This window comes from Cryptomeria japonica, chromosome 4, assembly GCF_030272615.1.
Source record: "Cryptomeria japonica chromosome 4, Sugi_1.0, whole genome shotgun sequence".
Taxonomy (NCBI): domain Eukaryota; kingdom Viridiplantae; phylum Streptophyta; class Pinopsida; order Cupressales; family Cupressaceae; genus Cryptomeria; species Cryptomeria japonica.
The window spans coordinates 50,300,624-50,444,802 of NC_081408.1; the positions used below are offsets into that span (position 1 = coordinate 50,300,624).

At 38.4% G+C, this 144,179-nt stretch overlaps 1 protein-coding gene across 2 annotated transcripts; it reads right to left on the bottom strand.

Moving 5' to 3' along the window:
* Window positions 1-682: 682 nt before the first annotated feature.
* Window positions 683-107,688, bottom strand: LOC131056797 (probable CDP-diacylglycerol--inositol 3-phosphatidyltransferase 2). 2 transcript variants are annotated; one of them, XM_057991068.1, is made up of 11 exons: window positions 107,496-107,688; window positions 89,010-89,078; window positions 88,836-88,920; window positions 88,411-88,460; window positions 88,133-88,172; window positions 70,655-70,699; window positions 70,442-70,510; window positions 70,218-70,332; window positions 70,059-70,115; window positions 69,877-69,975; window positions 683-1,131 (listed from the first exon to the last, which is right to left on the bottom strand). In XM_057991068.1, exons 2-11 carry the CDS (start codon window positions 89,074-89,076, stop codon window positions 1,072-1,074), a joined length of 687 nt encoding a protein of 228 aa, XP_057847051.1. In that variant the 5' UTR covers window positions 89,077-89,078; window positions 107,496-107,688; the 3' UTR covers window positions 683-1,071. The 2 variants fall into 2 exon arrangements, with proteins under 2 accessions (XP_057847051.1, XP_057847050.1); XM_057991067.1 differs by having other exon boundaries at window positions 106,935-107,687.
* Between the last annotated feature and the right edge of the window lie 36,491 nt (window positions 107,689-144,179).

Consider the following 144,179-nt stretch of genomic DNA (forward strand, 5'->3'; position numbering starts at 1 on the left):
TAAAATTAGGTATTCAACCCAACCTTCAGGTAATTAAAGTCTTGGCTGGTAAGGAAGTTTTTTTCTTTTTTGAAATGAATTTATCACATGATCAATTTGTAGTCACTTTAGTAGTTGGCAATATTGTAGAGAAAAAAATGTCAATCATCAACTATGTTTTCTTCATTTGATGCACACAATAAAAAAAAAAACTCTAACTTCATAATTTTTCCATAAATAACTTGTAGAATTGACTCTTTTCATTTAATTGTATTTATGTTGGTCAAACCAACATCAAACAAAAACAAGTGATTATCCAAAATATTTGATTTGGCTATGTTCTCCTTATAATTACTTGGTTGGTCAAGTAACATTTATATATACAACTATGACTTTGATATTAGTACGTTGAAATGATCTCTTCGAATATTTTTAGAATGAAAGATAACTAAATCAAGTAGGTCACAAGATTTCATTTTAGAGGGGTAACAAAGATTTCTTACGTCTTCCAAATTAATAATATTAATTTAGTTTTTTCCTCTAATCATGCACCTAAGTTTACCAAGGACCAACTATTGAAAAAGTCATCAAAATTCAAACTTACATTTTGCGATGTGGTGTTTTTTAGTGCGTATTTTTACAGAACATCACGTATTGCTTTTTTTAAGGCCATTTCACGAATTTACTCATGTAAGTCAGCATATGGACAAATTTGAGAGTAATATTTGACTCAAGAGGGAACAGATTAAAACAAGATTGAAGCAGGCGAATTTGCTTGTAGAGTAACAGAATTTAATTGTCATTGCTATGCTTCGCTGCTAGTCTTTGAACAGCCTTAAATTGCCTATTTAATTTATAGTGAAAGTTCAAAGCAAACTTCAAAGCAAGCAGTTCATTACAGAATCTTAGACTGACATATGTGATGAACAAAACCTGATAATAATAAATATGGTACATGAACCCCGATATTCTAACAGTCAACATTTGTATTTTGTGAGGCTTCCATCATCTTGTAAAATTAATGGCAGAGACTCCATAAAAGTGCAATTTTATATCCAAAAACAAATCAAAGCACTCTTCAAAGTACAACTCTTAGGGCCTCTTTTTCCGTTCTAGATCATACAGAACACAGATGTCAGCCGCTGTCTTCAACTGCAATATATAAACAAACCAGTTAATTTAGATCCAAGTCTAAGCAACAGAAAAAAGAGAGATTCAAACTCAAGTTTCAAACATGTCCAATCTTCAATTCCAATGTATCAGTAAAAATTATGACTAGAGTTGAACTTCCACCTTAAGTTTTGAAGAGAATCAATTGCTATGGCAAGGAAGGTCTTATTTGCCAATTAAAAAATTCAAATGTTTCAGTTCGCAACCCATGCGGAAGGCACTAGAGATGTTTTAGGCGTTAAAACAGTTATCATTGTCAAATCCCCAATTCAGATACATATACAAAAGCCAATGGTAATCAACAATTGTAAGGTGGCATTTATTCCAAGATACAGCTATTAACAATTCTTCCCAGTCCAAGAAAAGGAAAAAGCGAATTGAGAAGCACATGCCATAGAGAATAAAATAATCAGAATTACTATATGTACTCCACTACAAAAGTGCCTCATAAAGTTGAATTATTCCATGAGGCATATGTCATTTACACTTCATCAAATTTGACTGAATGGGAAGCTTAAATATTGTGAATAGAAAATTATCATAGTACCGACTTCCCACGTATTTTATAGAAAGTGATCCAGTGTCTAAAAAACAATAACTATTACAGATTGACATGAATCATGTTAACCTTTTCCTATTGGAGCTACTGTTGTGACTGTGAATTGACCCATGAGCATAGCTTATCAGAAACTAAAAGAGTAATAAAAGCATATATTCCAATAAATATCAAGCCAAGCATGTAAGCAAGAGATATTGCAAAGCAAAAAATTGCACGTTGCATCTATGCCAGTGGTCTTCCTTTCAACTTGGGGAGATCACCATATTGGTGGGAAATGGTGGCGGCAATCAATAGTGCACCTCCTGGTTTCACAAGTCCTGGGTATGAAAAGGTGCACACCACCTTATTGGGAAGAGAGAAGAATTTTGTAGAGACATCACTTAAACCAATTAGAGATTCTTTGGTTGAATTGGGAGTTTCTATTGATTTTGATGGATGGAAAGATTGCAAAAACCGTCCATTAATAAATGTTATTGCAGTGTTCCCCATAGGGGCAATGTTTTCGAAGTCAGTTGATTGTGAGGAGCAAACCAAAGATGCAGAGTTCATTTCCAAAACCCTCATTGAGTCTATAGAGATGGTGAGTCATGAAAATGTTGTCCGAATCATTACAAACAATGCAAAGGTTTGTAGAGTTGCACGTGCTTTGGTGGAGCAAATATATGAGCACATTTTTTGGACACCATGCACCGTACACTACCTTAACTTGGTGAAAGAAATATACCAAGAGGGTGAGGAGATCCAAATGTTTCTAACAAACCACCATATGTCACAAGGCATTTTCAGGAGTTTCTCGAGGTTGGAATTGTTGAAGGTAAATTTTATTTTATTTCTGCCATGTTTAATATGTACATAATATTTTTTAATGTGTTATTGACATATTTTTTAGATGATCCCAGGTTGCTAAGACCTGCTTTGCATCACATACAATTGTGAAGAGACGACTTTTGAAGGTGTGAGAGGCATTGAACGCCATGGTTATTAGTAACCAATAAGGTGTTTTGCAAGCGGTCAAACTCGGAGAGGGCCCAGAAGGTCAAGTCATTGATCCTGGATGACAATTGGTGGGATCATGTGGAATATGTCTTGAATTTCACCGAGCCTATCATGAGTATGATTAGGTTTTTTGATACAAATACACCATCTTTGGGAGGGAGTCTATGATGGCATGGACACCATGATAGAAAAAATGAAAGTCATAATAGCACAAAAAGAGAATAAGCCCGAAAGTATATTTTTCAATAGGGTGGAAAAAACCATTCTTCATCGTTGGGACAAGATGACCACACCATTGCACTTGCTTGCATATGCATTATCTCCCAAGTACCATAGCTCTATGGTACTTGCTTTGCCATGGAGAACTCCACCATATAGAGATCCTGAAGGCATTAGCTAGACTCTTCTCAGATCTGGAAGTGGTGGAAAATGTTAGGAGAGAGTTTGGCATGTTCATCTCAGGAGCAGATCATAGTCCTTGTGCTATTAATGACCAATCCAAAATGGATGCTCGCACATGGTGGTACCTCCATGGTCGAGGTTCTTTGTTCCTCCAACCTCTTGCAATCAAGATTCTATCACAAGTTTTTTTTTTACTTTTTATTTTTAAAATTTGCATTGTAGACTTCAGTACTTAACATTCTTTAATTTAATTTTTGCATTTTTTTTTTTTAAGTTTTGTTGGTTTTCTCTCCAATTTCAACAGGTTGCAAGTACTTCTTTCGCTGAATGGAATTGGAGTACATACTCCTTTATGCATTCAATGAAGCGTAACCTGTTGGCTGCAAACAAAGTAGAAGACTTGGTTTATGCTTATTCCAATTTGCTTCTTTTATCACATAAGGAACACCACTACAAGGATGGGTCAATGAAGCATTGGGATGTAACCCTTGAGTGTGCCAACTTGGATGAAACTATTGATGATCTTACTAGAGTCGCTATGGGTGATGATGATGAGATACCTACACATGATGCACCTAGTAGGAGTGGCACTACTTTGGGTTCAAATGATTTTGAACTTGAAGCAAACAATGATGATCTTGATCTAGATCCTTTTGATGATTGATGAAGATAGAAAACAATTATTATTTTTTATTGTCAATTTTGTAATTGTAAAGATTTTCATTTGAATCATGAACCTAGACATATATGATACATTGATATATATTATATGGCATATGACATAATATGATAATATTGAAATTTTGAACTATCAATTGGCATTTGGCATTAATCAATGATGAAGTATAATACTATAATATATTTAGTTTTACAATTCTATTTATTTCTTTAAAAAAAATTATTTAATGCATATACGTGTGTGTGTGTACTAACGTACCCAAGGGCAAAAAAAGATTACCCGTACCCACATATTGAGTTCTCATACCCGTACACGTGCTTGAACCCGTACCGATAACTTAGGTTTAACCAAAAGTAGAACATGTTGAAAGGTACTTTGGTTGGATCAATAAAAGCTTTGACAAGTTCTGAATACAATTAGAATCAAAAGCACACCAAGTTAAGCTTCCACCTACAACATCCAAGATCATCTCCACCATACCGGCCTTTGCCTTGCAGCCAAACTAGCAAGCTTCAATCACAACCAATGAAAGGCTGACAAAGCCAAAGAACGACACTCTTAGAGTATGCCATGACCTCCTCACAAGCCTCTCACTCACAAAAATCCAAAATCAAATTATAAAATATATTGTTTTTAATGAACCAAATGAGATCTGCACATAAGAATTAATTGTTTCCTTCAATACCATGCTCCTAGGACTGTCCAAAGGCACAATTTTCATACCAAGAAGGCAAATGGCTGCTAGCTTAGGATGGAAACTTACTCTAAGGTTTCTATCTCCGTGGATGAAATGGAAGAAATTATGTGACTCTTAAAGGACAAGACCTTATTTGTAGATTTGTCGGGGCATTTCTGGGACAAGAGGCATTACAAACTTGGGTTCACAAGAAATGAAGATTCTTTAGATTTGAGACTTCATTTGTCGATCCATGGGAACATTTGTAGGAATGAACACATTATAGACTCAGATCCAAGGGAAGCGTCTTTGGGTCTATAGAGTTCAATGATGCCCAATGGATACTTCATCATATAGAGGACTTATACATGGTCATGAGTGCAAGTGAAGCACCGAAACGTTGAGAGCAAAACAGTTCAACAAGGTCCAAGGCACAAGGTACATACCAATCGAGAAGGATAGTGACTCCCCTGACAAGTTCAAATGTCAACAAGTAGAAACTCCCCCAAGTTTACGAGAAATGGATTAGAGGATCCGACAACGCATTGTAAGACGTGCAAGACTATCTAGATAGCAAGGGGGCAATTGGATGTTGAGAGTGTTTCCCACAACACTACGATAAATAGCCATTGATTGGTTCTCAAGAACTTGATGATGAATCCACAGAATCCTAAGAAGTGTTGAAGAAGGTGTTCTAGGCAAAGTTTAAAGTCCTGAGAGATGATAATGAAATTATTGTCGAAATTTACATCACTAGACAAGGGAGGCATGAATATGTACAAGCTTACAATCGTAGGCTCAAGGAGTTGTTGGTCAAGTTGGAGAATCAACCAGCCAACGACCTGAAGAAAAGATGGTTCATTAAGGGATTGTTGTGCAAGAAAATGAAAGTGGTACCTCCATCCTCATGGACCAATGCTTATAATCAGGTCGTGGACATTGAGAGTAAGAATAAAACATCCTCACGAGAAAAGGAGGCGGCAAGCAATGACGAGAGCACAGAGGACACCAACAGCAACGGTGAGTCAAAGACAATGCAAGTCTTGAGACCGAGTATGCTGCACATGATGAAGGAATGGAAAGTCCAAGAAGGAGATCACTGAGGATACAAAAGATTTGTGGTGCATTAACTATAAGGCAAAAGGCCACACAAAAGTAAATTGTTCGAAGAAAATATTTTGTGACATCTGTCAAGTAATGGGACATTCCATCAAGGAATGCTCCTACAATCTGAAAACGAGGAGCACATAAGTGCTCTTCACCCAAGGGGAACAATCAACCCATGCTACCACCATCGAAACCACAAAACACCAATAGTGCATCTCCTAGCGGATACTAAAATTGAAGAGGAAACAATAACAATAATAGTGGGCCGTGAAGGTGTATCCAATATGATTTAAGAGGAGACCCAAATCTTGTGCTGGAAGTGCAACAAATGGGGTCACTTTGCCAAGGAGTGCTACAACAATCAATACAAGGGAGGTATGTTGTGCGAGTGGTGTGGACTAGGCAACCATGAGGACACCAATTGCCCGAAACAAAAGGGTATCTATGAGTTGGAAGTAGAGGACAAGGAGATTTTGGCAATTACCAGAGCACAAAGTAAGAAGGTAATGTACCCAAACTCTCGTATGGAGAAGGAAAGACTTTGAGGGACCAAGGCAAAAATGAGGAAGCAATGGCCAAGGAGAGGAGAACATCTAATGAAACAACCAACACATCCGTGCAGTCAAAGTTTGAAAAAAACATAGCATAGCAAATGTTGCAAAAGACAATTCCCCATCAAGGTGGCAAATCTCTTATAGACGATGCCACAACTAAGAGTGGCAATTACCCATATAGTTGGTGATAATAGGCAACGACAAGAAGTCCATGAAAGAGTACGATGGTGCTGATGGCAAACAAGCCGCCAATCCTATGTTGCTCATAGTGAACGTCGGGAGGGAGCCAACCATCATGCAGATGAAGATCATGGGAAGGAAACTTACGAACACAATTGTGCATGGAGGATCAAGTGTGAACATACTACCACAGGAAATGTGGAAGTGTCTCTAGAGGCCAAACTTGTTGACACTGACATTCCACTCGGTAGGTGAGATCAACACGATTTCAAGCCATTGGGTATGTTGATGGCGCAGAAGGTGACTATTGGCACACAACAATTCTTGTTGAACTTTGTTGTCATTTGACTCATTTCATTACAAAAGACGTACAATGCATCGCTTGACAAAGGATGGCTTGTAGCAGCCAAGGTGGATCACAACTGGAAGAGGAACACATTGTCCATTGAGAGCAATGGGAGGAAGTTCGTAATTGATCTCGAGAACTGGGTAGTTAGTGAAGACTTGGCATCCTTCAATTCAAAATCAAAAGGGGAGAACTACAGACAGACTAAGGAAGAATAGAACTAAACGATGGAGTGCTTGATCTTGAGAATAGTTTTGAGGATGAGACAAGTTCTCTCAACAGCCTATTCCACTAGCAGATGGAGGACTATGAAGTATTTCACCCTGAGTGCAACATGTTGTAAATCACAAAGATGGACGAGGAAGAAAATAAAACATCAATGAGTGAGACATTCCCACCCTATTATGAGGAATATAAAAAAGGAAATGCAAAAAAAAGGCACACCAGCTCACAATTTTGAATGAGACAAGGAGATAAAATACAAAGAGTCAAAGATGAAGAGAATAAACTTGGGTGACAAAGAGAATCCAAAGACAATTCTCAATGGCGATGACTAGAACCTAATCCTAAAGGAAGCAACGTTCAATGTCTTCATGGACTACAAGGATATCTTTGCCTATATGTACAGGGACTTGAAGGGCATACCACTAGAATTGTGTGTACACAAAAATTCTCAATGGCGATGACTAGAACCTAATCCTAAAGGAAGCAACGTTCAATGTCTTCATGGACTACAAGGATATCTTTGCCTATATGTACAGGGACTTGAAGGGCATACTGCTAGAATTGTGTGTACACAAAATTCCCTTTGCAACTTGAGCACAACTAGTAAGGAAGAGGCCATACAGGATGAACAAGAACTATATTGCCAAAGTGCAAGAGAGATAGAAAAAATGTTGGAGGCAAGCATAATCTTCAAGGTGGAGACAAGTGAATGAGTCTCGCCAATTATGATTTCCTTGAAGGAGGCAAATCAAATCAGAATATATGTAGACTTCAAGTGCCTAAATGTTGTGACTATCAAGGACTGGTTCCCAATCTCGTTCACCAACACCATCCTAAAAGAAGTTGTTGGTCATGAGATGTACTCATTTATTGACGGATTTTCCAAGTACAACCAAATAAGAATCGTCGAAGAGGATAAACTAAAGACTGCCTTTGTAGTGGAGGACAAAGTATGCACATACAATTGAATGTCGTTTAGCTTAAGCAACGTCCTGACAACATTCCAACGAATCATTCTACACATTTTTACAAGATGTTGATGGGGCATTTCAAAGCCCTCTTGGATGATTGATCGATATACAATGGGCAGGACGTTCACCTGAAAGCACTCAGAGAATGCATAGAGAGGTGCAAGAGAGCACAACTGGAACTAAATCTGAAGAAATGCAGATTCATGATACCCAAGGGCAAGTTACTTGGCCACATAGTTTGCAAGACAAGAATGAAGACCGATTTGGACAAGATATGGGTCATCATATAGATGGAGGCACTTGAGTATGTCACAAGGGTAAAATCCTTCCTTGGGCATGTTGGCTACTACAAAAGGTCCATCAAGAACTTTGCCTAGATTTCTTACCTACTAGATGAGCTGATGGGGAAGGGAAAACCATTCACATGGGCAGACAAGCAAGAAAAGCCCTTCAGTAAATTCAAGATTGGTCAATGCACCTATCTCGACGTACTCAACCTAGAACAAAGAGTTCCATGTACATGTAGATGCCTCAAATTATGCCATTAGGGATACACTTGCACAAGTGGCATTGGAAGGGCTAGATCATCCGGTGCTCTTTGCCAATTGGCTACTCTCAAAGGTAGAGAACTACTTTACGCCCAAAAAAGAGACACTGGGAATGGTGTAATCTATGTAGGAGTTTCATCATTACCTACTGCCAACGCCATTCACATTCTGCATACACCATCAAGCTCTCATGTACCTGGTGAACAAGCCGATCATTCAAGGATGGGTAAGCAGATGGTTGCTCTTGCTGCAAGAGTTCACATTTACGATAATTGAACAACTAGGGAAAAGCCATGTCATTGCTGATCAGTTGTCAAGAATCAGGTCGGGAGAGCCACCTAAAGGTGTGAACAAGGATTTTCCGGATGCCCACCTATTCCAAGTTGTAGCACTACCACCATAGTACAAGAGCATCAAATGTTATGGTAAATCGATTTATTAAACAAAGGAGAGGAAGGCTCCTTAAATAGATTTACAAAGACGATATTTCTAAATGAAACAATCGTGAACTAAAGATAAAAAGGAAACTACCTAAAACAACTAAGATGACCATTAAAGAAACATTACAATATTTAATACCTTCCCTTAATGGTCATCGTCCTAACAACCCTACATAAGACAATCTGCAAGTCTTTTAATCACAAACACAAAGAAGTTTGTCCCTTCACTTCAGAACACTACGTTGCCGATGAGACCCTCCCTAAATTTGCAGAATGTTAATGATCAAGATAACCAGAAACCTTCCAACTTGATGTTGGGAAAACAAAAAACTATCCCTCCTTGTAGCCAGACACACCAAGAACAATTGCTCAAACTGAAACCATGATTTTCAAGAAAAATCAACAAACCCTTGTGCAAATGTTGCCCTAGCAACTCTAGGTGCGATCTAAAACAGCTGCAAGAAATCACGATTTTTTAGGAGAAAAATCGATCAAAACCCATAAACAATTTTTAAGGAGAAAATCACACAAAACCCATACACTAAAACTGTAAAACATCAATGAGTAGTTGGCACAAAATCCGAGACGCAGAACAACATATAAAACTTTGTTTTGAATAAAAAACGATAAAACCCTTGTACAAAACACTTTTTGTGGAAAAAATTGTTCAAAACCCAAAATTAATTTTTTTTGGAAAAAATTATAAACCTAGATACCCTAAATCCCACGCGAACTTCGCAAATTACAAATGATTTTTTATGACAAAATTAGGCAAAACCAAGAATAATTTTTTAAGGACAAAAACTGTAAAAAAACCCATCAGGTAATTTGAGGAAAAAATTATTAAAAACCTCCCACAATTTTTTGTGGCAAAAAAATAAAAAAACCTAGAAATAATTTTTTTAAGGGAAAACATTATTTTTTGTGGAAAAAATTATAAAAACCCCCAAACGAAATCCATGATTTTTGAAAACACCCAAAATGTGCAAGAAAACACAGAGCCGTCGTCCAAAAAAAAAACCCAATGCACAGAGGAAAACCCAAACACTACACACACATCGTCGCGTGAGCAGATCCGACCACAAGGCCCCGTAGCAGAGAACCGTCACAAAAAAAAGTCATGGAAATTGCAAATAGAGAACTGTGATGCAAGCAGACCTTCACACAGCTGAAAAATCTTGACGTCGAATGGGCTCCAAAAACACGTAGCGAGCAAAAAACACAGAAACTTGCATGTGGGTCTTCAAAAAAAAACCTTAGGATATGGAGAAAAATGCAACCTAGATAAAATCTACGAAAAACTTAGAAACCTTACACACGAACCGCCTAAAACAAACATGATTTGCAGAAATTGACTCCAAAAAATTGCAAAAACCCTAATCAGTGATTTTTCCCTTTAAAAAAAACCCTCAAATTGCAAGAAATAGCTCACAGATTTTTTCATAAAAAAAACTAGAAAAAAAAATTGGAAATAAATTTTTAGGAGGCTTAATCCTAAAAAATCCCATCAACCCACTTTGATACCATGTTATGGTAAATCGATGTATTAAACAAAGGAGACGAAGGCTCCTTAAATAGATTTGCAAAGACGATGTTTCTAAATGAAACAATCGTGAACAAAAGATAGAAACAGAAACTACCTAAAACAACTAAGATGACCATTAATGAAACATTACAATATTTAGTATCGAAGAGTACATGTCCACCTCTAGTTTTCCAAAGGAGATGACGCTAAGTGAGAGGAGGAAACTAGCTTTGAAGAGTAAAACCTTTTAGCTTATAAATGGGTGGATGTATAAAATGGGTCCTAACCATGTGTTGCAAAGATGTGTCATGCAAAAAGCGCTACTCGGAGTACTAAAGGAAGCACATGAAACCCTGGTTGGAGGTCACTATTGGAAGTATGTGTTGTGGTTGGCATTGATGTCAAAAATATTGTTTTGGATGATTGTTGGTTTGGAAAGCTTGTGGTGCAGAGATGTGTTGGTGTTGGAGTTGTTCTATTGGTTGTTTTGGAAGTGTTTGGGTCTGAAAAGTGTTGCTGACATTGTTTGATATTGTTATCTTCTTTGGTTAGGTTTTTGGCATTATGGATATGTTAGTTTGGTGGTCTGGAAATATCTTTATGTTCTTCGGATGTTGTGGCATTGTTCATACCCAAATGTGATATTCTATGTTAGACCTATCTGTTGAGACATGGACCAGCTAGGACTTGAACCTAGGACCTTCCATACGCTGCTGGAGTGCTCTACCACTGAGCTACTGGCCCCTGTTGGACCAGTCCATCGTCGGTCCGGGTGTGACTTATTTTCAACACCAACACCCCCCCTTAAGCCACACCTCTCGTGTGCTTGGGGCTCCGAGCCTGGACTTGGCTCTGATACCATGTTGAGACATGGACCAGCTAGGACTCGAACCTAGGACCTTCCATATGCTACTGGAGTGCTCTACCACTAAGCTACTGGACCCTCTTGGACCAGTCCATCGTCGATCCGGGTGTGGCTTATTTTCAACACCAACACTATCTTAGGTCCAAATATGTTTTGCAGAAGGTAATTTGATGTGTTATGGGTCTCACCATAGCATGTGGAGATATGGATTAGAGTTATTTGCATTGAAGGATATGCTTTGACCGTTAATTGCTTATATGGATGCATTGCGTGTTGGTATGTTGTTGGTTATAATTCAATGATTGCGGATTGGTGAATTGATCTTTGGAAGATGTGTTTTGGTCCCCTTTGTCTCTCAAAGTGGATCAACGTGTGTGTTTTTGGTCCGGAAGGTATATTTTGTTCAGGCCGACTTGGTTCAAGTTTTGATGACCTATCTTGTATATAAAGAAAGTTGTGTAGAGAGAGCAAGAAGTCTAGAGGTGTGGAAGAGAGGATGAGAGAAAGTATGTGATGCGAAATTCATTGAAGAGCAGAGAAGAAGAGTTGTGATTGATAAGGGACCTATTTGAGACTGTCGTAGATGTATGAGACAGAGTATTGACAGTTTGAGATCAAAGTTGAGTGTGTTGATGCAGCATTCAAGGACAGCTTCATGATCAGGAGATCCTTCTTTTCAATTCATTTTTGTATCTTGCCCTGTTGCAATTAGCTTCAAGTTTGCAAGTCCTCTTCTTGTACCTTGCCCCAAGAGCAATTAGCCTTGGTTTGCAAGTCCGTAGCAATGAGCTCCTTCATTGTAATCTGATATACATAGTAGATATATTTTGTGGGCAGGTGCTCATCGTGGTTTTTCCATGTTCAGGTTTTCCACGTAGAAAATCTTGGTGTTCATGTGTTGTTGATTAATTGTTTATGTGCTGCATTAATTTTTGTTTAGACTGATCCACCACCCCCCCCCCCCCCCTCTCTCAATCCCACCTTGGGTTCAACAATCACATGGGACTGGATCCTACAACACACAAAGCTGGTTTATGGTGGCCGATGGTACACACAGATGCCTAGGAGTGGGTGGTTGGATGTGATGCTTGCCAGAAAGCCGACAAACCTCTCAAGAGAGACTACATGTCGCTATTTCCCTCACAACCATAGGACCTCTCTAAGAGGTGGGGCATAGACTTCAATGGTTCATTGAAGGTCAGCCAAGTGCGAAAATGTAGACACATTGTGGTAGCCATTGAGTATCTTACGAAGAGGGTAGAGCCAAGGGCACTACTGGACAACATAACCATTAGTACGAGTTCATCTATAAGCAAATAGTTACACGATACAATTTTCCCATTCAAATAATGAGTGATCGGGGAGTACACTTCATTAATCACGTCATTCAACTAATGACAACAAATTCAAAAAAATTCACAATTTGTCCCGTCTGTACTATCCAAGGGCAAATGGCCATGCAAAGTCAACGAACAAGTTGTTGGTTTCAATAATTTACAAGTGTGGTGTCAAAGATGAAGATTGGGAAGAAAGACTATCAATCGTAATATGAGCCTAACGTATGACATACCAGATGTCAACAAGGCACACATCATTCCAATTGTACGGGTAGGAAGCAGTGGTTCCATGGTCCTGTTGTGACCTTTTCACACATCGCCCCATTGCTAACGGGGACCCCCTCTTTTTCAGCTTCTTGCGTTGTTAGGTTAGGGTTTTGGCTGCTTAGTGGGCAATTTTGCGTTTTCCGTGCCCGAGTCTCAAAGTTTTGATCATGCCTAGTGCCGTCTAGGGTTTTTGAAGTGTTAGGATCAAGTTGCAAAAGATGATATTTTCAGATCCTAAGTTTTGCTAAGTGTTTGAGCATTTGAACGTTAACGTGTTTTCAAACACGCGCATCAATGATTTTAAAGTGCTAAGATATTCACAGACCTTTTGGAGTTGTTTTCTTGCTCCTAAGGTAATATTTAAGTTGGTTTCGCACTTTATTCCAACATTTTCCTGGCGTTGCGCTCATATTTTTGGAAAATTAATCTAAGTCCAATTAAATTTAAAGTCGCTGAATGATTTTGAATGGTTAAAATGTTAAAATCCTAAGGGAAATCCATATTCCAAGGGTTAAAGGGTCAAAATCCATGCTAGAGGTGATTTTCCCCTCACATTCCAGACTACCCAACCCATTCCCCCACTCAAAATCCATACTACACATGGGTTTCCCCTGGAATCCATACTGGCCACTAATTTCCCCCACTGTTTATCCACACCTGGAGCGATTTTCCCCTGGAGATGCTAAAATTTGGCTAAGTGTCAGGATTTATCCAGACACCCATCGAATTTCCCCTGGGAGTGTGGACTGGAGTGCAAGGAAAATTCCATGCCTGGGTCGTTTTTCCACCAAGATTTTTGTGACAACTAAGTTAGGATTTTTGTCCGGATTTTTATCCAAACAGGGATCGATTTTCCCTCGAGCATTTTTTTTAAAGGATTTTTGTCCAAATTTTTGTCCAGACAGGGATCGATTTTCCACTGGGAACATTATGAAGAGTTTTTTGAGTCCGGATTTTTGTCCAGACTGAGGTCGAATTTCCACCAGGGAGGTATTTTTTCAAGTTAAGTGATTTTTGAGTATGGATTTTTGTCCAGACACCCATCGAATTTCCCCTGGGGGGTGATTTTTGCAAAATGAGTGCATTTTTGTCTGGATTTTTGTCCAAACTCATATCAATTTTCTCCTGGAGGGTGATTTATGTGCATTTTGATGATTTTGAGCATGGATTTTTTCCCAAGCATGGGTCGAATTTCCCCTATGGGGCAAATTTTGACACTTAAGCGATTTTTGAAGGGATTTTTTAATCCCAACTTATAGCGATTTTCCCCTGGAGGCTTTATTTTGGATTTAAATTGGAATATTTTAAATAAAAGCCCCATGTTGATTGCTTTTAAATAATTATTAAATTATTTAAAATTTAAAAGCAAATTTAATAACTTGCAATAATTATTAAATGTTTGAATCTTCTAGAAGCAAGTTAGGGTTTCACCAAGCAAGTATTTATACAAGTGTTTTTTATCCCACATTGCTTGTGTGGTGAAAATTGGAGCTGAAAGCAAGTATATGAGAGGAACTTCAGCATTATTTTATTATTATTTCTGCCAGGTGTCTCCATGAAAGCGATTTTTTTTCAAGTTGGGCGAATTTTTTTAGCAAGGCATTTTTGTGAAGTGTGGGATTGAGGATTTATTTTCCTCCATTTTTTCCAGCTTGCTGATTTATTCCTCTTGGCTGCCATTAAAGACTAGTTTCAGATTTTCGATTTTGCTAAGTTTGGCGATTTTTTCCAAATTTAGCATTTTTTGGTGAAAGTTGGCGAATTTGTGTTTGGAGACCTTGGGCGATTTTTCCTCCACCATTGTTGCTTGTTGTTCAGACCTTCATTTCTGCAGATTGCTGCCATTGACAACAATTTTCAGAATTTTGAAAATTTCGATTTTTTTGCTAAGGAAGGCAAATTTTTGTGTTTGGGGTTTTCAATCCCAACTTGGGCGATTTTTTCCAGATTATTGCCATCCTCCATTATTGCAGATCTAAGCTATCCATTGGCATCAATTTTCAGATTTCCATTTTAGCGCTAGACTTGGGAAAATTTCGATTTTGCTTGGAGGCCACATTTTGGTGGATTTTTCATGCATGTTTGTTGGCTGTCATCATTTCCAGCCTGCTGATTCGCTTCAAATCTGAGGTTTGCTTCAGATTTTGACCTCCATTAATGGCTGCCATTAATTTTCAGACTTAAGTTTTTATTGCCCAGCCAATTCTAACTTAAATATTTAGTATTTGGAGACATTTTGTGGAGTTTTCTGTGCACTTTTTAGACCATCTTATCGCTGTTGCAGGTCTGAAACTCCATTGTTAGGCAGTTGTCCTCAGAAATTTTCATTTCCAACCACCTAACCAGTTTTGGCGAATTTGCTTGGGGCTGTTTCCTAAGCCATTTTTCATCATTTTCAAGGATTTAAACCACTTTGCAAGGTGCTGGTAAGTCTGAAGTGTTCGATTTTCAGACTTGTCCTCAGAAAACTAATTTTTACCAGACATACTTACATTCCAGAAAATGATTGTTTTCATCAATAAAACTGATTTTTATTGATTTTATGCACATTTTGAAGATTACAACATATTTTGAAAGTCTGAATTTTCAAGTTGTCTTCAGAATTTTGACATCCATTGTTGACTGCAGAAGGTGTCTTCAGACATTCATTGTGTGAAAACACAACCTTTCACACCTTTCCTAAGTCATCATCAATCCGGTATACTCCTTTGCATTCTTTGCTTGCATATTTTCTAAGCATAAGGAAGTATAAATGAATTTTATGGAAGGCTTCCATGCCTTAGTGTTGTCACACATTGAACGTAATTGCTAAAATTTACCAAGTGTATGGATTATTTTCCTGATTCCATGCTCTAAACTAGCTAAATCTATAGAAAGTTAGGAATTTTATTACAAGTATTTATTTTTATCCTAGGACTAACTTCTAGTTTCGTACAGGTGCGATGTTGAAGTCAGGATACAAGAAAAGGAAAGAGCTGCTGAAGACGTTGGAGACTGGATTTTATCCAGAGTTCAAGATTTCATCCAAATGGAGGGAGATCACTGATACCAATATGCATTTCCTAGACTTCGACTAGATGCAGCGTCGGATGTTCGGATCCAGAGATCAAGTTCCTTTTCCAGCATATGCGAATATTATGAAGAGTGGCATTTTCCATTCCGTTGGGTTTCCACAATCCATACAATGCAGTGAGTTGATCCTGGAGTGTGCACGATGTTACGATCCGCTCACAAGAATGATCAAGAGTCCAAAGGGTGTTGTCATCGCCTACCTTGCTGAGGATGCCATTGCTGAGGTATTCGGAATTCCACGCAGTACAGACATGAAGGATGTGACCAAGGAAGATTATGCAGACAAATACACGAAGAAGATGGGTGTATGCAAGAGTTTAATTAATAAAGAATGGATGATTGAACCTAGGAATCATCATTCCAAGGCTCCCAAGACACTTATGTGCGTAGATTTTAAGGAGGAATATGGTGATTTGATATTCCTACTCAACAGAGTGATGGGAATGTCGCAGGGGAGCAATATTTCATGGATGGATGTTCTACTTCATCCAGGATTGTCTTAAAGGAACACTAGTGAATTGGTCTAAGATCATAAGCGACAATCTAAATTTTCAGTTGAGGAATGTAGAGCGGTCCAAGTCATTCGCCATGACTTCTTACCTAGTGTACCTGCTTGCACGATTTGTTTCATACAGAGGATTAATATGCAAAGGTGAAGTCAGGAATGGGCAAGGACAGTTTAAGAGTTATGAATGCTACCCCCAGTTGAGTATGCACAGAATTGAAGACTATAAAAAAGTGAATGATGCATTCACTATGTACATCACACGGATGCTGCAAGGCGGATTCCACAAAAGATTGTCCAAGGAGGCAACAGAGTTAATAGAGAAATATGGATCGTGGTATATACAGTTTCCCACTTTCACATACCTCAAGATTCATGGGTTTCAATCCGAACCCCACAAACTTCCTAGGTATCCTACTGACAGAATGATATTGTTGGAAGTGGTAAGACAGCTTCTAGAGTTCGATGTTATCCAGAGAGAGAAGCACAGGACAGGAATGACATTCCCTATTTCAGTTGGGAAGATGTCAAAGGTCTGCCAATCCGCCATAGCTGCCAGCATTGCAGGTGAGGAGACTGCATTCTACAAATTTGCTACCTACAAGAAAAGAGAGAGATTCGATCCAGACAAGAAGGTCGGAAGGATCAAAGGAGAGAAGTTCACTCACAAGGTTGACATAGAGGATTATTGGGCTAACTTAATGGACGAACAAGCAGTAAAGAGAAGAATGTGGTCCAAAATGTCAGTGGATTTCATGAGGAAGTGTGGACTTTTCCTCATCCTTGATCAAGTATTAGATGATAGAGATCATACACACCCACATTATGAGAATGAAATGAAGAAGGCAATCCTATTGCCAAGTTGGTCAGAGTCAGAGGAGACTGATCTGAATATATTGATGAGAGAAGTCTTGAATTTCTCCCGCACATGGGTAGATATGCAGATGAACGAATTAGTTGATATGGGTGTTCCCTTCACTTATGAGAGGATGAAGACGGAAGGGTCTACTTCTAAGGATGATCAGAGGACTGTCAGTGATGTCAGGATTCATGCAGACGAAGAAAGTCAAGCTCCCAAGAGAAGGAAGAACATGCCTGGAGAAGTCAAGGCTAGAGGGAAGAAGATTGAGGATGTGAAGAAGAAACAAAAGACTATCATTCCTTCACCCCCTCCTAGTGTCTCATCAATCGAAGTGATTGAAGTAACAGAACAGAATAAGGAGATTTAGCAGTGTTCCAACTCAGTGATACTACCTGAGAATACTCAGGAATTTCATGCCACAGCAACATCTACACCTCTTAATGAGAATGATGACCAGCCGGGATCCCCTACTGTCCTTTTGGAAGTTAGTTTGGGAAATGATGTATATGATTGGACCAGGAATAATCATGATGATAATGATGAAGTTATCTCGACACTGAAGGACCTTGATCGAGAAATATGTCTTGATGATGGTATGGAGATGACCGCTATTCCTGAATGGTTGAGGAAGAGTATGGAAAAAAGTAAACAAATGATAGAAGTACAGCCTATTGAGGATATTGATGACTACCTAGCTAGGAGTGCTAAGAAGAAGGAGCCCAAGAGAGTGGAGATTTTGTCGCACATAGCTAGAGATGAGACGGGAATGCGGATTGCGCAGATTGTTGTTCCTAGAGTCGGTGTGACAGTGGACACTACTACTCCCATGGATTTCCAGATCACTTCAGTTGCCCTTGGTCGTCCATCCACAGGGCAAGAATTTCAGGAGATTGGTGACAACCTCCAAGCAATCAATGCAAAGACACAGCAATTGCGGAGAATGACAGGTACAAAGAAGAAAATATTAGACTCAGAGAGTATATTGCAAGGACAAGGCATGGAGATCCCACCCTTATTTTCCCTATTGCAATTGACCATGGAATACATTCACACTGCGAGGTAGCGAGAGGTACACACTCAGAGGTGGAAAAGTGGATTGAAAGCACAAGAAAGCAGGCATATGATTTCCTTACTCGGTTTGTCCAAGCATATGATAAGACAACGCCGCTTTTATTCAGGATCCAGTATTTGGAGGGAGTTTGGGAAGAATTCCGGCCTATCCAAGAGAAGACTATTCCACGCCTCCTAGCATTGAAGAAGGTTCCTAATTCCATTTTGGTCAACGAGAACATTATGCACAGTGGAGACATATATAATTTCCATGGCTGGTATTGTGCACTAGCTTTGAAGAAATCAGCTTATGAGAACGACCAATCGAGTTGTATGGAGATGGAAGGATTAATTCAGGACATTCAAATGAAGATCCTTGCCTCGATTGAGGAATTATTGGGTGTTGATGTTAGTAATGCTAGTGGTTTACACTTGGCTGAATTAAGAGACGATAAAATTTATGTATTTTTGCCAGTTGGACTCTTTGCAGAAGAGTCAGATAGATGACTTGGTCTCTTTGTTGATTCATGTTCATAATTCGCAGAAGCTCATGCCTGAATGGGAGAACACTTTGAATGCTTGCTCGGATTCATTGGATGTGATTGATTTACAGCAGGATACCTTGCCTAGCATTTCCATGGAGGAGTTAGATTCAGTTTTGGCTAGATTCTTGGAGTATGCTAAGAGAGAGAGAGATGCAGGGAGGAATCTTCTAGAAGATTCCCTATATGATGACTAGGTATCTTTCTATTGGGCCATATGTTGGTGGCACCATTTTTTATGTAACCCTAATTAGGGCAATTCTAGGGTTTTGTTGGCATGATCTCGGCCGTTGATCTTAGATCAATCTGGGCCATCCATTTTGTAAAAGACTCTATATATGCCCCTTTGTCTCTCATTTGTAAGAGAGAGTTTTTGTAAAATTGTTGGTATATGCTACAGCTATTTCAATCCTAATCATTGTTCAATTGTTGGTGATTTTGCTCTTCAAGTGTTGTATTTGCATTCATGGTTCTCAATTCCTCCAAGTTAGATTAGAATTTAGATTAGAATTTATTTTCACGTATGTTAGTGTAGCGTCCTAAAATTGCGACACTTGCAATTTCGATTGCATTTCGGTCTTCACGATGGCGACACAACACGGAACCTGAATGGAGACCCCCAAAACTTGTCCACGACACCAAAAACTGCATTTTCTTGCACCCTGGCCTGATCCTCCTTTGCACCCTACTGTCTCGGGAGGTGGGACCAGAGCGCCCAGCGCCCTGGTCCCTGGCCCTATTTTGAGCCCGGTCTCCTTTGGGACTTCGGGTCTTTTTGTTTGCAAATTGGAAAATAACATTTCCTGGTCGGCCTAAGGTTGGGAAAATCAGTCTATCAGCCCTAATTGACAAGTATATAAACTACATCTTCCTCTCTCATTTGGAGGGAATGAAAAAAGCGTGGAAACGATACTAAAACATTCAAGCATTCAAGCATTCAAGCATTCCTTCAAGCAATTGAGGATTCTAAGTCTCCATTCAAGGCTAAGTGTTGCATTCAAGACAAGGATTCAACCATTGAAGAGGAGATCACTTACTACATACTACTACAACATACAACATACAACAACATCTATACCTTCGCACATAAGGATACAAACATCCTTACAACAAGGTATTAGTACTTGTTTTACATTACAATCATTTACATTTACAGCAATTTCTCATTTCTTGGTTAATTCCAAAACCGGGGTTTGACCTAAGGGCAAACCCCTAATCCCTAACCCCCCAATCGTCTTCGCTTTTCTGTGTGTAGGTTGCAGGTACGCGGCTGAAATTGAAGATCTGGAATCCTTGCGCAGAGACGAACAGATCCCCCTTCGTTTCGCGGATTTTTCGGAGGACCGTGTGCACGCCGGGCGCCATCGTCCCGTCAACTTTTGCTCAAATTTGCAGGACAACGCCGTATCGACATTTTACTGCTAATTCCAGATCCGCAGCTTCATCCTATATCCCTATCTCAATTTATAAGCGAATCTTTCTCACTTTCTATGCATTCCTAGCTCGATTCTTCTATCAACATTCTTTACAGAAGAGGGTAGCCTTGCTGTATTAACCCTTGAAACTCATTTAGAATCCAATCTTGCATTGTGTGGGATTGGATCTTGTGGGTTTCAACCCCTCTTTTGAATGTAAAGTCTCCCCTAAGTGAAAACCGTCAACCCTAGTAACCTCCCTTCTCTCTCCTCAGAGTTGCAAGAGGGGAGAGCAACTAGGGTTCGATCATTTTCCGCTTTACAGTTAGATTGAATGGAAGATTTGTTGAATTCATTTGTGTGGAATCCTTAATCCATACCACTAGCCTCTTTCTGCTGGTAAGTGCGCCTTGTGTGGTCAACTGGAGTTTGAGTAAGCATAACTTCAACTATTATGCGTCCGTTGACAAACATCAACTTGGATGGTGTCTTCGTTTGATGGTAATAGTCTGAAAATCATTAAGTATACCTTAGATGATTGCACTAAGCTTGTGTCAATGCCTGATTGTGAGACCTTGCCTGGTTTGATTCCACTAAATCCATTCATCATTCCCTACATTCTTAAGATTAGAATAGATTTCCTGAACCCTATTCTTTTTCCCCCGTTTTTAGTAAGAAGTAAATCCAGAGCCTTATTGATAAATCTTAAGTTGTCAGCACACCTATTCCGCATCATTCATGATAATCCAAACATTTGCGTAAGTCCCCAAAGTGAAACACAGCAATTCACATCAACCACTGAACTTACCCACTCATCAAGACCTAACATGTAGAAACCTTGGAATCATTTTAGTTGATCTCATTCTTAGCATCTGAGGTGATTTTGTTCAAGAGAGGGTAAATTACTTTGGTAATTTATTCTGTATTGTTATGTGCATAAAAAACACATCAACAGGTCCCTAGCTTGAGAATTACAGTCAAGAACCATCTTGGCAACATTGAGAGCCTAAAGGAACAACTCTTCACCTTGAACAAGTTGTACAAACAAAGGGTAATGGCACAATGGGCCATTGAAACCATGCAACGATGACGGAAGTACTGGCATGAGAAACATCTCTAGACAATGAACTCTCAACCAAGGCAAATAGTTTTGAAATATAACGGTCATAATGAGATTAAATCAAGGAAGTTCAAATTTTGGTGGTCAAGACCCTATAAAGTTACAGAAGTTGGCGAGAATGGAGCAATTAAGTTAGCAACTTTGGACCACATGCCGATACGAGACTATATCAATGGATCGAAACTAAAAGTATACCACGATAGAAGAGGACCTACCATGGAGATCAACATGTTGGGCTATGCAATCATAGGAGACTAGACAATAGGAAGGACCAAACATAGGGGAAGACCTAGTGATATCAGAGAAAAGGTTCGTGCCAAAAGAACACTGGGTAGAGGTAGGAGGTAGGAAATTGGTCAAAAAGAGACTTGTAAGGAAGCACTGAAGGCATTGTTGTGTCGAGAATACATAAACATCTAACGAATGCTGTAGGAAATTGGTCGAAAAGAGACTTGTAAGGAAGCACTGAAGGCATTGTTGTGTCGAGAATACATAAACATCTAATGAATGCTCTCTTTGGAACACTGGCAATGTGGAGATGCATCTGTTGGAAACTAATTGCACCATATGAAGGTGAGCACTAGGGATAATTGACGTATGATATAGATGAAGGAGCCAAGACAACGAGGAAGGAGGACCAACATGCACAGGAGGTAAAACTTGAAGATGACCCAAAGGAGGAAATTGATCTTGATGAGTACTAGGAAGAGAATGAATTGTGTTTAAAAGTGCCATCATAAAGGCAGATGATTGGTTCATTTGTGAGCAAAATGGACATAGTGAAAACATCATCAAGTATTGCCTCGAGAATAACATGGAACCTCTGCCACTAACAACATCAAGTTCATTGTGGCTAGCAATATTAAACCCAATAGGGCCACCAAAGGTTGACGGTGAAGAAAATACATGGGACCAATAGTATGGTGCACTATATATCAATAGGAGTTAAAAAGTATGGAGCTTACTCCTCTCCTTGACAATTTTTTTTAATCTAGAATACGTGGGCACTTGCTGTAAAGATGATTACTATAAGAGACTATTGTACACCATTGGTGGTGGTACACCTTGGAAGGGAAAGTTAGATTGTCGATGAGAGAAGAAGAGAAAAGAGGAAAATTATTGATGATGTGGGAAAAATAAAAAGTAGTGAGAAAATTAAAACTTGGGCGAGTGAAGGGAAAAAAAATTTACGGAGTACTAAGGCCGAGAAAATTGAAATTATAGAACAAAAGTTGGTAAAATGTGGAAGAAGAGAATTTTGATTAAAATATTACAATTGGAAATTAAAAAAAGAAAAGGCCAATATATTAATGTGCCCTAAAAAGATATTATTATAATACCAGAAATAAAAAGTAATGTGTGAGCCAAATTAAGAAATATTATAAAGACTGGAAGAAAAATAAAGAGAAAATTCAAAGCCAAAAATATAAAGATGAGAATTAAAAAGTTAGAAAAAATATAAACTCACTTTCAGCCATTTGAGAGTTTCCACACTCGACAAATTAAAAAGCCCTACCTTTGGCGTTTTGTTATTCACTTTTGGCAAAAAATGTTCTTGTTTCTAGCAAAAAAAATATGTTAACCCTCTCGGCAAATAAGTTTTCCCCACGTACGAACCATCAAAGAGTCTATGGTACAACACCTTGCAACCTAACCGTATGGCCTTCCACCATGGTACGGCCTCTTGAATTGTAGATCACATAGTTGTTCAGGTTTCACGCCATATAGTGTCTATTAAATCTTCTACGAATGCTCAAATCTCATATTGTACGACATTTGATTCTTAGTGTACTGCAAATTAAACATCACATCATACAATATTGTCAACTCTACATGGGGATCGTATGGAAGTTGGTACAACAAGTTCTCACTATACGACATAATATTACTCATCTCGTACAACAATCTACACATCCTCCCATACGGCATCCCTATTGCATGGTATGGCTTTCAAGCCACCCGCAATACAGTCATTTGAGTTGGTACAACACTTGCAGGATTTCTTGAGCATACAAAAGTCTCCAACTTATTCTATACAGCCCTTACTTTTGGTACTGTAGCGTCGTAAAATTGCGACACTTGCAATTTCGACTGCATTTGGGTCTTCACGATGGCGGCGCAACGTTGAACTTGAATGGAGACCCTGAAACCTGTTTACGACATCAGAAACTGCATCTTTCTGCACCTTGGCCTGATCCTCCTTGCACCCTGTTGTCCCGGGAGGTGGGACCATGATGCCCAGCGCCCTGGTCCTTCAGGACCATGGTGCCCGGCGCCCTGGTCCCTCAGGACCATGGCGCCCAGCGCCCTGGTCCCTGACCCTATTTTGGGCCCGGTCTCTTCTTGGGCATCGGGTCTTCAAGTTTGCAATTTGGAAAATAATGTTTCTAGGTCGGCCTAAGGTCGGAAAAATCAGTCTCCTAACCCTAATTGACAAGTATATAAACTACATTTCCCCTCATGAAAAGGGGAGGAAAAACATATGTGTACATGAGGCGGAAGCGATAGGCAAACATTCAAGCATTCAAGCATTCAAGCATTCCTTCAAGCAATTGAGCATTCTAGGTCTCCATTCAAGGCTAGGTGTTGCATTCAAGACAAGGATTCAACCATTGAAAAGGAGATCTCCTACAACATACAACCTACAACATACAACATCATTACACCTTCGCATGTAAGAACACAAACATTCTTACAACAAGGTATCAGTACTTGATTACATTACAAACATTTACATTTACAGCATTCTCATTTCTTGGTTAATTCCAAAATTGGGGTTTGACTTGAAGGCAAACCCCTAATCCCTAACCCCCCAAATCGTCCTCTCTTTTCTGTGTGTAGGTTGCAGGTATGCGGTTGTAATTGAAGATCTGGAATCCTTGTGCAGAGACGAACAGATCCCCCTTCGTTTCGCGGATTTTTCGAAGGACCGTGTGCACTCCGGGCGCCATTGTCCCGTCAACTTTCGCTCAAACTTGCAGGACAGCATCGTCTCGACATTTTACTGCTAATTTCATGTCCGTAGCTTCATCCCATGTCTCTATCTCCATCTACAAGTGAATCTTTCCTACTTTTACATACACTGCTAGTTCAATCCTTCTATCTACATTCTTTACAAAAGAGGGTATCCTTGTTGTCTCAACCCTTGAAACTCATTTAGAATTCAACCTTGCATTGTGTGGGATTGGATCTTGTGAGTTTCAACCCCTCTTTTGAATGTAAAGTCTCTTCTAAGTGAAAACCGCCAACCCTAGTGACCTCCTTTCTCTCTCCTTGCAATGGGGGGAACACCTAGGGTTTGATTTTCCGCTTTACATTTTGATGAACCCGACGTGAACATCCTAATTCTGATTATTCATGGTTAGATCTGAAAAATTTTGCTTCCTTCATTACATTTCCATGTTTGATCTTTTGCAAATTTTAGAGGTTAATTGCATAAAAACCCTAAATTTTCTTTTTAGTAATTGAGCTTGTGAAATGTTTAATTGTTAATGCTTGTTTCAGATCTACCCTTCTATTGCAAATTATCAATTCATATTTGTGCCTTAATTCTGAAAATTAAGTGGTTAAGTGTCAAAACCCTAATTTTTAAACCCTCTTGATTCAACCTTTGACCAATGATTTCACTGATCAAAACACCTCCAAATCGGCTGTAACTTTGGATTCCGCAACAAAATCATAATATCTCTCATCCCTGAAAATTTTGAAAAAAGTTGTGAGGACCGTGTGCACCCCGAGCGCCATTGTCCCCGACATTTTTTCCGAAATTTCAGGAGCTAGATCTTACTATATTTTTCTGCTAGAATCCAGAATCTTGGCTGATTTCATCAATTCTAACACTTTCAAAATTAAAGTCAAAGTTGGTCTAGTGATTGCTTGGATTAAGGCTTCTAATCATTCAAAAATTGTTGAAACTGAAATTTTGTGTTAAAATTGTGTTTCTTACTGTCCTAAATCTGAAAAGTGTGTTGGCATTCATTCAAAGTTTCAGTGCATTATTCAAATTTTTGCAATTTGTGACTTTTGAAATTAAGTGTTAATTGCAACAACTTTGATTTCCGCTTTCAAAATTGAATTTTGCATGAAATTGAGTCAGCTTTTAAATTTCAAAGCTTGCATTGCTTTTAGTATTCCCTCTAAAATCATAAAATTCAAAATTTCAGTTTCCCTCTCTTTTTCAAAATTCAAATTTTGCATTTTTTAACAATATTGGTAGGGTTCAATTTTGAGATTCCAACTTTAATTTGGCCTATCTACAGATAGTAAAATCACTCAATTTTTTCAGATTAGCTTTAAAATCATCATAACTTTCATCCCTGAAAATTTCAAAAAAAGTTGCGAGGACCGTGTGCACTCCGTTCGCCACGGTCCCTGACATTTTTTCCGAAATTTCGGGAGATTGTCGTGATTGCATTTAACAGCTTAAATCTAGGAGATTGGCTGATTTTATTGAAATTTGCTACCTCTAAATTCGAAAATAAATTCAAAATTCAAGATTTCAATTTTCAAGATAACAATCAAAATTAAAAGCTACCCCCCCTTGGCCCTAATTTTTCAATTGTGCCTACCTTTCTTGGAAGTTGTGTTTCCCTCTTCTTTCACAAAGTTCAAATTGGATAATCATTATCCCATTTTTGCCAACTTTGTTTTTCAAAATTCAAAATCTTCTCTCTCTCTAGTGCATGAGTTTTACAACAATAAGCCTTACTTACACTATTCCTGTTAGACGAAGCCTTAAAATTAAGTCTTTCCAAGGTTTAATTACCGAGGAGATGGAACCTAATTTGAATGGCCTTTTTAATGAGGACACGGGTAATTCCTCTAATCCTCTTAATGATGAAGAAGCTCTCCATGAGGTTTCTGTAGAACAACTTTCGAAATTGGATAACCAATTTGATGATTTTCAGCAATGGATGTCTCAAGAATACCCCGATAGTCAAGCTCTTTCATTAATTGAGGGTCTAAAACGTATGGTTCAAAGTGATAAAAATGGAATTGATATTTTGCGTAGTATTGCACACATCATGGATTCGAATGTGATGCCTATGAAGAGTTGTGCTGAAACTTTAGGTTATACACAACCTCCTACTCAAAGTCAATCATTCTATCCCTATGACAACTTCTATTGCTAGTATACCTACTTTTACATCAAACATAATGACTACTTCAATACAAAACATTCCACCTATAATCACCAATCATGGGGGCAATCCTTCCTCTTCAATCAACCCTCTTCCTTCATTCATCCCTTCAATGAGTGTCCCTATTACATCTCCACAAATGAACATGACGCAAGGGGGCAATTCATTCAACCATTCCATTCATCCTTGTAGTGCTCCTTTTTTCCAATCATCTCCTATGACTAACCATCATAGTGCCCCGCCACCTTACTCTCAGTCAATACCTTCTTTCAATAACATAATACCTCCATCACAATCTAACATGTCTAATATGAACTCTTCGACTGAAGTGACCATTAACAATCTTGCACAAACTGTCTCTTCTTTACAGCAACAAATTGTCTCTATGAATCAATCTAAGTCTAGTGTGCCCACATTTGATGTTGCGAGCCCACTTTCTCTTGACATTGTTCGAGCTATCCCTCCTAAGCATGTTGAAATCCCACAGTTGGAGCTTTATAATGGTAAAGGTGATCCTCTAACACATGTTAAGACCTTTCAAACAATATGTACTGATTTTGCTCATGACCAAAGGTTGTTTGCAAAACTGTTTACTAGAACATTAAGAGATAAGGCTCTACAATGGTATTGCTCGTTGCCTTCCTATTCTATCACTTCTTTCCAACAACTTGCAAATGCTTTTATTCAACAATTTCAAAACAATATAAGTCCTAAAGTTACTTTGATTGATTTAATGCATTGTAAACAAGGTGTTAAAGAGAAAGTGACTGATTTCATTGGTAGATATAAGCATTTGTGTGCTCAAATTTCTTTTCCAGTACCTGACAATGATATTCAAAGAATCTTTATTTCTAATTTACAAAAAGATATTAGAGAAAAACTTATGTTTTTTGAGTTTACTTCTTTCCAACAGTTGTGTGCAACTCTTCACAATTATCAACTGACTGTGAGTCAAATGGAACAAGCAAATCCTATGGCTCTGAGTGATAAAGGTGATAGTAGTCAACAACCATTTGGGAAGTTTAAACCGAACAGAGAGTTCGTTAAGTTCAATGAAAACATCATCAACAACAATGTGAATGCAGCATCAGGTGTGCCTCCTATTTCTAAGTTTTTCAAGAAAGAAAGAAAGTTTACTCCTTTGAATGAATCATTGCATAGTATTATGAATAAGTTATTGAAACAAAATGTGCTTACTCTCCCTCCTATAAAGAAAATAGATCCTGCAAAGATTAATTCACCCTATTTTGATAACAAATTTTTTTGTCAATTTCATCGTCAACATGGGCATGATACTGAAAAATGTTTTTCTTTAAAGGGAAAAATTCAAGATTTGATTGATAATAATACTATCTCTGTTTCAGGTGTGAATGATAAAGGCAACACATCTGTAGCTCTTCCTAACCAAAATCTTAAGATTTTTACTGATCCATTACCTTCTCATACCTCTAATGTGATTGAGACTAATGATTCCTCTTTCTCACCTGATGGTCTTGTGTCTATGACTCCGAATGTGATTAACTTTGTAGAGCAGCAGAAAATCCCTAAAGAACCTTCCATCACATTTGATTCCAGTGAAACTATCAGGGCACCTGATGGTCCTTTATATATAGTTGCAAAAGTCAAGATTACACCTTGCCGTGGAGTGCTTATTGATCCTTCTTGCATGGTTAATGTCATTACTGAAGAATTTCTTTTTACTTTGCAATTGAATCAAGTGATCTATGACAAAACAAATGTGGTTGTGAAATTATTTGATGCATTTTCTTCTCCTGCAATTGGTTCTATTACATTACCTATTGAGGTCCATAACAAATCCCTTGATGTGAGCTTTGCTATTATTCCATCATCCGAACAATTTCGTGTGAAGCTAGGCTATCCTTGGCTATCTTCCATGAAAGCTATTGCTTCTCCTATTCACAAGTGTTTGAAATTTCCCCATAATGGTGAAGTTGTTACTGTCAATCATAGTCTCTTTAAACCAGCTGAAAGAACTTCTAGCGTTCCTATTGATTATTTTTGGCCTAAACAATTCCAATCTCTTCCACCGCGAAGTGATCATATTTTCAAATCTTATCAAAAGTGGAAAAAAGATATGATCCTATCTCTAAGTGAACCTAGAACACCCAAACTTGATATTCCTATCGTTCTTGAGAAGGAAGTTCTTCCTTTGAAAGATAAAACTAATGTCTTTCCTCAAGAAGATTCCCAACCCATTCCTATGGATGTGACTATGTCTATGTCTAATAAATTTTCTAAAAGTAGACCTATACCTCCTCGTCATGATGGACTTGGTCTCCTTCCTAAACCAAATATTCCTCCTTTATATGGAGCAGTTCCTCCTCCTTCCTCTTATAAAGAGAAGAGACCTTCCTCTTCTCCTATTATCCAGCCTAAGAGACCACAACCTAAACACCCAAGTGATAAGGATGAGAACATTCCTCCTCCTCAATCTTCTCAACTTCCTACTAAGACTAGACGAAATCGTTTTGCGCGTGAACGCCAACGAAAGCGTCGTCTTAGAGCTTGTGCAGCTGCTTCTCAAACTTTGCAATCCCCAAAAACACCTTCAGCTAGTATTATTCCATTTTCTCCTCGGCTGAAAATTGAGCCGAAATCTCCTAGGCATAAGATGCATGATGGTTTTGATCCTGTGCGAGTTAAAGATCCTATTTTTATAAATCTTGATGATGATATAGATGAAAATGTTATTCATGATGAAAATGTTACTTCTCTTTCTTCTGATAGTGAATATGAATATGTTGATATTGATAACCATTTATCTAACGAATTTTCTAAAGCACTTATCCTAGCTCCTAGACAAGAACAACGTGGCTTGGAACATGAACATAGCCCTTGTTTGGATCTTGTGATAGCTCCATCTGCTGTGTTGGATGTTCCTCCTCTAGCGTGTTTCCTGCCTTCTCGAAATATTGATCAGCAAGATCGGGGGGTGGATGACATGCTAGACTAGTTCATTAGCATAGCAGACTCTCTCCTCCTCTCTTGATCTCTTTTGTTACTTCTTCTATGTGTTATTCTCATTCTTCTATTTATTGTCCTTAGTGTTGTCTACTTGAGGACGATGCAAAGCATTGAGATCTCTTTTGGTCTCTCTCATGTTGACTCAAAGGACACATGTGTTCCCTTCTTCTAGGTGACCTTCCTTGATTGGGGAATGAAGAACAATATGCATACATACATATGATATACATGAATTATCATACAGCATACTGACCCTAAGGAAAGCGAAGTCACCTCGTGGTTTGTGTCTATTATCCTTGGGTTTATCTCACACTTGGGGGCTAAATCTTTGTGATAACATGCTCCTTTCCCTTCTCATTTCCTATGTGTATCACTACCTTAAAGCAATCACCCCCGATGAGGCGTGTGCGATCGCTTTAACGTAGGGGGCATACACTCCATCCATATCTCTTCAAAATACTTGAAAATTTCTTGGCGAACTTGGCTTTGCCTTGAAAATTTTTGGTATTTTTCTTGCATGACTCATAGTGAAGGAACCTTACTACTGACAGTCATGGTTCTCCCTCGTGATCTTCCCTTTTACTTTGTCAATCGAAGTCATAAGATCCTTAGTCCACTGGGGGCTTGGTGTATCTTGCCTCCTTGATGTGGTGAAAGTCTTTCAATGTTGTTTCCTTGTACTTTACCGGAAGTATGGACGTACACTTATACTCCCACTAAAGTGGGGGCTAAATGTAGCGTCATAAAATTGCGACACTTGCAATTTCGACTGCATTTGGGTCTTCACGATGGCGGCGCAACGTTGAACCTGAATGGAGACCCTGAAACCTGTTTACGACATCAGAAACTGCATCTTTCTGCACCTTGGCCTGATCCTCCTTGCACCCTGTTGTCCCGGGAGGTGGGACCATGGCGCCCGGCGCCCTGGTCCCTCAGGACCATGGCGCCCAGCGCCCTGGTCCCTGGCCCTATTTTGGGCCCGGTCTCTTCTTGGGCATCGGGTCTTCAAGTTTGCAATTTGGAAAATAATGTTTCTAGGTCGGCCTAAGGTTGGAAAAATCAGTCTCCTAACCCTAATTGACAAGTATATAAACTACATTTCCCCTCATGAAAAGGGGAGGAAAAACATATGTGTACATGAGGCGGAAGCGATAGGCAAACATTCAAAAATTCAAGCATTCAAGCATTCCTTCAAGCAATTGAGCATTCTAGGTCTCCATTCAAGGCTAGGTGTTGCATTCAAGACAAGGATTCAACCATTGAAGAGGAGATCTCCTACAACATACAACCTACAACATACAACATCATTACACCTTCGCATGTAAGAATACAAACATTCTTACAACAAGGTATCAGTACTTGATTACATTACAAACATTTACATTTACAACATTCTCATTTCTTGGTTAATTCCAAAACTGGGGTTTGACTTGAAGGCAAACCCCTAATCCCTAACCCCCCAATCGTCCTCTCTTTTCTGTGTGTAGGTTGCAGGTACGCGGCTGTAATTGAAGATCTGGAATCCTTGTGCAAAGACGAACAGATCCCCCTTCGTTTCGCGGATTTTTCGAAGGACCGTGTGCAATCCGGGCGCCATCGTCCCGTCAACTTTCGCTCAAACTTGCAGGACAGCATCGTCTCGACATTTTACTGCTAATTTCATGTCTGTAGCTTCATCCCATGTCTCTATCTTTATCTACAAGTGAATCTTTCCTACTTTTACATACACTCCTAGTTCAATCCTTCTATCTACATTCTTTACAAAAGAGGGTATCCTTGTTGTCTCAACCCTTGAAACTCATTTAGAATTCAACCTTGCATTGTGTGGGATTGGATCTTGTGAGTTTCAACCCCTCTTTTGAATGTAAAGTCTCTCCTAAGTGAAAACCGCCAACCCTAGTGACCTCCTTTCTCTCTCCTTGGAGTGGGGAGAACACCTAGGGTTCGATTTTCCGCTTTACAGGTACTACAGCAAAAGCTATTAAAAATTGGTACGACCCTATGAGGCAAAAGCTCATATGAACATTAAAACCAGTATGGCCTCATCACAATAGTTATCATAAAACATTGAGAAGACATTATGAATTGCAAGCATTCCTAAGGGGTTGTTGCTCATTGCCAAGAGTACAAATTTTGGTCATGGCAAGTAGTAACAAAGGAAAGAAACCTTTCCAACCTCAAATTGTAGCTAGAAAGCCAAAAGGTGACAATATTGTTACAACAGATTCAGTAGTATGGGAAAACCTAATGGGAAGTGAATGTCGAAGTTGGCGGCTAAGTGTGCAGGATAATCACTTGTTGAAATTAGCATTCCGCCATGCCCAGGTAGATAAAGAAACGCAACTTCCATTCTTCAACTTGAGGGAATTTTAATAGTTTGCACACAATGGTGGTACTATACGATAGAGTTACTCGCCAACCCACCATTGACTATAGAGGGCACCAAAATCACTCTCTTACAGGTCTATGAAATTCACAAGGGTATTCAACATACCCTCGACGAGGAGCTCCTTTGGAAAGCTTGTCGAGGTTCTCACCACCACAAGGAAAACTTCATCAAGCACGTGTCCAAGTAGGACCTAACAAAGAGGATGGGGATAGCATCAAGAGTTCAGGAAGTCGATGACTCAAGAAGACTTTTCTCACCACAAGTAGCAATGCATATTGGACCCCATGAAATGTAAGTTGATGGGGTTTGGCATGCGTCAAACATCGCATTTTGGATGGTAGATTATATGTAGGGTCTAAGCATTGGCAAGGTATACAATTGAGTGCAATGGTATTTGAGCGGATACATGAGTTTATGAGCCTAAGTCACAAAGCCTTTTACATGACCCAGCATGCCATTGGGTTACTTGTTGACACCATTCACACATAGGTACCTCCAGATGCATGGGGAAGATTCCAACTAGTTGGATAGTTAAACCCCACATGGTTGACAATATTTTATTGGGCAAAACTAGGAGTCCAAGTAGGTGGTGAGGAGGCAACTTAGCCAAGAGCAACTACCTATGAAAAGGAAGCAACGGGAATAGTTGGAAGTGAGTGACGAGTATGAGGCCATTGAGCAGTCATCGTCAGGTACAAAGACAACCACCCTCGACATGGCTACTCCCGAGGAGGCTTCAGTGGCAACAAATGTATCATAACAGGTGGAGGTAGAGAGAGTCATTCCAATAGCCGAGACCATGTTCTCACCCATTCATCTTTGTCAACCACATTCTCAATCGTGCCATCCCCAACAGGCATACTAGCATCGATGACTATTTCATCTTCAATAGAGGTGATTTTGCCAGCACTCTCGCCAAGAGCCGACATACCACCAATGGGCATCCCAACATAACAAACAGCAACATTAGACACTTGAGGGAGAATGGAGGCCATGAGGATTAAAGGTTGGTTGGGCCTACTTCGAGTGCCAATTGACCCTCCACCACCAATGTTGCCAAGTCTCCTCTTGAGCAGAGCCAGTAACAAAGATTGTGCTGACTTAGCCAAAAAGGCCATTGCTAAACGTGCTAGGGTTGGAGAGGCAACAACCAAAGGAGGTATTGAGAAACACTCTAGGAGGAAATGCACCAAGGTTGGAGAAGCAACAACCATAGGAGGTACTAAGAGAGACTCTAGGAGGAGAGCAACCTCCAGAGACTAACATCTCAAAGGAGTCAGAGGGATCATCTAATGGAAATGAGATGGTTGGGATTACATCGAGATTTGTCAACCTTACCAATAGGATATACTTGGCATAGTGTAACAATATCTAGGTGAGTTGGAGGATATAGCATTACTGACGCCCAAGGTTGCTGAGCTAGGCTGACAAATGGACGCGGGTCATTATTCCCTAGTAACTACATAAGCTGAGAGGATCCTAGCATTTATGCAGGGAGAGTGTGAAGGAAAGTTCTCTCGGTGTTTCACAGCTCAAGGATGGTGAAGCATGGAGACACAAGCCATGTTGGTAGCATGGCACCCACCATAGGTGGACAACATGGTAGAGTGCTTATTGCACTCCACGGCATGGAGAGTTGTTATGACAAGAAAATCTATGGACTATGACGGGTGATAGCCTCTCTGGAGGTGGCCAAAAAGGCCAAGGATAGGGCATTGCGACAAGCGAAAAGTGTTCAGACAGAGTTGGCAAGTCATTTGAAACACTTTTAGGAGAAATTCGCCCAACATACTCAGCTCATCACTATTAAACGTGAGCGATGAGCAAAGATGGAGGCCACTTTGGAGGGGCAGCAAAAGCAGTTATCTGAGGGTGATGCAGAGTTGCCTGAGCTAAGTAGACAATTGGGAAAGGAGCAGCAATATCAGGCTAAGGTAGCTGAACTAAAGCAAACAAAGGCACACCTCATGCATGCAGCCCTCGTGGTGAAGGGGTCAAGGGAACGAGAGTTGGTTGTCGAACAGGATTTGAATATCTGCACAAAGGAGGTGCAATGTCTTTGCCAACGGCTCTCGTCGCCGCCATCTCCACACTGACGTCTTCTAACCCTCTTCAATAGTTCTTCCAGCTCCAGTTTTGCCTCGTCATCTAGAAGATGATTTTCTTTCTTTTTTCTTTTTCTTTTTTTTTTTTTTTTCTTTTCTTTTTTTTTTTGGGGGGGGGGGAGGGGGGGTGATGTAGTTAACCAAGCATGTTGAGTATGTTAATAAATAAATATTAGTTAGCCGAGAGTAGAAAATGTGTTAAAATTTAATTGGCTACTTGGAAGTAAAATATGTTTGTAATTGTGTTATTAGTCCTTGATGAGTGGTTTTTTAGTTTACAATATCTGATGCTTGCTAATCTTAACCAACCGAGGACTAGTGGTAATCTTAACCAACCGAGGACTAGTGGTAATCTTAACCAACCGAGGACTGCTTTATATGTGCTCATTTTGTATGTGTTGGGGACCTATTGACATTTTGTGATGTACACATTACATAGTAGTTGAATGGAATAAATTCTCTTATCTTTTTGGAAATTGTATTCATACTCGATGTTTGATGTTCCATAAATTACATTCTCGTTTACTTTGAATGTCAAGTAACATAACCATACCTGAGTAAAAATCAGGTATTGTTTTTTTCAACATTAGCATTAGATTTCTAATTTCTTATACATTTCTAAGATAATTTAAGGATTATGTATGAAGATTTGTTTCACATCAATTCTATTCAAATTAATGTATGGTTTTTGGCATTTAAAACTTTGTTTCGTTTTGTTTGATTTTCAAAGCAACAATTCTGCAATTCCTTTATTCAACACTAGGATTCAAAACAATTAAATCATTTATCTTGCTTTTCCAATGTCAAGGTTTGTAGCTGCATCCAAATGGCATCAAGAATGTTTAGACAAAGGTTTAAAGGAAGATAAATGTGACCCTACCTTTGATCGAGCAAAAAATATTAGAGAAGGTGAGGACACAAGTAGCCATTACATCAATGATGACTCCCAATATGGCACACGAATCAAAGGAAGATATCGGATGGAGATGTGGGTTCCTGTCATGGTCCATGAATCCCAATATTGGGATAATTTGGTCACGTCCTTCACCATTGCAAGGAAATAGTACAAGGAGGCTAATCAATATATCTTAAGCAAGGTTGCATGGGTACGGGGGTACTTGGAGACTTTGGAGACTAGTGCTGGTACTGGTACGGCTATTTTTTCAAAATAGGAGACATGGGTACTTGGAGACGCCAATTCCTTTTAAATATAATTTAATAATTATAGAAATTCTGAAAATATAATGACATTGAACATTAAATATAATATAATAATTTAGTAATGGTTGTTGCAACATTTTAAGAAATCCTTGTGACCTGCATTTGTTTTGAGCATTTTTTATTTTTTTTCCATTTGTACTACATTTTGATTATTTTGTTGCTTGTGTTTTGTTTTTTTTAACATTTTAAGATTTCCTTTTTTTTTGTTTGGCTTGGAGACAGTGGGAGACGGGCGGATACGTTAGCGGGAAGTCTCCTCTCTGTGGAGACGTTTCCAACCAAGTTTCCGATGCGGGATACGTGTCCGAGTCTCCGTCTGGGTATGAGTACCCATGCAACCTTGATCTTAAGTGAGCTATTGCTCCAAAAAGCATTGGCAAATACATAGTCAAGTGTGGAAGAGAAGATGAAATTATGGCACAAGTATGGATGCATTATACTATCACATGGTAGACATATGGAAGAAATTGCATGCTCATCAATTTTGAAGTCCATCAATAACACAAACATAGATAAAAATGTGGATAATTTAAGTAAAATGCTGGCCAAGTTTGTACTAGAGGTTGGCATAGAGAATGTGATTCAAGTGGTAACAAATAATGCAGCAACTTATGTGACCGCAAGGAATCTCCTTGAGGATAGGCACCTATCACTGTTTTGGACCCCTTGCACTATGCATTGCAGTGAACTTCTCTTGGAATACATAGACAAATTTGATTGGATGAAGCCTACAGTAGAAAATGGCAAGAACATCACCAAATATATCTACAATCACCCTTGGATGCTTAGCTTGATGAAAAAGTATGTTGGGGGCAAGAAGATTGTGCAAGAAAATACCACAAGGTTTGCAGCTAAATTCATCACCTTGAAGAGAATTCATAGTTGAAAAAACCCTCTAGAGCAAACATTTTTGGGCAAAGCATGGATGGATTTTGCTTATTCAAAGAAGGTAGATGAAGAGAAGAACATGAAGAAAACTTTTGATGATTTCTTTGCAAGGAGCGCTAATGAGATCATCAATGTAACTTCAAACTTCTATTTAAAATTTAAATTGTATATTATAAGTTTAAATTGTATATTATAAGTTCAAGTTTTATAAATTGTAATTATTAGATATTTTTCATTTTTTTTTAATTGCACCTTTAATTTGTTTATAGGCATTGGCCAAGGAGACCATCCAAAAGTATTACAAAAGAGATTCAAGAAAGTTCCAATCCATTTTAGACATTATTGACAAGACGTGGAACAATTAACTCCACCAACCCATTCATATAGACAGAATACGATCTAAATTTCAAATTTTTCTTCTTAGAGGAATTCAAAGATGTTGATGCAAACATTATGGAGGGCCTCTCAACATGCATTTAGAAGATGTTATCTAAGGTTGAGGTCAAGGACATAATTATGGAAAAGTTGCAAAGACGCAACCTTGTTGAGCAAGTTCTTCACTTCACCACTATCAATCTAGGGAGATCCACCCAAGCACCAGGTAACAAAAAATCTCAGCATTCACCCCACTTCAAATCTTTAATATCACTCGATTGCTAACTTACAAACTTGTAAATGTTTTCTTTTGCAGCTACTAAGTGATAAGATTGAGGTGCAAAAACCCCAATCTTTGAATAGCCCTTTCAAATTTGTCTCAACCTTGTAGTGCTTCTAGATATGACCACAATTGGAGTTTATTTTATTTCATTCACAAAAAAGATCCATAGGGTGACAAAAAATGCCTCAATGACCTTGTCTTTGTGCAATATGACCTTCACCTTCTCACAAAAAAGATGGAGGGCTCAAATAGTTAAAAAATTGACTTGGACGATATTGATCTATATAGCAAATGGACTACAAAATGAGATAGATGAATTTGAAAGATAAGCACAAGAGAGTGCAGATGAAACAAAAGGAGGAATTGGATTCGAGATCATGAATGAGAGTGGGGATGGTCCTAAGGAGTCATTACTTTGTAGTTTGAGGCCAAGGCCAACACCATAACCAATGCGATGGAGTAAGACCACAACCATTGGTAGATATAAATAGGAAAAGACGAGTTCAGATAAATGTATCCATTGCAATGAGAGGCAATTCGTTTACAAAGAAGAAAGTTAGTGGCAGACCAGTTCTGACACATGTCAGAACTGTGCCTTTACAGCAATCAAATAATAATACATTAACAACTTTATTATGAATATGTATTAATAAGGAACACAGTCAGATTTATTTCAGATTAACAAGTAACGATTGTATGAAGACTTGCTAAGGGAAATAATAGATATTTCCGCATTTTCCAAAAGCCACGATTAGTTAAGAAATATATCAAGGCAGCGATTTATTAAGAAGGGACACCACCTGTGAGAAGAGGCAAGAAGTGGTGCCTAATCAACCTCCTTGGAAACTATATAAGGAAGAACATTCCAGAAAAGGTATTAAGAAAATAAAACTGAAAAAAAGCAAGAGATGGATTAGAGCTGGAAGAGCAGATCGATCAAGGATAAGAAGTATTATAAATTACAATCTGCATTAATTGGGGTGTGCATTAAGGTTCATAAATATAAGTTACTAATTAAAGTGATAAAAAAATAGATGAATAATAAATAAATATAATTATCCTTTATATGAAGTAATAATGAATATGGGTATATGTTTACTATATATAAAAATTGATAGACAAGAACGTACTTATATACATATATATCAAAACATATACATTTATAATACATGGAAGACTATTATAATGACCTAGCCTTAAACCTTTCGCTAATGCTTTTAGGAAGGATAGGTTGGTTTGTGTAGGGAGAAGCGGAGTAATTCCATCCCAAAAGAGGTGAGCCCCAAGAGGTGGTATTGGCGGGTGTTCATGAAACCCTTGGGCCAAGTGGTGATATAGACAGGTGTTCATGAAACCCTTGGGCCTATTTGTGGAGAGGGTTTCTAAGCACCCTATCACAATAAACCCCCATCCTCCATTAAGGTTAGGAAAGAAGTAAGGATAAGGTATGAATATAATAATTATTGATTGTATAATTAATCTGAATTAAAGCTTAATAGTGCATAATAATATATAATGTTGCATGTTAAACAGGCAGTTCCTACTAGGGGACATTACAAGGCACCTCAGATGGCAAAATTGTTCTGTAGAAAGGTGTTCAGATTACATGGGCTTCCAAAAAACATTGTCAACGATCGAGATGGCGGATTTCTCAATGTGTTCTAGCAAGAGCTATTTAGATTGACTGGTACTAAGTTATCCCCAGGCACAACCTACCATCCATAGACATATGGGCAAATAGAGATTGTTAAAGGATATTTATGTAATTATGTAGCGAGGCAGCAAAAGGCCTAGATCAGATGGTTACACTTGGGAGAGCATTGCTACAATACTGCATAGTGCATATCACATGTTGATACACATGTCACCATTCAAGGCTTTGTACAGGTATGATGCTATGTCTTTTGTAGGCTTGGTATTTGATGACAGTTGAACTCCCAAGGCAAGAGAATTAACATAGGCCAGCCCCCTCGTAGACACGTTGTTGCCTAATCATGGGTGAGTCCCATCCTTGGGTACACACCCAGCACGAATCTGCACCACCACAACATATAGGCAAGGACATCACAACCCACCACATTCCCCAAGGCTCGGCCTTGAGACCTGTTGTGACCATTTCACACATCGCCCCATTGCAAATGGGGACCCTTGCTTTTTTGCTTTCTAGGGTTTGTTTTCTAGGTCTTTTAGGGTTTTGTCTGTTAGCCTTTGCATTTTGAGTGTCGCCAAGGGGATCACCTGGGTAGCAGGTCCTGCTTGAGTGATGTCCTGATCCTAAAATTTGGCTAAGTCTGGAAAGTCTTGATCCTGAAATTTGGCTAAGTCTGGAATGTCCTAATCCTGAAATTTGACTAAGTCTGGAAACTGAAAAACCTCCAAAAACTAGATTTTGCAATATAACTCCTGGAGGTCTGAAACCACTCTCAAACATCCTGAGAGTATATATGGAATATAACTTAAAGTATAAGTGACATTGACAGAGAGTTCAAAAAGTCAAATTTCGCTCCTGACCCTTCCTGAGGGTCCAAAGCGAATTTTGCTCCTAACCCTCTCAGGAGGTCCAAGGTGAATCTCACCCCTGACCCTTCCAGAGGGTCCAAGGCGAAAATCAACCTAGGACTCTGTAAGAACCCACACCTGGTGGACTCTAACCAACCACAATTTTCTGCCTTTGTTTGATTTTTCAATGTTTTCAGTGTTTGGGTTTTGCTTGAGTTTTCAATGATGTTTCACTAAGGAATAAAGAAAGTGCAAATAACATATGCTGCAAACTAGAGTATGGAAATGAGAGCTACAGCCATAAGCATTTTATCGAACATTTGCCATGCAATTCCTATTATGAAATGTTGACTTTCAGCTAGGGACATTAAGACAAACAGTTATCTTGCAAACTGAAATAAATACTACAAATATATCATATGCAACTCCTTTTTATTGATGTCCCAATTACCACAGATATGAAAGGGCCAAGACTCTTGGCTGACAGCTGAATATGATATGAAACAAAATACCCAGGTCTGAGTACAATGACAGCATACAACCAACTTCGAATGTCTATTAAATACTGAAATTAAATGCAAGAGAACCTGATCCAATGAAGCGCCTACGTTGTGGGTAATGTAGCAACTCAAATACCATGTAAATTGTGAAGCAACATGTGTGGCTGCTGCTGCTATAGTACGGCCTCCAACAATTATAAATTCTGCCCAAATTCCAATGTCATGACAGCAGCAACTAATCTGGAAATGAGCAGCAATTAAAACCCTTGAAGAACCCTTGAGTAGACTCAACTAAGATGCAATATACTGTAGCGATTTTACTATTCACGTATCACTGTAGCGTTTCACTATTCACGAGTTACTGTTCATGCGCACTGTTCACGGCACTGTAGCGCACTGTTCACGGCACTGTAGCAGTGGATGAAACAACTTGCAATCTGCTCTTAAAACCTTGAATAACTTGTTGATAATCTCTCCCAACAAGAATGATATAACTCCATGTGCCAAAGAAGGATGATTCACAACCAACTATAAATGTTCTTCAACAATAAACTTCAAACCCTTGTAGAAAACTTCACCAATTTGCACAAATGAAAGAACTGAAGTATTCTTTCCCACAACTGCAATAATTCAGATGTTATTTCACACCTTCAAAATTGCTATCAATAGGAAGTTTTCGTTTCCTATGATCAAAGAAGAAAATTGCGAAAGCCCTAGGCTCCACAATAAAAATCAATCAAAATACTATTCATCAACTGGATGTCAAGAATGAACTCTTGCCTTTCCTTTTATTCTTTCCTTAAGAGAGCTCAAACACCTTCCTGGCCAATGTGGGATAAAAGATTTATTCCCACATTAAATTATTCACTTAACGCACTTTATTATATTAAAGTGACTTTATTATTATAAAGTTACTTTAGAACTTTATAATAATATTAAAATATTAAATAAATCACTTAAGTCACTTAAACTTTAATATCTTTTGATGTACTTGTTTGATTGCTAAGCCGTCTGAGCCAGGAGTCGACTCTCCCTGTTCTCCATGTGATTGGATGCCTGTCTAAAAATAGAAACCCTGAATAGTGACTTACTATAAATAGTAAGTATGTGGAACTGAGTCTAGAAATAGCTGCAAAGGCCCAATCAAGGTCGACACTGCCAATAAGCTCTGCTCAGGTGGCTTTCTATTAATAGGAACCCTGACTCTCCCAAAATAGTAACTTACTATAAATAGTAAGTGTGCCAATCTGAGTCAAAAAACCTGTGCAAAGACCAAAACCTAAATCCAGCTGAAGAGTAATGTCTCCAATCACCAAGTAACTGCCACACGAAGCCCTCTATCAATAATTGTTAGCCTACGAGGGTCAAATGATAGGCTAATTCTTACAAACTCTGATGCTCGCAAAATGGGGACATTACAGACTCATTCCTTGCCTTATTTGACCAAATTTTGATTTGCAAAGCATTTTGTTTGGACTTTGGAATTGATTGAAAACCTTGAAGAAAATGATGAATTTTGGCCAAGATTAGGAATTTCGCTCCTGACCCTTGCTGAGGGTCCAGAGCGAAATTCATTATAAACTTCATTTGCCACCTTGTTTGAGCTTGAAACCTTTTTCCTGGCCTTGAAAACGATCTTACCTTGTCCTGTGAAGTGATTTGAAACTTGAAGATTGAGCAGTTTAGCCTAGATTGTGAATTTCACTCCTGACCCTTACTGAGGGCCCAGGGTGAAATTTTGAATAGCTCTCATCTTGCATGGAAAAAAGTCAAGTTTTGGACATAGATGAAACAAGGACATCTCCCTTTACTCACCTGAGAAAGTGTCATTTTGAAAAAGTGAAAGATATTGTTGAAAATTTAAAATTCGCTCCTGACCCTTGCTGAGGGTCCAGGGCGAAGATCTTGTGGGAGATGTTTTTTGCTTAGTCTTGGTTGAATTGGAATGTCAAAGAGGTTTCAAGGTGAAAAGTGAAGCATTTTGGTCTAAATGGCAAAGTTCGCTCCTGACCCTCTCAGGAGGTCCAAGGCGAAATTCTCAAAAACCCCTTTTTCTTGCAAGATCAAAGCAATTTTTATAGTTGGAGTAGGTGTAAAGGAGTATGTTTTATTCTTTGAAGATAATTTGGATGACCAACAAGAAGTAACCTAGCCTGGAAAAGGAAAATCGCTCCTGACCCTTGGAGAGGGTCCAGGGCAAAAAACCTAGAGACTAACTTTTCTTCCAAATTTTGAGCAAAGCTAAACGTAGTCATGAGTGTGAAATGACATTTGAATTGCCTTGAAGTTGGGTTGGATGGTTAAAAATGCAAATTTTGATGCCCAAAGGCAAATTTGCTCCTGACCCTTGCTAAGGGTCCAAGGCGAAAAATTCAAATCCTCCTATTTTCCTTGCATTTCAAGATTGGATTTTGGTTTTTATGACTTGGATGGAAGAAGGACGTGATGTTTTATGTCATGGAAGTGATTTAAAGATGAAAGGATTTGAAAATTGGCCTAAAACCTAAAATTCGCTCCTGACCCTTGCTGAGGGTCCAGGGCGAAAATCATAAAACCAACAATTTCCTTTCAAGTTTGTGCTAAGGCAAGGTTATACCAAGGTAGAAATGGCCTTCAAAAACATGATGAATAAGGATTTCCTTCCAAAATTTGATGATTCTGAGCCAAGGAAGAAAAATCGCTCCTGACCCTTGCTGAGGGTCCAGGGCGAAAATTTGAAAATTCCCTATTTTGCCTTATAGGAACGAACCAAGCTTGGATGGAGTGAAAGAAGAAGACCTTTGCCTAGTGATGAACGAAGTTTCAACGGAAAATGATGATGGATTGAGCTTAGATTTGCAAAAACGCTCCTGACCCTTGCTGAGGGTCCAGGGCGAAAAACTTGGAAAGAGGATTTTCTTGCTTAGTTTGGAGGCATAAACATGATCTTGCTTGGTGGAGAAGTTCTTAGATGAGGAAGTGAGGATTTTTATTCAAAATTGCAAAAATCGCTCCTGACCCTTGCTGAGGGTCCAAGGCGAAAAACACCAAAATCACACTTTTTCTCCTAAGATGGATAGAACTAAGATTGGAATTCAGTAAGAGGACCTATTTGAGATGCCTTGAAGAAATTTTGAGCTTTGAAAAATGTCAATTTTGAGCTAAATTTGGAAAATCGCTCCTAACCCTTGCTGAGGGTCCAGGGCGAAATCATTAGCAAACCTCATTAAGACCTTGATCAAAAAAATTGATATTCTCCAGTTTGCATTAAATCACTAAAATTGCTAAATTTGAGGCGTGTGGAAAATTAAATTTAAATTTGAAAACATTTTGCATTTAATAAATTATTTTTAGGCCTTGAAATAATTAAAAAATCCACCTTGGAGGCACTAAAATTAATTTTTAAAATTAAAAATACAAATTGAGCGCTCAAGCACATTTATTGGCTTTCGCAAGCAAGTCGGCCTCCTTTTTAATGGATTATTATCTTATTTTATTATTAAAAAAACTAGGTCGGCCTCATGGAAAGAAGGTGAGCACTCTATATAATAGGGGGGCATTGTTTCAAGTTCAAATCATTCATTCATCCCTTCTAAAGTGCGAAATTGAGGAGCAATTTGAGGAGCGAAATCCAGAAGATTGAAGGCGAAATTTTGCTAAGTGTGGAGACTAAGGAGGGTGAAATTCTTTTGAAGACTAATGGAGGCGCAATTCATCCAAGAGAGGGCTATGATTTAAACTTTGCCTAGCAAAATCCATTTTTCTCGCATCATTTTCAAAAGGTCTTAGAGTTAAGTACTCAAGAGGAGGTATGGCGAAATTATCCTAATATCCTTGTTCAAGACTTGATTTTTGGGCACTTTTTTAGAAAAGTCTAAGTGTTGATTAATTAATTAGGAAATGATAACTCTAGATTTATCATGAAGTTTCCTAATTAATATCTTAAATCTTCCTTTTGAGTCTTATTTTCTACCCTTTAATGCTCAGGGACTAATTTTGAAATGTTGTGTAGGTATCAAGATGGCGACTCCTAAGGCTGGAGTATCTACAAGTCGGCAGGCTCTCATCAAAGAAGATCCGGTCCAAGACAAAGATGATCTCCTCCAGCTCACTGTCATCAAAGAAGATCAAGCAACGATAAGGGCGACCTCCTCCAGTCTAGCATCGACAAGGACGGCCTTCTTCGATCAAGCATCATCAGGAATAACTTCTTCCAATCCAGCATTCCAAGGCGAGGTGCATCATCATCCTGCACATCAAAGACAAAATAAGTCAGAGCAAGGGTTCGTTGAAGAAGCAGATAGTTTCAGAAAAGTTAATTAAAGCTAGCTTCTCAGCAACATCAAATTGGCATCAACCAAGTGTCAGACGAGGTGGCGTCCCAGTCATCACTTCTCCAATCGGTGTGGTCCACCTCAGCATGTCCAGATTCAATGTACCTAACTCATGGGAGGTGGCACAAACTTCAATGTACCTACCTGTTGTGACCATTTCACACATCGCCCCATCACAAATGGGGACCCCCTCTTTTTGCTTGTTTTTTTGTTCGTGTTCGCTTTCGTTTTTAGGGTTTTGTTAGTCCGTTAGTTGTCTGGATTTAGGGCTAAGCCTTAGGGTTTTAAATCTTGCCTTTTCAAGCCAAAATCCAGTCATTTTTGAGCGCTTTTGAGCTTTCTTTTCTAGAATGCAAATTTTGAATGCAATGATTTCGCCAAAATGGTCTAATTTTCAATTGGAATGTTCATGCAGAACTTAAACTTGTTTAAATGATGACCGTCAATGTGAATTTTTGTCTGATTGAATATTTTGACCAAATTTTGACTTTTTTGAAGTTTGATCCTGGGCATTGGAATTGATTTGTTTTCGCCTCGTGAAGTGTTAAAATGTGAAAAATCTTGTTATTTTGGCCTGTAGGAGCAAAATCGCTCCTGTCCCTCAGTGAAGGACGGGAGCTCAATTTCAAATATCTCATTGTCCTTGCAGAGTCCAGACGAAGTTTACGTTTGAAGTGATGGAGAACGACAAGGTCTTTCCATTGAATATAAATTGAAGATTTTCATGAGCACAGAAAGGCCTCCAGGAAGAAAATCGCTCCTGTTCCTCAGTGAAGGACCGGAGCTACAATTCAAATTTCGCCATGTCCATGCAAGATTTTGATGACTCAGCAATTGGAGGACGTCCGAAGGAAGATACTTTGCCAAATGAATATAATTTGAGATGCAAAAAATGAAGGAAAATGACCTATATTGACTAAATCGCTCCTGTCCCTCTCCAAGGGACCAGGGCGAGGTACCTTGTAGCTCCTGTCCCTCTCCCAGGGACCAGAGCGATTTCCTCCATTTTGCAAAATCCAGACAAGGGTCGAGGCAAGTTTACGTTCAAAAACAAGGGAAAACATGAGATGAACGCATTGAATATAAATTGAAGATTTTTGGGACGCCCATAACTGTGCTAAATGCCTAGTTCGCTCCTGTCCCTCAGGAAGGGACCAGAGCGATTTTTGATATAATTACCTCTTTTTGCAAAATTCCAAACAATGTCAAGGCATGGACGAATGGGGTGAAGAGGGACGAATCCGTTGAATATAAACTTGGAACCTGGCAAAGTAAGATGAAGGCCACAAAGGAAGGATCGCTCCTGTCCCTCTCCAAGGGACCAGGGCGATACAATGGTGAAGATACGTCCCTCTCAAGTTCAAGGTCGTTCCTCCAAAGTTCAAGGTCGACACAAGTCAAGACAAGGTGGCGAGGGACATTTCAAGGCGTCTTCATCATGCGCAAACAACTCAAAGGACGTTAAATGAAGAAATTGACACCCTATAACATAGATCGCTCCTGTCCCTTAGGAAGGGACCAAGGCGATGTTAGATGCATTGGCCATTTCATGCAAAATTTACGTAAGGACAAGACATTGCAATGTTTTAGAGGGTCCATGGTATGGTAAAAGGATGATAAACGAGAGTTTTGAACGTGAAATGATCATTATTTTGAGCATGGAGACTATATCGCTCCTGTCCCTCTCCAAGGGACCAGGGCGATTTGCTTTGGATTCCTTGTTTTGCTTCAAGATCAAGCTAAGTCAAGACGTCTTAAGATAGCATATGGTCCAAGGCATCGTTTGAAGATAATTTGCAAAAGTGTTGAACGTCCAAACATTGCCAAATAATGTAAAAGCCTCACATCGCTCCTGTCCTTTGGACAAGGACCAGGGCGATATCATCAAAAGCACGCACGTTCCTTCAAAGATCAAAGCGAAGCAAGGTTAGGTAAGGAGAAGGACGACGTTTGAAGGGCATTACAATGAAGATCGAAGTGCAAAGTTGACAAGGTCAAGGAAAGGACATGGATCGCTCCTGTCCCTCTCCAAGGGACAAGGGCGATGATCCCTTTAATACACTCAAAACTTCATGCGAGCAAGTGGAATAAGCGCAAAAGACACGAACAAAGGATGCTATTCGCCCACAATAAAAAAATCGAAGTTAAAAGATGCAAGATAGACATGAAAACAAGAGGATCGCTCCTATCCTTTGGACAAGGACCAGGGCGATGTGCACTCAAAGGACACCCATATGCGCACACAAGGCGATCAAATTCGAAGGACCATCAAGGTGATCGATTTTTAACGTGGAGATGAAGGAGTTGGACGTAAGAAATGCAAAAGTCAAGACAAAATGGTGAATCGCTCCTGTCCCCCTCCAAGGGACCAGAGCGATGAGGTACGTCCCTTTGTTTTCCAATTTTGGCGCCAAACAAACAAATTTAAATTTCCTTAAATGCTAAATCGATTAAAAAATTGAAAATCCATTTTTATTTAGCATTTAATATGGCGTTATCTTTTATTAATTATTTTTTGCCTTTATTAAAAATCGAAATTCTCATTTAAAAAAAGCGCAAGGCATTAAAAATTAATTATTTAATTAATATAAAAATCGATTTGAAGCGCCCAATTAGGCAAGTCGGCCTTGTTATTTTATTGCAAATCATTTAAAAAATGGTTTTATTTGTCAAGTCGGCCTAAGGGGTGAAAGGGTATGAGCGCTATTTATAGGGGGAGTGAAATGTTCGTTTTCACATAATCATTTTTACCTCTCTACATGCGAATCAAGGAAGACAAAGGAAAGTGTTAAGTGTGTTTAAGGATAGTGCGAAGGTGGTGCGAGTTTCATTCATCCAAGGGTGGCGCGCTTAGCTATCAAAGGTGGTGCGATTCCAAACCAAAGGTGGTGCGAATTTGAAGATCACGCCTAAGGCGAATTTGTTAAAGACTTGGAGATTTATTTGTGCGAATTTGAAGATTCATTTGAGACCACGTCCAAGGCGATAAGTGAAGATCACATTCTATCCAGAGGTGGCGAAGTCAATCTTGAGGGGATCATATTGAAGATTATTTATACCTCAATTTTGCCTAGGCAAATTTTGTTTTTGCACTCTAGAGTTAGCTCTCTCTATCGAGGTATGGCGATTTTATTGTTATTGTTTTATTCATTCATCGTCATATTTCAAATTTTGATCCTTGAAAATCTCTTAGCTCAATCGTTGTATTTTAGGAAATGATAACTCTAGGGACTTATCATGAGGTTTCCTAAAATCTATCTCTCTTATCTACGTTATTTATTGCAAAATCTATTTCTTATAATGAAATGTTGTGTAGGTATGGCGACCCCAAAGGCGGGAGCATCCACCAGTCGCTCGGCTCTCATGAAAGAAGATCAGAAGACTGAAGAGGTGGAGACCAAGATCGTGTCCAAGTGGAGCAACATTGGAGATACAAACTTGGGGAACTTTAGCACGAAGAAGTTCCGAGAGGTCCCTTACATCGGCAAGCCATCACCTGTCGCCCGGAGAATAATAGAGAGTGGCATTATCAAGGCGGCCGGTTTTCCTCCAGCTATTCAGTGCCACGAGTTGATGATCGAGTGTGCCCGTCATTACAATCCACAGTCCAGGACAATTGTGTCCAATGAGGGAAACATTTTGGCGTACCTTTCAGAGGAGGCCATAAGTGAAGCCTTTCATCTTCCAGAGCACAAGGACATGATATACAAGAGCATTGAAGGAGCCAGATCAGTGTACGATGATGATCCAGATGCTTGTCTAAGCATAATCAACAAGAACTGGCTACTCAAGAGTCGTCCCCGTCTGAGCAAAGTACCGAACACACCACACCGGATCGATTTCCAAGAGGAGTATAGAGATTTGATCACCATGCTCAACAGAGTTACAGGAGCACCTCATGCCTTCTATTTTGAGAAATGGATGTTTTATTTCATCCAGGTGATTGTTCAAGGGAAGGGTACAATACATTGGGCTAGGATAATTAGCCATTGCTTAGACGTACAGTTGAGAAGACTCAGGGCTACTAAGTCCTTCCACATGAGTTCATACGTCATTTATGCCTTAATCAGGAGCGTTGAGTACGCAGGACTACCTCACAGAGGAGTGATTGGAAGAGGACCCGGCGAGGTCAGAGTTTGTGAATCCTATACCTACTTGCATCATCCACCAGGGAAGAACTACAAGTTAATCAATGATACTTTCACGATGAACATCACCAGGACGTTGCAAGGAGGGATTCACAACAGATTATCTCAGGATGCCCAGGAGTTAATCAAGAGGTACGGTGCTTGGTTCATTCAGTTTCCCAAGTTCACTTACATTAGAGTGTATGGATGTCCTTTACCTCCATATATGCTGCCGAGGTACCCGACAGATAGAATTGTGTTACTTGAAGTAACAAGGCAGTTGGCAGCATATGTGAAGGCATTCAGACACAGACATCAGAATGGAGTTCAGGTACCTATTATTTTGGGTAACTCAGTTGAGGTATGTCCCAATGTCTCAGCCATGGATGACGCAGAGAAGGAGTTAGCCTTGTATCCTTTTTCATCTTTTGCTTGGAGGAATAGTTTTGATCCTCATGGACATTTAGAAGAGACAGTCGGTAGAAGATTTAGACACGAATACCAAATTGAAGATTTTATGATGAATCTCCTAGATGATCTTGAAGTGAAACGCAAAATACATTCTAGATTGCCTTTGGATTTCATCAGGAAATGTAAGATTTACAGAGTAGCCGACCAAGCTCAGGACAACGGCAGGCACATCCAATCTTCATATGATAGAGAAAGTAAAACAATTAGTTTGAATTGGAATGAGCCCGAGGCCGTGGATTTAGATGATTTGATGGCACCAGTCTTGTCTTGTACTCGCAGATGGGTAGACATTCAACATCAGAAGTTGAGAGAACAAGGCATAGCCATGTCTTTTACTTTGGAAGAAAAGCCAGCCGAAGGTGGAGCCAGTGTTAGTGAAGGCAATCCTAATCCTAGGAATTCAGGTGAAGGTAACCTTCGATGTGCCAGTGAGGGCAATCTCCATCCGAGAGGTTCAAAGAGAAAGGAAAGATCAGAAAAGAAAGAGCCTTCCAAGAAAAAGCAAGGTGCTAACAAAGATCAAACACCAGGTACTTCTTCCAGGCCAGAAGATAGAACAGTTCGAGTGGAAGAATCCATGGAATCGATGGTACAGAATGATAGACAGGAGGAAGAACAGGCACAGCATGTTTCATCCGATGGATCTCTCCAAGACTATGATTTAGATAATGATAATGAAGTAACATCTCCTCCCAGACAAGAAGAAGTAGTACACAAAGAAATTCAAGTTCAAGAGACAAGATCAAATATCCCAGACTGGTTGAAGGAGAGATTGACTAAGGTGATCGTAATTGAGGACGAGGACAGTGCAATCGATCTAGAGAGCCTTGTTGGACGCTCACATATGACAACGGAGAAGAAGAAGGCTACAAAGATGTCCAAGATGATTCGAGATGAGACTGGATCTAGAAAACTGCAGATAGCTACACCGGCAGCAGACAAATATGAGGGTGAGATCCTAGCAGAGGACTATCATATACAGACTATTGAGTTAGGACCATCCACAGCAGAGCAGACTTTAGATGATGCCACCGACACATTTGAGGCATTGAAGGATAAGTTTAGGGAAGAAGTAGAAAAGAATAGAAAGCTTGAGAGAGAGGTCGGTGCATGGAGAACATATTTCAGTCACATCAATGAACCTTTGGGACGTCAGGATCCAGTTAGATCACCATTGCAGGCATTGCCCCTTCAATCAATCAACGAAGCAGAAAGATTCAGGAATATGGTTCAGCGTACATGTAATTGGATGGATAGATCTCACACGGTGGCCATTGAGTTTATTACAAGGATGTCGAAGATCACCCATCAGGCTATCCAAGTTCTTGAGATAATCCACAGATTGATGGCAACAGTAGCTGCATTTGCCCATACCAAGGACGTTGTCATCCCTGTCTTGAGAGTTATAAGACATACATCTAGAAAAATTTTAGCACAAGAGAGGATCTTAGAAGGTGATTCTCACAGTTTGTTTCAGTGGTCAACCTTACTCCATATAAAGAGTGTTCTCTTTGAGGACATCAGCGGTAGATGTGGTCAAGTTGAGGAGGTGATCAATCCGATCCAGGACAGAGTATTTGAGGTACTTCGTACCATTCTTGGCAGGAGGATCGAGGTCGAGACAGATGTGGATTTACAAGAGTTTGAGGATAGAATCACTATCATCTTTCGCAAGGACGCAGATGTTACAGATGAGCAGTATGATCAGATGTATGCCACCATGCTCCTGATTGATAGAACAAAGGAACTTGAACCTACTTGGGACACGGCTCTTCTAGATGCATTTGATCAAGTTATCCACTTTGAAGAGAGTATCAAGAATCTTCCCGAGATTCCAATCACAGAAATCGAAGGAATTGTGACAAAATTCATTGCATATGCTAAGAAGGAAAATTGGAAAGGGAATAAGATTCTAGATGAAAGGTTGTTACAGATGACATGACATCTTATTTCTCATTGGTTGATACCTCCTAGATTTTCGTGCCAAATTTAATATTTGGCTATGTATTTAATATTGTTCAGTAAAAAGGAGGTCATTTGTAATAAACCCTAATTAGGGTTTAGGTGTCATGATCTTGTCCGTTGATTTGCTTTCGATCTGGACCTTTCATTGTAATTGGGGATGCTATTTATACCCCCATTTTCATTTCATTTGTAATGGTCAGTTAATAGAGAATAGAGTTAAGAGCAAAATAGAGAGATTAGAATTGTAAGCAATTTTTATTTTGTAGCAAGATTGAGTCTTGAAGAGAGACGTTCAAGCAATTGTTGTATATGATGACTTGGAAATCAATAAAATATTGAAGTTATGGTGTTTTGTTGCAAGTTCCTTGAGTTATCTTCATGGTTGTTGGATGTACTTGAATCACGCTCAATCAAAGTAGTTTGTTAATTAGAAAGACTAAGTGTGAGATTTGATATTTGGTAGGATTCGCAATCCAAACCACTAGCTTCTTGCTGATTGTAAGAACGCCTTGCGTGGTCGACTGGAAAACACCTTGAGTCCTTAACCTTCAAGCATTTTCGTATCTAGGATATGTACCTTCGTAGTAGTGTCCTTGATCTTTGATGCATTGAACATCATTATTACCTTAGAAGATCGCACTAATTTCAGTTGAGTTGTTGTCTCATGGCAAAATTGAAATTGGTTGAGTCTTGCCAAATCTCATTCATGCTAAGTCGTTCATAGGGTTAGGCTAGATTAGACCTCTTAAGCCCTATCTTTTCCATTTTTTTTGAAAGTTCTTTTTAGATTAGTGAAATCTTCGAGCTATTGAATCCGTAAGACGCCTTGAAGGAAACAGCAAATCACATCATACCACTAAAAAAGCTTGTCCACACGTGGAGACCCCACTAAAAGAACCTTGGAGTCCACCTAACTGATCCTTTTTGCAGATCTTCAGCAGTTAGAGACTATTTTCTCAAGAGAGGATAAGATGCCTAATGGTATTTTATTCTGTGTATGATCGTGTACAAAATACACGTCAACAGAATTGGCGCTAGAGGGAGGGCTTCTTTAGTTTCAAAGTTCGAAGTCCGAAGATTTTGAAAAGAGAAAAACATTGCGAACATGATCATGAAGTACGATGGTGTTGCCAGATGAAGGACTGAATCAGGTGGTGCAACCCAATTTGCAAATAGGCAATACCCAGGAAGACATCATTTCCCAATTGAATCAAGTAGCTTGGAACGCAAGGAGAAGCCAAGTCGAATATAACAGAGTTAGAATCATCTTAGAGCAAGAGAAAGATATAGCCGAAGAACATCAAAGGGTCATAGCTAGGAATCTTCGCAATCAGAGGAATCCACAATAATCCTTGCAAGACTTCACGCTGGATCGCATTGGTTCTTTCTCGCCCGAGAAACATCAAAGATTGTTGAGGTCCACACCAGGCATCAAGGATCTAAGTGAACTTCAGTTTACTTCCAAAGCAAAGCGAGTTAAAAGAGAGGACACTCCCAAAGAGTTCGAACTAAGATTGGAAGGATCTCCTGAGTCATCACAAGTTCTCCAAGAACAAGTCCAAGCGGCGATCCAATCTAGTATCCAAGCAATTTCACAAACAAAGAGCCAAGCTAGTTCATCAAGTTCAAGTTCAAGGAATACAATGGCTCATCGTGCTCCACCACCACCTCCTCCTCCTCACGTACTCAATGGTGCGACGTGGCTAGTCAACAATCCATCACCGTTGGAATTTGCAGTTTATCATGATATGCCGAAGAATCCAGAACACTTTTGTTCCAAGTTTAATGTTAGTGATTTCCATCGCACGGCAGAAGATCACATCAAGATGTTCGAGGACCTTCTTCGAAACAGACAAATTGAATATGGAGATGTGGCATGTAGGCTTTTTCCCTACTCATTGGGAGAAGAGGCATACTTTTGGTTTATTCATTTGCCTACAGGGTCCATCAGGACTTGGGACGCGATGAAAGATGCATTCATTGCTAAATTTGGCATCCCAACTACACCAGCGGAGTTATATAGACAGTTTGTTGAGGTTCGAAGGAGAGAGCATGAACCTATTACTTCCTTCAACGACAGATTTCACCGAGCCTACACAATGCTACGTCCTCCTTATCTTATTGCAGATCCAAGGGAAATTTACTATGGAGCCTTAGATCATCTCACAGCCATGTTCGTAAGGACACATCCAGCTCCGAATGATCTAAATGCGGCATACACAAGAGCCATTGAAGTGAGTAAGCACATGGGACAAAACATCACTGGACCACTACTACACATGGGGTCCGTCGCAGCACCTAACCAGATGCAAGCAGTTGGCACGGCTTTGGCCAACCAAACTCCAGTCATGAATCCAATTCCGCAAGCGACATATCCCAACGTACAGCCAGCGAATCAGTTGGTCCTTCACCCAGGAGCTCCAATTTCTCAAGCCCCACCCGCTCAACCTGTGTACCTGCAAAATACTACAAATTCGTCAAGGACACAAGAAGAGAAAGATGAAATGAAAGAGCTGATTGAGCAAGTCAAGAAGTTATCAACTGAGGTCACCCATTTGAGGAACCAGAATAATCAACTCCAGAGCATGCAGAGGGCCAACCATGGCCAACACGCGAACAATCAGAATTTCCAAGGGAATAATAATCCAGGATTCAGAAACAATTATCAAGGAAATAACAATCAAGGTTTCCAAAGAAGACCATGGAATACAGCTCCCAACAATGGAAATGTGGTGACGCCCTTGGACAATCCACCAAATGCGCAAAGTCAAGAGAACCCCTCTTCGGGCAAAGTGTTTTTAGCCGAAGCAGCCTTGTCTAGTTGGTGTAGACTCCACAACACGAACCAACATTCCGAGTTGCAATGTCCTGAGTTTAAAATTGCGGCCGATATTTTCCAACAAGAGATGCGTACCACCAATCCACCTGAAAATCCTCCCACCACAGGGTATGAAATTGTTCCAACCACGCAGTATGGTCAAGCCATGATCGTTGAAACCTGCAGATATTCACAAGAAGAAATTAGTCAAGAACAAAATGGGAGATTTCCCCCAGAATCGGCCAATGGACCGATGTTACCACCAGGATCTCAGTTTCCGCCAGCATCTGCAAATGGACCTGTAGAGGATTCAGAATACTATTTCCCACCATTGAACGACAGTGTTTTAGTAGAAGGAATCAAGGAAGTATTCCACCAATCGTCAGGAGGTGCAAACCAAAGAGTTTATCACAGGAATCAGAGAAATCCCGAACCATTGACAACATCGATTCCTCCAAACAATTTTTCAACTCCACCGGATCCCCAAGCTAGCAACGTCCCTGAATATCCACAAAACACTCAAGAATACAGACAAAGAAGAAATATTTCACCTCCTGCGGGAAATGAAATGAAAAGATTGGCCGCCTTGGTGTTAGATGAACTCAAGAAAGTCAAAGTAAGTTTACCACTCTACGAGTTGCTCAAAGTGTCTGAAATTAAAGAGGCAGTGATCAATAGTTTGAGTGAACCTAGTGCAACAAGGTCAAATGTTCAAGCCACTATCAATGTGACTCAAGAGGAAGCCGATTCTCAAGAACAACCCGAGCAAAACGAATGCATGGTTCAAACTATAACCTTCCCAGCTAAAAAGGAAGATATGTTGGAAGGAAAAGTATTACTCAAAAGAGGCGAAGCAAAGAAAGCTCAGCCTACAGTCAAAGAGAACCTCACTACTAACTTGGTTCTTCCCGAAAAGGAGGTTGCAATCAAGAAAGATGTGGTTAAAAAAGGAAAATCTGCAAACCAAGCCAGTCACTCGAAAGAGGAGAGCCTAGCGAAGGAAGATTACTCGAAGATTAATCAAGTTAAACATCAAGAATCAAGTGAAGGAAATTCAGTGCCTTCTCAAGGAAAGGACGAACCAGCCCCGTTCCTGTTATCAGTCAGAATATTTGGAAAGCTATTACACAATTGCCTTTATGATTCCGGAGCCTCAAGCAATGTCATGCCTTTAGCCGTTTGTCAAAGACTGGGAATAACTCCCGCACCTACCAAGAGAAAAGTCACTCAGCTTGACAAGACAGAAGTTCCAGTCATGGGAGAATTGAACAACATTCACATGCAATTGGCCGCAGATCCAAGGATCCAGAATTTTATAGATATATCAGTAGTGGATATTCCAGATTCATATGGAATGCTCCTGAGTCGAGATTGGTCCCGAAAATTGAATGGATATGTATCGACCGATTTCGCACACATGTGGCTACCATGGAGAGGAGTCCCGAACCAGATTAAAATTGATAGCACCCCAAGGTTGAGATTGATGATAACTGAATATGGAGAAGACAACGAAGTTCTATTTTTAGAATCCGACCTAGGAACATATAAACCAAAAATAGAAGAGATCTTAATGATACAAGACATACAAGATGAAGATACCCAACAAGAGGTCACGGAGTCAACTGAGATCGTCATTGAAAGCGATCAAGGATCCGACCAAGAGGACGAAGGGATGTTTGAAAACTTCAGAAGGTTTGTACAAAGAAACATCCAGCAAAGTGTACAACTTGGCAATAGAGCATCTGTTCGAGAGTTGCTCCTTCCGAATTGGTGTAGAATTCACAATGCCGTCCACTCGGAATTATCTTGTGCTTTATGCCAGACCGCATTGGAGCAAGTAAACAAAAGAATCCCGCAGACACTAATTGTAGAGGAAGCTCAAGACTCAGAGAATGAAAGCTCTACAGACACCGAAAGTTCTGTAGAAGATGAAGTTTCGTCCGATGCAACAGATGAAAGTCATGAAAGTCCAGAAACAGACAATCAAGAAAATCAGATATGGACACTAAGGTTCGACGGATCTAAGTCCAAACAAGGATCCGGAGCCGGATATGAATTAATTAGTCCTAAAGGAGAAACATACCTTGCCGCTCACAGATTGCAGTTCCCTTGCACCAACAACGTAGCAGAGTATGAATCTTTGGTTCATGGATTACTTTTAGCCATCCAAAAGGGGGCAAAGATACTGCAAGTATACGGAGACTCAGAAATTGCAATAAGACAAATCAGGAAGCAATATGTCTGCCATGACAAAAGGCTAACTAAGTATAGAAATCGAGTCTGGGATCTGATTGAAAGTTTTGAAGCTTTCAATATCAATTCAATTTATAGACATCAAAATCAAGTGGCCAATTCACTTGCACAGGCTGCGAGCTCATTGATTCCATTAGCGATGGAAGGGTTAAAGAAGTTTACCATCGAGTTAATATCAGTCCCTTCAGTCCCAGATAACATTACCAATTTCCAAGTTTTCGAAGACGACAAGCACATTCTAGACTTCCTAACCAGCACGGACGTTTTCTTAACACAGATCATAGATGAAGATGAAGTGGGTGAAGCTGAGTTCGATGCCGAAGGAGTCCTGAACTTAAAGACAAACACTATTCCGAAAGGAATGGTTGAATTAGAAAGGATTTTTGATCCTGACAAGTTGAAAGAAAAGAAGAATCACAGTGTAGAAGGCAATATGTGTGACGCGATCAATCTAGGTGACGAGACACAAATTAAGAATGTTTTCATTGGAAAGTCCTGCACAGTGACTGAAAAAGATGGAATCCTAAAAAACATGAGGGACTTCCCAGATGTCATTGCATGGAGCTATGAAGATCTCAAGACCTACGACACTGCGATTATCACTCACACAATCCCGTTGAAGCCAGGAAGCAAGCCATTCAGGCAAAGACAAAGACCCGTCAATCCTTTGTTAGAACCGCTGATATACCAAGAAGTGAAGAAGTTACTCACAGCTAAAATCATCTTCCCAGTAAGACACTCGACGTGGGTCGCCAACCTGGTACCTGTTAGAAAGAAAAATGGAGAGATCAGATTGTGTGTGGATTTCAGAAATCTTAATAGAGCGTCAGAGAAAGATAACTATCCGCTCCCATCATTAGATGAAGTACTGCAGATCGTCAATGGATCGCAGATGATGTCCTTCCTAGACGGATATTCAGGATACAATCAAGTCCTAGTCGAACCTGAAGATCGAATAAAGACTGCTTTCACCACCAAATGGGGAACATTTGCCTATAAGAGAATGCCTTTTGGACTCATAAACGCCGGGGCCACATTCCAGAGAGCTATGGATATCGCTTTCAGAGATTTAATTGGTAAAAGCATTATTATATATATGGATGATATCACAGTTTTCTCTAGGCAGAGAGAAGATCATGTGGACGATTTGAGAAGAGTCTTCCAAAGATGTAGAAGATACGGTGTCTCCCTTAATCCGAAGAAATGCATATTTGGAGTCACAGAAGGAAAGCTTTTAGGACATGTCATCTCAGAGAAAGGAATATCTATTGATCCTGAAAGGGTGAGGGCCATATCTACTATCAATTTGCCAGCAAGCAAGAAAGAGCTCAAATCATTTTTCGGCAAAATCAACTTCGTCCGAAAATTCATTACCGGATTTGCCGAGATTGTAAGACCATTGAATGAAATGTTAAAGAAAGATGCAAAGGTTGAGTGGACTCCACAAGCCAGAAGGGCATTTGAAGAAATAAAGACCGCCATCATGGAGGCGCCAGTCTTGATTAGTCCTGATTATCTCAAACCATTTTATTTATATTCCTTCGCTTCCGAATACACTTGTGCCGCCATTCTCACCCAAAGAAGTGAAGAGAGGGATGAAAATCCCATTGCTTTCATGAGCACCCCGCTGAAAGATGCAGAATTGAGGTATCCAAATGTTGAAAAGCAAGCATACGCATTAGTAAAGGCAGTTAAAAAATTCAGACATTACCTCCTGAGAGCCAAGATTTATGCAATAGTACCTGATGCGGCAGTCAAGACTCTTCTCATGCAAAACGAATTAGGAGAGAGAAGAGGAAAGTGGGTCGCCATCATCCAAGAATTTGATATTGAGATACAACCCATGAAACTTGTCCGAGGACAAGCTTTGGCACAGACATTAGCGATAGATGGGCCAGGATTAGTCCAACAAATTTATGAATTAGAAGATGTCACACCTGATGAATGGTATAAAGACATTGTGACATATTTGCTTAATCACAGATGTCCTGCTCAGATGACACCTACACAAAAGAGAGCATTAAGGTTAAAGTGTCAACATTACGTGCTTCAAGGATCTGTTCTATACCGGAAAAATTATGAAGGAGTATACCTGAGGTGTGTAGGCAAAGACGAAGCAAAGCAGATAATTGAACATTTCCATTCTAAGTTTGGAACCGGACATGGAGCCAACCTCGCCACAGCTCACCAGATCCTAAGAGCAGGATATTACTGGCCTACGCTTTTTAAAGATACATTCAATCACATTAAGACTTGCCACACATGTCAAGTCGCAGCCATAAGAGAGAGAAATCCTGCCATGCCACTGAATCCCGTGATTGAAGCCAGACCATTTGCGAAATGGGGAATGGACTTTATTGGTGTTATCAACCCCGCATCCTCAGCACAACACAAGTACATCATTACAGCTACAGATTATTGTACCAGATGGTCAGAGGCACAGGCACTTAAGGTTTGTTCTACTGAAGTTGTAATCAAGTTTCTAGAGGAGAACATAATCACGAGGTTTGGATGTCCCTATGCGTTGGTTTGCGACAATGGATCGGCATTCACATCATTGAGATTCTCAAATTGGGCTTTTGAGTACGGGATAACCCTCAAGTTTTCATCAAATTATTATCCTCAGGGTAATGGATTAGCAGAATCCACAAACAAAAATTTGCTCAGTGTTATCAAGAAATTATTAGAGAGAAGCCCCAGAGAATGGCACACCCAGCTGAGATTTGCTTTATGGGCAGACAGAATCAGAACAAAGAACGCATTAGGCATTTCGCCTTATTTCCTAGTCTATGGCCAAGACCCAGTCTTCCCTATGCAACTCAGGATTCCAACCTTGAGATTTATTCAGGAGTACATGGAAGACACTGATGCGGTACAAGCCAGGTTGACACAATTGATGAACCTAGAAGAGAAAAGAGATCAAGCACTAGATAACTTCGCTAAACATCAAGGAGTGGTGAAGAGATGGTTTGATCGACAAGCAAGAGTCAAGGCGTTCCGAATTTCGGATCTCGTCCTGTATTGGGACAAAGCGCATGAGAAAAGAGGAGAACATGATAAGTTTGATAAGCTTTGGAAAGGTCCTTATCAAATTTCAGAGATATTGGGAGAAAATGCATTTAGGTTGCAGACTTTAACTGGAGAGGACATTCCGTTGCCTGTCAATGGGAGATATCTCAAACACTATTTCCAATCCTAAAATGCCAAGGCCTTCCCTTGTACATAGCTAGTTTAGTTTGCTTTCGTCGTTTTCCGTTTGTTTGTTTTTCTCGCGTTGGTTTGCCTTTTGTTTTTCTTAGTTTAGGTGCTTTTGTTTTTTTTAGGTTAGTTGTTTTTGTCCTGAGGGGTATCCATTTGACATTGGGTGATTTTGTTATATAACGCTCTGACTTCCTGCTGGATTGTTGGATGCATTTGGAAAATCATGAGGTCTTTTGGAATTACTGAGGGAGTTTCTTTTAATGAAGCTTTGAGTCAGGACATATTTGCATTGAAGTAGATTAGCTTATTGAACTCACGTATTTTTGTCCTCCAGTTATTATATTTCACACACTTATAATCTCCGAGTCATTATGGTTTACAGGCGAAGCTGTGATCAGTGAAAAATCTAAAGTCTAGCTTCAGCGCCACCGCAATCCTCCAACCCTAGTGAGTTTCGTTACTCACAAGCCAAAGAATTGACAGAACTGAAAAGCAATATCAAAAGAAAAGTTGAAAAAATGAGAAAAATCAAAAGAAAAGAAATGAGCTAAAAGGAAATATCAAATTGGCTAAAGGGAATATGCGAGTAACTCCATCGGGGCTATAGACGCCTGACTGGTAATGGAGCAATGTTCGTGAGCTTGCGGCGATAACCTCGTCGGGACTATGGACGTCTGACTGGCAGCGAGGCTCTATCCAGGATGCTTTTGGAGTTTAGACGAACTATGTAGCTTATCACAGGGGAACTTGGAGATCATGATTGTCTTGTTGAGGGGAATTAACGCATTTGCACACACATGGGTAACTGTGGACTTAATACTTTGTCTCAATATGATGGTCTCTTCTTGTAAGTGTTTCTTAACTCCTGGATTTGTTGAGGGAGGTTTTCTGAGTTTTCCTTTAGAAAGATTGATTCCCAAATGTTTTGCAACATTTCTCAGTGGTGTCGCCAGATGTTGTGACCATTTCACACATCGCCCCATCACAAATGGGGACCCCCTCTTTTTGCTTGTTTTTTTGTTCGTGTTCGCTTTCGTTTTTAGGGTTTTGTTAGTCCGTTAGTTGTCTGGATTTAGGGCTAAGCCTTAGGGTTTTAAATCTTGCCTTTTCAAGCCAAAATCCAGTCATTTTTGAGCGCTTTTGAGCTTTCTTTTCTAGAATGCAAATTTTGAATGCAATGATTTCGCCAAAATGGTCTAATTTTCAATTGGAATGTTCATGCAGAACTTAAACTTGTTTAAATGATGACCGTCAATGTGAATTTTTGTCTGATTGAATATTTTGACCAAATTTTGACTTTTTTGAAGTTTGATCCTGGGCATTGGAATTGATTTGTTTTCGCCTCGTGAAGTGTTAAAATGTGAAAAATCTTGTTATTTTGGCCTGTAGGAGCAAAATCGCTCCTGTCCCTCAGTGAAGGACGGGAGCTCAATTTCAAATATCTCATTGTCCTTGCAGAGTCCAGACGAAGTTTACGTTTGAAGTGATGGAGAACGACAAGGTCTTTCCATTGAATATAAATTGAAGATTTTCATGAGCACAGAAAGGCCTCCAGGAAGAAAATCGCTCCTGTTCCTCAGTGAAGGACCGGAGCTACAATTCAAATTTCGCCATGTCCATGCAAGATTTTGATGACTCAGCAATTGGAGGACGTCCGAAGGAAGATACTTTGCCAAATGAATATAATTTGAGATGCAAAAAATGAAGGAAAATGACCTATATTGACTAAATCGCTCCTGTCCCTCTCCAAGGGACCAGGGCGAGGTACCTTGTAGCTCCTGTCCCTCTCCCAGGGACCAGAGCGATTTCCTCCATTTTGCAAAATCCAGACAAGGGTCGAGGCAAGTTTACGTTCAAAAACAAGGGAAAACATGAGATGAACGCATTGAATATAAATTGAAGATTTTTGGGACGCCCATAACTGTGCTAAATGCCTAGTTCGCTCCTGTCCCTCAGGAAGGGACCAGAGCGATTTTTGATATAATTACCTCTTTTTGCAAAATTCCAAACAATGTCAAGGCATGGACGAATGGGGTGAAGAGGGACGAATCCGTTGAATATAAACTTGGAACCTGGCAAAGTAAGATGAAGGCCACAAAGGAAGGATCGCTCCTGTCCCTCTCCAAGGGACCAGGGCGATACAATGGTGAAGATACGTCCCTCTCAAGTTCAAGGTCGTTCCTCCAAAGTTCAAGGTCGACACAAGTCAAGACAAGGTGGCGAGGGACATTTCAAGGCGTCTTCATCATGCGCAAACAACTCAAAGGACGTTAAATGAAGAAATTGACACCCTATAACATAGATCGCTCCTGTCCCTTAGGAAGGGACCAAGGCGATGTTAGATGCATTGGCCATTTCATGCAAAATTTACGTAAGGACAAGACATTGCAATGTTTTAGAGGGTCCATGGTATGGTAAAAGGATGATAAACGAGAGTTTTGAACGTGAAATGATCATTATTTTGAGCATGGAGACTATATCGCTCCTGTCCCTCTCCAAGGGACCAGGGCGATTTGCTTTGGATTCCTTGTTTTGCTTCAAGATCAAGCTAAGTCAAGACGTCTTAAGATAGCATATGGTCCAAGGCATCGTTTGAAGATAATTTGCAAAAGTGTTGAACGTCCAAACATTGCCAAATAATGTAAAAGCCTCACATCGCTCCTGTCCTTTGGACAAGGACCAGGGCGATATCATCAAAAGCACGCACGTTCCTTCAAAGATCAAAGCGAAGCAAGGTTAGGTAAGGAGAAGGACGACGTTTGAAGGGCATTACAATGAAGATCGAAGTGCAAAGTTGACAAGGTCAAGGAAAGGACATGGATCGCTCCTGTCCCTCTCCAAGGGACAAGGGCGATGATCCCTTTAATACACTCAAAACTTCATGCGAGCAAGTGGAATAAGCGCAAAAGACACGAACAAAGGATGCTATTCGCCCACAATAAAAAAATCGAAGTTAAAAGATGCAAGATAGACATGAAAACAAGAGGATCGCTCCTATCCTTTGGACAAGGACCAGGGCGATGTGCACTCAAAGGACACCCATATGCGCACACAAGGCGATCAAATTCGAAGGACCATCAAGGTGATCGATTTTTAACGTGGAGATGAAGGAGTTGGACGTAAGAAATGCAAAAGTCAAGACAAAATGGTGAATCGCTCCTGTCCCCCTCCAAGGGACCAGAGCGATGAGGTACGTCCCTTTGTTTTCCAATTTTGGCGCCAAACAAACAAATTTAAATTTCCTTAAATGCTAAATCGATTAAAAAATTGAAAATCCATTTTTATTTAGCATTTAATATGGCGTTATCTTTTATTAATTATTTTTTGCCTTTATTAAAAATCGAAATTCTCATTTAAAAAAAGCGCAAGGCATTAATAATTAATTATTTAATTAATATAAAAATCGATTTGAAGCGCCCAATTAGGCAAGTCGGCCTTGTTATTTTATTGCAAATCATTTAAAAAATGGTTTTATTTGTCAAGTCGGCCTAAGGGGTGAAAGGGTATGAGCGCTATTTATAGGGGGAGTGAAATGTTCGTTTTCACATAATCATTTTTACCTCTCTACATGCGAATCAAGGAAGACAAAGGAAAGTGTTAAGTGTGTTTAAGGATAGTGCGAAGGTGGTGCGAGTTTCATTCATCCAAGGGTGGCGCGCTTAGCTATCAAAGGTGGTGCGATTCCAAACCAAAGGTGGTGCGAATTTGAAGATCACGCCTAAGGCGAATTTGTTAAAGACTTGGAGATTTATTTGTGCGAATTTGAAGATTCATTTGAGACCACGTCCAAGGCGATAAGTGAAGATCACATTCTATCCAGAGGTGGCGAAGTCAATCTTGAGGGGATCATATTGAAGATTATTTATACCTCAATTTTGCCTAGGCAAATTTTGTTTTTGCACTCTAGAGTTAGCTCTCTCTATCGAGGTATGGCGATTTTATTGTTATTGTTTTATTCATTCATCGTCATATTTCAAATTTTGATCCTTGAAAATCTCTTAGCTCAATCGTTGTATTTTAGGAAATGATAACTCTAGGGACTTATCATGAGGTTTCCTAAAATCTATCTCTCTTATCTACGTTATTTATTGCAAAATCTATTTCTTATAATGAAATGTTGTGTAGGTATGGCGACCCCAAAGGCGGGAGCATCCACCAGTCGCTCGGCTCTCATGAAAGAAGATCAGAAGACTGAAGAGGTGGAGACCAAGATCGTGTCCAAGTGGAGCAACATTGGAGATACAAACTTGGGGAACTTTAGCACGAAGAAGTTCCGAGAGGTCCCTTACATCGGCAAGCCATCACCTGTCGCCCGGAGAATAATAGAGAGTGGCATTATCAAGGCGGCCGGTTTTCCTCCAGCTATTCAGTGCCACGAGTTGATGATCGAGTGTGCCCGTCATTACAATCCACAGTCCAGGACAATTGTGTCCAATGAGGGAAACATTTTGGCGTACCTTTCAGAGGAGGCCATAAGTGAAGCCTTTCATCTTCCAGAGCACAAGGACATGATATACAAGAGCATTGAAGGAGCCAGATCAGTGTACGATGATGATCCAGATGCTTGTCTAAGCATAATCAACAAGAACTGGCTACTCAAGAGTCGTCCCCGTCTGAGCAAAGTACCGAACACACCACACCGGATCGATTTCCAAGAGGAGTACAGAGATTTGATCACCATGCTCAACAGAGTTACAGGAGCACCTCATGCCTTCTATTTTGAGAAATGGATGTTTTATTTCATCCAGGTGATTGTTCAAGGGAAGGGTACAATACATTGGGCTAGGATAATTAGCCATTGCTTAGACGTACAGTTGAGAAGACTCAGGGCTACTAAGTCCTTCCACATGAGTTCATACGTCATTTATGCCTTAATCAGGAGCGTTGAGTACGCAGGACTACCTCACAGAGGAGTGATTGGAAGAGGACCCGGCGAGGTCAGAGTTTGTGAATCCTATACCTACTTGCATCATCCACCAGGGAAGAACTACAAGTTAATCAATGATACTTTCACGATGAACATCACCAGGACGTTGCAAGGAGGGATTCACAACAGATTATCTCAGGATGCCCAGGAGTTAATCAAGAGGTACGGTGCTTGGTTCATTCAGTTTCCCAAGTTCACTTACATTAGAGTGTATGGATGTCCTTTACCTCCATATATGCTGCCGAGGTACCCGACAGATAGAATTGTGTTACTTGAAGTAACAAGGCAGTTGGCAGCATATGTGAAGGCATTCAGACACAGACATCAGAATGGAGTTCAGGTACCTATTATTTTGGGTAACTCAGTTGAGGTATGTCCCAATGTCTCAGCCATGGATGACGCAGAGAAGGAGTTAGCCTTGTATCCTTTTTCATCTTTTGCTTGGAGGAATAGTTTTGATCCTCATGGACATTTAGAAGAGACAGTCGGTAGAAGATTTAGACACGAATACCAAATTGAAGATTTTATGATGAATCTCCTAGATGATCTTGAAGTGAAACGCAAAATACATTCTAGATTGCCTTTGGATTTCATCAGGAAATGTAAGATTTACAGAGTAGCCGACCAAGCTCAGGACAACGGCAGGCACATCCAATCTTCATATGATAGAGAAAGTAAAACAATTAGTTTGAATTGGAATGAGCCCGAGGCCGTGGATTTAGATGATTTGATGGCACCAGTCTTGTCTTGTACTCGCAGATGGGTAGACATTCAACATCAGAAGTTGAGAGAACAAGGCATAGCCATGTCTTTTACTTTGGAAGAAAAGCCAGCCGAAGGTGGAGCCAGTGTTAGTGAAGGCAATCCTAATCCTAGGAATTCAGGTGAAGGTAACCTTCGATGTGCCAGTGAGGGCAATCTCCATCCGAGAGGTTCAAAGAGAAAGGAAAGATCAGAAAAGAAAGAGCCTTCCAAGAAAAAGCAAGGTGCTAACAAAGATCAAACACCAGGTACTTCTTCCAGGCCAGAAGATAGAACAGTTCGAGTGGAAGAATCCATGGAATCGATGGTACAGAATGATAGACAGGAGGAAGAACAGGCACAGCATGTTTCATCCGATGGATCTCTCCAAGACTATGATTTAGATAATGATAATGAAGTAACATCTCCTCCCAGACAAGAAGAAGTAGTACACAAAGAAATTCAAGTTCAAGAGACAAGATCAAATATCCCAGACTGGTTGAAGGAGAGATTGACTAAGGTGATCGTAATTGAGGACGAGGACAGTGCAATCGATCTAGAGAGCCTTGTTGGACGCTCACATATGACAACGGAGAAGAAGAAGGCTACAAAGATGTCCAAGATGATTCGAGATGAGACTGGATCTAGAAAACTGCAGATAGCTACACCGGCAGCAGACAAATATGAGGGTGAGATCCTAGCAGAGGACTATCATATACAGACTATTGAGTTAGGACCATCCACAGCAGAGCAGACTTTAGATGATGCCACCGACACATTTGAGGCATTGAAGGATAAGTTTAGGGAAGAAGTAGAAAAGAATAGAAAGCTTGAGAGAGAGGTCGGTGCATGGAGAACATATTTCAGTCACATCAATGAACCTTTGGGACGTCAGGATCCAGTTAGATCACCATTGCAGGCATTGCCCCTTCAATCAATCAACGAAGCAGAAAGATTCAGGAATATGGTTCAGCGTACATGTAATTGGATGGATAGATCTCACACGGTGGCCATTGAGTTTATTACAAGGATGTCGAAGATCACCCATCAGGCTATCCAAGTTCTTGAGATAATCCACAGATTGATGGCAACAGTAGCTGCATTTGCCCATACCAAGGACGTTGTCATCCCTGTCTTGAGAGTTATAAGACATACATCTAGAAAAATTTTAGCACAAGAGAGGATCTTAGAAGGTGATTCTCACAGTTTGTTTCAGTGGTCAACCTTACTCCATATAAAGAGTGTTCTCTTTGAGGACATCAGCGGTAGATGTGGTCAAGTTGAGGAGGTGATCAATCCGATCCAGGACAGAGTATTTGAGGTACTTCGTACCATTCTTGGCAGGAGGATCGAGGTCGAGACAGATGTGGATTTACAAGAGTTTGAGGATAGAATCACTATCATCTTTCGCAAGGACGCAGATGTTACAGATGAGCAGTATGATCAGATGTATGCCACCATGCTCCTGATTGATAGAACAAAGGAACTTGAACCTACTTGGGACACGGCTCTTCTAGATGCATTTGATCAAGTTATCCACTTTGAAGAGAGTATCAAGAATCTTCCCGAGATTCCAATCACAGAAATCGAAGGAATTGTGACAAAATTCATTGCATATGCTAAGAAGGAAAATTGGAAAGGGAATAAGATTCTAGATGAAAGGTTGTTACAGATGACATGACATCTTATTTCTCATTGGTTGATACCTCCTAGATTTTCGTGCCAAATTTAATATTTGGCTATGTATTTAATATTGTTCAGTAAAAAGGAGGTCATTTGTAATAAACCCTAATTAGGGTTTAGGTGTCATGATCTTGTCCGTTGATTTGCTTTCGATCTGGACCTTTCATTGTAATTGGGGATGCTATTTATACCCCCATTTTCATTTCATTTGTAATGGTCAGTTAATAGAGAATAGAGTTAAGAGCAAAATAGAGAGATTAGAATTGTAAGCAATTTTTATTTTGTAGCAAGATTGAGTCTTGAAGAGAGACGTTCAAGCAATTGTTGTATATGATGACTTGGAAATCAATAAAATATTGAAGTTATGGTGTTTTGTTGCAAGTTCCTTGAGTTATCTTCATGGTTGTTGGATGTACTTGAATCACGCTCAATCAAAGTAGTTTGTTAATTAGAAAGACTAAGTGTGAGATTTGATATTTGGTAGGATTCGCAATCCAAACCACTAGCTTCTTGCTGATTGTAAGAACGCCTTGCGTGGTCGACTGGAAAACACCTTGAGTCCTTAACCTTCAAGCATTTTCGTATCTAGGATATGTACCTTCGTAGTAGTGTCCTTGATCTTTGATGCATTGAACATCATTATTACCTTAGAAGATCGCACTAATTTCAGTTGAGTTGTTGTCTCATGGCAAAATTGAAATTGGTTGAGTCTTGCCAAATCTCATTCATGCTAAGTCGTTCATAGGGTTAGGCTAGATTAGACCTCTTAAGCCCTATCTTTTCCATTTTTTTTGAAAGTTCTTTTTAGATTAGTGAAATCTTCGAGCTATTGAATCCGTAAGACGCCTTGAAGGAAACAGCAAATCACATCATACCACTAAAAAAGCTTGTCCACACGTGGAGACCCCACTAAAAGAACCTTGGAGTCCACCTAACTGATCCTTTTTGCAGATCTTCAGCAGTTAGAGACTATTTTCTCAAGAGAGGATAAGATGCCTAATGGTATTTTATTCTGTGTATGATCGTGTACAAAATACACGTCAACACTACCCCAGCTATCCATTGGAAGAATTTTCCAGAGAAGACATGTGTCCAATTAATACAATTATTTCATTGGTCAGAATTGAGTTTGTTGTAACAAACCCTAATTAGGGTTTTCATTGTAGAATCTTGGCCATTGATCTCAAATTGATCTTAGCCATTGAATTGTATTAAGGGCACTATATAAGCCCCAACTCTTCATTTGTAAAGGCTAATAGAGAATAGAAAGGAGTTAGTGAATAGAGAGTAGTTAGAAGGTGAATAGTTAGCTAATAGTAGATAGTCAATTGATAGAATAGCAATTAGAGTAGAATAGAAAGAGAAGGCAAAGATTGTTGCCAAGATGTTGTTGTAAAAGACTTGTAAAACTTCATTGAAGAAATGGTGAAATTCATGGGTCGATTCAACAATTTGCATGGTCTCTATACTTCTCATATTTGATTTCATGTTATTAGATGAGTGGAAGAAATGTGTTTGATTGATAGTGAAATTCGTATATCCATACTACTAGCAGTTTGTTGATTGCAAACTTGCCTTGTGTAGTCAACTGGAATCATTCAGCTTAAGCTTAACTTCAATTGTCGCTTCTTCATTGATATGCATCAGCCTGATGGTGTCTATGCATGTAGTGATGATCTGAACATCATAAAGCTTTCCTTCGAAGATCGCACTAACCTTGTGGAGATGGTCCTAGGATGTCGAAACAAGACTTAGTTAGAATTTCATCAAAGATCATTCATTGCTCCTACATTCTTAGTATCAGAATTAGATCCTTTCCTCGCCCTCATCCTTTTTCCTTTTTTTTCAAAATCTAAGCCAGTGAAATCCTGTGATTCCAACAAAACAGACGTTTAGGTCGTCAAGTGTAAGTCCCCTTGTGATTCCAGCAAATCACATCATACCACAAAGACCTTATCCACACGTAGAGATCCTACAATAAAGAACCTTGGAGTCATCCCGATTGATCCTTTTCGCGATATCTTCAGCATTCGGAGACTTTATTCAAGAGAGGATAAGGTACCCTTTAGGTATTTTATTCTATGTTTGGTCGTGTACAAAATACACGTCAACAAAACCATAACTCTAATACCTAGCAAGGCAACCACTATACCAAAAGCCCAGATTGATGGTGAATGGTGCCCACCGGTGTTAAGAGCGGGGTTTTTGTCCCACCAAAGTGTCAGCGCAAGTGAGCCCCCTCGTGGATACTTGGCTACTCGATCATGGGTGGGTCATAGTCCTAGGTACACGCCTAGTGGGAATCAGCACCACTACAACATTTAGGCTGAGACATCACATGAATGCAATTAAATAAACAAGTTTCAATGTTTCCTACAACATAAGATGTATACTAGGAAAACTCTTTCACGAAAAATACAACCTCCAAAGCACACTCAACGCATTCATGAACAATGACAAGATTAATATGTACTATGTATTCATACTCTCAACAAAATATACAAGAGAATTTGAACTCTGGTTTGTAGGGTCGATCCAGTAGCATAACCATGCTCTAAACTCCCCATGTACAAACTCCATCCCAAGCATCCAATATACAAGTCAAGTACAATCTAGGAAACCAACGTTGGTTTCCAACACCATGGGCCAAAACTATGTACGAATTTTAGGCACCTAACTTCATGGTCCAAATTCTAACCCTCTCCTCATGAATATACCTCCCACAAATAGTATGTATCTCCCAAATCAAGGTCTCCGCCCACCAAACTTTGACACTCCAATTTGGTCCATTCAAACCTCCTATAAGATGCTCTTGCACATATTATTAACTGATCAAAGATGCTCCACCTAGTCTACTATGTAACCTGCCGCACCACATTACAATGTTCTTACACACATCATGTATTCTCTTACACATTTTAAATGCCATAAATGCTATTACATGTGTCATGATACAAATGCCAAGTGGTATATTGTGTCACCTAAGGAATCATGAGATTCCTTCCAAGTAAGACATCCTTTTTCATGTGGCCCCATACAATGTTATCTAGATTTGCAAGGTGTAAATCTAATCCCAAAAATATCACTGACCAATCCCAAGAAGCAAAATATATTTGGAAGCATTGCAAATTTAGGGGGGTAACAATCCACTAAGTACAAAATGTGTAAGAAGCAAGTCTTAAGAAAGAAATTGCAACAATATGATGTTGAAAAAATATCTCAATTTTTTTCATATTGGAGCTCCTAATATCTCTGTCTTTTTGAAAGCTTTTTCTTTTGGCACTTTATAGATATTTTGCAATTCTTGTTTTTCAGCTTCTTCTAAGCATATTTGCAGGCACATAAGACATTAGTCCAAGATTCCTATATGGGTATCAAGCAAGCAATACCAATCCTTGATTATCAGGCCTGAACTAGAAGTACAAGAATGGGAAAAAGGTGCAAAATATTATCAAATGCACAAGAAATTTATGTTTCTCTATTGCACATTGAATTTAGTATCAGACTACAGACACATAAACAGGTTTAATCCACTGTTGTCTGCTCTGTTTGGCAAAAAAATGGTGTTACACAAATATAAAATAGTAATTAACGATTACCTGTACTACATTGACAATTTGCTTAATTGCCCACCCCGGCAAAGCCAACAAGCCAAGAAGCATCAGTGGAGATTTCCGTTTTATGCCAGCCATAAATACCTAGAAAGAAGAAGTGAGATTTAAAAGCAAGATAGAATGGATTTTCAACAAGAGCCTAAACTGTTAGATATTAAACCCCTTACCTTGATCACACCATGTGGTTGATCTTCAGAAAGAAGGTATAATACCAAATAAAGAACCTGCAAGCTCCTCCAAAAATCATGATAATGACCATTATTGACAAAATGTTACATTGCTATAATTAAATAAGAACTTTGTAAACAATGGCCACAGATCATCACCTCAGCACCAATACAACAGTAACCCATGAATAGACGGTGTTGATAATAAACCTTAACAAGCCAGCTCTTGCTATCCTTTACATCTTTATGGCTTGTTTTGCTTGAAAGGAATGTACTAGAATGGGAAGGAAACAACTGTCAGAGGATCTACCAAACCAATTTCCAACACAGATTGGAGGAAAAAATCAAACAAAAATAACTGTTCGACAGAAAATTTTAAATACCTGTACATTTGTAACCAATGACTTGCAATATCAAGGGCAAGCAAAGCTAAAAAGAATGCAAAGCACGGCCTACACAAATAGCAGACCACTTCATTCAAATAATCATAAATTTCAACCAAAATTTAAAGAAAATTTTCAAAACCACAGAATTTAATATTAGAGATTTCATGAACAGTACCAGCCAATTAATCAATATTAACATATTTATCTCACCTATAAAGATGTGAAAGGACCACCAGTAGAGCAGCAGTGCTCACCCTAGAAGATTAAAACACAATATTGCATTTAGAAATTTCTAATAGATAATTAGAAAAATGAATACAATCATTTGGAAAAAACAAATAGATCTTCATAGATTTGGTACAAGAGGATATGGGTTAGCATTAAGGCAAAGTCAGATTTGAACTGATGAACACAAAGTAGCATTTGTCAACTTAGGGTGACAATTTAAATCCAATCAGAAAGAATGTTAGCAGAATAAATGCATTAAGAATGAGAGCACTCTATGAGGTATATATTGGGGTGTGTGTGCATGCTTCTTATTTAATATTGAGTAAATAAGTTACATTGGTTGTGACTTACATTGAGTAAGTTGATTCATTAGACATAGCTAATGCATAAGTCTTTGCTACATTACAAACCATATGTCTAATCTGAATAGTCATATGAAAGGAAATACCCTAATAGTCATATGAAAGGTTGAGTTATAACAGTACTCCCCCAAATGCAACCACTTAAACCACGCCTTCTGCTGCCTTGAAACATAGTTGCGTAAGTAACCTTCCACCCATTTGTTGACTATCTCAGTCTATTCATCAATCTGGAGATGGTAGATAGTGCTAGGGGTCAACTCTGTACCACATAACTTGACCAACTACTTCCAAAACAAACTCATGCTATCCCTATTACTAATGATACTCTTAGGTGTCCCATGCAGTAACACCTCTCTGAAGTGTTGTTTGTAATTAGGGCTGGCGGATTCCAATTGCCTTGGGCAACATTGGAATCCGCCCTCCTTCATATAGGGCCAGGCCCAATACCTCTCGGCCCTCACCTAAAGAGACTTCCACACTTCACTCAACTCAACACGCCTCCTTGATAGGGCCGACCCTATCAATTAAAAAGGAATCAATAATTAATTGTTTAATGGTAAAGGAGGCCGACATGTTTGAGAAGCGATATGTCTCCTATAAATGCAGCACATACTTCTCATTATTACAATCAAGTCTTTTCAAGCTGATGAAATAATATTCGGTGAAGAGCGAATTTTATACTAAGGCATTTGGAATAGCAAACTCCTCTAGATAGTGGCAGTAGACAGCGAACTTCATTAGGTTGCAGCAGATCCCAAACAGTAGACAGCGAACTTCATTAGGTTGCAGAAGATCCAAATTGAAGGCAGCGAACTCCTATCCTAACTAGGAGAGAGCGAACTCAACCAAACAGCAGCAGATCCAAACTGAAGGCAGCGAACTCCACAAGAGGCAGCAGACCATCTCCAAAATATAGAAGACTTCATTAAAGGACTGTGATCAGATGAGGAGGACTGCAAACTGATTGAGGAGTATTCCATCTCTTCCACATAGTGGCTGCAACTCCAGATAAGTGTGTAATGTTCAGTTGAATTCTAAATCATAAATCAGATCTGAGGATCCTTTGGCTGGGTTTTTCCTCCTAGGAGGTTTTCCCAGGGTAACTGTGCATTGTCTTTAGCATTTCATTTCCTTTATTATGCTTAAAGTATGGAAAACAATAAATTAATTAACCTAATTCTAATTTTCTGAGTTTTATTCAATCTGAAAGTACTAAAATTAACATGAAGAACAAATTTGCCACTTGTATTGCTGTGTATCTTGCTAAAATATCGTAGAAATGAACAAACTTAGTCAATTTGTCCACTACCGCATAGATGCAATCCTTCCCTTGCACCTTGGGAAATCCTGTAACGAAATCCATTGAGATACTTTCCCATTTTTTAGTAGGAATTGATAGGGGCTGCAACAGACCAGCAGGGCAAGTATGTTCATTTTTATTTTGTTTGCAAACTTAGCTTTCATGAACATACTTAAGAATTTCATCTTTCATCCCTTTCCATGAGAATCTCTCACAGATCTGCTTGTATGTCTTATAATATTCAGGGTGGCTAACCATAGGAGTGTCATGAAAAGTCTTAAAACCTTTAGTTTAAGCTTAGATTCAGGAACTAGCAACAATCTTTCCTCGTAAAAAATGTGATTATCCCTTACCTTATACCTGTCATTCTCTAAGGAACCATCGAAAATGCTATTGGCAAGGACATTCTTTGCATATTCAGCATGCATTTGCTCCTTCCAGCCTACTGCTATCTCTAGAAATGAACACAAATGTGGCCTTCTTGTCAAAGCATCAGTCACTACATTCCTTTTCCCCTTGACATATTCAATGTCAAAATCCTAGGCTTGGAGTTTGCTAACCCATTTTTGTTGCCTTGAGATTCTTCTGATTTAGGAAGTACTTGAAGCTGTTATGATCAATTTAAACAATGAACTTCCCTCCAACAAGGTATTGTCTGAATTTAGCCAATGCATGCATTATGGCTAATATCTCATTATCATAGATGGAGTAACTCCTCTCACTTCCCCTCAACTTCCTACTCTCAAATGCAATTGGGAGTTTGTTTTGCATAAGGACGGCCCCAATACCTTCACCTGAAGCATCACACTCAAGCTCAAATGGCTTAGAAAAACTTGGAATGGCTAAAACAAGACGTGCTCATCAAATGATTGAAGTGATAAAAAATGTTTGTTGCGCTGATTCAAACCAAGTAAAGTCTCCCTTTATATATTAACTGTAACGAAAAAAAAAATTAGGTAAAGAGGACCCTGTATTATATTGATATAAAAGTAATAATTACATTGATTTAGATGGAAGACCCTTGGGCCATTATTAGCAATCTAATATAGACCATAAACCATCAAAATGAAGCTCCTTATAATACACAGCATTTAAACTACTATGAAGACCAACATTTGAATTAAGAAAAGAGCCATGCAAGTGCTAGTTTGCAGGGATCCATGCTAGATTTTGGGAGTTAGATGTTGATGGTATGGCACTAATAAATAAAGGTGAGTAAAAAAATTTAATTTAAGAGGCCTCACAGCCTACACAAATCGCAAGATACGAAAGTACCTATAGGGCCATCAAGCACCACACAGCACACGAAAGGCACACCATGTGTCTACACCCCACCAAAGTCATCCACCAATAATACTCACCTATGCCTTTGAACACACGGTGCAGTCTTAAATCCTTGTGCAATCAATGCGTATAGCAAGCACTAGCTCACCAGTGGCAGAATATTCTGTGAGAAATATTTTCCATTCATAGAGCATAATCTGCCAACTACATTTGCAAGTGAATGTTCTAGCAAATATTACATGAGCAAGGAACATTCTAAGCAATGCATTCAAGGAATATCCTTTGCTAACATCAATAGGGATTTTTTAAAATTTTGTCCCCGCCCCCCTCTCCAATGGCAAATTGATTTTTGAAGTTTACTTTCAAATGCCAATAACTTAAACTCGGTTTGACCTTTTTTTCAACAATTCTTTAATTTGGGCTAATTTCTCATGTTCTACACAAAGGCAAAGATTATTTTTTATTTTGATGCATGGAGTTTTCAAAAAATTCAATTTGTCATAGGCGTTGCTGAGTAATCCCAATTTTTGGAACTTCGGTGACTCCATTTGGACTATACGGACTCCTTTTTAGGTGCAGTTATTTTTAAAAGTTGCATATTTTTTTGTGTACTTCACAATGGTGCTATCGTTTTGTAGTCATTGTGAGAAAAAATTGTATTTTCAACACAGTCTTATTTGACATATTTTGGCAATCATATTGCATAGATCTAATCTTTTGCATGTTGATCACAGTTTAATCTAACCCTATCATGGCAATTGTATGCATGGAAATCAAAAGACCACTTAGCTTTTCTTGCAAGTGGTAATTGCTTTTGCACTAAGTGCCAAATCATTTGCTTGGAAGGGGGTGGAATGTGTGGTGTGGTTTTTTGATTGAGTGAATTTGGTAGGTTGTGTTTTGTGATTGTGCTTTGAGTCCTCTCTTGTGCTCTTCAAATTTCAGCCATGGATCATATTATGTTTCCTCTTGTAATTCCACATAATTGTGCAACATGGGAAAAAATGGATGGAGTAAACTAATTGAAAAAAGATTAATTCACTATATTAAGGAATCTATTCCAAAACCATCAAATCCTAATTTGAATATGGATTGGCTCATTAAAAGTAATATAGCTCCTCAAACTCTTAGGAAATATGTTTTTGTTGATCTTATCTTTCATATTGAAAAGTGTAAAATAATTAGCAAAATTGATGAGATTAGAGGATACAAACTTGATAATGAACTTAATAATCAAGATCCTAAGAATTTTGATACAATCCAAGACTATGTAACTAAGGCTAATGAAATAAGAGCACAACTCAAAGATTGTGGCACCGATAAGGATGCACACTTGGTCTTCAATTTGTTGGGCAAGCTTCCTTCAGAGTATGTAGCTTTTGTTTTTAGTTTCCAAACTCATTAGTTGACTATGGGGAGTGCCTATACTATACCATAATTTGATTCAATTACAGAGATGGGGATACTTGAACAATTAAAATTCATCTCCATGGGTATTCTTAAATCATCCAAGTCACATGCTCCAGTGGCAAGTCATGAGATACAAATCCAGCAAGAAATAGAAGCAATCTAAGAATCTTAAGAAGAACACACAATCCACATCTAACTCCACAAAAGAATCTAAAAATTCCTCTCCTGAGGGGGAATCACCTAAAAAGGAGAAGCCTACTTGTCAGCTTCAGCTTCTTCCAAACAAATAGAATTTAATAAGGAAAAGAATCACACTTTTTAGATAGGTAAGAAAAAAGGAAAAGCTATTTGTGCTACTACCAGTCAGGGACTAGGGAGATGGCTTCTAGATTTAGAAGCTTCTCACAATATGGCATATTCGTAGTCTATGTTCTCTTCTTTTGAGCCTTGCAACATGCCACCTATTTTGATGGGCCATCATACTCATATGAAGGTAAATGGGAAGGGATCAATAGATATTGGGGATGGCAACTTCAAAGATGTTTTGTGTGTACCTCACTTGACAAATAATCTCTTTTCCATCTATCAAATCACTCATGGTGAAGCAGGGAAAACTATGGAGTTAACTTTTGATTCAGCTATCATCAGAGACTTGGAGAGCAAAGTGGTCATTGCCACTGGGGTGGTAGATCACGCATCTCAATTGTACTCCTTTTTAGACTTTGTTCCCATCAATGACTTTGATAATTCGAATGATGATCACACTTCTAGTGTGGACTTTGATTTTGAGGACTTTGGCTACTTACACTTGGGCATTCTCACTTGTGATCCAATTCTTGACCCTCCTATCGAGATCACATCTACTATTGGTCCTAATCATACTTGTGTTTGTTGAAATAGTAGCTAGCTCGGATACCTATCTATTGTATTTTAATGTTGTCAATGACAATTAAAATACACGTATTATCTATTATGTAAATTGAACTTAGGGCTGGGCCCAAATACATGTAACTTGTAATTATGTCTTGTTTGGGCAAGACCTATATATAATGTAACTTGTGGATAGGACAGGCCCTATAAATGTAACTTGCAATTTGGTCTGACCCTAATTAGGCAATGTAACTTGTGGTCCTATACTGAATGTAACTTGTAGATAGGGTAGACCCAAATGTAACAATTAACTATGTTTTGAGCTGGGCTCAATTGTAACGTGGTGGCTATTGGGCTGGACCCAATACCTAACGTGGAAAATGTATAATATTAATTATTTATCTTGCAAGCCGACTTGAGGATGTTTAGCACCAAAAAAAGGATGGTATATAATCCACTTGAAGATGAAGTCATTTATACAATCATTCTTAGCAAATGCAATCTGCTCTCCTACATTTTAGTGAACTCTTCACTTGTGCGAATTCAGTCAAGGATATTGTTGGGCGAAGTTGTCAAGATCTTCTGCAATTCTGCTCCAGCCTATTGTTGTCATCTATTGCTGATCCTCTCTTTTGGTCATCTACTGTTGATTAGGGCTGCATCCTTCATCACCTTGTCAACTTGCTGTTTGGACAGCAATCTGAGATAAGTTTGCTATATTGTAATTGCCTACAATTGAGATAATACATATCATATTTAAGGCTGGGTTTTTCACCTCCAAGAGGGAGGTTTTCCTAGGGTATTGGCATCTTGTGTCTTGTATTTTATTACTATTACTGTTTATTCACAGTCTGATTATAATTAATTGGTTAGATTAACATCTAATTGCTTGAAGTTAACATGGTATCAGAGCCAGGTTCGTACTAACCAGTGATCAGATTTAATCATGCATTTTGTTATTTGATCTTTGTGTGCCCTCGAGCTAGGGCACGCAAGGCAACTAGGGCTTGTGGCATCATGATGGTAGTTTGGAGGTGGTTACCTACAGTATGAGCACAACATGAAACATGAGGTGGTTTCAGGTGTTTTCGTTTCCCTAAACTTTATCGTTGTTTGTATAATCTTGAAAAAGGTTATCGTGTTAGTAGAGTTGCGTGTTGTTGTTTATCTCTGCATTATTGTGGTTTTGCTTGTGTTAAACTTATATTTTGAAAAACAAGTTTAGCTGTGTATTAAGGAAAGATTATTTGCAACTATTCGTAAAACCCTAGTATGGGTTTCGCCTCTAAAGTAACATTTTTGATAAATGTATTTAGTTTAGTTTTTGTAAGCCCTTGTTAGGGCTTGTTGCAAGAAAAGTTATATAATCTTTGTTATGGAGCTAAACCCGTATGTTGTCCTCAAGACTTACTATGTTAAAAGTTAAGACTAGTATTCAAACCCTTGTTCAAGTATACTGTTTGGAATAGACAATGGTTAATGTTGTTCATGTAAACCCTAGTTCAAGTTCCCTTTTATATTTTGTATACCCCAGTATTATGAATTGAGGGTTTGATTATTGTAATCTATGTTTATCATAGTTTTGCATACCCCTGTTCCAATTGATTATTTAAAAGCATATCTTTTTTTTTTAATTCTTAACCCTTGTTTGATGTCTCCAGCCTATGGTTTAGTTTGATCATTCAAGGATTTGTGGTTATATGATCAATGTTTACTTTTCAATAACACTAGTTTAGATTTGGTGCTCAGTTTTGGTTAAGTTGTATTATGGTAACAGGTTTTCTTCTATTATGTTAAGATGATCACTATTTCAGTTGAGCAATTTTCAAGACTTACTATGTTAAAAGTTAAGACTAGTATTCAAACCCTTGTTCGGGTATACTGTTTGGAATAGACAGTGGTTAATGTTGTTCATGTAAACCCTAGTTCAAGTTCCCTTTTATATTTTGTATACCCCAGTATTATGAATTGAGGGTTTGATTATTGTAATCTATGTTTATCATAGTTTTGCATACCCCTGTTCCAATTGATTATTTAAAAGCATATCTTCTTTTTTTAATTCTTAACCCTTGTTTGATGTCTCCGGCCTATGGTTTAGTTTGATCATTCAAGGATTTGTGGTTATATGATCAATGTTTAGTTTTCAATAACACTAGTTTAGATTTGGTGCTCAGTTTTGGTGAAGTTGTATTATGGTAACAGGTTTTCTTCTATTCTGTTCAGATGATCACTATTTCAGTTGAGCAATTTCCAAGATGATTATTATTGTTTATTTGTTAAAAGAAATTCAAAACAGATTTGAAAAGGAAGTGCTATTTGTTAAGGTATTCAAGGACGCATTTGTATATTTTGTTACTTCTTTTATTTAAGAGGATGACAGTTTTATTTCAGTTTTTGAATAAAGAACATTATATATGCATATTGTTGTAGGCATTCTTTGAGATGAGTTTAGTTGTATCAGAAAGTGATATCATTCTTGATTATACTCTATTGAGTTATTGATTTGCAGTGATTCAAATGCATGATTATTCTACTTTGTATATCAGCATATTGTGAAAATTTATAGGGCACTACAGTTCATTATTTCACTATACTATATCATTGTATGTATAATGCATAAGCTATAAGTTAACTTGCATTATATATGTTGTACCTTTGCTTCTGAATCTCAAGTGATACGAGATTAGAAGATGTTATAAAAGTGATAGAGATGATACTCTGTATTTGTGTCATAACTATGATATGTACATAGTCTATCAAGGCATAATGGAAATGTTGACTAATCTGTTGTGCAGGGTCCAAACCAAGCTTAGTTGACAATAGTGTTCCCATATTGTAATCACTATGCAGTATGCATAGATCTTAATATAAGAGGGTCCCATTAGGGAACATTACACACACACACACACACATATATATACATATACCACCAGCAGTTGTTGGAATTTGGAGTGCTAAAAAGGGCAAATCTGAAAATAATATTAGACTGTTGTTTTATGCTTGATCCGAAGATTAATTCCTTTGATGTGTTTGATGTTGGATGACTAGAGGTTTGGTCTGAAATACCTTTATATCCTTTATCAGAATTATTTTGATTATATTAAAGCTTACTAATTGCTATTGATTCATGGAAGTATAGTTCTCTTTCAGGCTCTATCATTGCTTGGTTAGTATCTTCATTGGTAAGTATACTTTACTCTCCTTGTAAACATCCTATGTCACCATCATGTGGTACTTCACTATTAAAAGGTATTAGTAATTCCTCATCTATGATCTGATTGAGTTTTTGTTATAACCTATATGGTGATGTACAAGTTTCAGGTTGTATGCTACAGGCTGGCTTTTTTAATTTATGTCACATAAGTATTGTCTCAGCATTCTATGTATCATTGGTTCTATCTAACTTATCATGAATGTTGTGATCCTCACCCAAGGTCATTTTTATATAACCTCATATAATAGGTGATGCATGTCGAGGGCCAAGGCCATACTGACATCAAAAATCCATAAGCTTGGATTGATGTGGCTTCAGAGGGAGCTTTGAAATAAGGCATAAGGATCTTCACACTCAATTAGAAGAAGTTTGAAGATATGTCATGATCATAATTGCGCCATGGGTCCAATTCATAAAAGGTGAAGTTGGCACTTCTCATCCTTGTTTATGAATACTTATGATACTATGATGCTTGGCTATCAGTCTGACATTGAGGATTAAGAGGGAGCTCTATGATCTTCAATAAAACTCTTGGAATGAAAGAGTACTTGATAAGCCTAGAGTTTTGTAAAACTTGTTCCTTGAAGTATTTGAAATGATAATTTTGATTCCTTATGTGGATGATCTAACTCTGACTGATAAAGATAGTCTCATGATTTGATATAAGAAAGAATTAGCTTAGAATTAAGATGGAAGATCTAAAACTAAAATGCATTACTTCTAGGTTAGAAGTGTGGCAAGGATCTAATGAAATTATTCTAAGTCAAGTTTTCTATTGTTATAGAATTATGGATTGTAAACTTACATGGAAACTAACTTGAAGAAATTGAGTATGTCTGCAGCCAACTATGATCTTGCAGATTCATCTAAATAGAGGCAAGTTGATTGGTAAGTGCTTCAGCTAATCAAAGCAAAGCATACTTTGATATATTTGCAAGACACAATTGATTATGGGTTGAACCTACCATCATTAGAAGACTACTTAGGTTCAGATTGTTCAAGAAGTGTTACGGACAAGGAAAACACTTCAAGCATTCACCCGCTGAGATCTCTTGAACCTACAGGAACAGTACTCAGTTGCATTGAGTATTGCTGAAGCTAAATATATTGTTGCAAGTGTTGCATCAAGAGAAGCTGTGTGGTTTCTCAAAATTCTTGTTATGTTGCTTTGATTTATCATCAGGGTTGTATAGAGATACCTGACAATTCAGTGTTTTATGGCAGGACAATGTTGTGTTGCAAATGTTTTCACCAAGTCTCTTGAAGCTTGAGTACTTCAAAAAATAGACTTGGAGCTGTGGAGAACACCGCCTTGGTTGAGAGGGAGTCTCAACCTCAGTGATACATTGTGTTGTATCAACCACCCTCTGCGGGCAATGTAAGGTGCTAGTGTAATCTTCTCAGGGAGAAGAGTAATTGTTACCATCCTCTGCGGGCAATGTAAGATGGTAGAAAAGATCCTCTCCACCCTCTGCGGGCAATGTAAGCTGGATTCAGTCTATGCTTGTGTGCGAGCTGGAAGATTATGTTATGTAGTTTCATTCTATGCTTGTGTGCAAGATGGAAGACTACAATATTCTGATTATGTTTATTCCATTATTTGTTTGTGTGCAAGATGGAGGATTATGTTTATTAGATTCCATTCTATGCTTGTGTGCAAGATGGAGGACAATGGTTATGTAACTCCACTCTATGCTTGGGTGCAAGATGGAAGATTATGACAGTGTATCCCTCTCTGGGAGAAGGCTGAGGTGTAAGACCTCTTCCACCCTCTGCGGGCAATGCAAGGTGGATCCATCCTTTGCGGGCAATGCAAGATGAACATCACGGAATGAGTTCATGATATTTATGTGTTTTATTGCAAGTATACTCTATGGAGCTTATACATTCATCCTTGCGGGCAATGCAAGATGAAGGTCATGAATGGATCATGACAAGTGGCAGCTATCCTCCCTAGCTAAGAGGGAGTGTTGAAATAGTAGCTAGCTCGGATACCTATCTATTGTATTTTAATGTTGTCAATGACAATTAAAATACACATGTATTATCTATTATGTAAATTGAACTTAGAGTTGGGCCCAAATACATGTAACTTGTAATTATGTCTTGTTTGGGCAAGACCTATATATAATGTAGCTTGTGGATAGGACGGGCCCTATAAATGTAACTTGCAAATTCGGTCTGACCCTAATTAGGCGATGTAACTTGTGGTCCTATACTGAATGTAACTTGTAGATAGGGTAGACCCAAATGTAACAATTAACTATGTTTTGAGCTGGGCTCAATTGTAACGTGGTGGCTATTGGGTTGGACCCAATACCTAACGTGGAAAATGTATAATATTAATTATTTATCTTGCAAGCCAACTTGAGGATGTTTAGCACCAAAAAAGGATGGTATATAATCCACTTGAAGATGAAGTCATTTATACAATCATTCTTAGCAAATGCAATCTGCTCTCCTACATTTTACCGAACTCTTCACTTGTGCGAATTCAGTCAAGGATATTGTTGGGCGAAGTTGTCAAGATCTTCTGCAATTCTGCTCCAGCCTATTGTTGTCATCTGCTGCTGATCCTCTCTTTTGGTCATCTACTGTTGATTAGGGCTGCATCCTTCATTACCTCGTCAACTTGCTGTTTGGACAGCAATCTGAGATAAGTTTGCTATATTGTAATTGCCTACAATTGAGATAATACATATCATATTTAAGGCTGGGTTTTTCACCTCCAAGAGGGAGGTTTTCCCAGAGTATTGGCGTCTTGTCTCTTGTGTTTTATTACTATTACTGTTTATTCACAGTCTGATTATAATTAACTGGTTAGATTAACATCTGATTGCTTGAAATTAACAGTGTTGCTACAGATATGGCTTCTTGTGATTCAATGTAGCAAAAAATTCATTGTCTTCCAAATACAGTGAATTGGGATGACTACTAGACAAACATTACAAATTTGTTTGTGGAGTCCTATCTTGCCAATTTGGAAGACACCATTGGTGACATACATCTTCTCTTTAATGAAGATGATCCTTCTTCAATTGTTGTGAGGGAACACTCTGACCCTCTTCATCATTCTCTACATGATCATTCTTCATAGTTTGACATGAGTGTGAATGCTTTGGAACAACAATTGGAGGGGATTTCTTTATCTTCAGGGGAAATACTTGAGTCTTTGGATCTTGTTCTACATTCATTTTCACTAGATCTTAGATTGTCCTTTTCAGCAGTGTGGCCTAGTACACCTAATTTGGAAGGGGCAAATTTCACCATCAACATGGGGACACCTGAGCAGCTTCAAAGACTCCATACATCATCATCCGTCTCCCCTCATCTTCATTTCACTAATGAGAAGACATCATTCATAAACCCTTGGTTTTGTTTCTTCCTAAAGGGAGGAACATCATTTGTTGATCGTGAACCATCTTTTCCATCCAATTTTGAGCATCTATCACTGGTGCACATTCTACATTAAGGGGGGCTTACATGGTCTCTCTTCTTCTCTCTTGTGGGGGGACTTTTTCCTCACATTGGGTATTGTTCTCCTCGTTTCTTCTTTAAAAGTATTTTCAAATTTTGTATTTCCATCTCTCTTTTGGGGAGGAGTTTTGTCCCTCTAGATTTTCTCCTTTTCTTTATTTGTGATAGATTGCATTTGTACATGGGTGCCTCACATTGCCTAGTAGCCAAGACCCATATTTGTAACTTACATCTTGCATTGTTTGCATTCTCCCTAAGTTGCATTGAAGGGAGGTTGTTGGTGTGAGAAGGATATTGTAACTAGTGTTGTACCTAGCAAGTAAAACACCTAAGTCCTAATCACACATGTTACTTTAGTTTACTTAGGGAACACATTGGATACTTCCCACTTTCAATGGATAGTTATAACTTTTCCACCTTAAGTAGATGATAAGTTGTCACTTTATGTCTCATATCATTAGACTAAGACACTTGCCACAATCTTATGCTATCATATGTCTCAACTTGGTTTATATAACCAAGGGTCTCTCATACATTGTACATCCACTCTATTTGCATTCTTGATAGGAATATAATTTATTTTTGTCATATTGATAATCTCACTTCACTGTGCTTTCCATTAGACCTCTAGATCTTAGGTGGTTATCTCCATAGCCACATCTTATAGATATTGTGCATGCACTCAAGAATAATCTATAGCAGTCCCAAAACCAGAAAAAGATGAATGCCGATTGGCATTGAATAAAGAGGGTATTCGAGGTGAGAGGCATAGTTTTCTTAAGAATACAATCCTACAAACAATCTTCCTCCAAGGGAAGTGGGGTGTGAGATTGTTTACGAGCTGGAGCTCCCAAAGAACAGCAAAATTAGTAACATTTTTCATGAGGCATGCCTTAAAAAGGCCCTCAAAACAACTCTGTTATTAGAGCTGCCACCTCTTAATGATAAAGGGAAATTGATTTTGGAGCCTGAGGCTATCATTGATTTGAGGGAGGAAACTCCAAAATAAGGTTATTCTAGAATATTTGGTGAAGTGGAAGAATTTACTTCTTGAAGATGCCACATGGGAGGGAGGGGTGATATTTGATCATCTAAATTTGAGATTGCTTGAGGGCAAGCAAAATTTGGGACGGGAGGATTGTCATGTCCCCTACATCTTGACTGCCTGAAATTATTATTTTAATAAGTGTTTTTACACACTAGTTAATAATAATATAGCATTTTATTATCAATAATATATTAACATTATTACTTTAAAATTAATAATGATACTCTTTTTAGTCAATGCAAAAGAAAGAAAGAAAAAAAATTCAATTCAAATTAGTCGGCTCCTTGGATTTAAAACGCAAACAAGTATTTAAGGATCACAAAGGCACCTTTCCCTGCAAATCAGCATTCATGGTTGCTGGAGCATTTCACCTGTAAGGCATTATTGTATCTGTGGCAATCCAAGGATGCATAGGATAAACTCTAATGTTTGCAACAGTATGCATTAAGCATCTATGAATGTTGACTTCCTAGTTTTAGAAAAAATTATACATGCTGAGAGACTATTATTTTAGACAGATTAACTCAAAGTATGTTGCCACTCTTGTTATTACTATGGGTGAATGTTCATTAATGCAGAAACAAATTATTGCAGTTGTTCCATTTTCAGTAGCCAGTACAATTTGAATGAAAATTAGTATTGGATCATAACAAACTCAAAGTTCTCTTAGCTTTGCCATTGTATCTTACAGCAAGTGCACCCTCAGACTATCCAAAACTGGAATCTCCCATCTATGCATGTCTCTCTTTTTCTTACAAAAAATATGAAATGACTTTCAAATGTGGATTTAATTCTCTACTAGAAAATGTAAAGACTCAACTTTTTCGACACGCCTGACTAACATTTGACTTTGAGACTCGCCTAAACTCAGCGAGTCCGAGTCCAAGTCATGCTTGCCGAGTCTCTAGGACTCTGACTCGGACTCGTCCAAGTCTGGCGAGCAAACTCGCCAGACTTGCCGAGTCCTGAGCCCCAAACTCGGCTATTGGTTGGGTTAGTAAATGACAACTCGCCAGACTTGCCAAGTCCTGAGCCCCAAACTCGGCTATTGGTTGGGTTAGTAAATGACAAAAAAAATACATTTTAAAATTATTTTTTTAAATGAACGGTATCGTCTTTGTTCACTACAACCTTCGCCTGAGAATGAGAAAAATTAGGGTTACAACATGTCAACCAATAGAAAAATAACACCCAACACCTTTATTAAATAAGAGGTTTTTTTGGCCTCGCGGGGCGCTGGCCCTCGACCCCGCCCTGTATCGCGACAGGGAATGCGCAAGGGGCGCTGCCCCTTAACCCCACCTTGGGAGCGCTGCCCCCAAAGCCCTGTCAAAAAATATGGGGGGAAACTGCATCGATAGAAGTAGGGAAAATTTAAGCTCCGAGTCTGACACTGATTGGATCGACCAGGTAGATATAGAGGCTAAGACTGTAGCCATGGCAGAGGAGGAGCGGAGAGCACGAGCACAAACAAGAGATTTAGAGGTAGACAGTGACACGTATGTTCCTGATGTTGGTGAGCATGGCATGGTGTCATGGGGAGTGGCTATGGTTGTCGAATCATCCAGGACCTACCTTAGACGCCTTCGCAGGGGGTCGGGGCCGGAGGGTGCAAGCTCCTCTGATCCATAGGCTTGTAGTTGTATTTACCTTTGGTATTTGTATGAAACATTTGATGATGATCATATGATGACATGGATTTTTTATTCCATGAGTTTTGTAATATTGTATACATTTGACAATATTTATATATCTATGTTTGTTATTTCCTTCAGCTACAATTTGTTTTTATGCTTATGTGATTGATGTATACTTGTGTATGTAATCAAATGAGCCGAGTTTGATGATTTTATTGTGTCTTTAAGGTGTATTCAATAAAGGGTGCCTGAAACAAGTTTTAAATCTTTAAAAATCTCTAAATTTCTTGAGTTTTTCACTGTCCCGAGTCCAACCGAGTCTAGAGCCGAGTCTGATGCCGAGTCCCGAGTCCCGAGTCCGAGTCCAAGTCCGAGCCGAGTCCAAGTCCCATTTCTTTGGTTTAGACTGTGATTCAAAAGTTAATGTTCTCTTCACTTTGCCCTTATACTGTGCAGCAAGTGGATTCTCAGACTATCCAAACCAGAGTTTCCTGTCTATGCCCATCTTTGCTCTTCTTCTAACAAATATGAACTAAATTTTTCAAATGTGAGGGTTCTAGCAGATGCAAGAACTCCAAAAACATTTTAAAAGGAGACAAAATATTGACTAAAGCAACCATATCATCTTCATCATCCTTTCTGTTGATTGCAGATAACTGATTTCTTAAGTCTTTTGGTCTAAGAAGTTGATCCAACAAAGACCGACCCTCACTTTCTGTAAAACAACTGATCTTTCAAATATAGTAGCACCATACCTTTTTTGGAGGCTTGATATTTGTCGTTCAAATCTTCCCAAAGTTTTCTGACAGAAGTGGCATTCCAGACTTCTGGGATCTAGTCATCAGATATGGATAAATTTTACAGCAAAAGGTATTCCTTGTTATGTTTATCAAAATTACAAAAAATTGTGAAAGATGTGGTGCCCATTTTGAGGGTTATCCTTTCACAGTCCCAGTATTCAGGGACTGAGTATTTTGTGGCTTCAAACAATAAAATTTTGGCCAGTTAATTTATGTGCTTCAAGCAAGACTAGGTTTCAAAGTTACCCATGTTTGACAGCATAACAAGAATACGTTTTTAACCAGACTACTCACAAAAATCTTGGAATGTTATCAAGATTTTACCAGAATTTTTGCACTGACAATTTCCCATGGTAACAGAAAATATAGTGATTATTATTAAAAATCACAAACAATGATTGACAGATCTAAGAAAAATGTGAAACTTAAAGAACAAGATGTGTAACTTATCTCCAAATCCCTGACTCTGGCACTTTTTCCTGCACTTTCCATTATTATTCTATATGATAATCCTCTGTCCTTGGGCACTGTTTTTTCTGCACTTTTCTGTCTGTTCTACTTCTCTGTGCCCTAATCTGCAAATTATCATATCATGATTCTGCCATAATTTGCATAATGTTGAGCCCTTGATCCTCAACTCTGGCTGAGCTGATGTCAAACTTGAACTGCCACCTCTATTCTATCAGCCCAATCTTTTTTCCCTTTTCATAACTTTCTGTTGCAACCAACCTCCTAACCCTAGCCTGGCACAAATATTAGAACACCAAACTTGCAAATCCATTCCTACGACAATCTGCCCAAGCAAAGATGCCTTCTTTTTGCCAGCATTTTCTGTAATCACAAACCTGTCTAGTCTTGCTCTAGCAAACCCATCCAGGGCCTCTTTCTTCCAACCTCTTAATGCTGTTGGAGGTGTTAAGCATGCTTTAGACACTACTGATACAAGTATAGACAGGTACAGATCAGTGAGGCATTACTCTTCCTTGCAATCTACTACAACTGAGGCTCCTGAGCACCCCAGCTCTCACTCTAGTGGCCATGGTCAACATCTTGTGTAACGCTAACAATCAAGGATTTTGGTTCCTCAACTGGATGGCATTCTTCTGTTTATTAAATTACAGAATCTTCCCCCTTTTTCCCTTTTTATCATTGTACTTGCTTGGCAGTGTGCCTTTTTAAGGTTGGCCCCTGTATGTGTATGCTTTATTGCTGATGCCTCTCTTATTGCCCTATTTCTCATATACTGTACCTATTGTGCATCCAATCTCATTGATCTATTTTTGGACATTTGTGAACATTAATATATCTTTTTTCTTCCTATAAGCCACACAATGGAATGTGTATGCGCAATTATTTATTAGTGAGCATGGAAGTTACATTGTATAAGATGCTCTGATAGACATAACTAATGCAGTTATTTATTAACATATTGACAATGTATAAGTTATTTATTAAGATATTTTCTTTTTTTCTATTTTTTATGCACCAAATGGAGCAAACTGTTCGAGACTGAAAAAGGGCACATCCAATCCCAAGTTTCCGAGATCCAAGATGTTGGGGACATCACTTAGAACCCCAGGTATGTGTCCCTATGTAATATTACCTCTTTTTAATGTACAAAATGAAGCGGTCTTTCAAAAAGTGGATGTCTCCCAAATCCCCAGGGATGCACTCCCACGGATCCTTGGTATTGGCATACGTGCCCATGAACAGTAAAAAGTAGGCAATCGGATTCAGATAACATCACCAATCATCCCATATGACAACAAACCATTCTTTTTGTAGATTTCTAAGTCTACATTATAAACCTTATGTCTAAACATTAGTATAATAAAAAATTCACCTACACAAAACAAGCTGCACCACCAAGGGAAAATGTACCAACAGTGAAAACTTGGATCTCTTGTCTCAATTGTATTAGACATTCCATTCCAAAGGAGGAAGATGGACGAAAAGTAAGAATAGCTCTATTTATCAAACATGCATCACAAAGGTAAGACATGTTAGAAGAAAAAATGATAAGATACTTGTAAAGAATCTAAAGATTAAGACTCGCACCTGTCTGTGACCATGTCAAGCACAGCTCCAAAAGTAGATGCTGAAAAAATGAACAAGAGATCATTCATAGTAGAAAACATCAACTACAAGGAAGAGAGATCTGTTTACACAACAGGACATTATCAAAAGAAAAATGCAATATCTGCTTCAATTCCTTTAATAACTCGGCAATAGATAAGAGAATTATTGCTGCAGGGAGCTGACTAGCAGTGCTACTAATTGAACAACAGGAAATCATTTTCCAATCAAGGAAATGTCTTACAGGTCAAAGATATTACCTTGGTCGAGCATGCGGGCAAAACGTCCATCCAATTCATCACAGACAAAACTGCATATCCAAAACCAAGATACAGATATTATCATATGATCACACTATACAAAAACATTGCAATGTTCTTCAGGGATCAACTTTTTAGTTTGATATGATTCTGATGTTTAAAATCTCTCTACTAAACCAATCATAAGGAAAAGAGTAGAAAGGCCAATGCTTAATAAATTGCAATTTAATAGACTGAACAAACCAATATTTGTTACAGTGAGAACTTCTGGATTCAACTGTGTTAGTTTTCATGCATAATTACAATCTAATAAATTCCAAAAAAAAGCCATTGCTCAAAGCATATTCAAATCCTCACACCCCACAGCTTGACATGAAATGAAATGGAACAGAAAAAATACTGCAGTAAAGCATAAACAACCTCACCTGAAAAAATAGAGAGCAGTGAAGAGATTTTTGTTGGAGAAGCTCTCTCCAAATGCTATAATATTTGCCACTATCCTTGCATATCCTGTATGTTTAGTACACAACTAAAATCAGCATTTGAAATTCAGAAAAAATTAGATAGATTTGGAGGAAGCAATAGTATAGTATATTTACCAATAAGATTTGGAACATAAAGATAAATTGGCCATGATTTGAGATCTTTTTCTTTATGTTTTGCCATACCTGCAAAACAAAAACAAATGTCGCTTTCCTTAACCACCTTCATAATATATATGTCTTAACCTTCAAGATCCTACTGACCTGACAATTTGAAAATATCCAAACTCACACCTGAAATATAGGCCTCATTTATTTAATTTCTTAAAGGTGGAGGGGGAGCTTAAGATTTTAATGCTAACATGCAAAATCTGGAAAGGCATGTACAGTTTTAGTTGCCTGATAGTGAAAACATGTGTATTCCATGGTGGCAGTCAAAAAGTTAAATCCAAAGGAGGTGGAATTGTACACTTCTTTGAACAATATAAGGTAAATGAAAAAAACAATTTTCTTGTGAAATGTTTGAATAAGGAGGTTCTCATGTACTAAATTGATGTCTTGCTTAGTGGGAACCTATAAACTACTTTCATCTTTAAAGTTTTAAACTTCTATATCAATGTTCACAGCAGTGTTACCAAACTCACTGGTTACCCAACAAGTCTCCCAAGTCTTGTATTAGGCATGCCTAAATGAGGCCTACAGATCCACTGCAGAGAATCAGCAAGTTTCTGACACTCACTAGTTTGTGCAAGTGTCATGAGTCCCACTAGATGGACTCGTGGTCCAAACAACCTGGCCAGTTAAAAAAAACAACAAACAACAAACATTTTAAACCCACAAAAGCTAGAACCCAAAACATGAATAACAAGAAAAAGACATAATTTTATAGCAAAAAGAATAAGACATCAAACAAAGCAAAAGAAGAAAATTGCAAGCAAATCTTGAGCTTGCATTTAGGTCCATTGTATTAAAAGAGGTTGATCTAGTATCAGATTAGATCACTGATGTCAAGGATCTTGTTTTACTGAGGACTAGGCATGCATGGGTTGATCAATTTGAGCTTGAGGATGAGGCAGTAGCAGTAGCCAAGGGGGAGGAGGTAGCACAAGTGAATCCCTTGGATGTTTCTGACGAGTGCAGGAATCATGGGTTCAGTAACATCGAGGACCAATCTAAATGTGAGCACAAGGCCCACCATAGAGTTGGTGATGTTGAGCCAAGTGATATAAGCTCCCCTATATCCTAATACATGAGTGTTGTACACCCAAAACACTTGTGAGCATTTATATATTTAAAAATCTTGTTTACTTAAGCTAAGATCCACTTTTGCACTCATTTCTCTTATGTATCTTTGTGTATGTGAGCTTGTAATTGATTAGTTTTTCATGTACTTAAATGTGAATAAGAATGCACAGACAAACATGTACTTCTTTAAAATATCTGTGTATCTCATCTTTATTTTCAAATTCCCAACTTTTTGTGCCAAGTCCAAGTCCAAAATTAACGTGCCAACTATAAGTCTAATTATTACAGTTCATGGTGAGCCAAAGATAGCTCATGCGCTGAAGAAAAGGAATTACCAAGGGATATTAGGAGTATAAAAGAACTCCATTAGTACCCAAAACAAAAAGAAAGATAAAAACAAGAAGCCTAAAGAACTTAAGAGGGCATCAACTCAATAAAAAAGAAGTCATGCAAGGACTTTTCCTAGGCTAGATGAGCCCACTATTTTAGGAATAATAAAATGTATAAAATAGAGATTAGCCCAAAACCAAATGCAAAGAGCAGATTCTCTAAAATTATTACTATAAATGATCATAAAACCAAAATAGCACAAACTTGCTACTCCCACACTCTTATAGGCTTCCACTATGAAATCCTAGAAAAAATCTTACTATCATAAATATTCTCAATTGTAGCACGACAATGGCCGCCCCTATACTCATAGACATTTCCCAAAAGCTCTGACCCAAGTACAAGAAATTCCCTACAAAGCATTGGAGACAAATTTGGAGGGGGCATTCTCTGAAGTGCCCGCACATGCAATTTATACAAAAGATATAAGGAAGTATATCCACGTGCCGCTAACAAAAAATAGACCACACCAAGTTTGAGGCCATAAGGCTTACTCTATTGCAACTTGGGACACAAAACTATCTAGCACAGTACAACCACATTGCAAAGAGAAGGTTAGATGTCTGGAAGGATGTCTCAAACTTCACACAAGAGGAGAGGTGGGTCTGAATCATCCTAAGGCAGATCCACGATGAGTATCTATATCTAGACCGGCCATACAAACTAATAAAGGAAGCCATTCAAGCTATCACTGGCCTATATGCACAAGGGGTAGTACCTAAGAAGGCAATAAAAAATTATGAGGTGACCAAACTAACCAAGGCCACATACAGCAATCAGATTTTAGATGTAACCAAAATTACAAACCCTACACTGAAGTATGCCACCATGGACATAAATTACAAGGTATATCATACAAATAGGGGAGATTTCACAACCACCACTTCAATTCATGCAACATACCAAATGGTGACCTCAAAGCTAAGGGCATAGACCTTTGCACGAGGTATTGTGGTAAGAACTCCAAGAGAATGTAGAGCACACGAAACACTCACACTATCCATTTTGATATGGCACCCATATCATTCATCTAGCATTTTACTTCATGAACAAGCTACCAGCATTTGTGGGAAAGATTTGGAATTCAATAAAGTCGGTTGCAGCACAACTCAAGGATCATATGAAAAATTTTCAAGAAAACACCTCCTACATGACAACTTACTAGCATTTCTTTAAATCCCTTCAACAAAAGATGCAGAATAGGGAACAATCTCTTTTAATATGGTCCACAAATATATGAGCAACATTGTATTCCTAGTTGACAAGGATTTCACCCCCGGACATCCTATATCCCCAAATTGGCATATGAAGTAACAGATGTGGAGATTGACTCCTATGCAGCGACACTGCTTAGCCTCCCCAAATATCCGCAAGCAAAGAAGTTCACTACTTTCAAAATTTTATGAATAACATGGCCAAGAAGAAGTCAGAGGAGCATATGGACAAGAACCGGAAAAAATTAAGAAGAGAGGTATCCCTAAAAAAGGAACCAGAGGAATGAAGTGCATCCACTCCGTGGAGCTCCGAAAGACTACATGTAGGAGTATCACTTGCAAAATCCACTTAATTTGAAGGGAGCTCAAAAAGAGTTAAAAGAAAATTGCCAACCACAACACTACAAAGGGAGCCATTAGTGGAAAAGGCATCGAAAGCACTCCTACAAATGAGTGCAGAGAAGAAGAAAAGAAAGAAAGAAAGAAAGAAAAGGCACACAAGGAAACCTCTCTTGTGGAAGAAGAGAGTAAGGAAGAAGAAACACCGGCCAAAGAACAAGTAGAGTTGTTGTTGAATGAAGATCAAGTGTACAGTGGGCTATTCCAGAAGGTCTTGGAAAAGAAATTTGAAATTTATGATTATATAGCTGCACCCAATAAGGTAACCACTGAGAGGGCACCAGTTTGATACATGGTGGCTTCCAACACTTTGTTGGAGGATCTTACGGACAAACTCCCAACTCAATTGGTTATCGCATTAAAACTCAAAAGAGAATTGGCAGCACAAGAGGAAAAACTAGAAGAGGCATCAATTGTAGAGGTAAAACCCCGGGCTACTTAGGCCTAGAAGGAGAAGATAATGCAAATACAAACTAGGGAGTTGTGGTCAAAACAGAGATCGAATAAGCTCATGCAAGGAAAGCTACATATCACCAAATAGATCTAGGCAAAAATCACAGAAGCTGCCACAAAAGCTTACAAGGAGATTTGTGAGGAAGAAGCAAAATAGAAAAAGGCGTATTCTTCATAATCTAACTGGTGCAAGAGCACCTAGTTTTGAGTCCAGTTTCTACATTTTGGTGTGTTTGTTCATAGTTTGGTTTGGAGTGGTGAATAAGAGTCTTCTCTTAGGTCTTAATATGTTTTTGTAGTGCTTTGGTAGGTTGAATGTCCTTGGGACAATGCATTTGCTCAATTTTGGCTTGTAAGCCCTTGTAAGCCTAAAATGGCAAAATCTTGCATTTTGATGAAAAAAGCCTTGAATAGCCTTGTTTGGCATTGGGACATGTCAATGTTATGGTTTTTAGTCATCTTAGATGGTTTGGAGGAGAAAATTAAGCATGTAAGGCGAAAATGCACTTTTTGGCAAAAGTTGTCAAAGTTGCTTGACAACTTTTTGCAACGTTGAGCAACTTTTTGCATTTTTGTGCAAAGGGTTGGTCAGGGAACTGATGGAGAGTTAGTTAGGCCAAAAATGGCATACAAAAGCTTTGAGAATCAATGTAATGAGGTTGTTCAATGCCTGGAGTAGATTGGAATACATTTTGAGACCATTTTTTAAGTTATACATCGCATTTTGTCAAGAATTAGAGCAACAACCGTACTTAATGGATTGATTGCATTGTTGTACCTTGCTTGTTGTTTTGTACATGTTCTTGTAGTGCTCAGGAAGCAATTTGATTAGTTTATTTGCAGGTTTGAATTGAGTTTCCAATTTTGTAAGCTCTCGGCCTAAGTAAGGGTTTGAGAGGCCCAACACGGTTCCAACTTGAAGTCCTTTGAGTTCTTCTCAATAACCCTTGGGACTCGGGCCATGGAACCTTTGTACAGTGTATATAGCTTTTATTTTCCTTTGGAGGTCATTGAAAGGCCAATGAGCATCATTTCCTAGGTGAGCTCACTCATAGCCCGGTTAGGAAATGAATGAGATTATGCAAGTGTTTGCAGGAAAGAGCAGGGTTGGAGTTGCAGAGTGTTTGGGATGAACAAGTGATGTGTGGCAGAACATATGTGTGAATTTGGAGGTGTGGTAGATAAAGGAAGACATCTAACCTTTGGAAAAAGAACAAAACAAGCCTAAAACCACCTATAATAAGCATTTCTCGAGTTCCATACCTGTACGGTCAGGCTGAGATTCCTAAATTCAGAAGTTGGAAAGTACTTCCAAAAGGGTATCCTGATCAGCAAAGAGTTTGTGTGGGTCTTTGGACAAATTCGGAGAAAATCCACAAAAACCAGTTAGGTAGGGCTAATTGGGGCTCTAGGGCTACTAGGCCTAGAAAATAGGAAAAGGAAGGAGCGATGGGAAAAAGAATGAAACCCTCACTCTAAATCAATTGATAGACCTTGAAAAACATCCCAAATACCTACTACAACCTCTGCAAGCACTTGTTAGAGTTTTAGAGTGTAAGGTTGGATTTACCCTGGTGAATCTCAACCATGCTTGAACAATCAGTGAGCACATCTGGATTGGGAGCACTCCTAGAGAGCTTAGGTGTCTAAATTGATTAGAAGACAATATGAACAAAGCATGAAGCCCACTAGGACAACAACTGACTACCCTTAAACAAGGTATTAGCTCTCTTTGAGTAACCTCCCCATCACTAACCCCACAAACCACCAGGTCCCCTCTCCTCCACACACTTTTGACACACCTTCCTCCTCTACTACTTCCCTTACGCAGTACATCAAGGACTTTTTGGCCAAACAAAAGAAAATCCAGCCAATAGCCTTTCCGTAATTGTTCCAATGACCACTGGTTGGGTCCAATGTAGACCTTACAAATATCCCTCTATCCAAACATTTCAATTAGGGGTGTGTTGACGTGTATTTTGTACACTATCAAACACAGAATAAAATACCCAAGGGTACCTTATCCTCTCTTGAATAAAGCCTATGAATGCTGAAGATATCGCAAAAAGGATCAATCAGGATGACTTCAAGGTTCTTCGCTGTAGGATCTCTACGTGTGGATAAGCTCTCTATGGTATGATGTGATTTGCTGGAATCACAAGGGGACTTACACTTGTTGACCTAAACATTTGATTTGCTTTGAATATTGTTGGAACACAGGTTTTTACTAGCCTTGACTTGAAAAAAGGAAAAAAGGACGAGGGCGAGGAAAGGATCTAACTCTGATACTAAGAATGTAAGGGCAATGAATGATCTTTGATGAAATTCTAACTAAGTCTTGTTTTGACATCCCAGGATCATCTCCACAAGGTTGGCGCGATCTTCGAAGGAAAGCTTTTATGATGTTCAAATCATCACTGTAGGCATAGACACCATCAGGCTGATGCATATCAATGAAGAAGCGACAATTGAAGTTAAGCTTAAGCTGAATGATTCCAGTTGACTAAGCAAGGCAAGTCTGCAATCAACAAACTGCTAGTAGTATGGATGTACGAATTTCACCATCAATCAAACACATTTCTTCCACTCATCTAATAACATGAAATCAAATATGAGAAGTATAGAGACCATGCAAATTGTCGAATCGACCCATAAATTTCACCATTTCTTCAATGAAGTTTTACAAGTCTTTTACAACATCTTGGCAACAATCTTTGCCTTCTCTCTCTACTCTACTCTAATTGCTATTCTATCAACTAACTACTCACTCTCTAACTACTCTCTATTCACTAACTCTTTTCTAATTGCTTCCAACTCTTTTCTCCTTTACAAATGAAGAGTCGGGGCTTATATAGTGCCCACAATACAATTCGATGGCTAAGATCAATTTGAGATCAATGGCCAGGATTCAACAATGAAAACCCTAATTAGGGTTTGTTACAACCATTACATAACATTTAATGCTTGACCAATGATAAAATTGTATCCTTAGGACACATGTCTTCTCTGGAAAAATCGACCAATGGATAGCTAGGGTAGGTACATCGAAGTTTGTGCCACCTTCCATGAGTTAGGTACATTGAATCTGGACATGCTGAGGTGGACCACACCGACTAGAGAAGTGATGACTGGGATGCCACCTCGTCTGACACTTGGTTGATGCCAATTTGGTAATGTTGAGAAATTAGCTTTAATTAACTCTTTTGGAACTATTTGCTTCTTCAACGAACCCTTTGCTCTGACTTCTTTTGTCTTTGATTTGCAGGATGATGATGTATCTCGCCTTGGAATGCTGGATTGGAAGAAGTTATTCCTAATGATGCCGAATCGAAGAAGGCCGTCCTTGTCGATGCTTGACTGGAGGAGGTCGCCCTTATCCTTGCTTGATCTTCTTGGAGGAGACCGTCCTTGATCTGGCTTGATTTTCCAACTCCGGGATCTCCATTTGATGCCTACACAAAATATTAAAGTTAGTCTTTTGAGCATCAAACCTCAAAGAATGAAATTTAAGACCTTTCAAAGGTAAAACTTAAGATATTAATTTGAAAAAAGTCATGATAAATCAAGAACTATACATTTTCAAATTAATCATGAATGGAAATTGGATTTTCAAGACTTAGAGTTTACAAAATTGCAATGGGATCATAATAAGTCTTGAATGAGATCTTCAAAAAAGTAATTCTTCATACCTTCCCTTGAGTACTTAAGTACAAAACCTTGAAAAATGAAGGAAGAAGACCGGATTTCGTTGGGCAAGACTTATAGCCCTCCCTTGGATGAAGTACGCCTCCTTTAGCCTTCAAAGAGCTTCACCTTCCACTAGCTTCTCCAAAATCTGGAAATTCACCTTCAAACTTGCTTAATTTCACCTTCAATCTTCTGGATTTCGCTCCTCAAAATATGCTCTTCAAGTTCGCATGAGAGATAATGCAAGAATGATTTGAATTTGCTAAAGAACCTCTCCCATTATATAGAGCGCTTACCTTGATTCTTCTTGAGGCCGACCTAGCAATTAAGCCTTAAAATAAAATAAAAAACCACCAAGAAGAAGGCCGACTTGATAAATAAAGACAAAATAATGCCTTGTGCGCTCAACCTTTAATCTTTTAATTATTTAAATTAATTTTAATACCTCTAAGATGTTTATTTTGATTATTTCAAGGTACAAAATTAATTTATTAAATTGAAATGCCTTTAATTTAATGTGAATTTGATTTAATCTTCCAAAGGCTTTGAGGTGAGTAAATTTGGTGAATTTTTAAGAATATCACGCTCAAATAATGTAAAAATGAAGGATATCACTAATCTCGCCCTGGACCCTTGGCAAGGGTTAGGAGCGATTTTTCAATCTAGACCTTGCATACCTCCCTCCTTTTTTTCGCCCAAAACTTCATCTAGACATTTAAATGGCATTTTTAATTGAAGTTTTGAATTTGATTTCATTTGATCTTTAGGAGAAAAGTGTATTTAGGTTTGTTTGTTTTTTCACCCTGGACCCTCAAAGAGGGTCAAGAGCGATTTTTCAATTTTGCTCTTAATCCTTCATCTTTTAATTGTCAATTCTCCTTGTGGGGTAAGCAATGATCTCCTTTACTCGTTCCATGCATGCTTGATTTGCTTTTGCAATGCAAAATAGGGGCTTCAAAGATTTTCGCTCTGGGCCTCCAGTGAGGGTCAGGAGCGACTTTTGCAATTTAGGCTAGGATCATCAAGTTTTGGAGGTAAATCCTTGTTCATCACGTTTTGGAGGACCCTCTCTACCTTAGCACAACCTTGCCTTAGCACAAACTTGGGAGGAAAATGTTGGTTTTGTGATTTTCGCCCTGGACCTTCAGTGAGGGTCAGGAGCGATTTTGAGTCTTTTGCACAAATTCTTGATCACTTCAACTTCAAATTACCCTCAAGGCATAGAATATCATTCTTCACTCCCTTTTGAGTCTTGGAAACAAAATACCATCTCGAAATACAAGGGAAGTGAGAACTCTTGGAAATTTCGCCTTGGAATTTGATTTTCCCTATTGTCATCAAAATTTGCACTCTCAGCATCTCAATTCCACTTCAAGGCATTTCAAACACCGTTTCTAACTTGTGCCTAGGCTTAGCTTTGCTCAATTTTGGAGAAAAAGGTTGGATATTAGGTTTTTCGCCCTGGGCCTTCAGTGAGGGTCAGGAGCGATTTTGAATATTCAAGCTTATCCATCTTTTGTTAGCCCTCCAAATTATCTTCAACGGGCAAAACACACCCTTCCTCATTCATTTCAATCATAAAATCGCTTTGTCCTTGCAAGAAAATTGTGCCTTTGAAATTTTCGCTTTGGACCTTCAGTGAAGGCCAGGAGCGATTTTTGTCTTTGTTGCCCAAAATTCACCATTTTTCAAACTTTCAAACTTTCAAATGCATCCAGTAACGTCCAATCTTCTCTCCGAAAAACCCTGCACAAAATGAGTTAGCCAAAATTAGCGAGAAATAAACTTGAACAACATTTTCGCCCTGGACCCTCAACAAGGGTCAGGAGTGAAATTTACAATCTAGGCTAAATTGCTCAATCTTTTAGTTTCAAACCACTTCACAGGGCAAGGTAAGATCATTTTCAAGGCCAGGAACAAGGTTTCAAATTCAAACGTGTTGGCATATGATGTCTACAATGAATTTCGCTCTGGACCCTCAGAGAGGGTTAGGAGCGAAATTGCCTTCCTTGGCCAAAATTCATAATTTTCTTCAAGGTGTTCAATCAATTCCAAAGTCCAAACAAAATGCTTTGCAAATCAAAATTTGGTCGAATAAGGCCAGGAATGAGTCCTAGGTTGATTTTCGCCTTGGACCCTCTGGAAGGGTCAGGGGCGAGATTCGCATTGGACCTCTTGAGAGGGTCAGGAGCGAAATCCGCTCTGGATCCTCAGCAAGGGACAGGAGCGAAATTTGACTTTTTTGAATTCTCCGACAGGATAATTTTATGGAATATAACATTTAAGTATAAGTGAAATGTCACTTATACTTTAAGTTATATTCCATACATACTTTCAGGATGTTTGAGAGTGATTTCAGACCTCCATGAGTTATATTGCAAAATCTAGTTTTTGGAGGTTTTTCAGTTTCCAGACGTAGTCAAATTTCAGGATCAAGACATTCAGACTTAGCCAAAATTTCAAGATCAGAACATCACTCAAGCCGGACTTGCTATCCATGTGATCCCCTTGGCGACACTCAAAATGCAAAGGCTAACAGACAAAACCCTAAAAGACCTAGAAAACAAACCCTGAAAAGCAAAAAAGTAGGGGTCCCCATTTGCAATGGGGCGATGTGTGAAATGGTCACAACAAGGTGCCATTACACCAAACAGCAAGTGAAGAAAATTTGAAACAGAATGTAGAAAGGTCAAAGCAATTGGAGGACATTATGAAGGACATCCAAAATAAATGCCCTCACCTACATGGGGATTCTTCTCAACCCCTTGAGGCACAAATTAAGATATCGGTGGATGGGGTGCTCCAGGAGACACAACTGTAGAAGATCACCATGCGAAAAAACATACTTGCAAAGCTACAAAAATGGATGAAGAAAGGAAGAGGTGTGCCACCGCCTATGAAACCTTGGAAGCCCACATCAACACATTAAAAAGCACAGAAGGAGACATCAATGCCTTGTATCAATTTTGTCTTTAGTGGCTCATTATCACAACACATATTAAGATCATATGGACATACCCGTACTCATACCCACTGTCATTGTATTATATGTGTGTGTACAGACATACTCATACTGTACCCAAGGTAAAAAAAGGTGTCGTACCCGTGTACCTGAACCCTTATCTCATACCCACACCCATACTCGAATCAGTAACTTAGCATTCTTGAAATAAACTATTCTTCTTGAAATTTTATTTATCCAAAACAATTTCCAAATTCAAAATTTATTTAAAATAAATTACAGCTAAATATAATTAAATAAATTCAAGAAGAAACCTCTATAAATTCCTGATTTTATTGATGACAACTGGATTTGGAGTTCTTGTGATGTACGGCTCCTCCCTAGTGTTGGTACGGATCCCACCATACCCTACCGATCTTCAAAGAGAAGGCATGTGATTTCCTTATCCTCTTTTACCTCTCACATCCTTTTCCCTTTGACTAATTTCTAATTCCAAAAGCTGTTATTTCTTTATGGAATACCAGATAAGACAAAAGATGAGGTTAATGAAGATAAAATAAAACCAAAATATCAATCGATCCCTTTTCCTCCTTCGAGTGATGGCTGCAGCATGTGTTACAGCAGCTGCACCCTGAAACTTATGTATTTTATTCTTTCAAATCTCCGTACCAATCAATCATTGGCTGTGTCCACTTTATCCCACCAGCTCCTTAATATTGCAGATTTGTTTGTCTTTCCCTCAGTCCATGTAATACCCTACTGATCGCCACTTTGTCTTATTGACTACAAAATTAAACCCAACACATACCACTATATGTGCTTTGACTTATTCTTTTATTCATTGTTTATGTAAGTGATAAGTTGCAACTTTTTTACTTCGTTGCTAATTAACTTTTCAAATATGGATTTATAAATCATTTCTCAATTGTGGGTTCAAGTTCAAGATTGGTAGTTCAGCAATTTTTTCCTCGGGTTCAATTATACTAGGTTTGACATTACCATATTATAAACCATTCATGGGGCTTGGAGGGTTCAATCCTCAATTTCTTTATGTAGCAAAGAAAAATGGCTCCCCGCCCCTTCCAATTTCATCAACATGAACTTTGATGGGGCATCTAGAGGTAATCCTAGTCTTCTGCGCATAGGATGCATCATTTGAGACAGCTCATGAAAGTTAGTTTGTGTTGCTTGATTAAAGCATTCCCAAAGGACCAATAATGAGGTAGAAGCTCATTTTGCCACCCTTGGAATCCATTTGGCTCTGTTGATGTGTCTTTTGTACACAACCAAACACAGAATAAAATACCTAAAGGTACCTTATCCTCTCTTGAATAAAGCTTCCCCGAATTCTAAAGATCTCGTAGAATGATCAATCGGAGTAGCTCCAAGGTTCTAATTGTAGGTTCTCTACGTGTGGATAAGCTCTTGGGGTATGATGTGATTTTGCTGGAATCACAAGGGGACTTACACTCGATGACCTGAGCATCTGATTTGTTTTGGATATTACTGGAACGTGGAATTTCACTGACCCTTCATTTTGAAAAAGGAAAAAAGGATAAGGGTTGAAACGGGATCTATTTCTAACACTAAGAATGTAAGAGCAATGGATGACCTTTGATGAAAATCTAACTAAGTCTTGCTTTGACATGCTAGGATCATCTCCACAAGGTTAATGCGATCTTCTAAGGAGAGCTTTATGATGTTCAGATCACCGCTACAAGCATAGATACCATCAGGTTGATGCATATCAATGAAGAAGCGATAATTGAAGTTAAGCTTAAGCTGAATGATTCCAGTTGACTACACAAGGCAAGTTTGCAATCAACAAACTGCTAGTAGTATGGATATACAAATTTCACCATCGATCATACACATTTCTTCCACTCATCTAATAACATGAAATCAAATTTGAGAAGTATAGAGACCATGCAAATTGTTGAATCGACAAATAGAATTCACCATTTCTTCAATGAAGTTTACGTCTTTTGCAACAATGTCTTGGCAACAATCTTTGCCTTCTCTTTCTACTCTACTCTAAAATGCTACGAATTATTGACTATTCTCTCTAACTATTTCCTATTCTCTGACTATTAACTATTAACCCTTACAAATGAGGAGCCAGGGCTTTATATAGAGAACCCTTTACAAATAGTTGGCTCTGATTGACTTAGAATCGATGGCTAGGATTACAGGATGGAAACCCTAATTAGGGTTTGTTACAACAAACTTCCTTAGCCAATTAGAAAATTACATTCCAGGAGTGAGGACCAATAGGAAGCGGGGGTAGGTACACCAAAGTTTGCATCGTCCCTGATGAGTCAGGCACATTGAATCTGGACATGCTGAGGTGGACCAATCTGACTGGAGGAGCAGTGACCGGGATGCCACCTTATCTGACGTTTGTGCCTTGGTTGATCTTCCTTCGTCCTTGATGTACTTTGATGAACAGCGTACCTCCTTGACTCCCATATGCTTGATGAGGCTTTCTTATTGTCAAGTCTTCCTTCTCTGGTAGCATATCTCGCCTTGAAGTGTTGGTAAGGTCATTCCTCTCTGTCATCATGTGGTTCCTTTGTAACTAGGTAGAATGCGGATTCCAATTGCCTTAAGGCAACATTGGAATCCGCCAAGGGCTCGGCCCTTCTCTCCCTTCTCACACGCCACTCTTAGGGCTGGGCCTTTCTCCTCCCACACGCCACTCTTAGGGTTGGGCCCTCTCTCTCACGCCAACATAAAATAGGGCAGACCCTATCCTCACGCCACTTGATGTGGCTTTATAAAAACATGCTAAGGAATAATAATAAATAAAATAAAGGTTATTTTATGCTAAGCCGACTTTAGAGGTTTATACCTAGAGGAAGATATATATATGAGTTCATCAAATGAAGTAAATACATTTTTTTCATATCACACATACAATGCAATCTGCTCTGCTCCTATATGTGATCTGCCCTCCTACACTTGGCAAATCTGCTCCTTGGTGAACTGCAAGAACATTTAGCTACATGCTGCTTCAGCCTATCGAAGTTATCTTCTGCTGGTGGATGTCTTGATCATCTACAACTAGGGCATCACTCTACATCACCTTGGCAACTTGCTGTTTGGACAGCAATCAGAGATAAGTGTTGTAATCAGAATATTGTATTTAAGGCATAATCAGATCTGAGGATCTTACTTGCTGGGTTTTTCCTCCTAGGAGGTTTTCCCAGGGTACCTGTGTGTTGTGTGTTCATTTTGTTCATTTCTTAACTTTTACTTAATTCTGGAAATTCCTAAGTACTAACAGCAATTCATATAATCAGGAAATTAAGTCAAATTCCTATTTTCTAAGTATTGAATTAATCTAAAAGACTAAAATCAACATTGAGGCTAGCTTGCAGATCCTCGAACACTTGAAGTCTTCCAATGCTTCAAAACATCTTGAGTCCTCCTTTATGCATCTGGGACGTCCTTGATGGTGATGGGCTTAGAATAGGCCGTCCTTGACCTGGCCTGATTTTCTTCCACCTGCAAAACAAACCAAAAGATGATTAAGTACACATGATATATTTATCTCACATAGCATTTTCTTCCTTAAATCATCAACAAAAAGGCATTAGAATGAAATTCGCTCAAGATCCTCCCCAGGGACAGGCCCTATAAGAATTTCGCTCTGGACCCTTTGGAAGGGTCAGGAACGAAATTTGCATTTTAGCTCAAATTTCATCATCTCCTTGCCTTGAACTTTTCTTGACCTTTGAATCGCTTTCTCTTGAAGACATCATTGATTTGACCTCCAAAAAGACCAAAAAAGAGGATTTCGCTTTGGACCTTGGCCAAGGACAGGACCTATAAGGAATTTCACTCTAGACCCTTTGGAAGTGTCAGGAGCGAAATTCACATTTTAGGACAAATTCTATCATTTCTCTACTCCAAAATGCCTTCCAAGGCAAGCATACACTAGTCTTCTCTCCACGAAGGCCTGGGAATCCATCTCTTAATCTCAATCGTGAGCAAATTAGGTGATTTTGGGAATTTCGCTCTGGACCCTTTGGAAGGGTCAGGAGCGAAATTCAAGATTTGCTTGATTTCCTTCACCTAGATCTATCCTTCTCGCTTTCTATACTTGGACTCTCATCTTTGGATCCTTCCCCTATGAAGACAACACTTTGTTTGACCTCAAAATGGAATGAAAGGAGAATTTCACTAAGAACCATGGCCAGGGACAGGACCTATTTAGGATTTGGCCTTGGACCCTTTGGAAGGGTTAGGAGCGAAATCCTTGTCCTAGCTCAAAATCTTCGTTTTTGGTGGCCAAAATCCATCCACGGGCAATCCTAGGGGCATCTCCCAACTTCTCTCACCTTGGTCTAGGCTTGGCTTGGCACAAATTTTGGAAGATAGAATAGGTTTTAGGATTTTCACTCTGGACCCTTTGGAAGGGACAGGAGCGAAATCCTTGCTCTTGAACTTATTCCTTCATTCTTCCATTTCAATTCACCTCAAAGGCCAAGAAAACGTTACTTCATTCCTATCTAGGCCATAAGAACCAAAAGTTTGATTTGTTTTGAAGGGGAAATAGGTGATCTTAGGAATTTCGCTCTGAACCCTTTGGAAGGGTCAGGAGCAAAATCCTAGTTTTTGCTTAATTCCTTCACATTTGTTGATTATTAGCAACCCAAAGTTATGCCCAAGGACATCTCCAATCCTAATTCACCTTGACCTACACTAGACTTGGCACAAAACTGAGAGAAAAGAGTGGTTTTGTGAAATTTCGCTCTCAACCCTTTAGAAGGGTCAGGAGCGAAATTCCAACTCTAGACTTGACTCTTCATCTTTTCAACTCCAATCTTCTCTGGAAGGCAAAAATGCATCACTCTTTACCCAAGGAACAAGGTTTGTAGCCTAAGCAAGGGAGCAAATGAGGTTTATAAAGAATTTTGCTCTGGACCCTTTGGAAGGGTCAGGGGCGAAATTCATCCTTTAGGCAAAATCTTCATCTTTCAATGCTTTCAACCACTTCTCAAGGCAAGAACATATCAATCCACCTTCCGACATGCCTTAGAAACCAACACTTGGCCAAAACTAGGAAGGAAATGAGAGCTATGGGGATTTTCGCTCTAGACCCTTTGGAAGGGTCAAGGCGCAAAATTGTCATTCTTGTTTAATTTTCCACTTCATTCATCCAATTCTTCCTCAAATGTGATCAGTTCAACTTCCTTTCACCCTAATCAAGGCAATCCACCATCAAACTAGCTCCAAACAAGGCCAACCTAGGGCTTAAGGCAAAAAGAAGGTCAAATGGAGGATTTCGCTCTAGACCCTTTAGAAGTGTCAGGAGTGAAATTCTCCTTCCAGGTTGATTTCCATCATTTTATTGCTTCAAACCTTCTCTCCAAGGCAAATATGCATCCAAGTCCCCCAAATCATTCCTTAGAAGCTCCAAACTCGGTCAAGTTAAAGAGCAAAATAGAGAAAAAATGAATTTCACTCTGGACCCTTTGGAAGGGTCCGGAGCAAAATTCTTGTCTTGGTCAAAACTCCTTCACTCTTTCACATTCTGTCACTTCAAAAGGCAAAGATTCGTCATTTACCCCCACCATGTCCAAGGAACAAGACTTTTAGTGAAAACAACAGGGAAAAAGGTCTCTTCTAAGCATTTCGCTTTGGACCCTTTGGAAGGGTCAGGAGCGAAATTCACCTTAGGCTATAATCCTGACTTCATCTTTCACATTTCTTCATTCCAAATAGGTGTCTTGCCTTCACTCAAGCCTAGGAATGAGCTAGTTCATGACTTTGGGCAATGTAGAGTGTCTTATAAAGGAATTCGCTCTGGACCCTTTGGAAGGGTCAGGAGCGAAATTCCTATTCTAAGCTCAATTCACCTTCAAACTGACTTGACTTTGTCTTAGACTTGATCCTAGATCTATTTCCTTCCATATCCTTGCAAATTTGCTCGACCATTCGATGATTTAGGTGAAGAAATTAGGTCCTTTGTGAAATTTCGCTCTGGACCCTTTGGAAGGGTCAAGAGCGAAATTGAAATTCGCTCTGGACCCTTTGGAAGGGTCAAGAGCGAAATTGAAATTCGCTCTGGACCCTTTGGAAGGGTCAAGAGCAAAATTTGACATTTTAGCCTCTCCATCAGGATTCATATATGGAATATAACATTTAAGTATAAGTTCTTATACTTTAAGTTATATTCCATATATACTATCAAGATGTTTGAGAGTGGTTTCGGACCTCCAGGAGTTATAATGCAAAATCTCGTTTTTGGAGGATTCTTCAATTTTCCATACTTAGTCAAATTTTAGGATTAGGATGACATTCCAGACTTAGCCAAATTTCAGGACATTTGAGGATCAGGATGACATTCTAGACTTCTCAAGGTGGATTTGCTCTGCCCTTGATGTAAAGGATGGGACCTAGGAGGACATTATGCATTCAACCAAGGTTTGATTTAGCAACTTGAAGGGCGACCAGATAGTACACAAAAAGCACCCTAGGAATGATCTAAATTACCCCTAATCACTCAATTGACCTGACCTCTTGAGGAGATCCACCTGACTCAAGCAGGGCCTGCTACCCTAATGAGCCCCCTGGCAACCCTTCAAATGCTAAAGGTCAATAGACAAGAACCTAAAAGACCTAAAAAGCAAACCCTAGAAAGCAGAATGTAGGGGTCCCCATTTGCAATGGGGCGATGTGTAAATATGTCACAACAGGCTCCAAGGTTTGGGTTCTCCAAGATTTACCTTGAAAGTGATTCGATGGTTATTTTGAATGCTTTCCAAAATAATGGTTCTCTGAATTGGAAACTAGACAACATTCTCAAGTTGGTTTGGCCCTTCTCGAAATCATTGGATGTATTTTTTCTGCACACAACAATAGTGATGCTAATTAAGCAACTAGCTATCTAGCAACTTCACAATCAATTCAATGGTTCACAATGCCTTTGGCTCAAGTATTGATAGTTGGTATTTTGGATTCCCTTTAGGGAATATCTTTCCCATTTATTTGGCTGATGTGGAAACTTATGTGCTCCCTCGGTTTTCTTTTGTATTGTCGTCTTTCTTTGATTGGTGGATTTGACAAGAATTTTTATTTGATAACCGCAGTTTGGAGTTTTCAAATCCCTACAATGGATTTTGATGATAATTACATCAATTTTCATAAGTTTTTCTTCATAGCCCTTCAAAATGCTTGAGCTGTCATAATTGAACTATGTGCCTAACACCCTTTCGCACACTTTGCATATGACGTGGGGTACTCATTTTGTCAAGTGAGAGGTGGCATGGGGAGTTAAAACAATGAACCGTTTGTATTTTCACATCTTATTATCTCTTAGCATGAGATGGCATCTTTGAGACCTAATTTTTTCCTCTCTGCTAATAAGAGAGAAATATCCTTTCAAGGGATTATTAATGATATTAGGCTGGGAAAGATTTTCACCTTCAAGAATGGAGAGGTGTTGAATATGTAAAATCCCTTACTAATTTTTTCAAAAACGTGCAATATGTTTCCAAATGATTTTGACAAAAGGTTTGCACGAAGTTAAAAGCTCAAAATACTTGCAGACAGAATGACAGATTTTTCCCATGACACAAATGATATTCAAAAACAGAAATTTTAAGATTAAATCTGTTTGCAATGAAATCCAGGAGATTACTAGAGAAAAGTATTTGCTGCATACAAAACATGCATATTATGCACCTTAAAATCCACGCCAAACTCTTATGTTTGTCAACAGGGGAACTCAAATTCCATACAGTTCGACCCTCCAGCAAAGTCCACGCTTCTCCTTGTGTTCTCACAACAAACATGCATGAGAATCCCTCAAGTACAAGAAGCTTCGGCTCACGCCAAGGCCCATGAATCTATGTCAAGAATAAGGCTTGTGTTCAAGGAAGATAGCAACCGATCGCCAAGATAGAAGCCACGCCCAAAAGATGAAGCCGTGCTAGGGAGACTCCCACATGCAAAGAGGATTCCCACGCCAATATGGGAGGCTTGCTCTATATTTTGCAAATTTCAGATTAAGAACTAATCACATGATACTGCTGTCCAAAATATTGCAGGTTTACAAAGCACAGCGAGCTCACGCCAATACAAAATACAAGCCCTAAGACAGGAGCTTCCGCCCCAAAAACTATTCCAATATTACTAATGAATACCACGATTTGCAGCAGTAAACCTTGCCACGCTACAGCAATATGAGACTCAAAGGGATCGCGCCAATATAGAAGTATTTCAACGCATAGATACGATACTCACTGCCAATGATGTATGCGTCCAAACAAGGGACCCCAATGAATACCACGATTTGCAGCAGTAAACCTTGCCACGCTACAGCAATATGAGACTCAAAGGGATCGCGCCAATATAGAAGTATTTCAACGCATAGATACGAGACTCACTGCCAATGATGTATGTGTCCAAACAAGGGACCCCAATGTAGAAGACTCACTCTCGAGTTAGAGTAGGAATAATTTAAATAAAAGTAAACTTGTAACATGGGAAAAGCATTTTATTACTCTCTTGAATGTCTCATTTTGTGATAAAAAACAACATGGAAAGGGTTGTTAATGTTTGTCACGGTCTGTTGGACAATTTGAAGTTTTTTCGTTTAGATCAAATCAAGGAGATTGAGGAGATTGAGGGAGTAAGAAAATTGAAGAGGAAGAGCAAGAGCTAGTCAGTTTTGTTATTCATCTAAAGAGATTCTATCAATAGGAGCTGGTAGTTGAGGAAGTCATGAAGGATATCTAGTTATTTTATATTTTGGTCTTTGCTCTTTTTTTGTTGTTTAGTTGGTGTCTTGTTGTCTACCTATGGTGGGTTGTTTTTTGTGTTGTTGGTGTATGACTAAGTCTAGTGGAACCCTACAACTTTTCCTAGCTCTCTATTCTATTTTTCCCTTCCTCAAAAAATTGCCTATGTGTTAAATCATTTGTTCCTAGCAAGCATCCTTAAACCCTAGGCCCTACAATCCATTTCATTGGTGACTTGTTGTGATCGATCACCTGCCTTTAAGTTATGACTTTGAGTCTTTACTAGTATTTGTTTACCGACCTCCTTACCTAGATATCAACTTTTCCCACCTAGTTTTAATTTTTCCCAAGTCCATAGTCTTTTGATCAGGGTTATGTGATGACGACACGTGGCGGTTGGGTGCACACCCATGGGCTGTCGAGATCAGTGTTATGTCATAGCCATGTCACTATGTGATGGCAACACATATCCAACAAACCCTACCTATTCACAAGGTAGAGTTTACCTCTCATCCAGCTCAACATCATTTGATTGGTTGTGTTGCCTTGTGGTGTCATAAATGTTAGAGTTTACTCAACTTTGTGGTACTTCATAATTATGCCATGTGCATTGAGCCCCCTTTAGTCGACCAAGCCAAGCAAAGTCTTATCGTGGCCTTGTAGTGTCAAAACTATGGGACCCTTTTTCTTATGCATGAGTGCAAAATGAAGACATGTGGCTCTAACTGTCTTCCATTGTGTAAAGTGTCATCCCATATGGCATTCTCAAATTGGTCCAAGTATTTTCAAAGCATGTGCATGTTTTTCAAATCTAAATTGACTAATTGGGATGATTGATCTAGTTGTGATCAACAAAAATCAACAACTCAAAACTTGAAAACAACTAATTCCAAAATGTTGTGTTCAAGCATGCAAGCAATAATGGTGAAGTGACTGATATTGGTCAAACTTTTGGCCATTTGAGCAAAATAAATATGTCACCAGGACTATCTCAATGACTACTTTCAATTACAATTAGAATTTTCAAATCATTTGAGCTAATTGTGAAGTTTGCAAGTGACTCAGGGTTTTCTACAAAGCAATGAGTGAGTGATCATTTTGTGCCTAAATTTTCTCAAGTTCAATAAATTTCATATTTGTGAGCCTATAATTACTACTAGAATCTAAATTTGTTGAAGAATTGGGTAGAATTGAATAGAATTGCTAATCCCTAACTATGGTTGAAACCCTAAGTCTTTGTTAAGTACATAAATATGAGTCAATCAATTAAACAACCTTCCACCTCAAGGAGAAGGCTAGATGAAGACCTTCTGATACAATTTCCTAGATCATCAATTAGACCTATGAATGTGTGTGGTCTAGGATGCTCTACAAACAAATTAATTGAATAATTGGGAGGTTGTAGAGATGTAGATTATCTACCAAACATTTACTAGTCTTTGTTCGAACATTGGTACAAAAAGAGGCAAGCTCATTTTCCTCTTTGTAATGCTTGGGTTCTAGACTCGGGGAAGTTGTTGGTTCCCAATGTCTTTGTGGATGTTGACTTTATCAAAGCAATTGCTAGAAGGTACGATGTGTCAATAAGGAGAGTATTGGCGGGAAATGGAAATGAGAGTATATGTTTTTCAAAAGAATTCATTTCCAATGGTTTTGATCTCAACCTACCAACTAGTAAAGCCATACATTTTCAAGATTTTAAGGAGAAGTATCAAACCCATAATATTGCATACAAATGTGTATATCTCTAGGCACAAAGTGAAAGGCTCAAACAAAAATCCCATCAAGATTTCACAACTTGAGAAGGAACCTTTTAGTTTGGAGACTTTTGAAGATTATTTTATTAACATATCACACTTCATGTCAAGTGATTGGTGAGGATGTTGAATTGAGGATACATATTCACCTCATGTGCATGGTTGTTGATGTCTAAGAGTCATGGTTAATAGTGAACATGATTATGCTACATATCTTCCAAAGAAGATGCATAAACATATGGTGGTCATCAAGGCCAATGAAAAGAAATTTGATTTTAGGTGGTACTCTTTGTTGTGCCATATGATTTTGCATGCAAGAAGGGGTCTATGACATAATAACTTTCAACTAAGAGAAGTTGATGATCGCAATGTTCCTCTCATTCAATTATAGCATATATTTGTGACAAGAAATATGATAGTTATAATTTTGTCATTGTTGAACGGATTGTGAGAAGACTCCTAAATATTTTTGGAGAAGAATATACTAGGATACTTAAGGAAATCATGGATTTATTGAGGCTTGTAGAGATGACCCCATTCTTGGGATTTCATACAACTGGGGTGATTGGTTTTTTCATACTTATACCACATCCTTTAAAATATATGGGTGCCTAGTGAGTCCTCATATTTTTCCTAGGTTTGTTCCTAAGAGACTTGCTTGTCTTGAAATTATCTAGCAACTCAATGAGTTAGATAAGGCACTCCTGAGATGAAAAAATTAGGGATCTCTCTTCCCAACTTCTCTTAGATATTTTGGCTTCTTAGTACCAATATAAGAATGGCTTAGAGAAAATATGCCTAAATTTTCAATTATATAGGATGAGCCTTGAGTGCACAAGGATTTTTTATCCCAAAGAGTTCATAAATCAATTAAGAGCAGACATCAAAAGGCATGCTTTTCTACATCAAGTTTTGTTTGATGAATATGTCACCAAGAACTACCTTACAATTGATGGTGTGAGTGAGAAAAGGATAAAATGGATAGGAATAATCAAGGGTGAGGAGCAAAAGAAGAAGTTATTTCCGTGTCTCCTTTGGAAAGGAAAAAGATCCAATTTGAGAATTCAGAGGATGTTAGCCCATGTAGATTCATTGAATCCTCTTGAGGAGGATAGACTTGAGTATAAAAGGAATCCTACTACCCCTATGAGGTCCTACATCAAAGTAGGAAGTGAAGAGCTTCAAGATCAACCTGCTAAGAGATAAAAGGTCATTGATTTTGAGGAGAAGGGAAAAGCAATTAAGATTGATGGGATTGAAGATGAACCAGAAAATGTTATAGAGCAAGAGATCCTGCAGCCTGTTTCTTCACTAACAAGAGTTTTGGTACCCATCATTACTACTCTAACTCACATTCAACTATATGTGAAACCCTTGCCTAAAACCAAAAGATGCATTATTCAGGTCTCCTTAGTCATTAAGAAGAACACAAAGGATTTATCTTAGTCAGCTATCATCGAGACAATTATTGGGAGAAAGGTTACAGAAAACCAAATTAGAGAATGGATCACAAAAAAATGGGAAAACATGGTGGAAATCAGTTTTTTACCTTAACATTTCTTTATAGTCAAATTCAATTCAGAGTTAGAAAGGGATAAAGTTTAAATTCAAATCCCTATTGATTTTGTGGGAACTTGATCTTCATATAAAAATAGACACAAAACTTCAATCTACCAATCAAGCACCCCTCCAAAAGGGCCTTTTGGATTAAACTTTATAATCTCCCCACATAATATTGGTATGGGGAATGCTTATAGAAAATCAGTGCTAGGTTAGGGATCATTTTAGATATCGATGCAAGATCAAATGGTTCAACCCTTTTTGTAAAAATGAATTCAATATCAATTACTCCTATCCCAAAGAAAATACATCTCACCTTGAATCAAGGGGAGAATGGACCCAAGATATTTAAATTGAAGAGTAAAGATTATAGTGTCTTTGATGTGGTAGCAGAAAACATTTTGAGTCTTAGTGCCCCATGTTTACACCATAAATATGGAGACCTAAACAACAAAAGGTAGAAAATCATGTTCAAACCCCAAATACCTAGGAATTAATAGCTATTATGGAGATGGAGATGACAGAAAAATCCAATGATTTATGCAACACTAATTCTCAACCTCAAACTTTTGAATACTTGTCAAATAGGGTCGAAGGATCTCTCGGTAGTAAGGAAGAGAACGTGAAAATCTCATCCCTTGTTATGGAATCTATGAAAAAACTACAGAACCAATTATTGCTATTATGTTTTTCACCCCAAGCATAATTCAATGGCAACTCTAGAACTAAACACCTTGAGTCTTAAAGAGAAGAGGGTAATATCCTTTTAACTAGAGGTTAAATACTTAGATTCAAATTGTGATATTCTTTATTTGGATCAAGTGGTCTTTGCGGATGTTGTTGATACATCAGATTTAAGGCGCATAATTCAGACAACTAACAAGATCACTGATAAGGGACCTTTCAAGAGAATGAAGGGAAGGAAGTCAAACAAGAAAAAGAAGAAGAAATATTGGAGAGGGAGCATACATCTATCAAAGCCTGTATGCTCATATTTAGATCCAAGGGAGGAAACACCTCCCTTGAAAAACAATGAAGATACTAACATGGAATTTCAAGGGCCTTAATGCCCCTAACAAAAAGTGCATGATCAAGTGTCATATACAAGTTAGCTCAAATGAAAACATATTATTACAAGAAACCAAGTTAGATAGGAACAATTTGGACTTATTCAAATTACATTTCAAAGGTTGGACAAGAGATTTTATGGAAGCCAATGGGACTTCTAGTGGAATTGGGATCTTGTGGCATCTAAACAAGGTGCAAGTTGAAGTACAATCACTGCTAAGATGCACTATAGAAAGTTAAGGTAAGTAGCTTAAACTCTCAATTGAAATTTTTTCTTTTTAATATATGTGGCTCGATAAAACAAAGTTAAAAATGAAGGTATGGAATGAATTGTGCCTCGAGCTATCAAAAATTATAGATAAATGTATCCTCGGTGGATATCTTAACACAATTTTGGATCTCAAATAGAAATCAAGTGGGGGTAGCATATATCACAATCCCAAAAAGATTTCTTAAATTTTGTCAACAAAAACTTATTGATTGATTGTGAATCAAATAATGGAAGCTATACCTAGAACAATCATAGGAGTGGTTTTACCAACATTGCAAAATGTTTGGATCATTTTCTATTATCAATGTAATGGTTTAATGAACCTTCACTACCACAATCTCAAATTTTCCCCATCCTAATATCTGATCATTTTCCTATGGAGTTGGATACCTTTGAAACATTGGAAAAACCTAAATCCCAATTTCAATTTGAAAAAATGTGGTTCAGATAGGGTCTTAGCCCTATGATGAAAACATGGTGGGAAGATTGCCTACTTGACATAGGATCAAAGATGTTTACTTTTTACAAGAAGCTAACTAATAACAAAAATTAAAAATATGGAATAAAATGGTCTTTCACATCTTTTTGGAGAAAGCGAGAATCGAAGCAAAGCTTAAAGCAATTAGCGAAGATGTGATGAGACACAAGATGACACAACTTGAATTTACAAAAAAAAAAAAAAAAACTAATGGTGAAATACTAGGAAGTCTTGGCTCAAGAGGAAATTTATTGGAGGGCAAAATCCTAAGAAGTCTGATTAGAATTAAAATATTTTCACAACTCAACCAAAATTAAACAAGCTCAAATATAATTTCAAGGATAAATACTGAGAAAAATACACTCACATTCAATCGACAAGAAATTTGAATGGTTGGGGTTAATTTCTTTGCGGTGATAGGGAAGCTGACTTGTTAAGGAATGACTTCCAAATTCACATTCCTAAGATAATTTTGGATGAGGAAAATAAGCTATTGTTTCAACTAACAACCCTAGAGGAGGTAAAAATGGTAATGTTGACCTTCATTTGGACAAAGCATTGGGTCCACACAACTTCTTGGCTTTTGTCTTTTATTATTATTGGGATTCCATGGGAGAAGAGATGTGGGGGTTGGTTGAATAATCAAGAAAAAATAAAAACATTCTAAAGGACCTCAACAACACTAACATCACTCTTATACAAAAAAAGAGTGAGTGTTCCACCTATGCTAAATGTCGACCAATATCATTATTTAATAGAATCTCCAAGGTGATCACCAAATCTATGACAAATAGGATCAAACATATACTTCCAAAATTTATCTTGTAGGAACAAAGAGGATTCATTCTTGGAAGGAATATTGTAGATAGAATAATCATGATCCACGAGATCCTCCACTTAGTAATCAAATCAAATCTTAAAGGAATGTTATTAAAACTAGACATAAGCAATGCTTATGACTGATTAAAATAGAGATTTTTACTTAAGATTATGGAAAGATTTGGGTTTGGAAAATATTGGAATGATTGCATTTTCAGTTGCATCTCAACTCTGATATATTTTTTCGTGATTAATGGGTCCCCATGTGGTTTTTGCCATAGTAGTAGAGGGTTAAAGACCACTCTAGTTGTGGAAAATGTTTAACACACCAAATAGCTAAGAGGGGGGTGAATCAACATATAATAAAAACTTGATTCAGATTTAATCATTATCTTTTCATTCATTTAATCCACCATATGTGTGAAAATAAATAATTGAAACCACTAAACCAAACACACATGAACACTAAGAATTTTACTTGCAAAAACCAAACAAGGAAAAACCACGATGAGAATCAAACTCACAATATATATAAAATTGATTATAGAGTTTAGGCCAAAGGCCAAGGAGCTCACTTCTTCAAAAGATGACTTGTAGGCTAAGGATTACAACCTTGGGACAAGGTACGATAATTACTTGCACACACTGAAGATCACTAATTCAGGGTGAGATATAATTCTTCTAATATACTAATCTCAATAAGATTGAACTATTAAAACAGAATCTACCAAAATGTTGATGACAATTCCCAATTCTATACACATTTGAAATAGTTTTCATATTTTATATTCTACACATTTGAACCTCTAAACTTTATCACAATGACTTCACACATGATACACACCTTATCATTCATCAAAACAATAATTTTATCCTTAATATATCAACTACAACCTCAATAACATCAACTAGGTTGTTCTAATAAGACGTAATGTGTTCAATCAAAACCATAAACCCAAAAACAATCTCCAAGATAAATGCGGAAAGAAAATGAAACCTATGAAGGATCACACCATGTTGACACACCTTCCAAATACTCCCAAAATAGCTACCATGTAACCACACACTACCATATGGACCAGAACCACATAAGTCATCCTTAAAAGATAAAACAATTAACTCATACCAATACAACAAAACTAAATCTCAATTTAGACCACCAACAAGACTTTCAAACAACCAAAGAAGCAACATAAAATATCCAGGAACTTGAGTCAACCATCTACAATACTTCACCAACTGCAAGCTAAGGGATGCAGTGCATTCCTCCACACCATTGTACTACCACTATGTCAATTGAAACTTAGACTTAATTAAATCCAACTATAGATCACCTATTCTTCTAAAATAGAGATATAACAAGAATGTACATCCACAAAAACTGCTCTAAAATTGCATAACTATATGAGGTATATCCACTATGTACCGAACCAAATTGTATGAAAAATTGTTCACAAAAGAAGTCACACATGACTAAAACATCATATCGGTATACAAAAAGCACCATGCCTTCAAATGTACAACACTTGAACATTTAAAATATGAAGAATATGAACTCACAACTAGTATATTTTATTTGCATAATCATTTGATACACATTTGTCATAGATGAATCAAAAAGCCAAATAAATATATTGCTCACTGATTCTCTGAGACACAACTCTAGATCATGAAGATCACCAAAAGAGCTTTGGAAACATCATAAAACAATATGTTATGATATTTAACAAGCCTTCAAGTGAGTTTCATATATTTGCACACCTTCAAATCCAACCAACATTCACTGCACTATATCAGACTGTGCCTGAGTACACAAGTTATAGACCCGCACCGACAAGATGACATCACTAGTTTGCAAGAATTATTACCATAATTTTGGAACCTTCACTAGACATCATACTATGTATCCTAGAGAATCCTTCAATGAGTCTTCATGCACTTGCATGACAACTAAATGAGCACATAGTTACTGTGTCGACTTGAATTTCATCTTCAGAATACTACCTGCAACATGTTAGCTTCACAAAATACAAAGGAAATGCTACAAGAAATCCAAACTCAACCAATGAAACTATATGAAATGAATATTAAAATAAAAACACTATTATTACCTTCATGATTTAAGTCTCATTATGTCCTAACTCCACTGTTCCTAGTTGCAGATGATTTGCTCTCAGACAAGCACTTGTAGCTTCCAAGATGGCATATGAAGAATGGACTGATAATTGATAGTTAATTGATACTATGATATGCAATGCAAATGATTTAAAGCTAAATGACTATGCTAAATGAGAAATGCTAAATTGCTAAATTGCTTTAAGATAAAAACTCATAGATGCATAAGTTTTCACAAATTTTTAACTTGAAGACTAACTCTTTCTCAACTCAAACTCCTACTTTTATAGATTTTAAGAGGATAAGATGATGTTTCTTGAGATCAACGGTCATGATCAGATCTGCAAATTTGGATGGTTGTGAACAAAGGTGAAGGTTGAGAGAAAGGGGGAAGGAGAAGACAAGTGTCACTCATCTCACCTTGATTGGGTTGTTGACTAAGGGAATCTAGGGATGGTTGGAGAAGATTTAGGCATGAGAGGACAAATGGACTCAAGTCCTTCCTAAAATGTAGGGATGTTGGAGAGAACATAGAAGAAGGTTAAGAAATATGTGTATGCACACAATATTTCATGTATTTTGAAAGTTGGAGATAAGTGGCTAATAAATGATTTTATTTTATTAATTTTGTTGAATTAATTTAGCCACATGATGGATGAGTTGGCAAAGGAAAGATGAAGTGGAGATGGAAGAATGAGTTGGAAAAGGGATTAAATAATTTATTTAATATTTGAGACTATAGGATAGAAGAATAACCATTAAATATTAGATATTTAATTAATTGATTAGAGGAAAAGGACAAATGAATTAATTAATTAAATATTTAATTAAATTAATTAATAGAAGGACATGAAAAGAATTAAATAAATTAATCTTTTCAAATTAACTATTTAATAGAAGAATAAATATTAAATAAATATAAAATATTTATTTAATCGCTCATAGCCATTTTTATGTGTATACATTTTGCCCCTCTTTGAAATGATGTTGAGACAACATTGTTTCAAAGATTAAATCAAGTCTTGATAATGCGCCTAATGAAGATAAAAATCCTGATTGTGTGCCTCCTCATGAGATTGATCATGAAATTGTTTGAAAATTTTGGATAAACGATTGATCTCACGATAATTGAAAAGGTATTTCAATTAAATGTATTTGCGAAAAATAAATAAAATTGTCCCACTTAAAAGCATTAATTACCCTTTCAAATGGTAATTATAAAATTAGCCTAGGTTAATTTTATCCTCATTTGCATCCTTGTCAGCTTTTTGGAGTGAAAAGAATTATCTTGCTAAGCTGGCAAAATGGTGATTCCGTTTGAGAACCATCGATTTGAGCGCGTACGACAATATCAATGACCTCTTGAGTATGGTTATCCGATATGTACCTTATCCCAAGCTTGTTTGCAACTTTTCGTACCAATTTTCTTGCTTTTCGGCACATTTCATGGTTTGTTTTTAATTTTTCAATTTTCAATTTTGCGTGTTAGCACTTTTGCTTCGTATGTTTGTGCTTTGGTTAATTTAGTGCTTGCAAATGTTTGGTTAGGATATATGTTTATAATGTTATCACTTTTAAATATTTCCCGCTTTTGTTCCACGTGTTCATGCATGTGTGAAAAGGGTTAGCGCTTTTAACTGTTTTAACGCTTTTGACTTGTTGGTTAGCGCATATGTTGAAAAGGTTAGCGCTTTTAAATGATTTAGAACCTGTGGTTAATAGAATAGCGCTTTTGTCTTGAAGAATAGCACATTTGTTTTAGATAAATTTGTTTGATTTTATCCATGTTAAAATTCATTTAGATGATTTGATTTAGACATTTTGATGCCCAAATGTGATTGATAGGTATTCAATTTATGTCTCGATTGATAGAAATTTTGATAATGTTGATTGATAGGATAAACAATTAATTGATTTGATTGATAAATTAGCTCTAAGAGACTGATTCGATTTCTGATGAAGAGTATAAAAGAGTTTAATTGAACTCATTGATTGATAGAAAACCATGTTTGATAGTTTTAGGCTGATTTGATAGCCTGATTTGCTTGGTTGAAGAGATTAATCAATTGTTGATGTGATAGATTAGTGATCGATTTGATTTGATAAATAGATGATTGATATAGATCAAATTCTCTTGTTAAACAGGAGAAACTCGATATTCTCCAGTGTCGGGAGAAATTCTCGGTCATGCGCCATTTAGTGCCAGAGCTTACGCAGGTTGAGATTAGACATATAGATGCCTGCAGATTATGCCATTTGTTATACATGCCTGATATTATTGATAATAGGGGAGTGTTGACTGTATTAGCAAAGAGATGATATAGTGAGCATAACACTTTCCACCTGCCCACTGGTGAGATTAGTGTGACACTCGAGGATGTCTACAGGATTATTCACATCCCCGTGACTGATGAGTTAGTCCAGTATGATTTTTCAGGATCTTGGAGGGATAGAGGCTTGTAGAGCCGTATTTGGTAATGAGATCATTTCCAGAGGAGAGATTCAATAGGAGGATATGATCATGTACTACGAGACTCTCCTAGTGATTCTTGCAAGTTTGATTGGCGGATTCATCTATCCAAATAGGAGATCTTGAGGTTTTGCTATTGGTTGGGGTGAGATTATACAGAGCATGATGCAACATCGGACTCGATAAGCGTGGAGTGTTTGCATGCTTTCTCATTTGTATCATGATCTTCATCAAGTTATTTTTGATGATAATGCTAGTCTATCTATAGGATGCATACTTTTACAGATCTGGTGTTGGGAGCACATTGCTATTACTCGTCCTATCCATCATAGAGTTCATGGTGAGAGGAAATCGTATGTCTATTTATATGCAGGTATCCTTACTCAACATAAGCTATGTAAGATGGAGCATTGGCATTGGGTTCTGGATTCACTGGATAGCATTATTGGGAGACCTTATATCGATTGTGATCCATGGATGGATGATGCACGTACATTACCATATATTCTATAGAGTAGATATTTGATTGGTAGCACTCCATATATTATTGAGCGGTAGTTGATGAGTCGTATTTTGAGACAGTTTGGTATCATTCAACACATGCCTATTGGTATCACTATACATGCACGATGGTACATGGATAGGTGAGATTGGGGACCTTATTTGTCTTTTGAGATAACACGCGTAGAGTTTCTAGCTACTTCTAAGGTAGCTTATGATTTGAGATTACACATTCTAGATCCTGGGGTGATTGTGGATTATGCTTAGTACATGGTTGCACACCCTTTTCCTTGGATTACTAATCCAACAAACCCTCCTCCCAGCTCAGGAGATGATGAGGATGATTCAAATGATCCCATTATTGGGAGATAGAGACAAAGATGAGAGCTTAGAGTTGCTTGAGAGGTTAGAGGTGAGGGAGATGAGGGAGGAGATGGAGACAGAGGTGGTAGGAGACCCAGACGGAGAGGAGGTCAATTGAGAGTCTGTGGAGGACCTTTTGGACCAGTTGGTAGGGTTGGGAGACCACTTCCCATGGGAGGGAGAGATGCAAGATGGATTGGGAGGGATACAGGCAGGACAGGTATGATATCAGTGAGAGGATTACCCTCTACAGGAGGAGGCAGGAGCATTGGACTAGATGGGGGTTGTGGGAGAGGCATTGATTTTGGTCAGATTTAGCTAGACCCTAAGGTTATTGTAGCTCATGGTGGAGAGGAGGAGGATTCAGAGGATCATGGATCATGTTCCTCTCATTAGACGATGGGTTTTGAGGGCTACTCAGGTTGAGATTCCAGCAGGTGGAGAGGGAGGTGGATTCGAGATCATGTTCCTCAGTAGGATGTGCCAGAGCAGGAGATCTTGGATAGTCTCAGAGCACAGATAGATCAGCTTAAGGCATAGGTGCAGACACTCATGACAGAGAGAGACAAGGCTATTAGGAGACAAAAGGATACTCAGGGTCTTCTTGATCACATTCAATAGGTTGGATCTAGCATTCTCTCAGTCGATACCATCGGAGCACTATTTCGGGCTAGGAAGGAGACAACACACCGGTGATGATTATATGAGGATTTAGTCGCTGAGAGTCAAAGGGAAAGTAGCTATCATACTATTGTGAGGATGGATACTAGCAGTGGTGGAATCATGGGACCTCCTTAGAGGAGTGGCGATCGGGGGGGACATCAATTTGGAGGATCTTCTCACCCACAACCACAAAGATGGACAAAGTCAGGTGGTAGTGGCACAAAACAACCTTGACTTGATTTATATTGATGAGGCACTTATATGTTATTATGGATCTGATATCATTGTATACTTGGACTTTTTATTGTTATATGATGATCTATATGTAGACATGGACTCTATATGATGATCGTTGGTTTATTATGCATGTTACTCTATATGATGATGATCTATATGCATTGATTACATGGATGATGTTATGATGATCTCTTTTTCCTTTATTTTCATGATGATGATGCTCTATATGATGCAATGATGATAAAATGCAAAATGAAATTGATTTTTTTAATTTTGATTTTCATGGATGCAAATGAAAAATGATTACTAACTTAAATGATATGCTTTACTTAAATGATGTAAATGCAATGATCTATATAAGAATGTAAATGGATGTTGATTTTTATATGTAATGGAATGTTTTGATTTTGATGAATTAAAATAACAAATGATGATTATGAAATGTAATTGATGGAATGCTTATATGTAACGCTTATAATGATAAATGAATCTAAGTGCAAAGATGCAACTAAATGACTTTAATGGCAAAAAATGAACTTAAAATGATAATGAACCTAATGCAAATAAAAATGATGATATACTACATGATCAATGAAATGCACTTAATCAAAATGCAAACTAATGCAATGATTTAATGCAACTAAATAAAATGAATGATGATATCTTAAATGATTCTAAAGATGAATGAACCTACAATGATCAAATGCAAATTGTTTTTGTTTGTCCAAGTATACTCAATCTTTATTTATGACCGTTGATCTCTAAATGGAATAAAATGCTTATAATGTAACTGACAATGAATGCTTATAATGCAAATGAATAATGAGCTAATCTAAGAATGTTCTAACTAAAATGATACTTCCATTCTTCATATGTTGTCTTATAACAGTGCTTGATTTCATCATTGAGCTTTAAAATTTTGTAAGAAAATACAAGCAACTTGACATAATGATTAAAGCTGACCTGAGTATTTCTTATATGGATTTTGGTATAGCAAGTTTATACAAGCAACTTGATATGATGAATCAAGTTGACCTAAGTATTTCTTGCAGAACAGACAAGGATTATCCCCTTTCATGCATGACTCAGAATGTCCTTTTTGGTTAACAAATTTGCCTTTCTCTAATATCTTTTATAATGAATCATGCATACCTCTGCTGAAAAGAAAAATAAACCAACAAGTTGGGTGAACTGATTATTGGTTTACCCTCTACCTAAGGGTGCAACTCCCCATATGATATTCAATGAATTTTTATGCAACGTAATCACAAAGAAATGCACTTTTTACCAGAAAGCGAGAAAGGCTTTCACATCCATTTGTCAACACAACATGAATGCTACGAAATAATTATTCATAAATGTAAAGCCTACAGGCTTGAACTTTGAATATTTCACTCTTATAAAACTTATTTTACAAAGTATACTTAATGTATTATGAATTACGATTGAGACTAACTCATGCCTCAAAGGACAAGGGGGATCAAAATCATTCAAACAAAAACAAACAACTAATTTTCTTAATCAAATGAATTCACAGACTTACAATAAGCAGATAATCAAAGAAGTAAAATATTCTGCACACAAACATATATCCCAACAAAGATTTGTTCTTTCATTCAAACACGGAGATTTGAAGGTTGTGTAAAATATATCATTTCATTAACTGATTAAAATATCTTCATTGAAAAATTCCAAAAGAAAACTAAGTCTGCTAATTCAAATCAAAGTTTTTTGGGGCCTCATAAAAGCTTGCTTTATTACACATATAGCCTCCAGGCTAATAGTTTTGAAATAACTAGAGTTCTTTTTTAAACTCTATCCTAGAGTTAAAGAAATTGTCTTGCTTAAAATTGAATAAAACTTAAATGGCCAAGAGCCACAGACAGAATGATAGCTCATTCATAACCCAATCAAGATTCCAACGTGGTAGACAAAACAACTGGTTTATCCTGTTTTGCCGCAGTGCCACGTACATCCCGCCACTCCAAGTGTGTCATTGAGAAGTTGAGGATGACCTGATAATGCGGGAGCCCAATATGTAGAATGTGTTGTTTCAAGACTTCTTTATCCATGTTTACCTGCATGACCTTTATTTTATGCACTTCTAGATGATCAAAGCAAACTGCTAACATTGACTCGATCCTAGCCACCTTGGAGAAGTCATCCGTAGTTAGAGACTTTATTTCTTTAATAAGCTACACTCTCTCCTTAAAAGTTTTGATCATGTCTATTGCATGCTTGATTGTCTGTCCATCATCTTTTAGGAGCTGTATATTGATGTATTTCAAATCTTCCTGCATCGTATCAATGAGCTCTTTCAATCCTTTTAATAATTTGATGGATTCTTTGTGACCCTGTTTAATGATTGAATTTCTCCATTCAATTTTTTTATTTGATACATACAGTATGTTATCATCCAAGTTATCCACAGGCTTCTCGGCAAGAAATTTCATGATCCCAAATTTTTGTACATCATTCATTTGTGCCAAAACCACTACCTATTTATTTCTTTCTTTGTCCCATGTTGTAGCTTCCAACTCCATCTCTTTACTCACGACTATAGCAATATCATATACCTTGATTAAGCTAGCAATGTAACATGTGCCTTGCTGGACTATGGATTCAAACCATTCATAAAAAATCTCGGCTATCATATGGCTTCTTTGAACCTGATCCAATAGCTTCTGATTTACTGGTGATTTAGGGTCAAAAGTCAATGACATCTACGACAAACGCTGAGGACTCGGGTGATGTATGGCATTCATATATTCTGCCATTTGTGTAACAACCTGTTTTATTTCTTGCTTGTCCTTCTCATCTTTCTAGGTTCTGGATATCATTCTTTTGGTGGAGGATGTTGGTATTAACAAAACCGATGAATCCAGAGAACCAATATATAAGCTAAGATTTGTCATTGATGTCTAACACTGACTGGTGAAGTGGTATCGGTAGAGTGGTGTATTTTAGTAAGAAAAGGTGACAAATTGCAAATACATGAAACAACATTAGAAACAAATGACCAAAAGTTCAATCAACACAAGGGAATATAGACTAAGCCAACTGATCTGTCATTCAAGAAGATTAGTCATTCTAATGATAATGAAGTCACAAAAATGACTCAGGCAAGAAGACTTGAGGTTGTATGCAAACTGACAAATAGGGAAAGAGACTTGATGCTAGCACAACAAATCGACAATCAATGGATGAACCGGTAATATAGAAGTGCAGTGGTATACCGGTACACTGGTATGACAGAAGGAAGATAGTTGATCACCATAAATCTCGGAGTGGTGATCGGTTATTCAGTTGCGGTGGTAAAAGGTGAGTTGGTGAGCTTGTGTCTACGCCAAATCACAATTGGTAAGGTCAACTTTAGTTATCATGTAGTCAAGCCATGATTACCTGCGGATTTTCTGGTTCACACTTAAATGACTAAACTCAACCCAGAAGCTACTGTTTTTGGGAGATGCGATGGCAGAATTAGTTGAACAATTGGCAGAATTGTTGCAGGGCACATAGAGAAATAGTAGGAGATTTTGAATTTAAAATCTTCTAAAATTTATGATTGCTTTGATTGAGGGAACACCTAAAGGTGGCGATAGAAAATGTATAAAGTATTCTTGAGTTCATTCAGAAATTCTTGATCGTAAAATTTGCAAAACGCAGATCTTGTAGAAGGAGATCCAAAGTGAAGAGCAAAATGAGAGGAAGTGCTAAAAGGATTTAGCAAAGAAGAGAGTGTTTGAGGTAGATTGATAGAGTACAGAGTCAAGGGACAGAGGATAGATAGAGTGCAGAGCCAAGAGACAGAGGACCAATAGAGTGCAGAGCCAAAGGTCAGAGGATCAGTTGAGTGCAAAGTCGAAGGTGTAAGAAGAAAATCGATGTTGTGTAGAGGAGACAAAACTAGTGTGGATAGAGTGTGAATCTCATTGTGATTTGATCAAGCTATCAGTAGCTAATTCAATAGATCATCCATTTTATTCTTTCTAACCATTGCAACTTAAATCCGTTAACCGGGTGGACTTTAACAAGTCCCTTTTTGATAGGGAGATTCTCACAAAAGAGTTGCAATTTGGCTTGTAAGTTAGAAAAAGGTGTTATTGTGGGCTTCCTTATTTTTTTTAATCCCTACTCTCCTCTTGAATCAATTCCAACACCTAAAATCCTTTGGAGAACTCTCTACCAACATGTTTGCTCCAGTTACTCAAATCCAAGGCTAGAACTCACTTGAGTAAGTTCAACCACCAACATGTCTAATTCAATACTCTTCACTTGCAGGGGATTAGGAGGGGTCTGAGATAGTTTGTCAACTCCCACCATGTGGTTTTGGTGTTTTCTCCCTTTCATTTCCCTATCACTTTCATAGTTTCCTATTTTTAAGGCCTAGTAGCCCTATGAGCCCCTTTTAGCCCTCCTTTCATAGTTTTTGCTCTTTTGTTCTAGAAAATTCCAAATGACCCTCCAGAAGCTTTGGTGTTATAGATACCCATTTGGAGACTCTTCAAGATTTTGGAGATGAGATGGTCTGATATGTCCATACAAGTACGGTCCCCAAAATGACACTTTTTAAGGGTTTTAAGGTTTAGTTACTTTCACCGATGGGTTTTATAGGTCTCCACACCCTGTCAAACCTCCACACTCACAATGAGGCTATAAAAAACAACCAAATTCCATGCCAATCACTTGGATCAAACAAATTTGATCACCCCTGCAAGAAATAGGAAAAATAGCAGTCATGTTCCTAGTCGGGCTATGGCAAAGCTCACCTAGGGCATGATGGTAAAGTGATCCAATGCAACTTACAGGACACAAAATGGAATATTTATAGTGTACATAGACTCCATTACTTTAATCTCAAAGGCCATTGAGAAACCACAATGGGAATTCAAGTTGGAGCCATTTTTAGGGCCTTAAACCCTTTGCTCAGACCAAGAGCAAAGCAAACAAGAAAGAATTTCAATCCACCAAATAAAATTTCAATGTGAAGGGACACACATACTAGTTTAGCACCACAAAAAAAGTACTATACCTCCATGAAAGAACAATATGGAAATGAATTCATTTTGTACGGACTGCAATAAGCAATTTGACAATTTATAGTGAAAAATCTGGAAATTGCCTCAAGTTACTATTCAAAATTCAATCTTTGGATATTCCAAATCCTCTATAATGTTTTGAGTGGCCTTATATATGCCTACTCAACCAATTCCAACCACCAATCGGACCTCTAACTACCGATTTGAGCATTTTGTCAAAATTGCTCACATTCTTGCAAAATGTTGTCAAGTCACCATGACAACTTTTTCACTACAATGAATTTTGATAAACATTGCAAATCTTCACACTCTTGACCCCCTAGGATTATTTCCTAACATCAAATAAACATCTAAAAAATCCTTATGAGGCCTTACAAGGAATTTTACAAAATTTTGCTATGTGATGTCATTTAAGGCTTACAAAGGCACATAGGCTAAAACTGAGTAAATAAGCTAAGTTTAAGGACAAGAAAACTCCAAAACAACTCAAAAAACACTCTTGGACTTTTCAATAGTCCTTTATTCAACCATTGACTGAATTAGGATCAATCACACCAAAAATTAGAAGCTCACTAAGAAACCTTAGGTGCTCATGCACCATACTCCCCCAATGAGAAAGAAGTCAAGTAACTCCTTTAGGCAACAAAGAGGGGTAAATTCCAACCTTTGGAAAGTATGGTTTAGGTACCCAAGTGGCCTCAAATTCTGGAAGATGTTTCCATTTAACTAAATGCTCCATGTAGGAGTGTGCCTAGTCTTCTTGAGAATTCTTGAATCCAACACCTTCTCAACTTGTAGCATTGTTGGAGGTGGCAAGAGCAGGTCTAAAAGTGACTGAGAGACATCTGAAACTCTATTGTACTCCTCTGTAATTGTGCCTTTGTACTACACCAAGTCTACAACATTGAAAATAGGAGACACAACTATGTCCCCAGGTAGATCAATCTTGTAAGCATTTTGTCCATACTTAGCCAAGACCTTACAAGGGCCAATCCTTCTCATTTGAAGCTTCTCAGGGAAACCTTTTTGAAGCCTTTCTTTGTTCAGTGGACCATTACTGAGTCACCAACAACAAATTGCACATTCTGCCTCTTTTCATCTACTTTGTCCTTGATTCTTTGAGAGTTTGCTTGTAAAGCCTGCTTAACTTGCTCATGAATCTCCTTCATGGACTGAGCCATATCAACATGTCCATTCCTCTAATCCATACTTCCAAGGTCTCTAAGCTCCAACACACCTCTTGGATTAATCCCATAAACTACTTCAAAAGGACTCTTGTCGGTTGATCTATTCACACTGTCATTATAAGCAAAGTCAGCTTGATGGATAATCTGATCCCAAGCTTGCCCATACTCCTTTGTCAAACACCTAAGAAGGTTCCCAAGTTTCCTGTTTACCACCTTTGTTCAGTCATCCGTTTGGGGATGGTATGTTGAGCTAAAAGACAAGTTATAACCCAATCTCTACCATAAAGTTTTCCAAAAAAGACCAATGAACTTGGTATCTCTATTTGACACTATGCTGATTGGAAAACCATGAATCCTAATGACCTCTTTGAAAAATAAATGATCAATATGGATAGCATCATGAGTCACCTTACATGGAACAAAATGAGCCATTTTACTGAATGTATCTACTACAACATAGATGCTATCAAATCCAGTTTTGGTCTTGGGTAAACCAACAATCCATACTTACACACTCCTATGGCTAGTTTGGGATAGGTAATGGCTGATAGAGTCCAACATTGGAAGAGGTTCCCTTTTCCTTTTGACAAACAACACATTTTTCAGCATACTTTCTAATATCCCTTTGCATCTTTGGCCAATAATAGAATCTTTGAACAAGTTCCAAGGTTTTATTCAATCCAAAATGACCACTTAAGCAACCATTGTGCTTCTCTTGCATCAAATTCTCTCTCATGGACCCTCTTGGCACACAAAATTGTCCTCCTTTAAATAAAAGACCATCTTGCAAAGTAAAATCTGCATATTCACTATGAAAATGATTCCTAAACTCTTGGCAAACCTTGTAGATGTCAGCAAAATCTTCGTCATCTTGATATAGCCCTTTGAAAATATCAACTCCAATGCTCTTGAGCTGCACTTCTTGAACTGTTAGTAGCCTTCTACTTAATGCGTCAACAACCTTATTATATTGACCTTTCTTATGTTAATGGTAAAATTATAAGATTGTAAGTACTCTACCCATTTTATATGCCTATGATTTAACTTTTCTTGAGAGTTGAGGAAACTAAGAGCTTGATTATCAGTATAAACCACACATTATTTATGCAATAATTAATGCCTCCATTTTTTAAGTTCTTTAACAAGTGCATATAATTCCAAATCATAGGAAGAATACCTTTTCTTGGCTTCATTGAGCTTTTCACTAAAAAATGCAACAGGTCTATTGTCTTGGCTTAGGTATGCTCCAATTGCTATGTTGCTTGCATCACATTCAATGGTGAAGAGTTTGTCAAATCTTGGGAGAACAAGGACAGGTTGAGTAGCCACGTTTTTCTTCAAGAGATAAAATCCCTTTTGTGCCTCTTTTGTCCATTGAAACTTGGTGTTTACACCTCCTTTGATTATATCAAGCATAGGTGCACATATCTCACTGAACCCTCTGATGAACTTCCTATAAAACTGAGCCAAACCATGAAAAATCCTCACTTCACTTGTTATTTTAGGTGTAGGCCAACTGATTATTACTTCCACCTTTGAGGTATCCATCTTCAAATCACCACTTGAGATTACAAATCCAAGATATACCAACTCTTGTTTCATGAACTCACATTTCTCTAAAATGATAGTTAGTTGCTCATCACATAATTTCTTCAATACAATCTCTATATATCTAAGATGTTCTTCTTTAAATTTACCAAAAATCAAGATGCAATCTAGATAAACAACAACATATTTACCAATGTAATCTTTGAGCACTTCATTCATGAGTCTCATGAATGTGCTAGGGGTATTTGTGAGTCCAAATGGCATGACAAGCCATTTGTAAAGACCTTCTATGGTTTTGAATGTTGTCTTCCACTCATCTCCCTCCTTGATTCTAATTTGGTGGTAGACACTCTTGAGGTTTATCTTTGTGAAATACTTAGCACCCGCTAAAAAATCCATCAAATCTTGAATTCTTGGAATAGGAAATCTATATCTGAATGTAATCTAGTTGATGGCTCTTGAATCAGTACAAAGTCTCCAAGTACCTCCCTTCTTAGGTGCCAAAATGGTGGGAATTTCACATGGATTGATGCTCTTTCTTATCAGACCATTATCCAAAAGTTCTTGGATTTTCTTAGCCACTTCTTTGTTATGCTCCGGTGTCATTTTGTAGGCTGCTTTATTAGGCAATGAGGCTCCGGGTATAAAGTCAATATGATGGCTTATGGCTCATTGAGGAGGCAAAGTAGTAGGTTTTCCATCACTTATGATCTCCCTAAACTAATTGAGTATTTGTTTCACTTCATCAGGACTACAAACCTTCTTGTCCTTCTTTTCCTCTTTTGGTTTCACAACAAGTGCAAACCCCTCTCCTTCTCCTTCTTTGAGAGTGTACAGGAACTCCTTCTCATCAAGTAGTAGCACATTTGAACCTTTAGATCTGCTCTCTTCTCCATCTCATATGGACTGAATTTTGCAGGTAACTCCATCTTTTTAAAAAGTATAGGAGTTCATTTCTCCATGGTGTATTGCTTTTCTATCAAATTGCCAAGGCCTACCTAGAAGTAGGTGGCATTCATCTATTGGAAAGACATCACACAAAATCTTATCTTTGTAGCCTCCTATGGTGAACTCCACCCAAGTTTTCTCATTCACCAAAACATGTTGCCCCTTGTCGAGCCAAGTAACCCTATAAGGATCACTATGTGGGATTATTTGTAGTTTGAGTTTGCTTACTTCTTCGTCTGACACTATGTTATCAGTGGATCCTGAATCCACCACCACTCTACACACCTTACTCATGATCTTGCACTTTATCCTAAACAAGGATCTTATTTGACTAGGTTCCTCCTTTACTAGTTCTTTGATCAAAACTCTTCTTATCATGAGGTTCTCTCCGACCTCAAAATCTAAACTCACCTTTGGTGACTTCACATTTGTTGCATCCTCTTGGATATAACTCACTCTCCTTTCACCTCCTTGGGATGAAGAAGACTTCTTCGGGCATCTATAGGCAGGGTGCCCAAGTTGATGATAGTTGTAGCACTTCATTATGGAGAAATAGGACCCTCTTCCTGATCCACTAGACCTTCCTCTACCAGAGTTGCTAGATCCCCTTCCTCTATAGCTTCTCTTGCTATTGGAATCCCCACTTTTCTCTACCAACTTGGATTCCCCTTGGGATCTTTGGTCTACACCTCTTCCACCATAGCTACCTCTATGACCTCTACCATCTCTTCCCCTACCTCTGCCTCTATTACTTTGCTCTTGTTTCTTTTTACTCTTCTCTTCCACCTTGAGTTCCAATTGATAGTACTTGTGGACAATACTAGGACACAAAAAACTTAACTCTTCTTGGATATTCCACCTCAAAACCTTTATGCTTTCATCTTCTACCATCTTGGATCTCAAACACAACTTCTAAAATTCTTCAGTGTATCTGCTCACATATAGTTCTCTTTGTGTCAAATTTGTCTCCTTTGGTGTAGTTGGATCTCATAGTCTTTAGGGATATAGGCTTCTCTCACTTTGGCTAACATTCCTTTCCAAGAGGCAATTGGGTTCTTTCCCTCCTTTTGTCTCTCCTCTTGGATAAACTTCTACCAAGTTAAGGCTGCTCCTCTCAATCTAGATTTGGGTACCTTCACCTTTTGGGCTTCACTAACTCCATCAGACTCAAAGTGATTCTCTAACCCTTCAATCCACTCCATAACCACTTCTGGTTCCATATTTCCACTATAAAGTGGCACTCCTTCTAGGGACTTACCCCCTAAGGCTTTGATGGCTCTAAGGAAAGGTTCTTCTAGAAAAACAAGATTTAGTTTAGGTGTACCATCCTCCTCTACCACTTCTTTACCCTTTTGTTCATTAACTTTGATAGTCACCTTCTCGGTTTTATCTTCTACTTCACCTAGTTTGTTCTCCAATCATTCCAACTTTTCCCTAAGGAGTCTATTCTCTTCCTCTTGGTCTTCTACCCTTTTGTTTAAATCTGCATTAGTCACTATTCTAAAACTATTTTCACCCATTGATTCAATCTCCGACATAAACTACTTCCTTCCCAAGTCTTATTGGGCTCTGATACCACTTTGATAGGGAGATTCTCACAAAAGAGTTGCAATTTGGTTTGTAGGTTAGAAATAGGTTTTATTGTGGGCTTCCTTGTTTGTTTTATGCCCTAATCTCCTCGTGAATCAATTCCAACACCTAAACTCCTTTGGAGAACTCTCTACCAACATGTTTTCTCCAATTACTCAAATCCAAGGCTATAACTCACTTGAGTAAGTTCAACCACCAACATGTCTAATTCATTACTCTTCACTTGCAAGGGATTAGGAGGGGTCTGAGATAGTTTGTCAACTCCCACCATGTGGTTTTGGTGTTTTCTCCCTTTCATTTCTCTATCGCTTTCATAGTTTCCTATTTTTAAGGCCCAGTAGCACTATGAGCCCCTTTTAGCCCTCCTTTCACGGTTTTTTCTCTTTTGTTCTAGAAACTTCCAAATGACCCCCCAGAATCTTTGGTGTTATGGATACCCATTTGGACACTCTTCAATATTTTGGAGATGAGATGGTCTGATATGTCCATATAGGCACGACCCCCAAAATGGTACTTTTCAAGGGTTTTAAGGTTTAAGTACTTTCACCGATGGGTTTTATAGGTCTCCATACCCTATCAAACCTCCACACTCACACTGGGGTGCTGAAAAAAAAACCAAATTCCATGCCAATCACTTGGCTCAATCAAATTTGATCACCTCTGCAAGAAATATGAAAAATAGTAGTCATGTTCCTAGCTAGGCTATGACAAAGCTCGCTTAGGGCATGATGGTAAAGTGATCCAATGCAACTTCCAAGACACAAAATGGAATATTTACACTATACACAAACTCCATTACTTGAATCGCAAAGGCCATTGAGAAACTACAATGGGAATTCAAGTTGGAGCCATTTTTAGGGCCTTAAACCCTTTGCTCAGGCCAAGAGCAGTGCAAACAAGAAAGAATTTCAATCCACCAAATAAACCTACACTATGAAGGGACACAAATACTATTTGAGCACCAAAAAAACAAGTAATATACCTCCATGAAAGAACAATATGGAAATCAATTCTTTTTGTACATACTACAATAAGCAATTTGACAATTTATAGTGAAAAATCTGGAAATTACCTCAAGTTACTATTCAAAATTCAATCTTTGGATCTTCCAAATCCTCTACAATGTTTTGAGTGGCCTTATATATTCCTACTCAACCAATTCCAACCACCAATCGGACCTATAACTACCGATTTGAGCATTTTGTCAAAATTGCTCACATTCTTGCAAAATGTTGTCAAGTCACCATGACAACTTTTTCACTACAATGCATTTTGATAAATATTGCAAATCTTCACACTCTTGACCCCCTAGGATGATTTCCTAACATCAAATAAACATCTACAAAATCCTTATGAGGCCTTACAAGGAATTTTACAAAATTTTGCTATGTGATGCCATTTAAGGTTTATAAAGGGAGATAGGCCAAAACTAAGTAAATAAGCTAAGTTTAAGAACAAGCAAACTCCAAAACAACTCAAAACACACCATTAGACTCTTCAATAGTCCTTTATTCAACCATTGACCCAATTAGGATCAATCACACCAAAAATTATAAGTTCACTAAGAAACCTCAGGTGCTCCTACACCACTTTTGTAAAATCCCTTAACCGAGTGACATCTTAATTGATGTTCTTAAGTCCTTTAATCAGGCTACCTTTAACAGGGTAAAGGCACTAACCGGCCTTAAACAAAATCCCTTAATTGGGTGGCACCTAACAGTGTCTTTGTAATCTCCTAACAACGATGGCTCTTCATCGGGCGTACTCCAGAAGAGTACAAATTTTGTGAGTTCCTACTCACACCGTGGTTTTTTCCCATTTGGGTTTCCATGAGATAAGTCTTAGTGTCACTGTTATCTTTTCATGCATGCATATTCTACTGTAGTGATTAAGTATATTGATGAATATTAAATAAGTGCAGATTAGAGTTAAAAGTTTTAATTGTGAAAAGTTGATAAAAGTGTTGATTCACCCCTCCCCTCTCAGCACCGGTTGGGACCAACAATTGGTATCAGAGCTACAGGTCCTTAGATTTAGAAGAAGCTTAATAAACTTAAGGAAATATCCAAGATGATGAGAAAGGAGGGTCCTAAGTTCTCTAAGGAGAATTACACCTTATGGTGTGGAAGAAAGAAGCTTTATCTAAGATCCCTAGGAGAACACTACTGGAATCATGTAATCACAAAGTACAATGAACCTTCAAGAGTTCTTACTCCAGATTAGGTCAAGGAAAGGCAAATACTACTGTTATGGATATGATTGTTAGCACTCTTTCACATAATGAATATGTTGAGGTTCAAGAATTGAAAACAACTTTTCATATGTGAAATAAATTGAAGATAGTCTATGGAGGAGATCCTCATGTTCAAAAGGCTAAAGTAGACAACTTAAGAGGAAAATACGATGAGATGAGGATGTAGGAAGGAGAAAACATAGAGCAGTTTAGCAAAAGAATAAAGGATGTAGTAAACCCCAGTAAAAGTGCTGGAGGAAAGCTTGAAGAGGATGATGTGGTTAGAAATATCCTAAGAACCTTGCTACCACAATATGCCATAAGGGTCTCTGCTATCCAGGAACTTAGATCCTTGGGAACAATTAATGTATCTTTTGACTCACTGATTGGTAAATTGACTGCTTTTGAATTGAGCAATTATGACAACAACGTACCAAAGATTGATGCTTCTTTCAAAGCCTCCATGATGCATGCACCAAAAAAGAGAAGGAAAGAAACTAGAATTAGTTCTACTACAAGAACTGGTCATTCCCATGAAAGTGACAATCTGTTATCTGAGGAATAGGAGCAAGATGAAATTGAAGCTCTGTTGGAAAGAAGATTTCCAAGAGGAAAAGGAAATTATAAAGGTAAATTACCCTTAAAGTGCTTCTCCTGTAATAAGATAGGTCATATTTCTTCAAGATGTCCTGACACTGATAGAAACATGAAGGATAATTTCAGAAGCTACAAGGACAAGAGCAAGAATGAGTGTTATCTTGCAGAAGGAGTCATTGATGAAGAATCAGAAGGATCTAATGGAGATGGAATTGCATATGTGGTAGTTAAGGAGGATAGCATAGAGGAATGTGATATGGCACTAATTTCTAGTGCAAACCGGTATGGAGAATGGGTGATTGATAGTGGTTGCACTCACCACATGACCGGTGAGAGAAACAAATTCCTCAACATAGAGGATTGCAATGGAGGAACTGTGAGATTCGGAAATGATGCTCCTTGTGCAGTAAAAGGTAAGGGATCTATAGCCCTGAATGATAAAACAAATTGTGATGATGTCTATTGGGTAGAAGGGCTAAAATATAGTTTGTTAAGTGTTGCACAACTTAACAATAAGGGTTACCAGTTAGAATTCAATGAAGGAATATGCAAAATAAATGACAGACCATGAAGTCTGATTGCTACCAGTAAACAGTCAAGAGGCAATCTGTTTCACCTCGACACCACCATAGGTAGTTGTCTGATGGCTAAGGTAGAAGACAGTTGGTTGTGGCACAAAAGACTCTGTCATGTTAACTTTGATAATGTAGACACCTAAAATTGTCTTGTCTAATTAAATAAATATTTTTATTTATTTAATTATTTTAAGCCTAATTCTTGTATTAATTAAATAAATCTTTATTTATTTAATTAATTCATTTTTCCTCTTCTATCCTTATTTCTCATTTAAATAAATAATTTTATTTATTTAAATTATCCCTTTCTTAAATTAAATAAATATTTTATTTATTTAATTAATCCCACTTCTATTAATTAAATAAATCCTTATTTATTTAATTAATTCATTAGCCTTTTCTACCCATGACACATGTCATTCGTCTCTTAATTCCTACACTACCTACCCTCTCATTATTTTCTTATTTCCTCTGCCTACCCTCTAATTCTAGCCGACCATCCATCTATTACACCTCTTAATCTTATCCCTCTATTTCTTAAAGTGTCTTCTATATAAGAGGATGCTTCCTTCATTACCAATCCTCCTCAACTACACTTTTGAACTTTCATATGCGATCAAGCCTACTTGCAACCACATTTTCGTTCTTTGTTGAGCTCTTGTGCACACATAAAATCTGAGAGCAAATATATCAGGCAAGATCAATGGACATAGGAAGAATGGAGATTCAAACCCTATTGGACATGTGATGGTATCATCTTTGTGATTTTGTTGATTTGCATTGTCTTAAGTAATCTTCATATGTTATGGTGGATCTTTGTTGTTGTTAGGCTAGGGTTTTTTGGTTGAATCTATTTTAGTCTTTCAACATTGTAGTTCCATTTTCATTGTAAACATTTTGGCATGCCCAATGGGACTCTTGTCCCTTTTGCATTTAACATCTTTGTTGCAGATTTTTGTTTTTGAAGTTGCAGGTCTGACATTTTCTGACAATATTTTGACATTTTCATGTCTGCATCTTCTGGAACTGCATTTTGTTTTTCTATTGCGTCTGTGATCTCTAGAATCACGTTTGTGTCACTAATAATATTTACATTTTTCAAATTGCAGAGCTATGTTTGTGTTCCCAAATCGTGTATGTGAGAATTTTAACCACGTCTGTGTTGCAGAGTCGTGTCTATGTTTTAGAGTCGCGTCTGTGGGGTTTAAAGTCTTTTTTGTGTTGCCTAACCGTGTCTGTGTGGAATCTAATCATGTTTGTGCTTGGTTATTGCGATTTTTGGTTTTGTTTCAGTTTTGAGGGTTTCATTTTGTCATCTTGATTTCAGATCTAGTTTATTTGAGCTAATATTTTGTGATCTAGCTAACAAATTGGTGCAACTTGTCCTTGAAGTGAATCGCATTGTCGAAGGCCACTATTTCACAAAGTCTTTTGGATCTAAAATTTACCTAACTTGTGTACTTGCAGGAAGGGTATTATTTCAAAACTACTAATAATATTGGTGCAGGAACTTTGGCAAAGATTTGATTTTGAAATTGCTTGCTTTGTCTTCTTAGTCTAGCAAACACTTCAATTGGTGCCCTAAAATTGAACCAATGTCTTTTGTGTCTTGGGCAATAGGCTTTTTTGTGTGTTTATCTTTAGAGGGTTTTCCTCCCTGTGTGGTCATTAGGACTACTAGTGAGGAGGGAATGACCCAAGTGGTAGCGAGGAAAACCCACCTCTTCTAAACCACTATAAATAACTGTATCCATGGTGAAAGCCATGGGTAACATGTGTTGATTAGTTCATACCGACACTATGTCTCCCCATAAACCCGTTTGATCAAATTTATTTGATCAATATTAGGGTGTAACCCCTACTGGCTGGGAGCCTTCTGTATTTACAGAGTTGAAAGTGTTGCATGTATGGCCACATGAGCGGATGCCCTTACTAGCACCTTTTTATTTTAGAAAGCCAAAATCCTTCTAGTTGTTGGGGCAGGAGGTCGGACCTCTAGAGCAGCCCGCACACATATGGTTCTTAGTAGAGATACAAAGTTCACCACGGGGAGTTTTCATGGAGACTGATGCTTGGCTGACTTAGAGAAGTGAGTACCGAGGGTGGATCTAGTGGGGTCAAGCATCTAAGTATCCGCTTTGAATAGTGTAGCCTTAGGAGAAATCCCATGTGGGATAAACAACTATTGTCTTGGCCAACCATAAGAATTGTGCTTGTCTTCTTTTAAACATTCAAACATTCAAGACCAAACATCAAAACATTGTATCTTTTGTGTCTTCAAGTGTATGCAAAAACATTTCTACATCAAACAACAAACTTTCTTTTGAGTCTTTTTGAGTCTAAACACTTGCAAACATTGAGTCTTCACCAACATTGTGTCCTTTTGTCATGAAAAACGATCAAATAATTCAAATTGGGTCACAACAACAACTTCACAAATTGGAAAAAATGCACTCAAATTTTAGAAACGCATTTATGTCTGACAGAAATATGTATGTGTTTTGTAACCGTGTCTATGTAGGATAGAAACACGTTTGTGTTATCATAGCAAACTACATTCACAAAATTATTAGAAATGCATTTGTGCAGTATTTAGTCACGTTTGTGTTGGAGAACCACGTTTGTGAAGTATATAGGCATGTCTATGTTCAGTATTGGAAAAAAATTACAATCCAGCAAACAAGAGCAATCAGTTTTCAGAATTCTTGAGCTTCCTAGGTTATTTCTCTAGGTTTTCATCTAGAATTCAGCCTATTTCTGGGTCTCACAAAGTTCATCATTGCTTTACACCTAGCATTACATTCACATTTGTATAAACTTGAGTCAAAATGTCACTTTCTTGTCCTCATCTTACTTTGTCAACACAATACATACAACAACATTTTGCTAAGTGGTCCCTCATCAAGGTCTATCACCTTTGGGTCTCATTTGGTCTTACTTAGAGTCAAGGTCAACTTACCTCATCAAGAGATCTATCATCTCTTTGGAAGTCACACCTACTCTACTACATACATACTTGGTCTTACACTTTGGATATTGCAAGTACACCTCAGAATCATTTACATTCCATCCAACTCTTGGTCTTCCATACTCTTTCCATTTTCATCTAGTTTCACACATCTTGGTCAAGACCTAGTTCATGGTTGAAACCCGTTCCCAAAAATCTAGGAGGGAATCTAAAGAGGCGCAAGAGTCTGAAAACATGAGTGGCTATGAGTACGACAATGATATCTTTTTCAATTCTGATCATACCACATTACTTGACAGGGACATTTATAGAAACACTCAGAATGTTGAGAACATGGATAATACAAACAACAATGATACACACAATGACAATGTGGACAACATTTCAGTACATTCAACGGAAGTGGAAGACTCTATTATGGATCCCCATTTTAATAGATTGGTTGAAGAGATCATGAGAAGAGATAGACGATATTTCTTACAAGTGATGGTACAAAGTGGAGCTAAGATACCTCATGATTTTGACATGTCCCAAATAGTGGAAAATTAACCTTTGCAAGAAACTCAACTCAACATGGATCAAAGGAGACCTACTAGTGGAGGTACTAGAGGACCACGTTTTGTGCCTGAGTCACCATCATCCTTGTTTCAAAAACCTGAGATCTCAAATACACATGGTCAAGCTTATGATACTCATGAAAGAGCATCTCATGAACAACTTTGTCTACACAGACCTTTATGGAATTCTTATGCAGAAAAATACACTCAATCGCATACCAATGCCAAGGACCAACCTCCAAAACATTTGGATATCCAGAGGCATGCTCAAAATTTGGACATAAGAAAACCCCGTGTCAAATTTGCGGGCACTACACAAGAACAAACTCATGACATGTTTGTAGAATATGATATGCATGGACAAAGCAGATATTCCACTCCTCATTATGACTCTATACCAGGTGGTTCCTATACACAGTATCATTATAGACCTCCTCCATATGAACATGTTTATGATCAATACCATCCATATATGCAGTATCCTCCTCCTCCTCCACCTGGTGGCTCAGGCATGAGATATGGTCCAAGAAGTTGATCTCCACCCAAGAACAGTTTGGAACAAAAAATAAAGGACTTACAAAAGAAAATGGAGGACATTAATACACCAAAGGCAACTTACACAATGAGAGATATATGTCCCTATCCATTTGATAGAAGCGTTCCAATGCCTCCATTTCCTACACATTTTGTGACACAAAAGTTTGATAAGTACAGAGGAAAAGGGGACCCTAAGGCACATATCAGACAATTTTTCATAGCTTGCATTGAGGTAGCAACATAAGAAACATACTTGGTGAGATTGTTCGCATAGAGCTTAGGTGAACAAACCATGGAATGGTTCTCCCAACTTCCACCTAGAATTAAGTCATGGGGTGATCTAGCAGAAGCTTTCATACAACATTTCTCATATAATATAGAGACATATATATCAGTTACCACTTTGTGCAACACTAAATAGAAAGATGGAGAGTCATTTTCATCATTCTTACAAAGATGGAGGAATTTAGCCAGTAGGTGTTCTTGTGAAATTCTACAAAAACAAATGGTAGAGATGTTTACACAGAATGTCAATAAAGAAATTCATTATGACTTAAGAAAAACTTGTTTGTCCACCTTCAAGGATGTCATTGAAAAAGGCTTAGCAAAAGAGAAGGTCTTAATTCAGCAAGGAATCATCAAAATATTCAAAGAAAATAAAGAGGAATTTAAAGGAAAAGATAAGCCACAATTTTGGAACAAGAACAAGAACACAATAAATGATGGCGTTGTTGATGCTAACATAGTGAGACCCAAAATCATTCTTTCTGGAGCAAGTTCTACAAACAACCAAGTGAATACTCAAATAATTTCAAAACCACGAAGGAAATACACCCCATTGGGAGAACCACTTGAGTCGGCCTTTAAGAAGCTAGTGGCAAACAAGATAATAACAATTCCAGACAATCCTCCATATGAGCCAAAGGTCAAACCAAATTGGTGGAATGACGATGAGTATTGCGGATATCACAAGAGAAAGGGACATAAAACAAGAAATTGCAATCTCTTAAAGAATATTATACAAGACCTTATTGATAGAGGTGACATTGAGATCAAGGGACATGCATCCAATCAAGAACATGAGATGTTTAAGGAACCATTCCCTAAACATGACAAGGAAAAATTGAAAGCCACAGATGAGAAAGCCAACTATACCAAAGCATCCTATAATTATGATTCAATTGTTAATCACATTTCGATGGAAAACTATGTTTCTACTATTATCACAAAGGACAAAACGCCTAAAAGTTCTACCCAAAGAGCCAAAGTTGTCCTAAAAGGCATTGGAACTTCTTCTAAATCTACCTCTGAATGTAATGTCACAACTCGATGAGGTAAGGTCACTTTGCAAGGTGCTCCAGCTAAAACCACCATTTCCTCATTAGCCAAACCCGAGTACGACCTAGTAGAACAATTAGGGAAGACACCGACGCTTATCTCCATCCTTGACTTTTACGCATATCCCTCGCACATAAAGCCATCCTTGATAAAACTTTGAAAGAAATCTCTATCCCCATTGATCAAAATGTGGACCAGTTTCAACCCATGGTGGGATACATTTCCATTCCACATTCACTGAAGCTAATGACGCCTTCGTAAGCCAACCACATAATGCACCTTTACACATTGAAGCCTTCCTACACAAACATTGAATAAAATGAGTCCTGATAGATGGAGGAGCTGGTCTCAATATATGTACATTGAATACTCTTAAGAAATTGGGATATTCTGAAAAAGTTGTGAATGCTACAAACAAAATCACCATTAAGGCATATGATGATGAAGAGTGCTCATCCAAGGGAACAATCACCTTACCTCTTAGAGTTGGGCCGGTAACGAAGGATGTGGTTTGTCAAGTCCTTGATCTAGATCTCACATACAACATACTCTTGGGACGCCCATGGATTCAAGAGATGAGCACAGTTCCATCTACATGTCATTGATGTATCAAGTTCCCACACAATGGAGTTGAAGTGACCGTCAAAGATAATCCAAACCCATTCATATATTGCAACAATCTATGACCTAGATCATAAATAACAATCCCACTCAATCAAGAAGTTATTCCTTCATCAACATATGTGAATCCAAAATCATTGAAAGCTTCTACATCAAAACAAATAGAGCTCAAAGAAAAATTCAAGGTTAAAGACCTGGGATGTGGTGAGTATATCTTTCATGTTGATCAACTCCCACTATCTCCTAAAGTACTTAGTCAATAGGGACAATCTACAAGCAATATGCAAGACCAAGGAATTGGGTGTGAACCACCTAGTGTTGTGGCTACTACGCCTGAATGCAAATCTCCTCTAGTGGTGCAAGCAACTCTTGATATCAATAGTCCTAAGAGTGGTTCCAATGAATAATCTATTGAGCATATCGCCAAACCTCTTGATAACTCACATAGATTTACCATTTCATCCGTTCATTCCATTTCCACTCCTCTCCTAGACCTGGATCAACAAGAATAAGAAAAGCCCTTACTTATCGGGGATAAAAAATCAAGCTATGAAAAGAAAAATCTAAAAGTCAAAAATAAAGAGAAGTCCTTTAGTCCAAATCAAAATCAAAAGCTATTGGACTTTGAAAAAATCAAAGTCAAGGATAAAAATCCTATGAAGAAAAAAGAGAAAGAGATGATCTCCCCTAATATCAAAATAACTGGGGGCAAAAGTTCTACAATTTTAAGTCAAAAAGCATACTTGTTGATCCTAAGTCTCCATCATGCTATTCTACTTTCACTTCTTTTTGCAACCATAAGCCTTCATTCCTCATCCACTTGTTCCACACATCCATTCCCTTCTGGTGATACATCATGGACCTTTAATGGATCTTCCTCAAAAAATTTGTTATTAGGGATGCCCAAAATTCTTTAGGTGACACGCATGTGGGCCTGTGTAGTCCACACACTAGTAATTCTATCTCAGTTCCTATATCAAGGAAGACAATCACTCAAGTTACATATCATTCAGTCAAGGAATGATGTAGTTACAATCATAAGGTAAAGCCTCACACATTTGAGGTGGGTGACTTAGTTCTCAAGGAGAATCCAAGAAATCAACTTGACAAAGAGAAGAAGGGCAAGTTCGAACCGAATTGGCTTGGTCCTTACATCATCACAATAGTCTACAGATCACGTGCATATCAGCTTTCGACACCAGATGGAGAACCTTTGGAGGATCCAATCAACAACATGCACCTTCGTAGATTTTACACATAGCTCTTCGAAATATCCTAATTAAAAAAATACAAAAAAATAAATAAATAAATAAATAAAAATTAAATTGAAAAATAAAAAAAAGTAAAGAGAAATAATTTTGTCCAATGGTGAAAACCACTTTGGTGGTGCCCTGGGCAAGTACCATGGTGAAAACTGAGTTATTGGCGCTATGTGTAGAGACATTTATCCTCCCTCCTTCAGGATTCAATATCATCCTTCACTTTGCACACACTCACAACCTATCCATCCATAATAAACTTACCCATTCCCATCATGACTTGTTATTGATCTACACAAGATTGGTTAGCCATTCATAATAATCCCTCCTTTTCACCCCTTTCCATCCATAATAAATCAGCTCCTATATGTGGCTAAGGAAAATCCCAAGTCTTGTGATGGGTGTGGAACTAAGAGCATCACACGTTCTGAGGAGTACAATTTCTTCCAGTTTTCTTCAGTCTATCCATGCACACTCCACAATAAAGCAACACTTGCATCACAGATCCACAATAAAGTATTAGTTTCCTAGATTCAGTCAGTTTCAAATAAGATGTACACAACAACAATGGGCTCCAACAAATCAACTCTTTCAACAGGCTCAGACAACATTATGGTTCAGTGCTATCTATCATTTTGTGAACGAAAACATTGTGACCACAATCAAATAGACTTATACAAGTGACAAGAGACACTAAACTTGAGGACTACAATAGATGTTAGTGTCGAGTCTTGGTTTTCTTTTGATTTTATCTTTTGGTGACATGTCTTTTAGCTTTTATGGGATGTCTTTGACTAGAGATTTTATCTCTAGGATGTCTTTGACTAGAAGGGCGAGGATGGGGTATTGTCACCTATTTTTTCTTTGTTGTTTGTGGATTGTCTCTTAGTAATTATATGAGTTGTCCAAGGATATGAAGACACCGTGAGTCTAATGTGAATTGGGGCATTCTTTGTTTGCGACTGTCTGATCTCCATGCAAACGGGTGCAATGACTTTCTGGGTCGAACATATACCTTGATTGTCATAACCTATTTGCCATAATAAAGCTCAATGATGATAACACATAAGAAAATATTTCACTTTCATATCTTCTATCTTCCATCCCCCTTTCTTGATTGACCTCCACGTCCTTCTTGAGTCCGCATAGCCTACTATCACATGACTGAGTATAATGACACACCAAAAATATTTGCATTTCATGTAGTTTGCACTTTCATTACCACATATTAGTGTTTCATACATACATATAGATATCACAATTACATCACATCCTGCACACAACACATGCTAGCGCATTTCACATTCTCATAATGTATCTCATCCTGTACATTATCATATTCATCTGCGTTTCATACATTCACATTTGCATTTGCATGACATATTAAAACCCAGAAAAGATAAAAAAATATTGCATTTCATCATGTACATATTTGCATCCATATCATAAGCATCATCATAGAAACATGCATCACATAGAAGCAACATCACATAAGTACACATGCATATAGCTGCCGCAAGGATGAATCATCTCATATATATATAATCACAAGTGTCATGATACAATGATGTCAAAATACATATGGCTACAATCACCCAAAGGTGTTTACATCATCATACAAAAATGTTACAAAACTGATACATAGGGATCCCTCTAAGACTATGATGAACTCCCTCCCTCAGAGCCAGCTGGCCTCGACGGAGTCTGATCCCTGGAAGGCCCTGCCCCAGGATCATCTCTCCCACCCCCGCTATCTGGTCGTGGTGGAGGACCCATGACCCCACCACTCTATGCCTGTCTCTAGTCTCTCCCTCCAGTGGTCATCGTAGTCCACGATGGTCTCCGGAAGCTCCTACCCCACTAATCTGGTGGCACCACTCCATAATACAGGTCCCTCTAGTAAGCTATCTCCTCTCCTACTCGTAAAACATAGGCATATCTGACCCCTGTGTCCTTTTCTACCTACCTCCCTTCCCTCAGTGTTGTCTCAGCCTTCGTATAACGTTGAATAATCTGATCTCTCTTCCGCTCAGTGTCCCTCAATTGTCTCCTGAGCCTAGCCGCATCCCTCTCCAAATCTTGGATCTCATTTGCCCATCCCTGACATATCTCCCTCAAGGATAGTAGCTCATCCTCCTCCTCTCCTCTCCCCAAACCCTATCCTTGTGGCTGCTCCTGTGGTTGTCCCTGTCCCTATACTTGTCTGGGAACCTGTGCTGCTGGCACCTATAATGACAATTCACCTCTACCCCTGACTACATGAGCTTGTCTCTTCTCTCCTCCATCTCTCCTCTAAGATACCCTCCTCTCTACCACTAACCCTCACCTCCACCACTGAATTCTACCTCCACCATCCCCACTATCATCTCCCTCATCTCCACCATCACCCTCTATCGGCTCCCTGTGGTTGTCCCTGTTGCATCTGTTCTACACAAACACACCTAAAACACATAGACATGCCTCTGTTCTGCATAGACATGCCTACCCTGCTTAGATGTGCCTGCACTTCACAAACGTGCTCACATTTGACATAGATGCTTTTAAAATCATAGACATGGTTACATTATGCACAAACGTGCCTAACCTACCCAGACACGCTTGACACCAACAAAGACACGCTTGGCACCAATGCAGATGCGCCTTCCCATTTTTTGACCCGCTTGAAATTTTTTTGCAACATACCTAATGCACATTTATTTACCTACCTAACATGCATTTATGAAAACAGTTAATGCAACAAGGTACAAGGAGGTTTTGTGGTACTCACTAGCCATCCTGCATCTACTGGCCTCTGATATCGGCGAACGTGATCGAATTTGTGCACCAATGCCATCATTGTTGACAGTTGACTGCTCTCTGCTCTCTCTACACTATACCCTCTTAGGTGT

Coding starts and splice junctions, on each gene's coding strand:
- LOC131056797 (XM_057991068.1), bottom strand. CDS start 89,076: ATGGCAAAACATAAAGAAAAAGATCTCAAATCATGGCCAATTTATCTT. Junction 88,461..88,835: donor ACTGCTCTCTATTTTTTCAG/GTGAGGTTGTTT, acceptor TTGGATATGCAG/TTTTGTCTGTGATGAATTGG. Junction 70,511..70,654: donor GTCCTTTCACATCTTTATAG/GTGAGATAAATA, acceptor CTATTTGTGTAG/GCCGTGCTTTGCATTCTTTT.